This window comes from Saccoglossus kowalevskii, chromosome 2 (assembly GCF_978046115.1).
Source record: "Saccoglossus kowalevskii chromosome 2, keSacKowa6.1, whole genome shotgun sequence".
NCBI classification, from domain to species: domain Eukaryota; kingdom Metazoa; phylum Hemichordata; class Enteropneusta; family Harrimaniidae; genus Saccoglossus; species Saccoglossus kowalevskii.
This window is the reverse complement of record NC_140642.1, coordinates 22,135,610-22,254,841: the sequence shown is the minus strand read 5'-3', so window position 1 is coordinate 22,254,841 and position 119,232 is coordinate 22,135,610. Positions and strand designations below refer to the sequence as shown.

The window sequence follows — 119,232 nt, the reverse complement described above, 5'->3', positions numbered from 1 at the left end:
TCATCATTATTATCTTCAGGTTTCATGCCAACACCAGATCTCTTTTTCTTTTTAAACATATCTGTTATTTTTTCTGTCAGTTCTGTCAGGTGTCACACTCTTTGTTATCTTGTATCTGCACTTCTTGTATTCATTTAAGGTAGCGAGACTTTTATTTGTGTTGAAAATTACGATTTTCACATTTATTTATTAATTGATGAAATGCACTATAAACTTGTATCTGATAAAGTCAACGTAACCTAGAATGTCATGTAAGTTGGTTAAAATGTAGATTTTCTGAAGGGAAGCAAGGCAGTTTCATTAGTGTTTTCCAAAATCAACAACACAGGTTTAATCTGTGTGCATATAAGTTTCAAAGATCAACTCAAGACAAATCAATGTTAGGATGTGTTATCAGTAGCTATCTGACACACAATGAGTGTTTCCAAACGTTTGAGTGGTTTGTCTCCGCCCCTGTTTATTTCACAGATTAGTCATTTGCATATGAATGTGTCAGACACAAGGTCACACAGCCACTGAAAAAAATCATTGATTTTGGTGTTTTCATCTGCCGATTTTATCGAATTATAGCTTCCCCATTCCTTTATTTTTTGGTTTTCAATAGCCTTATACATTTGAATGCCCCTACACCATGTTAAAACAGACCTTGATGTGAAAACAAATCGCTTGTGCCGATAAACAAGCTTGAAAATCTTTGCTGTGACTTCATCAACGATTTCTAGGAGTTTATGTTTTTCAAAATACAAGGTCTTTAACAAAAAATAACGCATACTTATTGTCGTCGGATTAACACCGCATTTTCACAGTTCTAAGGTTACAATGAGAGGAACTTGAATGTGTCCAGACAAACTATTTCATGGATTTTTCACCAATGTGTTGTGGTTTGAGGTGGGGGCAATGCGACTAAAACAGAAATTAAAATTCAGGACACTAGTTTTCAAAACGAGTTGCTTGAATAAAACTGACCAGACACATTCAATTCACCAGACTATTGGACAACTAGGAAAAGTGAGAAAAAAACTTCTTATCACCAGCATAAATGCGTTGTTTTTTTTTTTTACAAAAAAAGTAATTTTTCACTTTTGATTAAACGCAGCGTAGAATGCAGATACAGGCATGACAAACACACATTTGAAAGGCTTGAAGTCTGGCGATTCCAATAATATATACTTTCCTGGGTCTATTTGTAGTCATTTAGTCACAATTAGAAGATGCAAACAAGCATGCAAATAATACTCCCGCTACCTTAAAACACCATGTTTATATGTTTATCATCATCAGACTTTATGAAAACAGTTATATCTTTGACACTTGACCCAATGACGTCATTCAGTTCACATATAGCATTCTGTATTAGTTTTAACATGGCTGAATTCTTTACAGTAATCTTCTCTGATAATTTTTGGATACTATGTAGAGAAAGGAAAAAACGAAAGATAATTAAATGAAGTTAGTACTGAACTAAAAGCCTTGCAATTATTTAAACTACTCGAATATAAGATCTAAACTCCTAGAATATAATACTAAATTTCTGTTTAGTCTCAACTGGTGCAGTCTCATTGTGAGAATATATTTTCTTTTTAATTAGCTACATCTTGAATTAGCGAAATTACAGACAAGCAAATTAAGCTAAAAAAATAGCTAGCTTAAAAGACATGTTTTACAGTTTTTTTAGCATACACAGTTCAAATTACAGGATAAACACATAAACAAGAACGACTGACAGCTAGCTTAGTTACATAATCAGTCAAATTAGAATATCTATGGGCAAGAAAACCTGGCCTTTAATATATTCCTACCATATTTTAAAACTTTCTCTGCTGCAACATTCTTTGCGTATTGTTCAACCATCACTGGGTTGGCCTCTTGAAAATCATTAACTGATTGAAAGTGAAAAAAATGATGAAATATCAAAATCTCCATGTTCTAAAAAAGAAAACAGATTTTGCATAAATATCTAATACCAGACAGTCGTTTCCACATGACTTACTGAATTGAGGAGAGATGGTTACAAGTCATCTAGGTAAAACTTATAGGAAGATTTTCAGGGAGCAAACTTTACCTGATTCTATCTTTAAGGTTGTATCATCACTCATTTTGTTTCATTAGCTTTAAAAATAATCAATATTGAAACAATCACCTCATGCACGCGCTCGATTGTATATAACAGGATTGGGTAAATTTACCTCTATATTAACAATATCAATGTTGCATTCGTACAAAGTACAGTTTTATTACAAAATAAAAAACACATAACGACATATGCTGATATTAGTTCAAATGAATGAGCGAAATAGTCACAGTCAAAGCGATATTGGTTAATCATTTATGGAGGCTTTCTTGAACTAAGTGTTATACCGTAACACACATATTTTTGAATAAAGCGATTTTCTTTGATTGCAATAGTGTATGGAATATGTAGGATTTGTTCAGCAATGTAAGTTAAAATTGTGTGAGCCACGTCTTGTCGACATATGTTGTGTTCAAATGCAATTGATAAATCATCAGTCGTTCAATATTTTACAATCACAAAGTTAGCTTTACTAATGTTCTGTATATGAAGTCATCAATACACATTTCCTATAAACCGCGCCCTCTAGCGACGGGGCGCTTCTATGATATACCCGAGTGACACGAAGGCCGTTTTAATCTGTAGTCGTTTATTAACGAATTGTAAGTTTTTACTGTCTTTTAGATGTTAAATGACTACACAACCAAACACGGTTGTCGATTTGAACGACTTTGCTTTCACCATATACATCATTTACTATGTAGCAGATATGAAGTTACAATATCATTACCATGTCATATAATGTAGATAGTCAAGGGGTATAATGGTAGAGCATGTGAACACAATATTCTGAACATTTATCACCGTCAAAAAATCGGTAAAAAACACCAATCATTATTCTTCTGACACAACTCACTTAAATATGTTTCAAAATTGCAATGTATGTTTGCACTACGTCTGTGCACGTTTTTGTTACAAACTACCAAGACTGTGGTAGCTCAGAGGCGGTGGCACGAAATGTTGCATGAGGGGGCGAGATCTGCTCACGGGGGATGTCCCCCTTAAAAATGAAATCTAGACCCTCTGAAACGCTATTTCCTGCCTTTTTGAGTGGCAAATTTAGCTGTCACAAAGGGTTTCAGCTTGATTTTGGAAGGGCGACGCCCCCAACATTTTTTCGATGGGACGACCGAACCCTCTTCTCCCCCTCCCATGTGCCACCGCCACAGTAGCTAATTTGTAATGTATTTCGCATGCATTTAATCAAATAAATTTCAAGGAGTTATGTTATAGTGTATCATATTGCCACTGAATAAGCCGTCTGTCCCATAGTCTTTGTAATTTACGTGGAACTGTATCTGCCGACCAACTGTGCTGTGCTAATTGATAAATGTATTATTCTGCGGTTAAAGGGGAAGTCAAGGCATATAGACAAAAGATGATGTCATACTTTACCTAAAATCCTTCGCTGAAGAATCAAGATGCTGGAGTACAAAAATTAATGAAAAGTTAAATATATAGAGAATGATATGAAAAAGCTGTAAGTTGCATGTTCTTGCATTTGCCGAGCTCTTTCATCTGAGAGTATTATGTTGTTAGACTTGACTGTTCCTTTGATATATATATTTATCTATTTTCAACTTACAGCGTCAAAAGGATACAATACTTTATGAAACAAGTGTTGTTAAACTCTTTATTACTTATTGAGTGTTTATGGTAGAATGGTGAATAATCAATGTTCGTAATTTACTGTTGTCAAGGAGACCTTTATCATTTAAACCTTCAAATATATAATATGTCACTCGCCGACTCGAGTTAATATGCAGGATTATGGTATTTGGATTTTATTATCTTTATCTTCACTGATAGGAATTCACAGTGTGCCACTCAAATCAGATGGTAGGATGGAAACACTAATTGTCCGTGTTCAACACACTGTGGATGATCCCAACTGCTGCAATTTTCTGTTTTGTCGTCTTTCCTGTTGAAACGCACACGGAATACTGCGTCGACATTTATGTTCAGTTGCCTTACCTGAAATGGGATCCAATATATTTGCAGACATACAAGCTTTTTTCAGCAAAAGAACGGGGCTTTATCTCTTGCTTATTGTAGTAACTGCAATATTATTCATTGCACGAATGCATCACCCTCAACTACTACTAGGAAATCACTTCAAATCGTATGCACAGGGTCGTATGCCGGTTTTAAACAAGAGTGTGACTATAATCTCGCCTACCACATGGGACACGATGATGCAGAGAAACAAGTCAAAATTATTCGAGTGAGTTGTCTAATATTCGTCCTTTGCTTTCAACTTGTGTTTTTGTCATTGCGCTTATGATGTTTCGGCTTTGACGTATAACAATGATATTTACGTTTGCACCGCCAATTTCAGAGAAAATTATCCAACAATATCAACATTAGGTTGATGGGTCAGCAATTTCACTGTACTGTATTAACAGGGCATATATCTAGCTTATTAGACTGTCGACAGTCCTTGGGCCTAATGTAACTGTGTTTCCTAGGCGTTCGAACGCCCTAGGCGTTTGATGGGAAATTCGAACCATTCCACGCGCGGGACTTTTGTTCCGGGAGACTGTCCCCGTCTGCAGATTTCTAGTTGATATGAATAATTTATAGTTGAAATAATTTATATTAACATAATGCATGCAAATATACCAACCAACTGAATGCGTTGGTTGAACACAATGAATACAGTCACTCCAACCAAAATAGCAAAGAAACAACGTTTGTTTGTCTAATAGAAAATATAGAAAACCGGAGGAGATCGAATTTGTTATTGTGCAGAGACGATCGATCTAAATCTTGCCATCTTGCCATTGGAAAGGTCGCAGGCATTTATTAATAATTATAACAGATTAATATTAGGTACGACCAACTGTCGACAGTTTACTAGCTTATGTAAAGTTGCTGAATATGTGGCATCTATATATAAACTGTGCATTATAAAAGTGCATTATAATGGAACAAACGTTAAATGTTTGCATTGTAGGGATCTATCGATGACACATACCTCTCACTATTTCTCAAAAGTACACCCGTGCCTTGGCAGCACGTATCACTCAAGTTCATCTGTTCTGTATTATTTTTTCAGTGCACTAGAACAACTAGGACGTAAGCAAACGATAGTTGTGGCCGGATTGCCTCTTCTTAAAACATGTCGAAGACATACCAACGTGGTGTTTCTGAAGACACACAAAACAGGGAGTGAGACCACGTCTCAGATATTCATGAGATTTGCTGATTTAAATAATCTGTCTCTTGTCCTGCCAACAAGTCAATGGCCTATTATGGGATGGGCTGGTGCATTTACGGAAAAACACTACATACATTCTACACACGATGACAAGTTTAACATCATGTGTCTACACTGCATATATAATAGACATGCTCTTGATAATATCATGGCAAACGGTACCAAATATGTCACAATTCTACGTGAGCCTTGGAGTCAGTTTAAATCGGCATTTAGTTTTTTTAAATGGGCAAAGGTGGTTGAGAAAAAAATTGGCAATACTACAACACACCACTTAGAAAAGTTTCTAGAGAATCCGGGACTTTTTTACAATGGAGAGAATATCAGCACCAATGCATACTTAAGGAACTTCATAGCTTTTGATTTAGGATTACCTCCCAAACAATACGATGATATGAATGCTATCAGACAGTTTGTGAACATGATAGCAAATGACTTCGACCTTGTGATGATTTTAGAATATTACGACGAATCTCTGATTCTCTTAAGACGTTTGCTTTGTTGGAAACTTGAAGATATACTTTATATACCGAATAATGTGAGAACAAAGGTTGTGTCAATACATTCATATGCCGAACAATTATATCATCACTTCAGCCAGGCTGATTATTTCATGTATAAACACTTCTTGACAATATTTGAACAGCGTCTTAAGGACTCGCAAGGGTTACGTGATGAAGTCAACTATTTCCAGAAGATAAATACTGAATACAAATTGTTTTGTAAACAAGTTTTGATAAACAGTTCATTGATATTTGAGATTCAAAGATCAAGCTGGAGTGACGGGTTTCGACTCAATGAGTCACACTGCACCAAATCAAGATTGTATATCCCTGACTACATGCGTATATTGAAAGAAACACGATATGGAATAAAAGCAAGGAAGAACAAACAGAAGTTATGGCCTATACCTTGAAACATTGTTATTACATTTTTTTTCTTATTAATGTTACAAATGATGCAGTCCATGTTTTGTGCAGTTGAATATTTTAACCTTCCTTTGTATTAATCCTTTATATCCAACGTTAGCTTTTGCAGTAGGGAACTAGTGTGAATACTTCCTTCAATTCCAAATCGTCGCTATTTTGATAAAAATTGGCAAAAAAGCATCATTTCAGTGATATATATTTCATCCTGTGTTTTTTACATCATTGAAAAAAAAAAGAATTGGAAGTTCGTGGCCAAACAGTTAACTACTAATCAGACAATGTGATCTTTTATCACCTCATCACTTTTTATTGCCGCAGTAGAGCTGCTTGGCAGTCTTGATCAGAGAAAATAAATATATTAAGGGTATCAATATCTGTAATGAAAAATTAAAATCAGCCCATTATGCGGACGACACCAATGTTTTTTAGCCGATATTGATTCCCCCAAATTATTTTTTGTAACCATAGAAGAATTCGGTTTAAAAATCAACAAGGGAAAACGAAAGCTATGTGGACTGGTTCATTGTGCATTTGCAAAATGGAACGACTTTCGAATTCGAATATTAGATATATTTGTTTCTTATGATATGAAATGCTAAAAGTAACTTTGAACATAGAATACAAAAAAAGCAGAAAATGTGTTTTAATATATGGAGACAGGGAAATTGACTTGGGTCGAATATGGGTCGAATTCATTTAGCTGAAACATTTATTATTTCAAAGTTCATTTTTGTGTTCTTACTAATTCCAACACCTGAATATTATATCAAAAACATTACTAAAAGAATAGCTAAACTAAATAGAAAAACGCTATTATGCGATTACAGTATGGGCGGTCTATGAACACCAATTTCATATGATTACGTCATCAAAAATTATATGGGTTAACAACTATTTCAGCCCAAGGCAGGAAAGTATTTTTTTGAAATATTATGACGAGGTTGAATTTCTATTATGCAGCAATTATAATTTAGAAACCTTGCCGGGGGAAACCATAATTTTCAAGTAACAGAAAAGGGTCCTATTTCATGCAATCTACTCTGGAACATTACATTGTTCCTCATGTCGGTTTTTTGAAATAATTTATTGCAAGCCGGAATATGGCTAGTTCGGGATTTATTATGGCTAGTTCAGGACTTTAATGGACATGTGGTTAGATTTGCTATTTGGCAATCAAGAGGTGTTTTATCTTCGAATTGGCTGACGTGGGCGAATTCGGTTAATAGTGTAATTGACTAATATAAATCAAACCACTTCCAGGTCGAGGTGTGGCCAGCACCATGGAAACTACATGTGAATAAAGGAACCACACTGTACAATCAATTATTATATACAACTGTTGATGTACATATTAACAAGAAAATTGCAAACAAATTAATGTAAGAGACTTTAAAATATTGCAAAAATGCCTATCTAATGCTGCACTCGATCATTCCAGACAAAGTAACAAAAATACTTCAATTTAATATCTTGCATATTTTTTGGGCTGTTAAAAATGTAAAAAGTTAGAGAAGATGACTAGTTTACTTTATGTGACGAGCATTCCGAAACAATTACATTTTGGAAAAGATTTTTAAAACAGGTGGCTGAAAACATTTGGTATTAAAATGAAAATTTAGCCACATATCACTTTGGGGAAGTCGATGAAAGTTCCATTTTCAATTATGCGTTAGTGATCGAAAACAAATCTTATTTAATTGCTGTAATCAGTCTATTTGTAGTTCATTCTCATGGATTTGGGATATTCAGGTGAAGAAACTTTTAAATGTACGGTAATTTTTGAGAATTGTCTCGAAATACAGTTCTAAATCATCTGCTTATCAGCACGGAAATATATGCCTTTTTGTAGAGTGACCATGACAGAATCGTATAATTGGTGGCATAGGTTAAGGTGGACATTATACGTTAAAATAAAAATAATAGAAACACTGGTATAAACAATATTTGCAAAATAATTTACTGTAAGTATAGAAGCAGCTGTAGATTGTATTTTATTAGTACTTGTGTCATTGTGTAATGTATATTTGAATGAAAATGGAAAACGTATTTACATATTTAAAAATTTGCATTGACTGAATATTCATCATCATTCATCACCTGGTGTGTGAAAGAAATTAAATGTGATTAAGTTTATGGTTATTCATTGAATATTGGGTCAGAATACAGAATTGTTGATTAAAGTGTAACATACATGCGCATAAGTAGCTCCATGGAGATATTAGACATCTGGGATAGAACGGTCCTACTGGCCGCACACGCATAGATACATGATTGAGTAATATATATAACAGCCATCAGCTCTCCATAAAGAACATTTACTTGTGATCATCACCATCAAGATATCAGCCTTCGCAATGTATTCATTGACTTCTTACACCCAGAGAAGCTCAAAGGTACTGATAGTAATTAATAAATCATATTACTTGTAGACCACAATGAAATTGAGAATGATTTTATGAGGGTGTATAATTTACTACACTAAAGAAAAAAATTGAGCCAATAAATAACAAGTCATTGAAAATGACACAGTCCCCGTTAAGTTCTCTTTGTGCTCATCATATTAAAGTGGAGGGGTTGTCGCGAGTGTGTCCTTGAAACTTGAGTTCTAAGTGGCGTATACAACAGATTGTTTATTTACATCAAAACACGTGTTTCTTGTCATAGTAATATGGCCAAAATAAAAACAGTCGTTATTCGGCCATCTTTGATCTGATTATGAAACACACTGATATGTATGATGTGCCAAATACGAATGAAAATGGTACATAAATTGTGGAAATATAGTAGTAAGGCCAAAAAGTCAGATGGCTGTCAATCGGCCATCCTTGACCAGATTTTGAAACAAATTGTCATGGACATGCATCCTAACATGTATAAAGTACATGTATGTGCCAAATTTGAATGAAAACTGACAGAGCACGTCCAAGATACCGCATAAAAAACAAAAACAAGATGCCTGCCAGTCGACCATCTTTGATCCAATTGTGAAATAAATCGTCATGGACATGTATCCTAACATGTATAATATATGTGCCAAGTTTGAATGACAACTGACAAAGCATGTCCAAAATACAACATTTTCAAAAAACAAGATGGCTGCCAGTCGGCCATTTTGAATCGAATTGCTAAACTACTGCATGTGCATATGTCCCACATAAGGTACTAGGCACATGCAAGGAATGAACGGAATCGGTCCACAGGATTCTAAAATATGACGGACAGACTGACGCACGGACAGACGGACGGTCGGACGGACGGACAGACAGACTCAGGAACTCACGGACGGTCGGGGACATGTATCCTAACATGTATGATCTATGTACTAAATTAGAATGAAAACTGACAAAGCATGTCCAAAATATTCCATTTTCAAAAAACAAGATGGCTGCCAGTCGGCCATCTTTGATCCAATTGTGAAATAAATCATCATGGACATGTATACTAACATGTATAATCTATGTACCAAGTTTGAATGAAAACTGACAAAGCATGTCCAAAATACAACATTTTCAAAAAACAAGATGGCTGCCAGTCGGCCATTTTGAATCAAATCGCTAAACCACTGCATGTGCATATGTCCCACATAAAGTACTAGGCACATGCAAAGAATGAACGGAATCGGTCCAAGGGATTCTGAGATACGACTCCGGACGGACGCACGGACGCACAGACGCACGGACGCACGGACACACGGACGCACGGACACACGGACGGACGGAGACCGAATTATAAGTACCCGTTTTCGGACTTCGTCCGAACGGGGACTAATTAGGTATTTTCTTAGGATGTCCTGCAAAAATGGTTAATTATTCAGTGGGTTTTAATTTTGCTTATTTCGCTGACTGGAAAATGCGCTAAATTAAAACCCTATTAATATGTGAAATTGAGAATAGAACACAATATCTAAATGATAAAACTGTGAATTTAAAAACTCACTGAATATACCCTGAAATGCTCAATCAGCGAAATTTTAACCAAGTGAAAATTAGTCGTTTTATAGTATTTGAAATAAATTTGAAATTAATTTCCCAAGCTTTATTCTGAGTATATGCATTAACATACTACACAAAGCGTCCGATTTACTACGTAGATAATCGTCAATGTTACTGCCGCACAGTGTTGTGGAAGTGGTTTGTTTAATCTCCAAGGAATTCTACACAGTACGTGTGTTACTAATGTGGTTCTGGCAATTTATAACAATAACAACTAAGCAGTGACATGATTGTAGTCACCGTGTCTGCATATCACCAGCCACTGTGCCGGGATGCGTCATTTGTATACAGTGCAGATGAAACAATACCCTCTTGCGTAATGTTCTTGTAAACAGCGTAATCACGGGAGAAAACATTGGGATGTCTTGTTGTACTGAAATTGCAGTACATCAGTTTGTTTTAAAGATTGAAATCAAATATAACATATATGATATTCATCATCAACATTGACAGTGCAAAAGTGATTACATTTCGTCAACATCTGTTACCATATATATATATATTAAACTATATAATTAGATGCACACATTAATCTGAAGATGACACAATTACCATCCCGTCATGATAAAGGTAATAATTCTCAATACATATATTACATCGGATTTTCTGTATGTTTACATGCTTTGATAAAACATGAATCGCATATGGTCAAATAATTTCTTCAAATACGTTATCATCCCAATCTTCAATGATGCATCTCCATACACTATCATAAAAGCACTCTATCTATTGTGTTCATCTTTATCACCGACTATTCTACCTTAACCACAATCACATTTTCACTGATTAAATTCAATTGAATTTATTTTATTATTAATATGTATAAATAAACTAGAAACTAAATGAGCAAAGCGTCTAAAAAAGTGGTGCAATTAACCAATATGATAGTCAATATTGCAATGCACACCAAAATATAACTATATGGGAATGCTATATTCACGTAATAGTGGTTAAATTTGCACATGGCAGCAATATTTGTATGTTGAAAAGCAAACGTTTGAACAAAAATACCAAGTCAATCTGGTTACGTCCAGTATAACATGGCATACAACAGGAAGAGTCCCTAGTGGAAATTTTAGGTCACTGATATTTGTATCATTAATGTTCCTGAAATTTTAAGGAAAATAACTGTTGATAGCAAGAAGCTCTGCAATGCGGAATAACAAATTATAATTACTATAGGACTTCCACAGACACAATCATTTCTTGTATTGGAAAAGGAATTTCTACTGAAATGAGTGATTAATGCAAATGTCAGAACAGTTGTGACACATACCCAAGATCACATGGTTATTAAGCGTACCATTAGTATTTTGTAAACATGGCACATGCTAATAAAATATGCCCAAGCTAGAACATATCGTGGGATAGGCAGACACAACACAGATCATCAACGCACTAACACTGTACTGCTTCTTCTAAATTTACGATTAGTGTTCCTAATCAATGACATGCAATCACCATTTATACTTGGTTGTGTCAATGTATTTTATGAAGTGATATATTTTGCAACTGAGATTAAAGGATTGATGAGAACTCAATTGACAGGCATATTAATCTGTTCTAAGTGAATTGTTTTCTTTGTGTAATTAAGAGTTATATTATAAGAATGCTTCGGTGGCATTTATGTGTTGAATAGATTAATATTCAGTTTTAGCTTATGTCTGTATAATTATTAGTTACTCTTGGTCCACCATGTTTTCACTGTCTGCTATGTATAAATTACTCGTTTTGTGCACACATGCAAGCACATTGTTGCTGCTGGTCGAACAGTAAAATAACCATTAACTGTATATTTGTGTTTTTGGACTAGTGAACATCACAAATTGAACTCTAAATGATTTGCAGTTTAAATGTATTTTAACATTTGCTTGCGTGAATGATTCAATTGCCAGTGAAATATGTAACTGAAATGAACACAGCAATACAGCAATAGTTTTCAATCTATAAAAGCATTATGCGTTCTGTGATACTTAAAATGTATGTTGGAATGAAGTCTGAACTTGTGCTAGTACAGATTAGACACGCCAATTTGTTTGAGTTAGATAACCAGGTGTATTTAGGCATTTGTTGAGAATTGTATCATCAGATCAAGTTATATAGTGAAGACCAACACCAGACTGCCATCACTCTCAACCATGGTTTGTTTGAATTTATTTCTTGGGCAATTAACCAACCACACAATTTGTACATATGCAGACTATGAACATCTTCACAATCTGAAAATGCTTGTGAGAATATCAGTTGAAATCGTACATATGAGTTTGTGTAGAATTTTTCTTGGCCGGAATTATAAAAATTGGCATGTGGGATTACTGAACAAATTCTGGTTATCACAGTAGTGGTTATAACAAATCCAGTCTGGTTCACCACTTACAGTCCAGCCATTTAATATGTTGTGAATTCTTATAATCATAAATCAAAGTTTTCATTTTCATGTACATTGTTCAAAATCAGACAGTGTCGCAAACTGAGTGAAAACACGCCACAAAAAGTCAGGTATGATTATATTATAATTAGGGCGTCAATTTCGTCTGTGTGAACAACTGAATGATATCACTTATAAAATATATGGCCAATCAGAGATATCATAACGTGTGGCAGTGGGTATAAAACAAAGTGTCAAAGGACTTTAATATACGCGCACTGAAAAGGATCTGCCAAGGTGTGAGTGTGATGGCCAATTAAATGACTCGTAGTAGTGAAGATGTATCCTGTAAGATAACTTGAATGAATCCTGTGATTCATGCTGTATTGTCTGTTTGCATATACAATTATTATTTGTGTATCTCAGAAATGAAATATATGTGATTGATTTTCTGACTGGATAATTAAAATTCCAACTTGTTATTCAACTTATGAATAACGACATATGAAGTATGAAAATATATACGTTAGATTTAACAAATTTATATTAAATAAATCAAAATATGGTTCAATTTGATAATTAAATTCCAGGATAATGTCTTGCCCAAAATCAATACTACTAAATAATAAAATACAACCCTGTCTTTGTAATGTAATTGTTTTGTCGACTTTTTAATCATTCACATATAACCACATCATCATTATTATCTTCAGGTTTCATGCCAACAGCTGACCTCTTTTTCTTTTTCTTTTTAAACATATCTGTGATTTTTCGAGTTCTGTCAGGTGTCGCATTCTTTGTTATCTTGTATCTGCCCATCTTGCATGCTTTTAAGACACCATTCCTACATCCCAAGCAGAGTACTTTTTTAACAGTGGATATGTTTACATGTTTATCATCATCAGACTTTATGAAAACAGTTATATCTTTGACACTTGACCCATTCACGTCATTCTGTTCACATATAGCATTTTGTATTAGTTTTAACATGGCAGAATTCTTTACTGTCATCTTCTCTGGTGATTTTTTAGATGCTATGTAGAGAAAAGGAAAACGATACAAGTTAATTGAAGTTAACTCCCAGAATGTAATACTAAATTTCAGTTTAATATATGTTATCTGGTGCAGTCTCATTGTGGGAATATATTTTCGTTTAAATTAGCTACATCTTGAATTAGTGAAATTACAGACTATCAAATTTATCTAGCTGGCAAGCTTAAAAGACGTGTTTTACAGTATTTTACCATACACAGTTCAAATTACAGAATAAACACATAAACAGAAATGACTGACAGTTGACATAGTTGGTTAATCAGTCAAATTAGAATACTAAGCCCTGCCATATCCATGGGCAAGAAAATCTGGCCTTTAATTTATTCCTACCATATTTTAAAGCCTTCTCTGCTGCAACACTCTCCATGTATTGTTCAGCCATCTCTGGGTAGGCTTCTTGAAAATCATTAACTGGTTCAAAGCTTCGAAGAACATTTGTAGAAATATCAAAATCTTCATGTCCTAACAAAAATTAAATAAAATCAAAGAAAGCTTAGAAAGAACTCCCGTGTGCTGAGATTATTGAAGACACATTAAAAATTAATTCAAAATTACCTGTACATGAGATATTGATAAAAAAGCTGAAAACTAATTATGTACATCAGGTACCTAATATGAACAGAACAGAACAGAACAAGAAAATTATGAATTATTATGCTAATTAGAGAATTAATATGAACAAATTTTAACCCAAAATTAATCAGGCCTGTCTATTGTCCTAGAGCATTTATGTACCAAATTTTATTCAAATGTGATGATCAGTAATTGAGTTATTAGTGTTAATTAATTATGTTAATTAGGTGATTAATAAGCATAAATATTTACCAAAAACTAATTGGGTTTCTGCATAGTTCTCTTTAAAAGTTTCAATAAAATCCAATTTGTGGTTCTTTATATATCAGTGGAACATTATGCAAATTAGGTAATTAATATCCAATTAAAACTAATTAGGTCTCTGCATAATCCTAGAAGATCTATGTAGCAAGTCTCATTGAAATATGATGATTACTACTTGATATATCAAAAGCTGAAAATTAATTAATTGAGCAAATTAGATAATTAATATGTACTCATATTACCCTAAAAACTATCAGGTTTGTGCAGTGTCCTATGACATCTATGTACCAAGTGTCATTGAAATGTGATGATTACTACTTGAAATATCAAAAGCTGAAAATTTATTAATTATGCAAATTAGCTAATTAATATATACTGATATTAGCCTAAAACTATCAGGTCTGTTTAGTGTCCTATGACATCTATGTACCAAATTTCATTGAAATGTGATGGTTACTACTTGAAATATCAGAAGCTGAAAATTAATTAATTATGCAAATTAGGTAATTAACATGTACTCATATTACCTTAAAAACTATCAGGTCTGTGCAGTGTCCTATGACATCTATGTACCAAATTTCATTGAAATGTGATGATTACTACTTAAAATATCAAAAGCTGAAAATTAATTAATTATGCAAATTAGGTAATTAATATATACTGATATTACCCAAAAAACTATCAGGTCTGTGCAGTGTCCTATGACATCTATGTACCAAATTTCATTGAAATGTGATGATTACTACTTGAAAGATCAAAAGCTGAAATATAATTAATTATGCTAATTAGGTAATTAATATGTACTCATATTACCCTAAAAACTATCAGGTCTGTGCAGTGTCCTATGACATCTATGTACCAAGTGTCATTGAAATGTGATGATTAGTACTTGAAATATCAAAGGCTGAAAATTAATTAATTATGCAAATTAGGTAATTAATATGTACTCATATTACCCTAAAAACTCTCAGGTCTGTGCAGTGTCCTATGACATCTATGTACCTAGTTTCATTGAAATGTGACAATTACTACTTGAAATATCAAAAGCTGAAAATTAATTAATTATGCTAATTAGGTAATTAATATCTACTGATATTACCCTAAAAACTTTCCGGTTTGTGCAGTGTCCTATGACATCTATGTACCAAGTTTTATTGAAATGTGATGATTAGTACTTGAGATATCAGTGGAAAAGCCGAAAATTGATTAATCATTATGCAAATTATGTAATTAATATTGCACAGATTTTTACCCAAAACTAATCAAATCTGCGCATTAGTTTGGAGCATCTGTGTGCCAAGTTTCATCAAAATCCAATGAGTGGTTCTTTAGATATCAGTGGAACAGTCATGAAACAGCTAAAAATCAGCTAATTATCATGCAAATTAGGTAATTAATATGCATGGATTTTTACCAAAACTTAATCAAATCTGCGCATTGGCCCAGAGCATCTATGCACCAAGTTTCATCAAAAACTGATGTATGGTTCTTGAGATATCAGTGGAACAGACGGACACACATACACACACACACACACACATACACACAGACAGACACACTAACTGCAAAGACTCCCTTTTTGTGCTTCGCACACGGGAGTCAAAAACAGATTTTGCAGCAATATCTAATACTAGACAGTTATTTTCTCATGGCTTACTGAATTTAGTAGAGATGCCTAAAAATTCACAAGGTAAAACTTAGATTTTCAGGAAGCAAACTTTTCCTGATTCTATCTTACAGTTTTTACCAACTGGGTTTCAGTTATGGTGTAAGTAAGAGGTCACCGAATTTGTTCATAGTAAAGTGGAAATTATGCTTCAAAACCAAAAAATCAGCTAATTGGAAAAACATTGGTGAAACTTCAAACTTCTTGGAGGCTAGTTACATGTACCTCTAATTTATGTTGGCGATTTGTTTTGGGGGAATTCACAAAATTCATTGTTTATCTCACTAACATATTCTTTTTGTACATTTTCATAGAATAGTATATATAGTATATATATTGTGATACAATATTCTCAACTCGTTTACCTGGCACTTTCCACTGTACATGCAAACTTGGTACAAAATGTCTTGTACATTTTCCAATGATGTGAATAGGAGTGACTCTACATTCATTCTGAGATTTCCTTTTCTGTATAATGTCTCTTATTTCCATGCTTGCAATCATGGAGAGAGCTTTACCTGCAATTTTGTCATAGGGCCACCTGAGAGTGGAATGTACAAATATCTGAAAGTAAAACAAAAAACGATCATCTTACACTGTTAAATTTTCACTGATAATTTTCCCTTGTGAAATTCACAAAAAAGTTGTTAAAATAAAGGCAGTTTACAGTAAAATTAGTAATTTGGGTTGCAATCTTCACTTAATGTACCTCCAAATTAATTTGGAATTTATACTCATTTTACAATTTTTGGAATTTAGAAATCAAAATAACTTTAACTACCGGTACTTGTTGATGGTAGAGCAACTGTAGGAGACACAGATGATATGTGTCATTTGTGTTAATTTTTTTCCAAATGTGCGTTCTGAAGACAAGTGAAAAATGAAATAAAACTCAATCACGGTGTTTTAAGGTAGAGATGCAGTTTATTCGGCTTGCTTTTTAATTGAGTAATTAGATAATGAAGATGGTATTATATATCCAACATGTTATATATTTTCTGAAAGCTTATTATACAAACTTTGTAAAACTTGTTTTTATTTTAAATATCCAGAATGCGTTTTTGATTTTGGGTCAAAAATATGCTTTTTTGGACAAAAGTGGTTTAAAAAAAATTAGCTTAAAAACTTCAAGTCCGTTTGTGGGTAAAATTACATCACTGGATACCTTGGTATACTACTAATTCAAATGCGTCCACTCATCTCTCTAACGGCTTTCAAAGTCGCACAGCATGACCTCAAAATTCACTCTTTTCTATTTTTGCATAATTTATATATCCATGTTAATTGCGGACTTGTTATTTTTGTTCCACTCGCCGTAATAAACTGTCCGGACGCATTTTGAAGGGGGAACACCTTGTCAATAATGTGTGAAATTTTCGAGGCAAATGGCCAAAGCGTCTATCAGCTATTTTAATTTAAAACCCAAGAATTCACCAAAAATAGAAGACGAGAAAAAGGCAAATTTGCATATTTGCGCGTTAAACCGGGAATTACTGCTTTGTCATACTTTATCATACTTTCTAGACTATTGAAATTGAAAGTTAACGTATAGACATAGACATTTTATGTAAAATCGTTGGACCAGAACAACTGCTCTTGAATATATAAATCAGAAACACGTCATTCATACCAGTGTTTTGATGGGGTCGGTAAAAACACGTGTCAATACCCAGTAAATATGACGTCATCTCATGAATTATTAAACAGGAGGCGGTCCTAGGAAAGTGACCTTTTATCACGATCAAAACATCATGGCTTCTCTTCAATGTATTTTCAATAAAAAATCTACGAGTATTTCAGAGCCTATGGTTTACCGTGAAGAGTACAAAGTGGGATATTAAATTATTTATCCTCGATAATTGTTATGTAGTATTGAGAACCAACTCCAGGAAGCGAACGCACAATAATGACAAATCGCGTAATCCTAGAATCGAAACGCGAGGCACAGAAGTTTTGTTCAACGTTTCCAATCCCATTTTTCCCACTGCAACATATTTGTTAAAAGAAATATTTGAATTCTGTTCGTTTTTTAAGGAGGCGTTTTTTTATTTTTTTACGATTTTGGTAACGCCTTATTCTGGGATTTTTTAAGACAGTCGCAGACAATCAGCGCACGGATGTACGTACAAAACATGCTGTTGTACTACCGGCGACGGTCGCCTGCAATGTAAAAGTTCAAAAATTTCGACCGGTTTTAAATAATTTGTGTTGGATTAAATAATTAGTGTTGGAAATCTGACATGTTTTAAGAGTGCAAAATTAAGGTGCATTTTCGAGCGGTCGAATTTTTCCGAATAGAAATCAGCAAATGAAAAAAATTGGAGTGCTAAAAAGTGTGTTAGTTTTAAAAAAATGGAATCTCCGTCAAATTGACGTAAACTTCCCCATTTTTCACGGAAAAAGCAAAGGTCGTGGCCGAGTTGCAGGCTAAAAAACTCAAAAATCAAAACAAAATCATCAATCAGTAAGTATTATGACAAGGAAAACAAAACATCAGACGCGGAGAAGCGGTCAGTGCGTCAAAAGAGTTGTTAATGTATCAAGTTACCTCTCTCTGTGATTTATTTTTCATTGAAATTATTTGCTTGTTTTCAATTAATTTTAGCGTACCTCTGCAATTTATTTTAGCATTGTCAGTTGTTTGCTTCATTGAATTAAACGGAGTTCGTCCGGTTGCAAACAAAGCTGTCTTGCACCACCGAGCAAAACTTGCGAATGATCAAAGTACAGGTACCCATTGGACAAAAGATACACGAAAGTTTGTATCTCCCCGACCCAGTGCAATATATCCGGTTAGAATCAAAGCTCACGTGTCCCTTATTTGAGGGACCAGATTCTGCCGTAAATTCGGGATGGGATTTAGAAAAAAATAAAATGGGACTTTTAGGGTGTATTTTGGCGTCATTTTCGGACATTTCAATCATTCCTGAATGATGCGTGAATTGAATGAACTATGACCCGTACAATCTCGATTTGCATATTGTCAATCAAAGGTCCTGTTATTTGGTTACTCATGCAAATTAGGCAATTGGACATAAACATTGCCACGTGTGAGTGTTTTTTTATTTTTAACCAGAAAATAAACAGCAATTTTAACGGTGTTCCAATAAGAATTCATTGGTCAAATTTTCACAGAATGTTCTTTAGATAAAAATCTATATAAAAAACGAAAAAAACTATTTTTGATTGAAATTCACAAATAAACTGCATCTCTACCTTAATACTATTTTTAAATAATAATTGTACTAGTATTTCAAAAATATAAGTTTGTATACACATTTTGTTCTCAGTTGACTGAACCAGTACCCAATAAACAGTTATAATTAAATTAATATAGACATTACATGTTACATAGTGTCATTCGAATATTACAAATATTACAACACTGAGTATATATCTACTTTAACTGTTTTATTGGCATTTGATAATATATAATTGTTTGTTATTATGTGTGTTGTATGTAAATAAATAAGACATTGTTATACATTACCATAATCTCAGCAAAGTCAGGAGTAGCATGCTGAAATGGCGTGCTTGGAACAACATCTTTTGGTATCAAGAATTCATCAATGACTTTTTGGTTTGGAAATCCATCAATTTTTAATGCTTTGCTGTAAAGGAAATTAAATTGAAATTAATTTCATCATAGCTGATGATTGTTATGAAAGAAAATAGTTGAGAGAAAACAATTTAGTGCGTACTGATGGAGCCTAGGTTTGGAAGAAAGAAATAAAAATTCCTGAACAATTCTTAATGTGGACTATGAACCTACAAACTATATAAAGAAGTAATTTGAACACTGATTAACAGTATATGAAATATTTTCCAACAAAATGAGAATTGTAGATATTGTCATAATATTCAAATGAATAAGCCTGAACAGGGATAATCAAGCATAACACACACTAAAATGATTTTATAAAATATTTTGATGAAAAATTACTAAAAATTATGTTTGATGAATACTGAGCAATAATAGGTATCAGTCAAAATGGTCACTTAATTGTTGCTTCTATTAATTATGCAAGTTCTTGGTGTACCATTTAATTTTCTCTTCAAGAGTCAGTTTCCTTTTCTTTTTTCTCCTTTTTCTCTTGATCGACCTGCCATCATCATCCTCATCTGATGTAACAATTTGATTAGGATCATCATCTTGACTTTTCTCCTGGGTCCATTCATGAAATCTTCAAACATAATAAAATACATAACATTAACTTAAGTTAGATTGGTTATAATTGTGTGGTTTTATGTGACGTCAAGTTTAAAATAAAAAGGGTGCTTGTTAAATAGTAAATTTGTAAAAATAAATGGCATTTGGTTTATAGTTTCAATTCCCCTTCACTGCATGAGTTGTTGACACATGTTGTTCAAATTGAGCAAGGTATAGAGCAAGGCTTCAGCTGTTAAAGTATTTTTTTACTGTTATGCGCATGTCCACAAAAGTGCAATGCTGCCAATTGACAGTACAATGTCAGCAATCATTTACATAATAGTTTCTATATACTCAAACATTTAACATAGATTGTTTAATGATGGATATTAAAAAATGGTAACACCGGGTAGTAAACAATCATTATTTTTGGAGGGTACCATATTTTTGACTGAAAAATGTCAACAATCATTTATAATTTACATATTAGTTTCTATATACTCAAACATTTAACATAGATTGCTTAATGATGCGTATTAAAAAACAAGCAGCCTCTCGGCTGAGATAGCTTCGCTGTTATCAATGCACATTTCAATTAAAGAACAGAAGATATCATTAGAAAATGAACAATATGTATAGTATCAAAACAATCAGACTTGCGGTTTTCAACAAGAAGTAGAAAATATCACTTTTTACCAAAAATTACAAAAATATTCATCAAAATTAGAGAATTGAAGATATCATCATGAAATGAACAAATCTGAGTTAGAACCACATGTAGTTACCTATATATATGTAATATCAAAGCAATTGGACTTGCGGTTTTTAACAAGAAGTTGAAAATATCACATTTTACCAAAAATTACAAAAATATTCACCAAAATTAGAGAATTGAAGATATCATTACAAAATGAACAAATCTGAGAGACGTTCACATGTAGTACCTATATATGTAATATCCAAGCAATTGGACTTGCGGTTTTTAACAAGAAGTTGAAAATATCACATTTTACCAAAAATCACAAAAATATTCACCAAAATTAGAGAATTGAAGATATCATTACAAAATGAACAAATCTGAGAGACGTTCACATGTAGTACCTATATATGTAATATCCAAGCAATTGGACTTGCGGTTTTTAACAAGAAGTTGAAAATATCACATTTTACCAAAAATTACAAAAATATTCACCAAAATTAGAGAATTGAAGATATCATTACAAAATGAACAAATCTGAGAGACGTTCACATGTAGTACCTATATATGTAATATCCAAGCAATTGGACTTGCGGTTTTTAACAAGAAGTTGAAAATATCACATTTTACCAAAAATTACAAAAATATTCACCAAAATTAGAGAATTGAAGATATCATTACAAAATGAACAAATCTGAGAGACGTTCACATGTAGTACCTATATATGTAATATCCAAGCAATTGGACTTGCGGTTTTTAACAAGAAGTTGAAAATATCACATTTTACCAAAAATTACAAAAATATTCACCAAAATTAGAGAATTGAAGATATCATTACAAAATGAACAAATCTGAGAGAGGTTCACATGTAGTACCTATATATGTAATATCAAAGCAATTGGACTTGCAGTTTTTAACAAGAAGTTGAAAATATCACATTTTACCAAAAATTACAAAAATATTCACCAAAATTAGAGAATTGAAGATATCATTACAAAATGAACAAATCTGAGAGACGTTCACATGTAGTACCTATATATGTAATATCCAAGCAATTGGACTTGCGGTTTTTAACAAGAAGTTGAAAATATCACATTTTACCAAAAATTACAAAAATATTCACCAAAATTAGAGAATTGAAGATATCATTACAAAATGAACAAATCTGAGAGAGGTCCACATGTAGTACCTATATATGTAATATCAAAGCAATTGCTCATATGATAAGCTTCGCTCGACAAAGTCGACAACGGAGCTAAAAATAGAAAAAAAATGTTGGCGGGAAAATAGTGTAATTTGACACTTTAACTCGTGTATTTTTCAAACCACTCGAAACTGGTTAGCTTAATTTCCCCTCTTTCCCACAAATGATTAGAAGTCATAATCAAAGAAAGCTTGGAAAGAACTGAGAGTATTGAAGACACATTAAAAATTAATTAAAAATTACTTGTACATGAGATATTGATGGAAAAGCTGAAAACTAATTATGTAAATCTGGTAACTAATATGAACAGACCAGAACAAAAAAAGTATGAATTATTATGCTAACTAGAGAATTAATATGAACAAATTTTAACCCAAAATTAATCAGGCCTGTCTATTGTCCTAGAGCATTTATGTACCAAATTTTATTCAAATGTGATGATCAGTATTTGAAATATCAGTGTTAATTAATTATGTTAATTAGGTGATTAATAAGCATAAATATTTACCAAAAACTAATTGGGTTTCTGCATAGTTTTCTTTAAAAGTTTCATTAAAATTCAATTTGTGGTTCTTTATATATCAGTGGAACATTATGCAAATTAGGTAATTACTATTCAATTAAAACTAATCAGGTATCTGCATAGTCCTAGAAGATCTATGTAGCAAGTCTTATTGAAATATGATGATTACTACTTGAAATATCAAAAGCTGAAAATTAATTAATTATGCAAATTACGTAATTAATATGTGTTGATACTACCCTAAAAACTATCAGGTCTGTGCAGTGTCCTATGACATCCATGTACCAAATTTCATTGAAATGTGATGATTACTACTTGAAATATCAAAAGCTGAAAATTAATTAATTTGCAAATTAGGTGATTAATATGTACTGATATTACCCTAAAAACTATCAGGTCTGTGCAGTGTCCTATGACATCTATGTACCAAATTTCATTGAAATGTGATGATTACTACTTGAAATATCAAAAGCTGAAAATTAATTAATTATGCAAACTAGGTAATTAATATGTACTCATATTACCCTAAAAACTATCAGGTCTGTGCAGTGTCCTGTGACATCTATGTACCAAGTTTCATTGAAATGTGATGATTACTACTTGAAATATCAAAAGCTGAAATTTAATTAATTATGCAAATTAGGTAATTAATATGTACTCATATTACCCTAAACACTATCAGGTTTGTGCAGTGTCCTATGACATCTATGTACCAAGTTTTATTGAAATGTGATGATTAGTACTTGAGATATCAGTGGAAAAGCCGAAAATTTATTATCATTATGCAAATTAGGTAATTAATATTGCACAGATTTTTACCCAAAACTAATCAAATCTGCTCTTTAGTTTGGAGCATCTATGTGCCAAGTTTCATCAAAATCCAATGAGTGGTTCTTTAGATATCAGTGGAACAGTCATGGAACAGCTAAAAATCAGCTAATTATCATGTAAATTAGGTAATTAATATGCATGGATTTTTACCAAACCCTAATCAAATCGGCGCATTGGCTCAGAGCATCTATGCACCAAGTTTCATCAAAAATCAATGTATGGTTCTTGAGATATCAGTGGAACAGACACACACACTTACTGCAAAGGCACCCTTTTGTGCTTCGCACAGAGGAGTCAAAAACCATGTCTCAATAATGTTCTCTCCGGGCAGCACCTAGCTAAATCTGAAACCAGTCTATTTATGCAATTTTGTCTGACAACTGATTATACATCTGGTTCGTTTGTTAAAACTAACAGAATGTCAATCGGAGAAAGTTAAAACAAAAACGCATTAGGCCGATGTCACACATGTACGTTGATTTTGAACAGCGGCGTCTTCTTTTATTAAAGTTTTGTTGTGTGTTAATTTTAGCATTGTGTTGTTGTGTGTTTAAACCAACAAGGAAAATAGAATGATGGTCAGGTGGCCGACATACTGTGTGTATCATAAACAAATAAAATAGTGTCAGTCGCCAACTTTTTGTCCTGGTCGGAAATTCTGAGTGCCGGCCACCAGCGTGGGCAGATCCCTGTATGCAACTGCTTGCATAGTGAGAAAAAACATGCAACATCCTTAGCAAATTAAATTACAGTAAATGTACAGTAAATACCTCTCTAAGACATCAATATCACCCAAACTGTGCATTAGTTGTGTAGCATTTGTTTTGCCAACACTTGGTACTCCATCAGACAAGTAGTCACATCCCATTAATAGTGCCATAGCTATTAGCTTATTACGATTCAATGTCAGTTTCTCCTCAATATCTAACATGTCATACACATCAACGTGAGAACCCTTCAATTAAGCATATATGATAAGGTCAGTGAGATACTCCATCAACCACACTTTTCATGTAATCATAAAATACTGAAACCAATTCAATTTCACAAAATTTGGAAATATTGTAGCAGTTAATATATAACTTGCATGTAGAGGAAAGTTGTTGTTGCAAATAAATTCTGCTGCAGGAGCGTGCTAAACACAGCTAGCCTAGGCAGTATATAATGTTTGATAAAATTTGCTCAGACGCATTAGTAACATGAGCAAATTATACAACATCTTCTGAATTTTAAAAGGAGCGACATATTAATGCTGATCCAGAAAGAAATTTATAGTGTTAAAACAACTTCACATCAAATACTGATTTGTAATTGTCAATCCCACATTCCTAAAATGCTGAAAACTCAATCAGAATTGAATCTACAAAACTGATAGGAATTGTTCAGCCATTTGTAAAATACTTATTACCGGTAGTTGACATTTTGCAAACACCGTAGATGTTGTGTTTATTATATGATGCATATTACTTGACATGTCAAAGAATCCAAACAGTACTTAGCCAACAATACAGCTACCAGCCAGAAGATTGGCGACATTGATCAGATAAAAATAGGTTTATAATGGTGCAAGATAAATTAAATGGCTAATTTTGAAATTATTAGATAGTTAGGATAGGATTTTCATAAAAATAAAATTTATATTTCAAGGCAAGGAAAACATCTACTCACGTTGCTGCCAGCAGTAAGATTCTTGTAGACTTTCTTTGCACCATACAGGAAAGCATCACCATCTTCAGTGAATACCCCATCCACAAGCTATATATATATACCGAGATGAAAGAATATTGTAAAACATCTTAGCAGAGAGAAAAAAACATTAGCCTTTATACTTTTTACTAACATAAACTGTAAACTGATTTAATTTTGCGAGACACAACTTGTTTACACAAGTCAAGACTTTGTGAAAATTTGTCTTTGTGAATTTTCTTAAATTATCTAACTATGGAAAATTAGAGAAGCAAAAATGTAAATTTGTGCAGTAATATCTATGAGCAAAATGTCACAAGAATAATACTAGCAAACATGTACTAATCTCAATACTAAAAGCAATGTATAAGCTAATTATTACAGCACCATTTTAGATACCTACCCCTTCTTTATTGAGGAGTGCACACATGGCTTCAGCTTCTCCAGTAGCTTGTATATATGGCACACCAAGGACATCAAGAAGTTTACAGCACTAAAATAATGTATTAACAAGATTTTAATAACAAAATAGTTGAACTACTTTTCCCCTGTGTTGGTATTCGGATTGTACTTTGCAATGGGTACATTTAGTTTTCTGTAATTTTAGTTTTGTTAGCATATTTTTTTTCATTTTCTAGTTGATTTCTACAAAGATCTCATTCATATATATTGTTTCAGTCATTTTTAGATTTGCTATTTCTCTGAGTTAAATTTGTAGGTGAGAAAAACATTGTAAAGATCAGTGTTTGGAAATTAATTTATATGTTAAATGTTAGTATCACAGAAAGGACGCAAGTTTTTCACATTTTATTCAATCTTTGAACTTTTCACCTCATTAAAATATATACTGATCGATAACTACCAGCACATTTGATATACTTTGGATTAACTTACTCAAGTTTACCACACTCGCAGAAACAATTATTAATGACGACAATGCCAACACACCAAATTTTTTAAATAGTTTCACTATTACGGGAAAGGCAAAAAAAGTTTTTCTTGGTTTGAAGTCACTTTGAAATCAAAAATTGAAATAGAGTGTCTCCCTTACCAGGCTTAAAATCAATCTCATTGAATGTTCCATAATATTCACATAACAGGACAAAATATGTAGAGAAATCCGATGCAAAATCAGACTTGAATGGTTGTTGACCCTGGATGACCTCATTTGCATACTTAAAACCTTGGAAGCACTTATTGTTTCCTTTTTTGTGTTGTTGTATCAAAATTAAGGTTTATGAGAAAAAAATATATACATTCTAAAAAACCATGCTGTCATAGGCATGTCATTTTGGGGGACTTGAATGTTACCTCATATTGTAGTGTTTTTAGACGTGTCCTCTGCATGCCAGGTTTCTTCTCACCATGTTTATTTTTGGAATCACCTTGAATATGAGCTCTTTTCACAAGTTCATTCGATTTCAACTCAGGTGGGTCACCATCTATCACAAACACAGGTTGAATGTTCAGCCGTGACAAATTTACTACTCGGTAGAAAAGATTTCTAATGTAGAGGAACAAATTGATCAATATTACACCATGACAAAACACTTTTGAATGAGCTGTTTTGATGAGTTAAACAACATGAAACATGACATATACCACAGTAATTAAAGTAATTGAGGTCACAGCATCCAATGCACCAGGGTCAACAAATGCCTGCTGTTACTAAATAAAAGGGCAGACATGTTTTTGGCATAGTACAAACGTCGTTTGGCCATAGTATATACCACAGAATATTATAGCTGATGCTTGTTTTCAAATGCCATACTTTTAATTTAACATGAACACTGCCAGCAAATTGTTTAGTGCAACAATTAATCTTTGGATTACTATCTGCAATTTATTTGTTGATCTGAACATAGAGGTCATCATAAACTTGTCAAGCTTTGCGATTTTCTTAAAATCAATATCGAAAATTTAGGCATAACAAAACTGGGTAGCAACGCCATTTCCGTATAGTAACGCGTGGAATTCCGGGTGGAATTTCACTATTGGCAGTAATCAACCAGGGAAACTTGCTATTCAAATTACATAACAATTGGCAGATCCCAATGATTGTCGAGTAGGTGTGAATCATCAAAGTGAAGAAGTGAATCCCCAGTGTCTTCAAGTTGATAAATGATCAGAGAGGCCCTACCTGTGGTGTGGCTTGAAAGCGTTGACTGCCGCAATGCTTTCACAAATCCAGGAACTGAGATCGACAGCGATCGTTTGACCTTTTAGATCTTCAAGAGGGGTAGGATCTTTCACTGGTTCGAGAACGACCCATAGCGTCTTCACGCCCATATTGGCAAGAACAAGAGTCGGGCCCCCTTCAGAATCTATGTAAACAAATACCCACGCGTAGTTTTCGCGTCCTTTTCTTATCAAACTTCGCCCTCTGCGGCAACATGTAATATTTCCACACACATTGTTGGAGGCGCTGTGTTCACGCAAGTAACACAGATTCAGTTAGTTTCTGCACATAGAACTTGGCCACATGCAGTTTTTGAATGTTGGAGTTTTGTCTCAACTCTTATGATACAGAAACGTCAACTATTATAATGGGTGGTACTAGTTATAACCAACTCTAACCAAATCAATCAAATTCTGATATCAATGATCAGTGTCTTCAAGAATGATCACATTCTCAGGGACGACATCCAAGCATTTTCACCGCATGGCAACCAACACGGTGAAAACAAAGGCCGAAAACTTTCAGAAAATGGTACTTTGGGATGGTTGTTGAGACTCCCCTGAACAGTGTAACAAGATTACCCCTGCATGTGTAACGCATATAAATTAGATTGTTCAGGATTACTTCAAAGTTGAGTTCCTGTTGTTTTCTCGAATTTTCACCGGCTCTTCGCTCACCGTTCCTCAGCAGCGAGTGCAGAGCCCATAGAAATACGTGGTACAGTAGTGCACGTCTTAGCAACAAGGAACGTCTCGTGACGTAGCTCAGCCCGAGGATATTTTAAATTTCATCCAAGCAACTCACAAACTTGCAGATATTAAAATATTTATTTCAGAAGAGTGCAACTCAAAGTTTCAATCACACTTTCAAAACTTGCTGAAATTACAATATTTCAGTTTTCCCATCTTCTGGTATACATCTAAGGTAACACCTGACACAGACAGATAGTTAAATATTTAACATCAGTCCAATACCGGGTTTCATGAAGGAGTGAATTTGTTTTATGTAAAATATTAACACTTGTTTATAAATTACAAAAGGAGATTGAAAATGACTTAGCAGATGAATACAGCACATACAGAACTCCGCTGGAGTTAGTTAACCTCTATTTTTATTGGCTTGCTTTAAAGTTACAAGCCGAAAGATATTTACGACTTGTAGTTGCATTCTCCCGAATTTGTTTCAGTGAGCAAATCATTGTAATTTCAAGCATTTTGAACATAATCGGTGAGATCTATCTGTAAATTGGGCAATGATTGGAAAAAAATCTGCAAAGAATCCTGGATGTCACAAAGTCTTTAACATGCATGTTTCACACAAATCCATGCCTTCATGAAATCTGGTGTAATGGTTAATTGTTAAATATTTACTTCATCTATATGTCAGATGTTCCACATAATCAAAATACTGTGTACTTGCATGTACACAATTGAACATTAACAAGTAGATACAAGTTAACCCATTTATTATCTGGCAGCAGCAACTCCTTATATGGTACTTAGATTACCAAACATGGTGGGGATTCCAAAATCTGTTGATGCTTTTTAACAAAGTCAAATTGAATTCTCAGAGGGTGAAATAAAGACCAAAGGATGTTGTAAGCAGATTCTGATATGTAGAATTATTATCAAACCATAGAGTTCAATTTTCATCACAGGCAGATAAAGACAAGGATCAAAATCTTTTAATAATGAGCGTATAGATGCAATCACAACAGTAAACTCTCCAGGCTTTTTTACTTAGACTCTGAAGTTTTACCATGTTAGGTCACTGAGTCACAGAAGAACTATGGTGGAACTTTCAGGATTATATGTTAATTATCATCTATTGTATGCAGATTAGATACTATTGATATACTGCGGAGAACTCAGACTAATTTCAGAATGTCATCATTATCCATGGTTTTGAGCACATCATTTGATATTCATGTTTTTGATACGACTATAGTACTACCGGTTGAATCAAATCAAACCCACAGATTGGAGATCTTCTTGTTCATAGACTACTGCTTTCGTTTGCTGAGTATTTTAAACGTGTCCTTGGCAAATACATAAGTCAGTCCTGATAAAACTGTTGTCCCAGCTGTAAGACACCTGAAATTGGAATAAAATACCATGAATGACACACAAAAATTTCAAATTGCATATTAGCCACAAATCTTTTTTTTATCCGACTCTTTAGTTTAATCATGCAGAGAATTTTCTAAATTCCAAGGGAGATTACAAATATTACAAACAATGTTCAATTTGAAGCATTACATAGAGACACTGGGAACCGGAAAGTATGAACAGTTTCTTTTTGCATAGAGCTGATTCAAAATTCAAGTACTGAAAAATTGAAGTATAAGATTGTTTCTATTTACCAGAGTGCATGCAGATATTGATGGTCACAGTAACCGAACACTGGTGCTGCAAGAGATGCTGCCACTGTAATAAGCTGGATGTTAGTATTCACCTGAATTTAAGAACAGACTTAGAAAATTAATGACATTTTATTAAGGTTAATTTATTCTCAGAAATTAATATAATACAAGGCTTCCAAAAACATGAAACTTTGTAATTTATAAGCAGTTTTAAAATAAATTTCAAATAAAATGCAACACTTCCCAATTGCCTGAAGCCATTTGCATTTTCATGTGAAGAACAAAAACATGATACAAGTAAATGCTAATAATGTGGTCAGTGTGTATTTTCAGGCAGTAAGCAGTTGGTGATGCTTGCCTCAACACTAACATTGTCATAATTGTGAACAGTATATGTACAGCTGGCGATCTACAATTAATATTACTAACAAGTAAACCTATGAGATAAGGTCACGACTTTGAATGTTTCACACATGCATGCATGGAGAGTCATAATGGGTACTCACTTTACTGATTAGTAGAGGTTTCAATTTAACAGTAGCATGTGTCACATCGAAATATCTTCTCAGTGTGAAAGGCGGCGGCAATGACGTATACCGTAGATAGAAGGAATAGGAAAGCAATAATGCATCTCTACCAACTATCACAAAAGTCAATGGAACTGAAACGAACAGAAGATGGTGTAAACAAGTACTATTATACATCAAGCATAGAATTAACCACTCTATATTTGGGGTAAACTGCGTCACCAAAATCTATGTGTTGAACAGTTTTTCTTTGTTTACATTTGGATACAAAAGCGATATAGCGCATGACGAAAACACAATGCTGTCACTGAATGTAGAACAGCACGAAATGTTTTGATTATCATTTCAGGATGTTATCTGTTATTACTACTGATATAATCAAGGAAAAGATAAGAGTATATCAAAAAGTAAGCATTTAGGTAAAATGAGAATGCATCAACCTCCACTTCACATTGGAATAGATTGTTTTACATAATTCATAATAGTACAGCTACTCAAATATTACTGACAATCGTTTTATTGATTTTTCCATTAAAAAAATTGACAATTATAAACAAGCTTGAAACAAATAGCACACCAAAGTTGCAGAAGTAGTATTTCCCTTCTATTAATAGTCACGTTGTAGAAGCCAAACTATTGTTCCTCCCACCAATTATGAGGAGATTATCTTTATACCGGTTTGGATCGATAGAGAGCAGAATTTGACCAGGTTTGAATAGAACTGAACAGAACATCTCCGTCAATCACTTGAGAATCAATATAGTTGTTAAGAATGTAGACAATAACCTCCTACATATAGATTTGATGACATTCACTGACCTAACCATTTTATGAATTTTCTGTCATGGAGTTTTTTTTCTCTGACACGATGCATACATAGAGCAACAGTAAATTTGAGACAGAACTTTCATTCCTTGAGAAACAGGTCTGCTCGGAAAACATAAGCACTGCAATTCGCTCATTTACATTTTCTGCACAAAATTACAAATGATATCGACTCCCGAGATACCATGATCTGAATAGAACATAATTTGAATAAGTCACAAGGTGTAATTTTCTATCCTGATCCCCAGTCTTATCTGAGCTCAACCCCGAGATATATAGAAACTGAACTCTGCTTGAGCTAAGTGCATGAACAAAGCAATTTTTGCTGGCACGAGCTATTGGGTTCAATAAAATGCTGCCTTGTAACCAAGTTCTCTGTACCTAGTATATTAGCATATACTCTACAACACATTTGTTAACAGACAAATTACTTGACAGAGAATAAATACAAACACTTACTTGGAATTAAATTCACTGCAGTGAGTGACACTGTCAAGACACCAACTAATATCTTATCAGCTAGGGGGTCCAGAATACTGCCAAATACTGATTGTTGATTTGCAAAATTACGTGCTATATAACCATCAAGCTACAAAGGAATTATGGTTCAACTCAGTCAGAATTGATAAATAATAGCGTTCTGTGTTAAGTATAGCAGGATGACCACAGAAACTTCAACTACCTGACCTTGTGCTGAAATGGTTGCACAGTACAAATGATAAGGCTTTCTTCGGAATATTAAATGTACTACTTACCAGGTCAGTGATGCCGGCAATGCCAAAAAGACAGGTTGCAAACCATAAATATTCGTGAAGGACTAGATAGCCCAGTAATGGTGAAATAGCTATACGACTTGTTGTCAGTAGATTTGGTATTGTATAGATATTTTCTTTCTGTTGAGTAAAAATATCAAATAATTAATGATGGATTCTTCATAATTACAGAATATTAGTCTAATTGTCCTACTCTCCTGTCATATACTGGGGTTCAGAACATCATTTTACAGGGTAATAAAATTGTTCAAACAAAAGTTTGAAGCAAATTTTACACTTTTTTTGAATTTTTTTTATGTTTGTTATGGACCAAATAATTTTCCTTTGGCTAGAGGTTAAAAGGTTGAATAAACATCATCCTTGTGTATCTCAATGTCAGCACAAAAGCTCATAGCATCATGCTCATTCTATATAGAACTTGATTGCAGTGGTACATGTCTATCTCACCATCAAAATATTATGGTAAAGATATTTACAGCGAAAGGATATTTATATAACATTCAAAATGGGGCACTTGCTGATAGGATAATGTTGAACTGAACTATAATGTTAATTAGAACTAACAATGCCACAACACCATTTCTGGATTAGCTAATTTGAATTCTAACATGCATTTCGATTTATAAAAATGTGTAATGCAGTACATGTAAATGTTTGTACATGTACCGATACTAATCATATAGTGAGATGGTGGATGCATCTGTGTTGTAATCAAAAGTCATTACCTCTTGTTCACAACATAATTTCCAAGTAACTTGAGTAATTTATTGGACTAGGAAAGAAGTTAGGCCAGAGAACGATCAGTGTACAGTCTACAATGCAGCGGGTACATGGCTAATTAGTAATTTTCCCAATTAGGATTTAAATGTAGGAATTTTTTTTTATTTCAGAATGTAGACTCCATTGACTATTACCGAGGAAAGCTTTGTACGAAGGTTATATTGCAGAAATGCTAATTTAAAAAAATCATTTTATATTCATGCACTCAGACAGCAAGGCACCTCAAAACGGGTCTCTCCAAGCCAAGAGAATTCATCAGATCAGGAAACAAATGTAGATCTCGATAATCTTAATTTCTGGGGGAAAGTGCTTTTCTGACAAAGGTCATTCGAATTTGATGCGAGTGGCAATTTAGGGCAGATGTTCCTTAGGCTCCCCTAACTCATAACTCCTAACAATGCCCCGCCAGTGCTTCTCTCCCATTTCAATTGTAAATAAGTCTCTTCAGAGCCGGGGGTACTTAGGGTTAGGTGTTAGGGGACATTCCAGTTTTTGTCCACCACCCCCCCCCCCCCTACGGATGGTTTAAATCCGAGGGGTCATATTTCTACAAAAAGTATGGATGGTTCAATTCCGAGAGGTGTAATTTTTTGACTTTTTTTTTCTCTATATCCACATCCCTACAGATGATTCAATTCCGAGGGGGGGTCATATTTTTGATTATTTTTTTACAAATTACAAGGATCACATAAATTTCCAATGGAAAATTAAATAAATTTGGCTTAGTCAAAAGCTTGGAAACTAGTCTATAATAGTTGGCAAAAGAACATTTGTTTTATTTGCCTGAGCCTTGGAATGAAAGACGTACATAATATAAAATATGATTTTGTGAATATACATCATGCATGGTCTCAGATAATGTTTAGCAAGTTTAATTTTCGCTTAGACCAAATATAATCACGCAAATTATAAATTCAAAGTGTTTTATTCAATACATTGGTGAGAGGTCACATTTTACGTGAACAAGAACATGCACTAAAAAAAAAAAAAAGTCAAAATTTGGGGCACAATTTAACTCTAAGTACTTCTTTGCGAAACTTGCTGCACGGCGATGCTGACATCAAGTGTGTGTTGACCGAAGTTTGACCCCCAAGACACGCTTTGAACTGGCACGTTACCTTAGCAACCCCTTTCATTCTTGCCTCGAGCGTTGATCTAGTAAAATTATTATATCCGATGGTACTGTAATTACGCAACTTGTACACAACTCTGTACTGGCTTTTCTAATTACGTACCGGCTCTGAATATTTCAACATTGTAATTGCTTTCATAATAATTACGCAAACTCAAGTTATTTTTACTATTGTTAGGGTACTGACCTGGGGTACTGAGTCTGTGAATATTTCAATATTACTGACTTGATAATAATGCATTCGTAATAATTACGCAAACGTTTCCCATTTTAGATCTGTGTCCCACTGAAATGGGCAGTTATTGATTTTTTTGCTGAAAATGATTACTCGTATCCAAGTAAATTTCGGATATTTCTCGTGTTGTAGCCACGCCCACCTATTCTGAAACGATCGACTGTTTCCGGATTTCCGACTCTCGCCGAAAGTGCACCACCAAATGCCAAAATTTGAGAGGAAGTCATACTCCTGAGCCGTAATAACACTGGTCATTCAGTATACTTTTAAACGATATATATTTTTCAGTCTGCATTTTTTTTCCTTATTTTTTGTCTATTTTTTTTCTTTTTGAGAGAGAGTTTTTAGATGTTGTGTTGTGGGCAGTTGCAGTGAAACGTAAAGTCATAGGGTAAGTATTCACACATTTCTAATCGATCCGAAGGTGCAACATCAGTGGACTAAAGCCACTTAACCTCAGATTCCTTTTTTTGAAAAATCGGTCCTAGGTTTAAAGAGAAACGCCGACAACATAAACCTGGCCCAACACTTTTGAAAGAAATAGATTCCGGACTATGATCACCGAGGCGGATTTCAGAAGAGAGAGAGACGTCCGGCAAGTGTTTCAAATGAGTTGACTTTTTTTGCGATCGTGATTATCATTTTATAGAGACCATTTAGTCCCTGTTAAGTAAAAGGTAGCAATAATTTTGACAGTGACACGAAAACGAAGCGTCGGACAAACAGGAAATTACACAGCCCTTACACACTGCTAATTGTTTTCATTTTCGAAGGCTAAAAGTTTCTGAATTGTTTGGTGATTAGTGTTGAATGTCAAATTCACACCTCTGTTCTTTTTTTACCTCCATGCTTGCAGCTTGATCTGCGTAATAATTTATAAAATAAGAATCCAGGCTTGGTCAATGTGTTTCCACCAAATAAAGTTTTAATATGTTATAATTATGACAATCACGCCATGGATCACGCCAACTCAAATCCACTCTGAATTTATCTGTATGTGTGTCGATCTCGCTTATTTTTGTTATCCAATTAAACGCCGCTTTTAACGCACTTGCCTTCGTCGTGACCCGACGCATTCACCTATTTCAACAAAATTTCAATTTATTCCTACGCGGCTGTAATTTATTTAGTAACTGTGATTTGTCATTTTTTTTAATTATTTTATAGTGATCACTATAGTCTAATGTTTAGAATGTCAAAATATGTTCTCTTTTATTTTAATTTTGAAAGTTTTACTCAGACGATCGATGAAATAAAACAGTGTAGTGATGTGCCTAGTAACCTGCTAAATAACGAGATAATTCCGACGTCAAATTCTATTTTGTCCAGCGATTGTGTACAAACGTGCGCCGCTGACGATCGTGGTGACCAGCTACACCAGAACGAACATATTTCGCATCTAATTGATACTATGTGTTCATTATGGTCTATTCCTCCTCAATGAACAAGTACATAAGTGAAAATTTAGTCAAAGACTAGAAAACTGCAGAAGAAATTTGCCTTATTTACACGTATCGGCAATGCAAGCTGCCATGCGACTTCCCCTTCTGACATCACAAGGGGAATTTCTGTATGCAAATAAAAAGCTAATTAGGAGCCTTGTTTTAAAATACACAAAAATAAAGTTGCCGTAGATTAAGTTTAAAACACATTTTTTCACTTTTAAAAAATAATTCATGCTTAGAAACATAAAAATTGATAATTTTAAGCATGAAAATAGCAGCCATTTCACAGGCACTTTAAATCATTGAAAAAGAAAGTAGTCAGGTGGCTACTGTCGAAAAAATATTTTAAATACTTGTGATTCATGGATGTTCCTATTGTGAATTATTTTATGAAGTGAAATGAAGTGAATATGCAATATAAACCATACAACAACATACCATATCATGCGCAATGTTTAAATTTTACTATATAATATAATAAACTCTGGGCAGCACACTTCGATTACATTATTCATGTACATTTCAACTGAACTTTAATAGCCACATATTTGAATTACGTGTGACGATGAGCAATGACCTCCAGAGTTCATGCACTGACATTTAAAGCGGGAAAGTTGTCACCTACGCATGCGTCCATAGTGTGGCCATTGTTTATAAACAACGTCTACCCACGTCTACCCTTTGTGTTCTCAGCGTGTGTTATTATTGCTTGGGACTCCATTCCCACGCTTGCGCAGGTGACGATCCTCTCGCTTTAAATTCGGGCCTCCCAGCTTGATGCAAATCGATATACAATGTAGTTACTTATCATTTGTTCAAAAAATCGTTTAACTCTCGCAAATACCATGAACACGATGAGTTAACTGAAGTTGACAATACATACATACATATATTATGTAATAATTGGTTACCTTGCGTCTTTTGTCACACCAAAATGGTTCAATATTTCAGGGCAAAAGTATTGAGGACTGTTCACAATTATAATTATAATTATCAAACTTTTGACATATGAACATTTAGGTTTTAAAGTTGTATTATGTTTTAATTTTTGTTGAAAATTGATCATTTCCTCTTTTCAGAAATATGTTTTACTATACAGCATACATTATAATGCCTGAAAACAGTTGGTTTGAGTTTTCAACAACTTAGGGAGTCCCAATTCAACATTGTAAATAAACTATGAACTTTTGTACTGCTAGCAGGTTCTACTGTTATCACAAGACTTTTTCGCTAAGTTTCGTTGTGTTAAAACATTTCTTTTCATTAGTTTACGCTTTTAATGAGCAACTAGACTCCACAGGCCAATGTTGGTAAGCTACTCACTGTTGCATCATAGGATTTAAGTTGTTTTCCCAACTTGAATAACTTGGCCATTTTTCAGGCAAACCCCATAGATGTTGTCCTGGATTTCGTTCTTGGATTTAGTTAAGGGGGTCAAATTAACCTATTTACAACGGGCTTTCAACTAAATATAAAACATGACATTAAATCCAAAGCAGTAAACCTGTGTATTAAAGTTTTACCAATAGTCAATAGACCTTGCTTGTATAAAGCAAATTGTGAGCAATAAAAAAATGTTATTATATAACACTCTACATGCATATGTGCACTCTAGATGTATTTTTTTGCATTTACACTGAGCGCCATATTGCTTCATACATATGATTTGTGAATCAGTCCGCAAATTACCTGACCATTCAGTTGAAAAAAATCAAATACCAATGACAAAAGTCATTCAACTAATATTCGGACCGATTTGCAAATCAGGTGCACAAAACAATGTGGACTCAGTGTAACACCATTTTGTCTACCAACACAGACACATCCCTCTAGGTGACGTCATATTATGACATCACTAGTTGTGCAGACCCCTTCCAAAAAAATCATTGACCCCTTCCAACTGCACTGCTCTTCGCAACATACCATCTCAATTCACAATTTTTTTTTTGTAATTAGAAGACCCAAGTAGGCCACTTGCAAGTCACACAGCCTTTTTTTCCGAGGGGTTCTGTTTTTGTGTGTATCCGAGGGGGGTATACATTTTCACATACCCATCCGAATACGTCAAATCAGTAGTTTCCAGGAGGTGTGTTAGTTAACAAAAATCCGACACCTGAATGGTGGATTTGAATCCATAGGGTGTCATAACCTTAATATCCATCCGTAGGGGGGTGGATAAAAATTGGAATGACCCTCGGGTCCGGGTAGGGTTCGTTTGATATACCTGGCCAGCAGTATGTAATTCCTTCACTTTGTCTTCTACTTCTTCAGCTTTTAGTCGAATTTTTTCCTCCACTTCTTCATACCTATCTTTCATTCGTTTACCAGCTTTTATTAATGTTTTTTTCGTGCTTGTTTTTCTATCCTGGTATCCACACTGCGAACGTCGCTGCTGTTCGTGTGTGCACATACATCGAATCTCGGCAGAAGAGAACAAACTACCTGACCCAGTTCTACTTGTAGGACACTTGTTTGTGACAGAACGTTCATGTCTTTCACTGTTTGACACTACGTAGTATGTGCGATACTGACAAGAACACGAAGGCAGCCTGAGATAGCGAGAGTGGTTGGAGGTTGGGCATCGTAAGCATGTCGGCCATGCTCTACTCCCCTTCTGTTCGATTTGACTTCTACAACTCACGATCGTATGGTAAAAAGACCGACACTTCCCTGGCAGGTTGAACTCCGTCGGTACGGCATGTTCAGTGGTAATGCATGATATAAGCAGCCCAGAATTGCGTGCAAAACGCACGTTCTTCACCACTGACCATACAGACATCGTTCATGTGGAAGCCGCCATTATTCCAGCCTTGTTCTATAGACATGTGATGTGTTCCATGAATCCTTTTCAATTTCTCTCTAAATTGTCACTTGTTTTAAATATACATCTGTAAATACATAAGTACTAATCCAGAATAACTAAAAATGTTCAAAGTGAGACAAGTATTGCTATTTAAACTCATATCTTATTTCATTTTCGCGGAGAAGGGTGTCCTCAGGGTTTACCCGGAAGTGGCGGACCATTCTACTATTATTGGAGGGATGGAATAGCTATTATACACTCGGGATGGGGTTTTTTTTCTCTCTCAAACCAGTATTAACCTAGAAATATAAATCTATCTTAAAACTTCCCATTTGTTTTGATCTAGATTGTTTTTTGTTTGCTTCCCTCTAACAAGTGTGTGGTGTGTCTTGCTAAATATACTTTATTTTTCTGTAGAATGTGATCGTCTTTAAAATGTTCTCTATGCAGATGATTGTTTATGCCAAATTCACCCGAGTTAACGATGGTCAACCAAAACGCGAAAGAAAGCAATGTACCCTGAGGTTTTGATTGTCAGCCCATACACATGATATTACTTCCACTCATTGCAAGCATATCATGTGAACTTCCCAATAATTACAAATAACAAACACTTGTAGCGATAGTTTTAAGTTAACTTGAATAGATAATATAATATGTCACTCTTGTTCGAAATGTATTATATATATATTTTTAGTATTTGGTATGTTATGTTATGTCAAATTTATTAAAACGAGCCAGCGGGGAGCATCAAAGTTAACTTTAAAATGCGACAATTTAATACCAATCAAATAAATAAATAAATAAATAAATAAATAAATAAATAAATAAATAAATAAATAAATAAATACAAAAAAAAATTGGCGATTTAGTTTAAAGAGACAGGAATCGCCTACAAATTCCAGTGTATGCTGCTTTGTTAATAAGCTCTTGTGTTTAATTTTCTGTTATTTTTGTATTTTAGTTCAATATCTATGAAGACCTGCTGACATTTTTATATACAGCATTGTGTCAATGAGCCTAATAATTTTGTCAGCTAAAATTGTAATTTTCACCCCCAAAATTGTCTTCCCTCCAACTAAATATTTTGTTCATCCAAGCAAATACTTCTTATTTTTAACATACACACTTTCCGCTCCCCTGTCATTTTCCCCTGTATATAACCCCTGTAGCTAACCTCAAGTTTTCATATGCCAAAAAATAGTTATCATAATAGTCGCCTTAAAATAGAAGCCTACTCATAAATTAAAAAAACTCAGAATTTATTCATTTTGCAATAATTGTACTCCAATGCAATATAAGGATATTGACCTAAAAAAGTTGTGGGGTCACCAGCCCTTTTTCGAGAAATTGTTGGTTGTATTTTTAGTGGAAGTCGCCATTTTGACACTATTATAACACTTTTACCACAGGTTCCTATGGCAGAGATATTATGCAATATCTCAAAATCTAGCCTGGTGACATAGGCTGAAAAAATCATATATTGTTAATGATGGAGTACTATGTTGTTATTTAAAAAAATCTGGGTTTTAAAAAAGTGTCAAAATATGCAATTTTTCTTTAACATTGTGTTCTATGGAATTGTTCTAAAAATAACAATTTTCAAAAAATATTAGGACACGTTTCTCAAAAAGCATAACTGTAACACACAAGATAATGTTATTTCATTATACCATGGTGGGACATTAGCTTCATGATTGTACATACTAAACTAATGAACATTGTCATGCGATTTGTGACTAATTTTGTCAAAAATTATGACTAGGCTTCTATCTTAGCTAGTAACATTTCAATTAGAATTACTCAGGACTGCACTTATCTAACAACTACCGTAAAATATTTACAAATATACTATTATTTATTGCTTTTCTATATACATGTATATATATATATATATATATATATATATATATATATATATATATATATATATATATATATATATATATATATTTATCGCTCTTCTATATGTAAATTACTAGTCTGGGACCCAGGGGCCCAAAAGCCTTCAAAATATGGTTGGACTTGACACTTCTTCCTATACTTTTTGCAATAGATTTTTATTTTAGTTCAACTATTCACAAACAAGAATCAAGAGGTCTGCTCTGCAACTGCTCTTGCAAAAACTGTGAAATTGATGATTACTTGTTGAAGCATTCAAATAGTATTGACTCAATATTGCGAAATTGTATATAAGTGCAAACAGGCAGTGTATTATTGTTAAATTAGCAGCCACTAATAGGATTGGAACGAAACTTGGTGGAAATATTCTAAAGGTCAACAAATGATTAATATTTATTCTGTGATGAGTAATCATGAATATTAATTAGCTAATTTGCATAATACACATTCAAACTTTGTTTATAGAGTTCACGTTTATGTTAAGATTCAACAAAGCCATTAACACTCGATTTTGATTATTCCTCATCAGGTTTGATAAGTTAATATTTATATTTGGTATAGGGGTAATCTCATTGCAAGCGTGAATGCAACGTCAAACACTTTAGAGGTATGTTGATACTTTATTATGTAATATATGTTACTTGTGATATGTTCTAATTGATCAGCCTTGATATATTTCTATAAATCTGAATGGAAGTACGCAATTGTATTAAATTGATGTTTATTGTTTTTGTTATATAACTAGATTGAATCATGGAGGCTGCATTTTCTTTTGGCGCCAAGAGACGGGAGCCCGAAACTGATTTTACTGTGTGCTTAATTTGTCAGTGTGGAAAAGAGACAGCACCATTGCAGCAGCTGACAGATCAAGGCTTTGAATCATTCGCATATGCTGTAGAGAACAGAGAAGACGATGTGTCTTTCCGTCTGATTTCCTATATTAAAAACAAAGATCTTCTTTTGTCAAAAATGCCACTATATCATGCCAAATGCAGAAACAGTTACACAAATAAAAAAACTGTCCGACAAATGATGCGAAAAATTCAAAAGACAACACATGAGAAACAGCAGCCTGGTACCAGTACTGATTCGCAAGATACTGCTAGAACTAAGACAAGATCCTCCACACAGTCGCCAATAGATTACAAAAATACATGCTTTATTTGTGAAAAACAACGGGACAAGTCTGGAGACTGGAAATTAGTGCTTGTGTCTACAACAGAGCGTCAAAACTCTGTTATGGAAAAGGCAAAACAGTTGGAAGATGATGTTATGCTGCACAAAATCCAAGGCTTACCGGGTCAATGCATTGACATGATAGCAAATGATTTCAGATACCACCGTAAATGCATGAACACATACTTAAATAAACAGACATCTGTATGTAGTGATTCCAAGACAAATCAGAAAATATATGATGTTGCGTTTGGTGAGATTATTTCTATGATTGATCAGCCATTATTTGAATGCGGCAATGTATATTACATAACAACGTTACGTGATCATTACAGAGATCTTCTGACCAAGTACGGTGCTGAAAACGCCAATGCATACAGATCATCAAGCCTAGTGCATCGCTTACAGGACCATTATGACTCACCTAATGGTTGCAGAGTAATGATTGTCCCACAGAGGGGAACTTCTAGTCTACTGTGCTCAGCAGAACTAAATATATCAAAGCTATTGTTCGAGGTTTCCAAACTTAAAGAGAAACTAGATGAGTCTGAGTATACAGAGGAAAGTGACGATGACAATGAACGTGAAACCACACACATGGACATAAAATCACTGTCATTTCATTCAGCTAAACATCTTAGATTTGAATTGAAACAACTTGGAAAGGCTGAAAAACAGCAATTAAGAAGTATTAAGGAACTATCTGCAATACAGCATGCTACTGATGGAGATCATGCAACTGGGGACCAAGCAAGAGAACCTGGTGATACAGAAACAACAGGAGGGGTTCCAGATAATCCACGTGAAGTGCAAGTTCCAACAATGGATATATCATATGAAGCTGCTGCATCACGAGTTACTGATAGTTTATACAACCATGTATCATGGATACTGACTGATGCAGATGCCACCATAGGAGATAGTGGAAGGGTTTCTTTAAAACCACATCTACATGAACAAGTACTAAACATGGCCCAAGATATCACTGCTTCAGTAGCAGGTATAGCAACACCGAAACAAGTAGGGTCTGCTATTCATGTATTGAAAGAAACTAGGAGTAAGGACACTTTAACCCTTTTCAACAGATTAGGTAATTGCATAAGCTACCAGGACACCCAACGTTATATCACAACAATGGCAGAAGCAGCTGACAAACAAATATCAGATGATGGGTTCTTTCTACCAGCCAATATAAAACCAGAGAGATTTACTCAATTTGCTATTGATAATTTAGATTTCCATGAGCACACAAAAGATGGAACAACACTTCATGCAACAACGCACATTATTTATCAGTATCTCTCTGATGGCGAAACTGTTGATGATGTAGGTGCTGTGCCACTTGTGAAGTCACGTAACGTTTCAATTAAAGATCCACAGCCTTTTTTAGCAGAACAAAGCAATCTCACTCTCAGAGAGCGTCAAAAGAGTAGATCACTAGCTGGAATATATACATCATTGAATCCATCAGAAGATGTTGAATCACCTCTACAGAACAGCAACATGGTATGGTTACTGATGCAGATTGGCCCGACTAACATGATGAGTGATATTGAAATTAGTGATTTTGTTCCCCCAACATGGAGTGTATTTAATGATAGATTAAGCTCAGATGCAAGAGGAGCGACAGTGATCGGCTATGGTCCAATATTCCCCCAATCACCTACACAACCAGATGTAGTAGAGAAATCTATAGAATACTGCATGAGAGTTTCAGAGAAGACAAATCAAGAATTTACAGTTATAACTTGTGATCAGGCTATTTATGAGATAGCCCTTGCTCTACAAAAGAAACAACCCTTTAAATTCTCTAAGCTTATTCTTCGAATGGGAGGATTCCACATAGCTACTAACTTTATGGGAGCCATTGGATTCTTCATGAAGAATGCAGGAATTGAAGATATTCTTGTTGAAGCTGGAATCTGCCACCGTGGAACGGCAAACAAAATAATATCAGGAAGAGACTATTATTCCATGCTGAGGGCACACAGTTTGGTTCAAGCTGCTATGTTCCACATTTACTGGGAGGAATTTGAAAATTGGCTCATAGATGAGAACAAGGGAGGTGATGAATTAGCAGCACTGTCACACAATCTACAACTAGTATTTGAGGATATAGTAGACTACGACAGGATGACGCCACTTGCTGCTAGTGTGGATGCAACATCAGATCCACTTACTCCTGTTAAACAGCTACTGCATGAGTTTAATACTACAAGACAGAAAATGCCCACTAGTAAATTCTGGTTAATGTACATAGATATGGTGATGATTCTAAAACGATATATCCAAGCAGAACGTGCTGGACTTTGGGAATCCCACCTCTCAGAAGTTGAGAAGATGCTCCCATATCTGATCGCTGCTGGACATTACAAGTATGTGGCAAGCGTCCCTCACTATCTGGCAGCAATGAAAAGCCTTCCAGCATCTGCACCACAAGTTGACCAGGCATTTAAGGAGGGGAACTTCACTGTGAGGAAAACACCTGGACGGTTTAATGGTGTTTGGTCTGACATGGGATTGGAACAAACTTACAACTGTGAAGCGAAAACCACCCTGTTCCATGGTATAACTCAAAATCCTGCTGCCATGAATAAATATTTACAGGCCTTACCAATGATGACTGCTGTCTCTGAAAAAACCAAAATGATGGCACATATGGATCAAACCAATGACAAACACCATGAAGACACTGTGAAATTAGCTGAGAACGAATCCAAAGCGATAAAGCACATACATCAAATCATTGAACAGAAAATGATAAATCCATTCACATGTGATGCTGATGGCTTATTGAACATATCAACAGGTGAGAAAGCAGCAACATGTGACTTGGTTAATGCTCGTGAACGAGGCATCCAGGCCTTAAGTTCAGCTAAAGAGAAAGGTACGGACAAGATTGAAGTAGTTAAACTACATACATTTGCCACAAAGACCAAAAAGATTCAGACAAGTGCGGAAAAAGCCAAAAAGATTTATGAAGAAGAGAGTTCAGTGTTCAGAAATCTGTACTTTGTACAAGAATTAGATGAGCAAAAGAAGAAAGAAGTCCTAAGTTATGAATGGACAAGTTATCCAGCTTCTATCTTTGAACCAAATGCAAGTTTGTCACAAGGCTATGCCATGCGCAAAGGAAACAAAGCAGATTACCTCAATGGCATCAAAGACTACCTGGGTGATGAATGGACCCAAGAGGACTATATTCCTCCATCTGATGAACCAACAGTGCTGGTGGTTGATGCTATGGCTTTCATCCAACGGTATCAGCAACTAGGCTGCAAAACATTTGGAGAACTCCAAGAACATTACATGAAGAAACTTCTCAGTTTGTCTCCAGATTATTGCACGTGCATCAATTTTGTTGGCGATAGGTATGATGTATTACCATCAGAAAGTTTGAAGGGTGAAGAAAGAGAAAAACGAGAGCTTGCATCAAAGAACACAAGCAAAGAATACGAGCCTTGTGACAATTTTGTCATTCCTCCTTGGAAGGAATTTGTCCAGAATCCTAGAAACAAGGCCAACTTATTGAATTATCTAGGGGAGTCATGGGCAGAGTACCATAAGGCACTACCAGATGGCATAATGGTAATTCTAGGTGGTATAATGAGTGACCCTGGTAATACTCTTCAAGTTACAAATGAAAGTGTGACTCAACTGCCAGAAGTGTCATGTACAAAACACGAAGAAGCCGATACGCGGATGTTTGCTCATGTTGCATACTGTGTACAAACACTTCACTGCAAAAGGGTTATCATCTAAGCTACTGATACAGATGTTGTTATACTAAGCATGTATTACTGTGGTCGTATTCCTGGGCTGTCAAACATATGGGTTCACAAGATGAACACTTTTCTTCCAATCAATAGCATTACAGAGGCACTTGCCAGGAAGTCTGAGATGGCACTTGCTGATATTACATCTATTCTACTCTGTGCATACGTTCTCAGTGGATGTGATACTGTTAGTTATCCCTACAAGAAAGGGAAAAAAAGAGCTGCTAAAGTTGCCCTTGAAGTAGCTTCAAAGTTACTTCCACTCGCTCAATATGCTGAACCAGGTGAAGGGTTCGATGTTGATGAAAATGTGATTGAAGCTGCCAGACTATACATCATGGCACTCTATGGTAGAGCTGACTTCTGTGGAAATTTGGACGAGTTAAGAGCACACTTGTTTGGCACAACAAAGGGGGATCTGAGATGTCTCCCCCCAACTGAAGATGCCTTTCTTCAACATATTCTTCGAGGCCTACATCAGATAGTTGTCAATAAAAGTGCTCATGATCCAGTGCCAGAATATCCAATTGCAACAATGTTTGGTAGAAAAGTTGTAGATGGAAAGCTCGTACCAATAAGGATGTTGAAAGGAGCTAAACCAACTGAAGCCACGCACAAGAACTATTGTCGTTGTAAAAAGTCAAAATGCTTAACTCGTCATTGCATCTGTGTCAAGGCAGGAGTCAAATGTGTTGTTGCTTGCATGTGTGCTGCAGACCCAGTCAATTGTGGTAGGATACAACCAATAATAAGTGAAAGTGATAGTGAGTGAGTGAGTGAGTGAGTGTGTGAGTGTGTGAGTGTGTGAGTGAGTGAGTGACTGAGTGAGTGAGTGAGTTAGTTACTGAATGTGCGTTAGTTACTGAATGTGCGTTTTCAAGCATACCATATATTATATATATCACAAGGGGTGAATTTTTGTTAGAATAGTACAGTCTGAGCAAGTTTCTATTTCGTGTATTTCTTCTTGATTGTGTAGTTTTACATACAGTCTAACTTCATTTCCATAATATAAACATTATAGTATATGAATTTAATAACGTTCATTTTTCAATATTCAGACAAACTAGTTTAGACTTTTTTGCCTTCACTGTTTTCAGCACATATCAAATAGTTAAGTGCATTGAGTGATTGTGGTGTATAAATTATGTATATTTCAATATTTTAGTTTCAACTTTAATAATCGAACCAAACTTCATTCATGCATGAATGTCATAACGTCATTTACGGGCATACCCGCATTTCTGATAAAGTTAATAGAGTAAATGTGAAAATCATGGCAATACAATATATATGTATATTTATTAACTTTGTTACATATTACTCGAGTTACTTTTCGTAAATACTATATTTTCAGTTTGTATTTGAAACTACCAAATTAAGTTTTGTGACATGTTTAACATGCATTTGGTGAAAGATTGTTAAATAAATACTATTTGTTCAAAATGAGTGTAATGTGTTGTTTGATTTCCATTGAGTGTCAGTGTCATGAACACATGTAAACTATAAATGGAACAAGTGTCGGTCTTACTGCGCATTCAATAAAACAAATACGGTATCTACTATATCTACTATTTATCTACTAACACCTTCCAAAATATGTTTATATCATAATTTTAATAGGAGAATCACTAACACAAATCAGGAGAAAAGTTTCAATTGAAATGTATTAGCTGAACCCTCGTCTTTTCACATGTTTTTACTGAAAATACTAATATTTCCTTCAAAATTAAAAGTTGCACTTGCAAAATTGTAGTTACCATCAGTTCATATATATTCCAAAACAACTACTATGTTGGCAGTAACATATATTTTATTGATCCCATGTAGGCCCAAACCCAGTATCTCCTCAAATATCTTCATACATTTGCTCAAAAAAGTGCCGCCAACATGCACTGGGAAAAGTGCCCGGATGTAATATTTTGCAAGAGTTAAGGAAGAGCAGGCCTCGTGATTATTATAACATAAGGTATAATCCAAATAAAAATGGTGGTCTGCAAAGTATAGGAGATGGTGTCAGGTACCCTCTCAGATTGAACCCTTGGGTCCCAGACTATACATAAAAATGAACCGTTCCACGTATAGAGTTTTCTACTTTGAAACATTTCGCTGACTTTACTATCTATGACCATGTGATTTGATTCATGTCAATCATTAATGACAAACAATTTACTAAACCTTTAATATGTTAATGGTGCACATATATTCACAAACACATATGCATCATCAAACAGTATGAACTATACTCTCCAATATAGTAAGATAAATTATCAAATAACATATAAAATAGTTGTTTTCTGGCCGTGGTACATTTATCACTTCTACCGGTCACGCCACGATTGGCACATGATTTAGAGACAATTAGTTTTCTTTGCGTCATGAAGAAAAAAAAACAATGTTGACAAAACGCGTAATTTGGGGGTTAAATATTTGATTTTGTACAATGATTATTCAAGTTACTATTGTAAGTGATAATGGATGTCATTTTATTCCAGAAAAAACGTACATGGGCGTAGAATTGTGACACGCTTTTAAAGTCGGACACATACGCATTATCCAAATACAATTATAATCCAACATTATAGTCATATTTGCTGGCACTGAGAAAAATCTAACAGTGAATGTTGCCACGGGGAAAAAAACAATACAATAGTTTAATAATATTATCAATTTCATCGTATGCTTACATAATGCAATGACAGCTCCAACCCCAGAAATAATGTTTCCGTTTGAAATGGAAATCACAATTCGGTCAATTGAGACCAAAACGAAAATGTCGGTCATAGTAATTAGCCCGAGTATGACAGTTCAGCTGCTAGATATTAATTAGAGACGCGGTGGAACCAAAATTTGAAAAGTAAATCACTCCATCGGTTAGAAATCGGTGATGATGATAGCCAAGAGGCGAATAAATACATTTCAAAAACATATTTGTTATACAGGGATGGTTAACGAGGTAAATACCTTTTTGAGCGTATATAAATATTTGCATCTTGACAATACATTTTTCATAAATTAAAACCATATAGCAGCAAACATAGCAGTATTCGTTTGATGGTTTTAACTATACATAGAGGTACTTAAAAACTCGATACAAACATATTCTTTCTGTAATATTTCTTTTAAATAATATGATGACACGCCAAATTGTTATACATATTTGTTGTAGCGCCATCAGCGGCTGTGGTACTCTGGGTTTCCCGGAAGTGACCTCTCCATCAAACGCGAGTATACGAAGTTCAATACAATGGAGGTAAGTTTTAGTTCCCATGTTCTTCTTAGACTTGTCAGAAAATACGAGTTGTAAATAGTACAATGAACACTGTGAAGAAAGTCCATACTTCCTTTGCACAGGGAGGTAAAATATTTTTCGCATGTTGGGCTCAGACAATATGTTTGTGCAATGATTGTACGTATGGTATGTTGTCGTAATTTAAATACGATGACAGTGGCGTGTGTATTGTAGCCTTACTACGTGGCACAAACTTTAACTGTGTTTGTGAATGTAAGTCGGATCACGAACGTTCGTTCTGATTTCGTCACTTTTCAGCGTCTAGTTCCTCGTATGACTACTCATGTTTTGTTTTTTTTAATTGGTAAAATTATTCTAATTCCAAGGAGTTTCCCCAGAACTTATACATCTTTATTTAATTAATTGTTAGCGCAATTCTTGAAACCAAGTTTTTAAAAATATTTTAAACAATGTCTTTCCAATGACTGCCTTTGCAAAATCACATTATGAAATGTTGTCACCCGTACCAGCATTTAAGTTAAGAATGATATTATCTACTAGGATCCAATGATAAACAGTGTTCTAAAATGTTTCACCCTTACTAGTTTTATAAATACACACTTTATTATATGGCTTAACTTGATAACTTGAAATGTTGATATTTTTTTTTTCACTTTTGAACAGCTTTTACAATATTATGCCAATTGTTGGTGCTTTTTTACTGTGAAACTTTCATTTTATTAAAGTGAAAATGTAAAATGCTGTTATTTCCTGTAACCTGTATCAGCTATCCCCTTTTGCCCCTCTGAATATCAGTATAATCCTGTTTTCAATCTTGTAAACAATCTTGACTCACATTACAATGAAACCACACAGAGAAACTGACATGAAAAAAGTTGTTCAGTGCTATATTTGCTTAACAGAAACACTTTGCTGTAGATTAGGTTTAAAGCAGGGGAGTTAGCACCTGTGCATGTAGAAGATGGCTTTAGTATGGCGTGTTGTTTCAAATTAAGCATCTACCCATGAGCCTTTGCATTTTAGTGGGTGTTGAGTGGACTAAATTCCTGCACATGCACAGGTGACAGAACATCTCTGCTTTAAAGTAAAGAGGTGAGTATTAATTAAGTGACACCTTTGACTCTGGTTGTGTAGAAAGTCAAAGGTGTCACATTTACAGCAATCACCTGAATAAACTGATCATGAAAATCTACCTTTGGAACATTGCAATATCATTTTCAAAGTTGTCAGTGGTGTTTGTTATGATTTCAGCACTTACAATTCAAACTAGTTGATGCTCCTGGATACAATTTTCACAAGAGGTGTTTGTCGTAAAAAATTAGATATGAAAATCATAATATGTGTCCATTGAAATCTGCCAGATATTAATTCAACAAAATCTGTATTGATCATGTAAGTGTTTCAGATTCAGGTTGAGAACTTGTATCTCTTATTAAGGAATGTCAAAAAGCTGTATGCAAATCAGGTTGCCAATTTCATATAAGGACTGCTGACTGATCAATCTGACTAACAGCATTGCTACTCTATTTATTCGACACATAAATGAGCTTTGCCAGGACATCGCACAAATGCAATTTGGCTAGGGATATTGCAATGTTGCAGGGGAAATTGATAGAGAAATAGTGGTTTTCATGATCAGTATATTTTGTCACCAGCTGTTATATTCCTGTACAACCAATAATCAATTTATAATATAGCCGAGACACATGTGTGCTAAAACCAGGAAATGTGTGCGTATAACGTTAACTTTTAATAGCCGGTAATGCTTAAAAAAAATGTTATTTTGCTGTAAATTTAATTCTCACCAGTATAACCTTGCTTATATAAATGTACAGTATGTTTATATTGTATTCTGTCTCTTCTTTTCTTCTTTGCCTCTTTGTCTGATAATCTTTGTCTCTCTGAATGATAAACTTTATTTAAGACATCTAACAAGTCTAAGTGGGTGCGTGTTGGCAGTCAGTGGCTTCCAAGTTCAGCAGTCAACGAGGGAGTGTTTATGGTATTTCTTGCTTTATAATCCAAATACTTCATTCATCTGTTTATCTATATAATACTTCCATGTTAACTCTATATTTAATATTCAATATTATTCACACACAGTTAACTCCATACATTATGGGCTGCATTGGTATGCATTGTATTAGAGCAAAACTAGGAAGGGATTTCCACTCAAACAGCTAATGTTTTCTTTATCTGTTTGGCATAACTGATCTTTTTATATTTTTGCTGTTTATAAGTTAATTAATGAATTATTATCTTACTTAGTTATGAATATAATAAATATAACTTTTTGAACAAATAATTGCTAAGCATATTATATGTTTAAAAAAAAATGGAAAATGTATACTTTGCAGTACTATGCAGTGTATACTTTACAGTACTATGCAGTGTATACTTTACAGTACTATGCAGTGTATACTTTACAGTACTATGCAGTGTATACTTTACAGTACTATGCAGTGTATACTTTACAGTACTATGCAGTGTATACTTTACAGTACTATGCAGTGTATGTACCATTGCTATACACAATCACAGTTGTTAATTCTTGAACTTGGACAAATTATTTCCATCACTTGGACACAAGTGTCTTTACCATGGCAATGATAATATGTGATAAAATATTAATATTTATCAAAGAAAATAGTCATTTAATGTAAACTTGTCAGATATAGAGAAATAAATATTACATTCCCTTCTGAGATTTGATCAAATATGGTATTCATGGGTATTCTCAGTAACCAGAGATATGAATTAAAGATAATATTTATGGGTATTTTTTTCACCGGAAGAACAGTTTTCTTGTAAAATCACTGGATTAATAAGAAAACGTTAGAAAATGATTTACATACTCTCGGTACTAACAAATATTTATCAATATATTTACCATTTGTAATTAATATTTAATATAAATTGTTCAAGGATGGTTGTTACCAAATGCATGCACTACAACAATATAACCATTATTTAAAATAAAATGTCCTGTCCTGAAAGGGTAGTGCAAGTTGTTATTAGATTATTACATTCTCTAATCTCTTCGCACACATAAACAGCTGGTGTGCATTATTTTTATTTGTAAAAGTACTTACTTATCAATATGGTATTATAGTAGCATCTCACTCTATATGGTAATGTTAACACATATTTATATCAAATTCATTTATGATTTTTGTAGTCTTCGTATTGTGGTTATGGTACAGTATGGGAGTATTACATTCGTGTTCATCTTGTGAACAGCAAAGTCAAGCTCAGTTACCTTTCGCCAAATAAACCGTTAATAATTTTTTCCATATTTGAAATTTTTGTTATTAAGACAATGCAGCCAATGGAAAATTATGTCCATTTGGCACATGAATAATAAAGAATTATAGAAATATACCTAAAAATGTTGCTCCAACATTTTGGCGGGAAAATCATAGTGTTCAACTAGTAAACTATAGCATTCAATCTTCACCAGGTTTGTCATTGCATTGCAGGTCATAATGTCAACCATGTTCACTGGTGATGGAGATCAACACTTTTTTAGTTACCATAGCAATATGCTTATACCGATGGGAGTATTATTCCTCCTATGTTTCATCATCCATTGATAACAATAATAAATCTCTATCTTCCACACTACATTAATTTAGCCAGTCATCATTTTCACTGACACTTCTCATCAACAAATATAAGCATTTTTCAAAATCTAGTTTTGTAATTATAAATGTAGCTAGAATTTTATGTTGACTGTAAATTGAATATTTTTAAATAATTCTTTTTGATATAGTATAATACAATCTTGTTTCAGCTGCAGATATAGCAGATTTTCAGTAATGAAATAATGTAAATCATAAACGCTCACGCACCCAAAGCACAGGGTCTCGTAAACTTGCTATGTCTATGTTACTGGGACATAACACCACCAGCGAAGCTCATACATCGAGTACACTGTGCCCCAAAATTACCTACTCGATATCATGTAATTTGAAGCGTACATGGTATCAGGTTTTCATTATTGCATTAAAGAAAAATGGCTATGTTTGCTGCTAAAGCAAGCTTTTTATTTAACAATAAATCATACTCATTATGCTATAAGATGGGTTTTCATCCATATTGACTCTTTGTTTTGAACAAAAACTCATATAATATTAGAGATGCTGGTACATGTACAATTTTATTTTACTGAAAATCTATCCATCATGATGATCCGATAAATATAATGATATTGCGTTGCATTGTGGGTACAACTTCTATTTATCCAAGTATTTTGTCATGGATGTTGATTCATAGTTGAACAATAAAATTATGAATAATTTTGAGATTGTAAATAATTCCAGTATTTTTTTGTCTAACAGAATGGCCCTCTGGATGAAACGCCACTTTTCAGACCTGCTATTTTAAAGGAAATTGATTTTACTAAAGCATCTGTTAAATTTAATCCTCCTGTATCACCGACCAATCCTGGTGAAGATTTGTTGATGAGACCACTATGCCAAGCTGACTATGATAAAGGTAACAAGGAATGGTCACTTATCAGTACTCTTACAGTAATTACGTAACAATCCCTTTATTTATATAAACCTTTGAATGCTATTTTCCTCTTCAACATTTTGCATATTTTGGGGAATTTTTCTATGACTTTTGGACAAATGAACGTAATGTTATATTGCATACACAATTCAAGACATATATCCCGTGATGCAGGCGAGTTGATATTGCTGATGAGGTGGGGTTTTATTAGTAAGATATTACTCCTATAGTTTTTACAGGTATAATATATACTGGAATGATTTGTTCTGTACGTGCCCAGGGGTAAACTAGCCTTACATTGTATATCATTTAGGATACACTGAGTAGAAGCAATTCTAACATGCTGTAGTCGAAATTATTTTATTAGTTTTTTTTTGTGGAAACTTTGATGACATTATAATAAACAGATTTTTTTTTAAATATCATTTGCTGTACATACTGTACCACGACATTGTGCAGGCACAGGAAATATGTTGACAACTGTGAAAAGTGAGTTACCGTAGTGCAATATCCAGCATTGTAGTTTTCCCAGTATAAATTTTGGCCAAAACTGATTAAAATGTTGATTTAGTATCAGTATTAGTATTTTCTATTGTATATTCTAGGAGCTAACTGTGAAACCATAAACCATAGATAATACATTATGTTCTATTTAACCAGGGATTTGCATAAGTTAAAACAGGGGTTCGTCCATTCACAGTATTTAATACTGGTAAAAGTATTCATGGTACTGTTAATCTGATATAATACAGTATAATCCTTGGTAATTATTTCTTTTTTGCAGGTTTTATGGAACTTCTAAAACAACTCACTGTAGTAGGTGACATTCCTAAAGAACAGTTTTTAGGTGAGTTTTCGATATCTGTTTCAAATGTTCTTAAAGATAAAAAATAAAATAACATGAAAAGCAATTTGTAATATGTGGGGTTAATTACGATATAAATGAAAATAAAAATGAGCTCCTAAAACCAACAGCAGCTTCATTTAAATACTTCATTCATGTAATTCTATTTTGCAGCAAGATACAATCAAATGAAGAAATGTCCAAACACATATTATGTCACTGTCATAGAAGACACCTCAGTTGGCAAAATAGTTGCAACAGGGACTGTTGTTGTGGAACAAAAATTTATTCGTGGATGTGCTGAGGTAAGTAGATGATGTCTCGGACATCTATATGGAAAAACTTTTATACCATGTCTGTTTTCATTTATTATTTATAGATTAATGCTTTACCATCTTTTGCATTGCTGGGCTTATAGCTTTAGAATAAGTTTGTCCAAATTCTCAAAATCATTTTTTTTATAGTCTTAATATTTTAGCTCTGCTGTCGACAAAGTCGAGCGGAGCTTATAGTATTACTGATTGTCCATCGGCGGCGTCGTCGCCGCTGTCATCAACTTTACATTTTCGACTTCTTCTTAAAAACCACAAACTGTATAGCTGTGAAACTTTCTAGGAAGGTACCTTGGGTGGTTCTCTCTCAGATTTGTTCATTTCGTGTGGATACTTATTTATAGCGAATATTTTTGGTCAAAAATGCTATCTTCTCCTTGAAAACTGCTTGTCCAATTTCTTTGATATTGTATATGTAGGTATATCAGGTGGACCTCTGTCAGATTTGTTGATTTTGTGACAATTTCTTCAATTCTCCAATGTTGATGAATATTTTTGTAATTTTTGGTCAAAAACGTTATTTTAACTTATTTTTGAAAACTGCTAATTTGATTGCTTTGTAACTTTATTTGTAGGTACCTTGGGTGAATCTATGTCAGATTTGGTAATTTCATGACGATATCTTCAAAACTCTAATTTTAGTGAAATATTCTTTGCAACAAAATCAAGAAAGTTGGTGTCTTGCGATATTAAAGCAGCTAAAATTAAATTGCATCTTAGTCATTGCTTTCAGAGCATGCATCACAAACAGCGGAGCTATATCAGCCGACAGGCTGCTAGTTTTATAACATTTTTCATTACTAGGGTTAATGAGGCTATGAATAGATAAAAATGGATAAAATAAATGTTTTTTTTTGTCATTTCACATATATGGTAGTTATTCTGATAATCCTATTTACTTTTCAAAGCCATTTTATCATTTATGTACCAAAATGAATTTATTTTATAGAGATCAAGATTAGAAGACCTTGTTGTTGATGATACATATCGTGGCAAGCAATTAGGAAAATTGTAAGTTTAGTTTTAATATTAATCTTACAGTGAACAACACAAGGACATATTTATACAAATGTATTTATGAATATAAACAAAACTTTATTTCATTAATCTCATTCAAATCAAAAACAAGATGATTAGATTGGATAAACCAACTCGTGCATCAATCTGTGGTTTAATTGTTGTTTTCAAACATGTGTACTGTTTGCATGTCTAACCGAGCTGATTGCACATGTGAGTCAATAATTCTTGCATTTATAACTAGTTGCCTACAAAGAAACACCACTCTTATAATGCCATGATGTACGTATATATATAATTGGCGTATAAATCTAAGTATCAACTCGTCAAATCTGTGATGTCACTGCACTGGCTTTGTAACCTGCAATGTATACCATTGTAATGAGGTTGTTTTATTTTATGATTACAACAACATGCGGATTAATATAAAAATTCTTTTCTTTTTTTTGGCAGATTATTTCAGACGCTGTTTATTCTTAGTGAACATCTCGGTTGTTACAAATGTTCTTTGGAGTGCCTACCTTCGAATGTTGCTTTTTATGAAAAATTTGGTATTGAAAAAGACCCACAATTGTTTATGCAATACAGATTTAAAAAAACTCAATAACTGTGCAATCATAATATTATTAACATGTTTTTTTATACACTGGTTAGGGGTTAGGGAACATTCAGACTTTGTCCGACCCGGTATAAATTGTATGTGTACAATGATCTGTCATCATTTCCTGAACATGCATGGACCAATGTCTTTCAAATTCCGTATGAAAAAAATACATGATATCCCCAATATGCATGCCAATTTTGGCCAACTAGCAGCCATTTTGAATGTAAAACAATCTAAAATCCTGATACCCCGGTACTTGAACATGTCTGCAGTCAGTTCTCTGAGATGCACGGGCTGATTTCATTCAAACTTGTTTGAGTATGGTGGTGAAAATTTTGTTGTTCTGTTAATTCCATACATGTTTTTCTGGGTAATGTAAAATCTGATTATGTGTATTGTTTGGTTTATACACATTTTGTTCTAACATGTTCTCAAATATTTGTGGAAAATTTAATATTTTTTTTTTTTATCTTTTCACTATTCTGATTGCGTACTTAAAGGCTGGGAAAACATCCAATTTCAAGCTAATGTGTCCCAAGCAACCATGTGATTATTACCTTTCATCAAATCTATTGTGCTGTAGTTTCTTTTTTTTAGTACGACTTCCAAGACAACAGTTATTTTGACTGTCCGGTCACTTATTTATTAAATACAGTTATGATTAATGATTTTAATCAAAGTTGTTTTGTCAAAATTAAAATTGGCATGTATAGTATGAGTTTTGTTTCGATTCTCCAATATTGGTAACTGTATAGTCATGTTAGGATGTTCTGAATGGTCCTTATCTTTTGGAATTGAAACAGAAATATAAAACATTGAAATAAATTTTTGCCATTTAAAAAAAAAAAAAGTTTTAAAATTTCCCAAGTCTCTATTATGTTCATTTCCCAAGTTCAGTAAATGTTCATGCAGTCCACAGCGGATAGTACTGGTAAAATTTTTTGTCACTCCCATTATTCACACTGTGTATGAAATTACAAGATTCAGTTTTTGTATTAGTACCTAGCTTTTATCTTTCCAAGTGAGGCTAGAGGTTTTTTTCTTGCGTAACATTTTTAAAATTCACCCAAAAAAAAAGGGCCCTATATGCCACTACTACTTCTGAAATTGAGGGCTGCTGGTTCTTGAAAAACAAATTCAAGAAAATGCTGTACTATTATAACTTTTTTTTTGAAGGTCACATCACTGGGCTTCCATACTTACATTGTGCTCATACATTGTATGTCAGAATCATTTGCATAAATTACTAAGACTGGCATGGTGATATGACATGTTAACAACACAAACATCTACTGTGATGTAATTGTGTCAAGGAGTGATTTTAAATATATCTTTCTAGTTATGGAATTTAGTCAAATAAAATTCACATTTTATAAACAAAATCGGTGCAAATATGAAGGTAATCAGAGGCCACAACATTGTTTGTGCCTCCAGTCACTTACAATTTTTTTTGAAGACTGACTTTCCTCAGCAGTCAATGAGCTTACTCAACAGCATTTTTGGGAATTCCATTTTTGTTAGAGGGCACATTGTTAGTGACCATTTATTTACATATTGTTGTGTAATATCAGGGCATACATGAATTTTATGAATTTAATAAATATATTTTAAATTAATAAAATGACTTGGTGCATATGAGTGAGCTTATGATAAAGTTGCATGGATTAAAGGATTACTGTATGTAGGATTGTGGAAAGTATAATTTTAATATGTACACACTTTTTGCATGGTTGTAAAATATGCAAGGTTCATAAAGACCGGGATCACCTTGTTCCAATGCTTTCACAAAACATTTGAATTCATAATACTGCAGATCATTAATGAAAAATAACTGATCAAAAACAGTTGAACCATTTACCCGGTAATTTGGGGCTTCCTTTGTACAGGAGAAATTTCATCCATCCCATGCAAATCCCAAGCCAGCGGGGCTTGGGTCACCTTTATTAATTGCATGAGAAAACCACTGAATAGAAATGTTAACTGGTGTACTTGACTTTTCCCATTTTGATTTGTCAACACATTTGAAGCCATATTGAATTGAAATTAAATCAAAAATGTCTCTTTGCCCACCTTTTGAGGGTCTTGGTGATTTGAATACATGTGCAATAAATATAAGCGATAAAGAATTTTTTTTTCCCATGTTTTAACTCCACTGTCGACTTTGTAGAGCTGAACTCATTGACAAGTGATTTTTTCTTCGTCGTCCACTCCACATCAACTTTTTCAACTTCTTGTTGAAGTCCGACTGCTTTAATATTATACATACATATACATTTGTTTCTAATTTAGGTGAATATTTTTGTTGCTTTTGATAAAAAATGATATTTTTGATTTCTGGCAAAAATGGCCAGTTAAAGGGCATTTGTTTCTCAGCATTTCTTTAACTGAGCAACTTAATATTTTGTATATAACATGCATGACCAAAGTTTCTCGTGTGAAAAAATAAATTAATGAGAATCAATCGCATGATTTGACTACCATCTTGGATTTTCAAATTGGGCACTTGTTAAGTTCTTGAGAATATTTTGATCAATCAACTAAATATCTTGTGTGTAGAATGCTTCATGCTGCTTGATGAAAAACTGCATTTTCCCAGACCACTTCGTCCAGATGAATCACTATTGGGTAAATGAAATCTAGTCACTATCTTACCCTTTAAAAACCCAGAGACACTGGGATAGGTAGTTTGAATTGCTAACAAAATTGCATATTTATTAGAAATGGATACATCAAAAACAATCCCAATTATCAGAGTAATAGATTACTTTAGAAAAGTGACGTTCTCCACAAATAAAAATGTACCATACACTAGTTTGCTGCAATGACAATCTTTACACATATATGTATACTGTAAATTACAACTAGTAAAAATACACTGCAATTGTCTCTATTATGCAACTTTCAAATATCTACATCTTCAAATGCTAAATTATTGATAACATCGTAATTTCAAATTTACCAACTTAATATTTGCACTCAAAAGTAAGTTTCACATCATCTACGTTTTGGTTGAGGATTTCTCTCGTACATTTCATATGCAAATTCTTCTGTGTGCGTATAATCATAAGACACACCAATATAGTCAATTTCCAAAGCAAAATCTCCGTCCACAGCATCAGCCATGGTCAATCCAATGGCATTAACCCTTTCTAAATCTACCGATGCTTGTCTGTCTTGTATACGCCCTCGATGAGTCAGGAAAAACTTTGAAAATGGTATCTGTGAATGTAGAGTGAACATGCTGAATTAAAATACCTTTGTTGTAATGAAACACAAGATGTAACACACTATATGACAATGATAAATATTAATTATTACTAGTGCACAAAAAAATACATGTGACACTGAGATTATTTTGCTTGACGGAACAGAATGATCATGTGAAAGCTGGATAGATTTGTCTGTTATGCACACCAGCATTTTTAGAGCAGTCCTTCCTCTAAAATTGGTTAATATGTAAACATTTCTATATATGTCACCACACATTATAAACACCAGGTATTGTGCTGTATTGTAGTACATTTGTATCTTTAACAATTTCATAGTTTTGGCAATTAATTTTTTTTCCCTACGCTGATTCATCAGTAATGTATTTTTTTCTTTTTACAAATTAATTTCAATGTAATTTTTCAAGCATATAATAATGTAAATTTCCGATTACCGGGTACCTAACAAACAACAACATCATTTAATTAATCATGAAGGCTTTCTTTTTTCAAGTTTGAGAACAATAAAATACTGCTTTACAAAACTACAAGATAAGCTGCTAAAACATGATGAGTTATTGCTTCTTTCAATTTACTGGAGGACCCAGTATGTGTAACTTACTGTGAGTTCTTGCCAATATGGTCCACCTCGCGTGAACAGAAAATAATTCCACATATCATCTTTATTGTTACTGAAAAAGCTCTCTGTCAACAAATTTACCATGTATGACCTTCCATCACCTCGAACTCTCATATTTACCACATTATATGGTGTTAGGTCCATCTGGAGTTTTCTGTTGAATGATTTCTGCAAAAAAATGGGAAAAGGCAACTTGAAAACATGTACAATTTTAGAATAGTAGAATTATCTTCTACAACTTACAAGTAGGAATTTTAGTTTCTTTCATTAAAACAATTTTGCACCATGGAACTAAAAACTTACTTGTACACAAAAAAAATGGTTGTACACAATAAAAGAAGATGGTGTGGTTTGCAATTAGAAAACTAGTATCTAAACACTATCTGTTATTGCCATATAAAGTCCAACTCAACTTACATAAAGTTGTTTTGATTTCAAAGTACAATATCCACTATATTCAGTTACCCCATCTCTTGGTATCTCAGTTGTCAAGTGTCCACAGAAGAGAGCTTTGTTATTTTTGCTCATTATAAACTCAGCTTCACTTTTTCCACCCATTTCTTTATCAGTAGCAACCACAAATTTATCCAAATTTCCTTTGTCATTGAAATCCCACAACTTCTTTGAAGAATTCACCATAATATCCAAATTGGGGCACTTTGCTTTATCCACCATTTCCCTTGCCAGCATTCCAAGATGGTGTCCAATGTTGGAAAGTCCACCACTGAAACTTGCTGCATGGACACATGGAATTACAGTAGATTTCATGGCCACATTCAACAAGACTCTTCTGATGCACGAGTTTGATGAGATTCGCAAAGCCAACATGATTCAATTTGGAATGTACTGATTATAAATATCAAATTTGACGAGGAATCAAATCATTGATTACCGGTACATTCCATTCTCAATCTTGAGCGTACAGTACTGTGGTGGTTTCAGTGTAGTCACCACCCAATGTATGCCTATTAAACAAAATAAACTGAATTATTCTTCATTATAAACAAAATCAAAGAAAGCTTAGAAAGAGCTCTCTCTTGCTGAGAGTATTGAAGGCATATTTAAAATTAATTCAAAATTTATGATTAGCCTTTCAAAAAAGAAGCTTGGTGACTTATATTGGTCTGCTATTTCAGATGACCAGCATGAAAACAATGTGATCCACAGTGCTAAAACTTATAATACTTAAAATACGATAATTTTGTTTGTACATCTGTGGTTTGCAGTCTGATCTATTCCTGTCCACCTATAACAAGAATTCTATTCACATCTAATTTTTTGAGGTAATTAATATGCACAAAGTTTTTTAAGCATTTAAACATTTAAGCCTCCAAGGCATTTTATAACCTTGTACAATTCCTGCTGAAAGAAATAACAATTGTTCCAAGCTGATGCTCTAAGTAAATCTAAATATTTATTCCTAACATCTGAAATGTTTTTTTCTAAAGATACAATAAAATGTTACTGTTAGCTGTTTGCTAATAATTTCAGATATGGATATCTTGCAAACATCGTAATTGTTTTATTTCATATACAGGATATACTACACCTGTACTTCATAAATCAAATTCTACTAAATACAATATATATCCAATAATACAACATTAATCAAACCATGGCCAGTTTGATCATTACCTCACACACACACACACACACATACACATACATATCTTACTACCGTTGTGACAATATGCATTGGATTAACTTTTAATATAGTTGAATTAACTTTTACTATAGTTGTGTTATGTTAGGATTAAAATGCGACTCTTTAATTTATGTTTAAATAAACTCAATTACATTGCAATTCAATATAGAATTGTGTTTTAATTCAAGTTTAATTAAATGAAAATGTAACAAAGTGGAAATAACATCATACCCGGTACATCCTGTGACTTGACATAGAAATATAAACTGTAGCAAACTTGACTTAAATTTGACTAAATATTAAGATAAATTATAAAAAATAGTGATGGTCATCATATGTTAGGTTTGTCGTCATTTGGTAGGTGTAAAGTTAAATTGAAGTTGTCACAATGTTGATAAGATATGCACACACACACACACATACATATAGTAAAAATTAATCAAAGTTAAACTGTAAATAGCTCCTGTGTGATCAGAGCATGTATTATAAAGGTATAACTTTGCCTAATAAGTGAATGTAATTGCTTGTAGGTCAATCCATCAATAAAATTAATCAAGATGTCTGAGAATCTATGACATACTGTATATGGAAATGTATGATTTTGATATGGGCATTTTGAAAAACATGCAAGGACACTATACTTGTAAACAAAGGGCACTAATGAGGCACTCTATGAATGAGGTATTTCTAGAGGTCGGGGTTTGTCTCCTCTGCAGTTGGAAAATTTTTGCTTTGATTTTCTTATGGGTTTTTTTCCCAATGCGACTTAATTTCACTTGTTTTTTTTAATTCTTGGTAATTAGTGTCATTAGCGATGGAGTAGTAAAAACAGCAATTAACCTCAGTGCAGCAAATCGGGATAGATCTTCCTGACGCAATGGGCAAATTTCGTAATTTTCGCTGACAAGTAAAATCTGCTAAATTAAACCTACGTGAACATGTAAAGTAACAACAGATTGTTTCCTTGACAGATTCTTGAAATTAAATCATCAAAATAGTACAACTAAAAAGTCTGTACAACATACCTAGAACAAATAAATAAAAACATCGTAGTTTAATGTTCGTCCGGACTTTGAGCCCTTGAAAGTAAGTGAACCAGTCCATTTGTGAGACATGCTTTTGATACCAACCGAAGATCGAGATCGACCCGACACAAAACTATCGCCATTTTGTCTTCCTTATACCTCGTTTGACAAAAACAAAAAACTCGCATATTTACTATTTGTTTAATGAGTGCATAAATAAACACTAAGTAAAATAGGAATCAACTGCTTTGTTTTATTTGAGTAAGATGGAAACCATGTGAAAACAAATGTGAAACATTACTGTCTGCTTGAGGAGAAGACACTGGGAGTCGTGTGCAAAGAGATTGTTTACAAATTAGATCACATTGGAAGTGCTTTCAGTCACATTGTGTAGCTCCAATGCGTAAAATAGAAAATTTATATCTTGAATAAAACTGACAAACTTCCTTGCTGTTGCTGTCGGGTGTCTGCCTTATCCATGGATTAAGCGTAGATGTGAGGATTCAGCTTTCTTTTTCTCTGCTCGTGGCGTCGCAATAGCGGTGAAGGTCAGTACTGGGTTGAACCGACAGCCATGGCCACTATATTTTGAATGATCATAAATAATTTTTGAACCCAATAGTAGTGATCACTGTGATTATTATACAAATTTCTTGCAAAGTCTGGAACGATACTGAAAAAAAATCGTTGATTTCCTTTTATATTCATGCTTGAAAGTAGGCCGAAGTATCTGCAGGTGAATACGCGGCTATTGTCTAAGCGACACAGGCCCGAAGAGGAACACTGTACATGTAACCAGCACATTTACGAATCAAGATTGGCAGAAAGTTGTACGGCATCTGTCTTCGATTTTGTCTATTGATGAATATGACGCACAAAGTGAAATTGAACTTGCGTTCATGAAAATCGGAAAGGGTACTGCTTTTTCGTCAAACTGAAAAAATGGCCACGTCACTCTTGTAACTGCGCATGCGTACTCCCCAAACTCGCATACATTTGATGTTTTTAGTCGTATCTGCTCAAATAACATCCATCATGATATAATAAATCATTATATACTAAAATTCCCAAATTTGCAGACCTTCAAATGAAATATTACCTTTTTTTTTTTGCGACAGAATACGTTATTGCAATATGCAAATTAGGCTACTCAACTTAGTCAAATATTTGTTAAGAAACTTTAAAGACTCTAAGTTATAAATTAATTAATGCAATAATTGACTAATTAATATGCATGGAATTGCACCAAAATCTAATCAGCGCATCTACTCATCATATATTAGCTGTGTGCTAAATTTCATTTGAATTGAAATTGTAGATCTTGAGTTATCAGTGGAACAAATTTTAGTCACAGAGTCACAGACACCAGTACCACATAAGCTCCGTTTCACGGGAGCTAAAAAAACACCTTGTCAGCACTTCTCTTTTCTGAACAGACACACATACACAATGTAATGCACTACACATTGTGAATCACTACACTTAACACCAAATCTAATTTGTTTAATATATGAATATATATAATTGTTATACATGTTTGTACTGCTGCAGTGTTTATATACACTCCAAACAATTTTACACCCTCACAAAATTTGCAATTTTGTTATTTCAATTTTTGTTGCTTGTGTATATGTTGCATACTTTTTCTATTTTTGCTACTTATTGATTTCTAATATCAATAATGATATATTGATCTATCTCAGAAAGTATGAATAGAAAAAATTATATATTATGTCAAAAATACAAACTGCAAAATCTTCAAAATTGGGAAATGTGGATACCGTAGTCAAATTCCTCTCTTCTCACACACACAGCTATAGTACAGCACCTGTGCTGACAGCTTTGCGTGTGTCTGAATGGTTGTGTGCATGGTGCATCGTTTTCATTGGTTATAGAAGACAAGTGAGGGTATTTGAAGCAAATACAAGACCTCCCTGGGAAAAACAACGGGGGATAATGTAATAATTGAGTGTAGTCAGAATTAACCTGCTTTGTAGTATACATTGTACATCATATGCAAACTGACAGTATTAAATACTGACTATATACATTATTTTTGCACGAAAGAAAACCACAAATATTATGATTTTAGGTGTGATTTATTGCATTTACGCTGATGCCTGGCAAGTGGCAATGACGAATGCGTCACCTGTTCAATCTGTATGTGCTAATGCAGCAAAGAATGTGCATGTTCCTCTTGCTGAGTTTCTCGCGAAATGTGCTATAATATTACCGTAACATTTTTGGCAAAATAATTATTATATTTTTATATATACCAGGTTAAACCAGCAACCAGTATAAACAGTGCTGACAGTCGTATAATCTTGATTCATATATATTGAATGCAGTTTATTCCCGGATAAGCAATGGCTTTGAACAGTCAATCATATGGATTCAGACTAGACTTAGAAATAAAAGTAACACATACAACTACTGAACTAGCTGAAAAAGCGAGACATAATCGATCGAACATACAACTTCACTACGTAGAGTCATAATATTTAACTGGTACCAAGATAAATCAAGATGTTTTCCAACAAAAAATACCAAAAAATCATACATACCAATAATATCCGACGTGACCCCACGATAGCCCTACAGTAATCCCACAGTTCAAAGCGACAATACTCCCTAACACTATACTGATTATGATGTTTAAGAAGTTGTAATTAATATGGAATTTATATATCAAATTATGACTACTTAATAAAAGCTGATCATCATATTGTTCTTTATGTAGATCTAAATAAACACAATATTTTAGCGTTTGCGAATCCAAATCTGAACACTCATATACACAAAAGACTGTGTACAAACTATGTTTTGCAGCTTAGGGAGTCTAAAGGTCAGGGTTCGCTGTACCGGAAAAAGAAAAAGACCGGATTCACTATTTATAGTTGCGTTTTTATTTTTGTCTCTATTGTACAGGACTTACGGTGGTTTGTATTCCCATTTGATTTACAGGGGAGTACAACTACGCGTGAAATGGGTTCCAGATCATCTTTACTTTTGAGGGATGAAGAAATTGAAGAGATACGAAGAACAACAGGATGTAAGTTTGTGAAATTTTAAAATGAACGTGTCTGTTTTGTCAAGGAATAGCTGTGGGTCCATATCTATCCTTGTGTCGGTCTTTAGTCTTTGTGATGGTATTATAGTCATTTCTGATAAATTTTGCGTCATTAAATTTTATTTTTATCGACACAGAAGAACTATGGTTATGCTTGGGTAACACATATATATATAATTTCCTCTTTTTTTACAGTCAGAGAAATGGTTAATGTGCCACGACGAATATCAATAGTACATTCGTTGTCTTTTAGTTAAGATTTTTTTGCAGACTTACAAAAAGCACGCCATTTTATGTTAATTACCAACGACAAAAGATCACTTGCGGGTCACAGGACGCGGTCACTGACCTCTACCGGATGCCATCAATACGTAACACATAACGTAAGAAATGGACATATAAATAAACTCAATGCATATGCATACCCCTAAATTAAAACCATTTCGATACGGCGTTCTAAATTAAAACCATTTCGATACGGCGTTCTAAACTAAAACCATTTCGATACGGCATTCTAAAATAAAATCATTTCGATACGGCATTCTAAATTAAAACCATTTCGATACGGCATTCTAAACTAAAACCATTTCGATACGCCATTCTAAACTAAAACCATTTCGATACGGCATTCTAAACTAAAACCATTTCGATACGGCGTTCTAAAATTAAAACCATTTCGATACGGCGTTCTAAATTAAAACCATTTCGATACGGCATTCTAAACTAAAACCATTTCGATACGGCATTCTAAAATAAAATCATTTCGATACGGCATTCTAAATTAAAACCATTTCGATACGGCATTCTAAACTAAAACCATTTCGATACGGCATTCTAAACTAAAACCATTTCGATACGGCATTCTAAACTAAAACCATTTCGATACGGCGTTCTAAAATTAAAACCATTCCGATACGGCATTCTAAACTAAAACCATTTCGATACGGCATTCTAAACAACCTCGTCCCGTCAGTGCCGTCACTGGTTAACCCTGTCACGTAAAACGGGGGTCCAGTTGACTGGGGTCCAGTTGTCTCGGGGTCCAGTTGTGTGGGGTCCAGTTGTCTGGGGTCCAGTTGTCTTGGGGTCCAGTTGTCCAGTTACCTTTTCATATAGTACGCAGCAGAAACCCACCAATCGATATGTTTATTAAACATTCATCAGCGCGAAAAACAGTGACAAAAATTATCTGTTTGAAGTTGTTTTCCCACGGGATTTAGCTCACTAAACCGTACGTAACTCTAGTGACAACCATTTTCTTGAGGTCGAACAAGGACAAAATTATTTTGCTAAATTACTTTGCTTTCCCTCGGAAAGTAAAACAGCAAAATCACCAGGTAATGGTCGTTGGCTACTATTAGTATTTTGCTATGGACGTCATGGTATTGTGGTAAGTGTCTGTTTACATGTTGAATTCTTACGCCACCATGCAACCCATATTTGCAAAATGGTAAAAGTGAAGAGAGTGTACATTTCACACCGCTGGCCTGTATAACTGACCTGACTGGAAATCAAAATAAATATTCTAATTTTAGTAAAACAAAAATAACTTTAGAAGATAATTACATGCTATTGGTCACTCAAGAACACGTTGATATGTTATGTCATTATTATTTTACATGTAATCGAAAAAATATTCTGATACTGGCACCTCAAGTAAAAATATTGGGAAGACAGCAAAATGGGCGACATACCGGTACTACAGTTATTCCACACATATGAAACATGTTATCTATTTTATATTTAGTACTAACATTTTCTGCTCAAAGTAGTATAGTCAAGATAAGTAATGCCTCTCAAGAGATTCAATAATTTCACTGTTTTTAGATGGATTTAAACATATACCGTAGTCAATGACATGGGTTGACTTGTAGATAAACACTCCAGTACTATCTTTATATCTAACTTATATCTAACAAACTAGCATAACTCGTCAGACATAATACAACACATGTCAAACTGCCATAATCCAAAAAGAAAAATAATGTTTTCATCAATGCCAAAAATTACCTTTTGACTAAAATTGTACCTACGGGTAACTTTAAACTGGATCATTGACTTTGACTTCAGGCTCCAACTTCGCCCAAGTAAGAGTTTAAAGTCATCGTGAGAATAATTCACTGGACAATGTTGCAATTTACATCGCTGTTTTGCTAAGAACATTGATACATGTATGGAAACCACAATGCATTCAATATTACCGGTATTGAATTCATGGACATGCACATCAAATTGTTGCATTATATTACCTGTATTGATAAAGTAAGATTTGTTGAAATAAAACCATAACAAATTGCAAATCGCAAAAATATATTCATTCTCGGATAATTCGTCATAAAAAGAATCAATAAAAATATAGCATATTTTCAGATAAAATCAAAAGGTACCTCAAGTAACATATGAGGGAAAAACTAAAATATGTACCGGAATTCAAAAAGACAAGCCCAGAATGCATTATTCCCATAAACAAGCACTGCAACAGTTTGATGATGGTAATTTTGTGAATACAGCTAGGATTTCTAATTTTTTTTAAATTTATATGCAATCTGCTATTTTATGTGAATTCTATCCAACAACCGAGCCAAGTGTTCAGTCGCACATAACTTTGCACATGCCAAGGATGGTCAGGGTCCAAGAAAAGGGCCCAAAGAGGTCTTTTTTCAGCTTGTACCAGAGCATTCAGACAAAGTTTTCTTGACTTGTGCTGCCGACTCGCATGTGCCAAGAGCATTCGTCTGAATGCAGTATCAGAGCCTGTACAAGGACTATGCGTTGTCACTTTATAAATGGTTACTAGTGAACAATAATTCGGCTTCAGTAAAATGCTATCATGTAATCTTAGCATATAATGCTACATGTATATGTAGTCATAATGATAATCCAATTTTTTTTCTTCCAGTTTCACATAACCAAATAATAAGGCTTTACCACCGCTTCAATAGTCTTGATAAGAGTAATAATGGTTTTCTAAGGTAAGGCTAGTACCGGTACATTTTATTTACCTCCGATATATACCAATAGTATGAGAATGTATTTGTGACACATTTTGCAGGTCTTCACTTGTTATTTATATTCCACTACAGTGAAAGCTGTATTTAAGTTATACTGTCTGCAAAATTTAGTTGAAATGTTGGGTAACTTGGCCAAAATATGTCTGAAAGTTATGATGTTCACGTCTTCACATTAATCAATCCCTTCATGCATTGCAATTCAAATTCTGCTTCGGTTTTTAAACACAGCTAACCTAAAAGTACACACATTATGGTTGCAGTTGGCTTAGTTGTAGTGGTAACACAAGTAAAATAGGCATCCTATAAATTCACATGGAATATTGATTTTGTAAGTTAATGTAACGGAGAATCCCATGTGTGAAATGTTGGTTATTAGCAAGGCAGATAGATATCTTGCGCTTGCCACAACTGCTACATTTATTACTGTACACATTATATTACTCAACATGTCAAAGGCTTCAAACAAAATTTAAGACCTCCTAGGCCAAAAAAAACTATTTGTTTCTTGTGTGTGCTCAGTTGAAAAGTTTCCTTTCACAACTTTTTGTTTTTGTTTCTATCAAAATTCAGTGAAAGTGAAATAAAAAATGGCAATAGAAAAAAATAGTCTCTAGGACCAGGAAATCTTTATTTTAGCCTAAACCTGATTTATTTTGTAATTTTCTTGTATGTAATATTTTAACATTACGAAACAAGGTTAGAATATCAATTTACTTTTTGCCTGGTAGTTCTAAATATTTGCTTTAGAAAATTATAGAAATGTGTTCAGTATACTCACATGTACATTTTGCTTCTATTCATGGTATTGCTCAGCTCTTCCTAATAACAATTTATTTTCCTCTCTCAGTCGTGAAGATTTTTTGAGAATTCCTGAACTTGCAATCAACCCACTTGGGGACAGAATTATCCATGCCTTTTTCGGGGAAACCCATGATTCAACGTTAAATTTTAAGCAGTATGTAAAAGTGTTAGCTACTTTTAGACCAGTCAAAGATGGCAGTGACAATAGATTGAATAGCCGTGAAGAAAAACTGAAATGTAAGTAGCCTGTTGTTGATTGTGTTTTGTCATAACATTTGTGGTATCATACATGTAATGTTGAATACTTTGAGATAACTATGTTGTGCCATTTTAGATAATGCTGATCAATGAAGGAATTTTAGCGCAATTTCAATTACAAATCACCTTGTGATAATAGAATTTCTATTGAATTAGTAAAATACATGTAGTCGATAAATGAGCTAAAATTGCATGCTAGACGTGTTTTATAGTAGTTGTTGACTGGTAAATTTCAATATCCAATTATGATTTTAAATAACAGTATGTCTAAAACAAGAAAATGTCTTGAAAGATTGATAGTGATTTTGAAAAATAGAAAAACAAGTAACAATTGCCTTTTTTAATAAGATTACCCCTGATTAGAAACATTATTATCAATAGTGTAACCTCATAGAAGTTATAGGGTTGTCCTTTGGCTATAGTTACAAAGAAAAGATAAATAAATATCTGCAAATGTTGTAAATAAAACAGAAATCCTCTTGCTCACACCCACCAGCAGATTAAAATGTTTTTGTGTGGTTCATATTTGCTGGTTGGCGTTATTGCTTGATGTACCGACTCATGGGACATTAGACAATGAAATGTTTGACATAATTGAGCTCTTTGAAAAGTCACCTTTCACACAAAAGAAACAAACTACGACCCTCATTTTTTCCCCTTATTTTTTTTTGACTATTTTGATCATTACTTATTGACTGAGAGGGACTGTGGGCTAACCAAATAAACACCATTATTTTTTTTCTAAAATATTTACATTTTGTATGTTTTTATTTGGACATTTCTGTTATTACCTACCGTACAGCTCTTGTCAATATGCTCCTGTACAAATTCCTATAAATTATGATATTGCTATGATAGAATATACCTGGTAGGTAGGAGTACATTGTACATGTAAACCATGAGTACAACACACAAATATTAGTTTCTTATTGCGTGAGTGTTTATTTTCAGTTGCTTTCAAAATGTATGATGTAGACCACAATGATAAAATATCTCGAGAGGAATTGTTATTGGTATTACAAATGATGGTTGGTGCTAATATATCTGAAGAACAGTTAGGATGCATAGCAGATAGAACTATACAGGAAGCTGATAATGATAATGACGGTCTCATTTCATTTGAAGAATTTCAAAAGGTACATAGTGTTTATCTTAGTATATCAGCAACAGTTTTAGTTTCATCGCACCATGGATTATAATCAAAGGAAACATTGTTTATATTATCTAGCTGTCAAATTTTGTTCTCATAATTTTTCTTCTTAATTATCATTGTCAACTTTTGTTACTTCTCAGAAAACACACAATTTTGTTCAAAGCTGATACAAGGACAAGTCGTAATGACATACATATGCCCATCAATTTCATCTATCGTCTGAGTGAAAAAACACATTCAAAATTAAAACAAAAAGAGAACATATTTTGACATTCTAAACATTAAATTATAGTGATCAATAAAATAGAGAAATAATTAAAAAAAAACGACATAACACAGTTACTAAATAAATGACTGCTGCGTGGAAATAAATTTGTTGTAATGGGTGAACGCATCGGGTCATGACTGGGACAAGTGCGTGAATGGCTGAGTTTAATTGGATAACAAAAATAATTGAGAGCAACTCACATACAGACAAATTCAGAGTGGATTTAGCGTGAATTTCATAATTATGACATATTAAAAAAATACATTGACAGCCCAAACCCGGATTCTTATTCCATAAATTATTACGCAGATCAAGCTGCAAGTAAAGGCAACAAAGGTGTGAATTCAACATTCAGCACCAATTATCGAACAATTCAGACACTTTTAGCCTGCGAAAATGAAAACAACCTGAGGGCTGCGTAATTTCCTGTTTGTCCAACGCTTCATTTTCATATCATTATCAAAATTACTGCTACCTTTTACATAACAGGGGTGGTTTCTATAAAGCGATAATCGCAAAAAAAATCAAATCATTTGAAACACTTACCCGACGTCTCTCTTCCTTCTGAAATCCGCCTCAGTGATCATGGGCTGGTCTGGAATCTATTTTTTTGAAAACGTTTTGTATTGCGCCAGGTTTAAGTTGTCAGCATTTCTCGTTAAAACCTAGTTGTTTTGTCATGGACAAGGACAGTTTTTCGAAAAAAAGAATCTGAGGTGAAGTGGACACTACATATGACACTGTAAGGAGGAAGTCCACCCCAACTTTTTCTCGTTATTTTCACAGCTTTCGTCCACCAATTTCGCACCTTCGGATCGATTGGAAAAGTGTAAATACTTGCACTATGACTATACGCATTACTGCAACCGCCCACAACACCACGTTTAACAATCATAAATGTTTGTTGTGAAAACAATTTGCTCTCTCAAAAATAAAATAAAATAAATAAAAAAAAAAAGAAACTCCGGTCAAAAAATGTATATCGTTTAAAAGTATATTGAATGACACAGTGATATAAAAGTATGGCCCAGGGGTATGGCTTCCTCTCATATTTTAGCATTTGGTGGCGCACTTTCGGTGAGAGTCGGAAATCCAGAAACAGTCGACCGTTTCAGGATAGGTGGGCGTGGCTACAGCATGGGAAATATCTCAAATTTACTTGGATATGAGTAATCATTTTCAGCAAAAAAATCAATAATTGCCCGTTTCAGTGGGGCACAGATCTAAAATGGGAAGCGTGTGGGTGGGCATTGCACAGGCAATTTAAATTAGGCACAAATACATGATGGTTTCATGTACCTGCAACATTTTTCACTGAAATTTTTTTTACATTAGTCCTCTCCTTTGTGTCCTCCAACCAAATGCATTCAAATACAAACAAGTATGACAGTATGCCATTTCAATGAGTGTATACACTTATCATATAGAGCATAATATTTTACAATGTGTCTTTTAATCAATTTTTTTCAGGCAATGGAAAGGACAGATGTTGAACAGAAAATGAGTATAAGATTCCTTCACTGAATCCTGCAAGTTAAATGAACATGTAAACAATGTTGGTAAAAAAAAATAACCAAATCTTTATATCTATCGCAAACATGAATAAGAGTTGACAAATTTGACCACATTAATTGCATAATCATGAGAATGGTGAATAGTGAGTTAACTGACTCATTTCAATTAGCTTTTACAAGTACCTTGTGTGTAAGCAGGTTTTTTTTACAAATTGAACAAACAGTATTTGTAGGTACCATAATGTAAATAGAAAGATTATTAAATGGAGTGCTGTATATACTGTACTTGAAATGTGAACAGGAGGAGGAGTTTGTTAATTATTGCAATGAGTGTCATGCCAATATATCAATGCTGCACACTCATTGCATTAAATTGATTTTTTTACTACAATGTACCACTCATTGTATGTTTTGATAATTTTAGTGATGATCTACAGATCATATTCTAGACAGTGATGTTGTAAATTAAATGTACTTGATATTTTTAGCATTTTCATATCTATTTCTGGAACCTTTACTTATTTACATTATCAGTAATAACTTTCATAAACTGGAAAAAAAATACTTTCATTAGTATGGCATTCTCTGTTTGGCTAAAAGTTGGGTTTCTTATTGTGTAGATCGGGTTACAAAATTAAATTTATTTCTCTGTTTGCAGCAGATTGTTCCTTTCTTCTTGTTTTTCACCAGCACAAGCATAGATGTGGCTAACACACGATTGACAAGGAAATTTACTGTGAATGAAAGTCCAAAGAATAAAATCTCAGTTGTATGTATTTTGACCAGTTTTTAAATAATTTCTGCCAGAGTAAGGATTAACACTAGGAAGGAACCAACAAGTTTGAGTATTTTTATTTGATTCTTGTTATTTATTTGATGGAACATTTGATTCAGATTTTAAATTGTATTTTTATTTGCCTATTGTTGTTTTTTGCGTAGTTACAATGCATAAACTTTCTTTTCAAATTTCTATATCCTTTGATAAATAAAATTTGAAATGTATGTGTACACATTATAAGAATAATTTATGCAGAATCTATTTACATGTGCAGATCTATTTATTCTGAATGTTGCAATACATTGCTAATCCTACTCTAAAGCTATCAATAGCTATTTCTTCAAAAATCTATTAATATAAATTATTATACCTTGTGTTCAAGATCATCATGTTGATTGGTCAGAATGCAGCCACGAGGTGGTGAATAAAACTCTTAGACTCGGATTCAAAACTGGATATCCAGTGACCTTAATTTCTTTATTGTGCATGAATAGTTGTAGTATTTACTAAAAACAAAATGTTGTCTGCTTCAAACTTCAACGTTTGATTTATATTGTGTTTATTGATTTAAGTATAATAAAACATAAAGTTACTTTTGTGTTGGTGAATATTCAGTTTTAATAGCCATCAGAGAAAATATTGATGACCGAGACACAGCTGAGGTCAGTAATTTCCTCTTCGAGTCATTAAAACTTAATATTGACCTTCACTATTTGTTTATTATATCATGCAGAAAAGAAATTCCAAAGAGCTAGGTTATGACTATATGCATTTGATATGTCTGTAGGACAAATGCATCTGTTTAGAAGGAATTTGAATGTAACCTTTTCATTAAATATTCTGACACTGGGAAACTCGTTATTGTTTGAAGCATCGCCTTATGTTTGATTTGGGTCCATGCATATACAAAAGTTGTGTAAAATACAAGAAATTTGAATGCGAGACCATGGCGCTTTACGTAAACACTTGAATTCAATTCACGTGTTTTACGAGTGTTATGATAGTGCCATGAGTGTGTGTACAGATTACCTAATAAATTATCATTTACAACAAGAATTATTGCCAATATTTTCATTTTAAGGGGAGACTGTAGAAAAGTGTGCACTTGATGAAGAAACCCCCCCCCCCTCCATTAAAATTTACAGCAACGTATAAAAAAAATCTAGCTTGTAACTGAAAGACATATTTCCGTTTTTCATTTACACGATTTTGAGCTAAATTTTTCTCAAGTAAACCAGTTTTGTATACTAGTATTAAAACAAAGTTTGTTTATAATATTATACCAGTATGTCAACATCATGAAAAAGAATCTAAACAATAATAATATAGATTACCGGTACCGGTATATATAATATATACATTGTAACAGCTAAGTGAATTAAATCCTAATGATTAGTCTGCAAAATTTCTCTTGATAACAGGATTTAGCAAATTTGAAGACCAAAATTGGCCATCAGTCAGCTATATTTGATTAATTTGTAAATCTACATGCATCTGTAATTCAGTGCACATAGTCATTATGTTAAGTTTAAATGAGAACAGTAAAAGTATGTCTGAGAAATGGCTCTGGGCAGACACACCTAATCCAAATTATTAGTAATAACTCATTTCAACTTCCCAGGGAGATCCTTTATATTATTTTTATATAGATATGCAAAGAACTGTTGATGGAAATCATGATCCAGGTCCCTAAAAACCCACCCCTTGAAACAGATTTTCAAGAGAAACACACCCCTTATTGATATACACCAGTTCAAAATCATGGTAAAATGGATTTATTATTGCCACATATCAACACACCAAAAATATGATCACTTTGATTCCTGTAAATATCAAAATGGAACCTGTTAACCATTTAAAATGTCAATGACCCATTCAGGCTTGCCTATTTCAAAACATAATTTATAGATCTCTTAGTTGCCTCCCATACTTAATAAAAACAATTAATCAAATCATTTAATAGAATCAGTTACTCACCAAAAAACATTATTGAAGGTTGCCCACCTTGTTAATAAAAACAAGAGGAAATGGTTTCAAACAATTGAGAAAGCAGTATTTATTATAACCAAATTATATTTTAAAGTGAGATTTCTTCAACATATCATAAGTGAAGTTCACAAGAAATTGAATAATTTTTTTTAAAAACAGCGGGATAATGATATTCATAATGACAATGGAAAGCAAATTGAGGATAAAAACACTTTGTTATGAATTGCCCAGAATACAGGACACATTGATTGACTGCATTTACCGAAAACAGAAAAGCAAGTCAGCTGAGGGCTTATGACGTCACACGGTCTTCCCTACTTATTTTGTGTATACAACAAGTGATGACGTCACTGCAGTACGCGGTTTGCCATAATGGCGGCTAGTTGCTGGTGTTTGAAACGCCTGGGCGAAAAAATCGGCGACTTGTCGTATATTCCGTTACCATCAGGCATTGAAGTAAGTTTTAGAGACCGATCGAAATACCAGGATAACCCATATAACCCCAATAAGCTTAGACAAATAGTTCCAATCAAAATTGCGAACTTTCTACACACTCCGATCACACTTTGAATTTAGTTTCAGGTTTGATCGCCGTTTTTACATTGTTATTTTTTTATTCTGATATTCCTGCATATCATTGGTCATGATCTTACGGACAGAGGTCTAGGCTTTCGTAGTTGGGGATAAATGTCTGTTCGTATGATCCTAATCACACGCAGAGCTTTGCTTTACTGCATGCATTGTTTTGCAACATGTTTTGACCACGGACTGGTTGACCCATGTGTAAACCCGGGGAGGAAACCTAGCCCTGAACCCACGGCGTTTGAAGAGTGGGCGATATTTACATTCGGTCGTTGGTTGCCCACTAAAACACTGCAGTGTATCATGGAGCTAAAAAAAAGAGTGGATCTTGCTATAATAAAATGTGATGGATGTACTTTGTTTTGACCTAATGGAAAATATTAATGACGAGAAACTCGATTAATCTTTAAAAACCTCAATTGAAATAATAATAATAATCCTAGGATTTTAAATAAAATGCAATACAGATGGGAAGACAAACAAACAAAATGAGAAAAAAACACAAGAAAAACAACAATTATATAATATGGCGCGATTTGATCAAATTCATTTGACCAAATTCACAGACATTCATTTGGTCTTCCAAAGTTAGACCATGGAGGTAGAAAAGAGAAAGAGTGAGGACGCTATTTAAGCCTGTGTTAATCCTATAAACATCCTTTGTCTTTGCTCTGGTTAAACCACTTATCGTTTTTATTTAGAAGTTGTTTTATCTACATGATGATAGCCGCTTATTTACACAAGAATCAAGAGTAGATCAGAAAAATCACAAAGATTATTTCACACTTGTAGTAGGTACCGGGAATTCTGCTTACAGACCCTTCCAAGAGGATGAGTCGTCCAACTTTAGACATTAATAAAATAAATTCCACAAAATTCTGCAGTGAAATTTAAAGATACATGATAAGTTTATAACAAGATGTTTTGACGGGCAGTTTTCATCAGTGGGCAGAACTGTGCAGATGTTGAAAATCACACCCTTTGTTGCAATAGTTTTGGGGCATTAAGTATACTTGCTGTATTCTGTATTACTGTTGTCTGTTTGGGCAGGCGCAGTGCGTCAAGAATATTCCCAAAGCTTTAGAATATAGCCGAAACACCTAAGCCGATCAACAGTGACATTGTACAGCGTGTTTGCCAACTAATTAAAATGTGTACTGAGTAAACAACTCCAAAGCATCATGAAACCAGCGAAAACAATAGCGTCCTCACTCCTTCTATTTTCTACCTCCATGGTTAGACTCAAAGTAGACCAATTTCTAATGTGGGATCTCATTGATGCTCTCAGGTTACTTTAGGTAGAGGTCTGGATGTGACTGTGCAATTACTGCCTGATGAAGAACCATTAATGATTTCCAGAAAACATGCAATATTTCAAGATAACGACAATACCTGGACAGTTGTAGATAATAAAGTAAGTTAATTTCTGACATTCATGTTCCCATGTTCTATGGTTATTGTATTTGTTGTAATTTATGTGCATTCACAGCATATATGTACATGTACATGTATATGTAAAAGTTTATGTGACTCCAATCATCTTATACATGTACAAAAATTTGGGGTATAATGTTTCGTCAAATGAGTCAAATTTATCATTATTCAAGTATCCAACTACATGTACCACCCAAATTGATGAAATTATTGCTTACAATTCTCTCTGGTGCAGATTAAATGAAATCAGAGATCTAATATAAGTCAAACACATTTTTTTACCAGGTTGTTGATTACATCTGACTAGGAGGTATTGTCAAAAGTTTGTTTGGGTTATGTTCTGAAATATAGATCTCTGTCACCATGCTCTGTCCCCATGCTCTGTCCCCATGCATGAATATTACTTAATTTGACTACAGTAATACAGCAAGTACAGTAATAAAGTAAATACTTTCGACTGAACTATCATTGGAAAAAATAGGCTTTCAACAAAATGTTGGCCACTGAAACAGATAATATCAAGGTGTATAAAAGGAAAGACGGTGTCCAGATTTCAGTATTGTATTCCATGGTGATCTATCTCACTGGAGTTCTGACCAATGGCTCTCAAACACAGCAGGTGCAATTTATTTTTTAAGAATGTCCTACTTTATAATTTGTAATTGTATTAGAAGTATAAGCTCTAATTTAAATGATACAATGTAACATGTGGGGATGTGGCTTCTACACATGTGAGAAATAGTGAATTTTCAGTTCTCAATTGTTCAAAACAATGCTGCTTATGTTTTTGATTCAGCTTCTACAGTAATACACATTTTATTTCAGTACAGTGATGTGTCTCCCCATCTTGTGTGAAATATTTTAATTTTTGAAAGTAAATATGTACATGAACTAATTAAAATGGCTGAACTAATTATATCAACAGAGTATAAATGGAATCTTTATCAATGGAAAGAAGATAAAGCCATTAAAACCCCATCAAGTCAAAGAAAATGACATTGTCCAAATCGGAAAAAAGCCAAATGAAAAAACTCCACCAGAATTTGTTTTTAAATTTATTGAAGAGAGACATACACCCCAGGAAATACAATCAGTTTTTAATAAAAAGAAGCAATTGCAACCAAATAAACCAGCAAATAAAAAGAATGGCGTTAAGAGGAAAAGTTGTGATACCAATACTGAAAGTCACACCACAAGAAAAAAAGATTGTAAGTTATCTGGGGCAGGTGAGCCTAGTACTAAACGATATAAAATTCAAAACAGTCAAGAACCGGGACCTTCAAACATTTCTGAAAACTCAAGGCCTGTGCCTACTGTTGGATCGTCTAGTCCAACTAAAGGAAAGAAAGTCAATCTTTCAGAAAAACAGCTTCAGGACATGAAAAATAAATTGAAAGAACAGGAAAATCTAGCTGAGGTTAAAGTCCAAGAAGCTGAGCACCAGTTACTAAGAATGCAGTCTGTTCTCACTGCAAATGAAAATGCCAAGGTACAGTTAGAGGAGAAATTAAAACTCAGAGAACAGGAGATGTTGAAAGAAGTGGAAGAGCAGAAAGAGAGATTGCAAGCAGAGAAAGAACTGCTGCAGAAACAAATGAAGGAATTCATGGAAATTCAGTTGAAAGAGAAGGAAGAAAAAATGTTGCTGGAGTTAAAACAGCAGAGGGACACACTTCAACTGGAGAAGAAGAAAGTAGAGGAGAGTTTACAAAAGGAATTACAAGTGAAGTTGGTTGAAAAAGATAAGGATTTACAAGTTACGTTGGAGAAACAGAAAGAAAAACTGGAAGAAATAATATCTAGGAAAGAATTGGAATACACTGTCCTGGAAAGTCAGGTATGGTTTCAGATATTTATAATAAAATTTGGAAGTTAGACCACAAATTTGTGTGTATATATATATATTCTTTTACAATGCACTACAAGACGCACAATGAAATGTATATGCTAAATCAAGGTTTTTTTGCCATACCAAATAAATGCCTTCCAGTCTATTTGTCAGGTTACAGGGAATTAACTAAATATCATGTTTGAGATATGTTCATATTGATATAATGTTGTGGACTTCCCAATGTATGAACAGTTATACCCGGTATTTGCTCTTTCTCATTATGTATCGCATAGTACTCCCCAGGCCTGGTGGTTTTACCATGCTTGACAGTGACCACAGCAATGCTGTGCTTGCACTCTCAAGAAACAATGAGAATTCTGGTTATGTCAATTACTATTAATGTTGAAAGACATTTGTAAACTAGATGTTATACAAATTGATCGTCTGGGAATTCAATTCACAACGTCGTAGCATTTCACTGTTTCTTATTGAATTCTGCCAACTGTTCTGTGCATGCAGTTAAAAGAAAGTAAGATGGATAAAGAGCAACAAGAGCTGAGCATCCAGAAAGCCAAAGAAGAGGCGATCCAGAATGTAGCAGACGTCATGGAAGATGAGTTACAGTGCAGTCTCTGCTATGAGTTATTTGTTGAGGTAGGAGCGGTTTGTACATATAGTGATTGAAATATATGATATAAATATTATTATATGAATGTACTTGTAGTGATACATGTAATTGTAGTGCTGTATGCCAATTTCAGGTTTATCTCCCAAGCCCTAAACTTAATTTTGAATTGAAGACACTGACAGCTATTAATTTTCTTATGATTATTTGGCAGCATTTATGAAATAAAAATGTAATGACTATCTCTGTGACTCATTATCTTAAAGATCTTGATGTGCACTGCTACAAAAATCACTGTGACCTGCTGACTTAAAAATTCCAATGAAAATGACAACCAGATCAAAAACCAGCACTATTCTATCGTTAAATGATACACGTATATTGTTAGCATGCATGTAGCATGATCAGCTAATAGGCCATCATTCTATGTCTATGTCACAAATTAACACATAACAGAACTTGAAAGATAATTGACATGTTAGCCTGTTTTACATTTAGCATGCCTAAGGCCTTCACACTAGAATGAGACAATAATTGGTAAACACTAATAGTTTTGAGAACATGGGAAAATTAAATATCACAATACTTACACTTTCAGCTACTACGATTGTCGTTGTCAACTATCAGATACAAAAGTTACTGTGTTTATTTTTAGCTCTGCTGTCAACTTTGTTGAGTCTGATTTTTCAGATATTTGGTGTATATGTACCTTGGGTAAACCTATCTTAGATTTGTTCATTTCCTGATGACATCTTTAATTCTCTAATTTTAATGAATATTTTTGTCATTTTTGGTGAAAAGTGATATTTTCAACTTCTTGTTGAAAACAGCAAGTTCGATTGCTTTTATATTATATATATATATAGGTCCCTCAGGTGGACCTCTCTCAGATTTGTTCATTTTGTGACAATATCTTCAATTCCTCATGTTGTTTCAAGATGAAAATAAATCGAATGTAAATACAGGTAGAATTTTCATTTTTGGGAAATGAAGGGTCGGGCATCTACTCTTTTGTTATGGGAAGAACACTTCAAGCATTTCAGCTGAATCTACGTTTGTAGGTGGGTGTTTACAGTAATCAGGTGACCATATCACTTAATGGCCCAACTAAAACCTTTTGTGGAGAAACACTGATGCTGAGCTACATGCAAAGTATATAGAAAATAACAATATTCCTGCCAGGGGAAAATAATTCATTAATCTGTGTAAATTACAGGAGAATTTATTCATAAATGTTTGTTCTGTACTAGGCTACTACATTGAGTTGCTCGCATTCATTTTGTAATTGGTGCATAACGGAATGGCTGGTAACCAAGAAGCATTGTGACTGTCCTGTATGTAGAGCCAAAGTAACAAGTCGCAATAAATCCATCGTGCTAGATAGTTATATTGATAAAATGGTGGAAAACCTAAGTGATGAGCTTAAAACCAGAAGATTGGAACTGATTGCTGAAAGGAAAAGTAAGGATTTTTAAAAACATTATCAAGTTCCATAAGTTCCTTGGAAACAGGCTTAATATACAACCCACTACTTTTAAGTTAGCAACCTGGTTAATAAAACTTCCATGTAAGCCTGTACAAAATTTATATTTATATCAATAAAAAAAAAACTATACTTGACTGTACCCTGTTGCCGTTAATGATTTGGGGGAATTTTCTTACAGAAAACACACAGGACAGAGGGGCTCATAAGCGATCTCCAAAGAAACAATCTGACAGTCATAGAACAGGTGATGAGACAACTACCATTAGTGCCAGGACAAGTGGACCAGCAACAAGATCACGTACACACATGGTCGTGATTGACAGTGACTCCGATGATGATGATGATGATGATGATGATGATAATAATAACAGTCCGATTGATATATCTAGTGATAATAACTCTGATGAGTTTGGTGAAAACTCTGACTCTTCTGATGTGGAAGGAGATTCTGATGCTATTTATGGTGGTTATGGAAGATGTTATGTTTGTGGTAAGTTTTACAATCAATATTCTATGGTCAAGGAAGACTTTTTCCAGGTTAATGTAATGATGTTATGGGATCACAAAACTAGATCAATTTAACACAGTGACAATAGCATGTTTTGTCTGTTTTAGGGCATTTCATCATTGTTTCCTATGACAAGGGTACATCTCAGTATCTCAAAATTTTGCTTGGTGACACATAGTTAAAAACAGATATATAGTGTCTCACAAAGCACTTATAGATTTGGTGTTAATTCTATATAAAGATACTGCATTTGCTTATTTAGTATTGCATGTATTAATCAAAGAAAGCTTAGAAAGAACTCCCATGTGCTGAAAGTATTGGAGACACATTAAATATAATTCGAAATTACTTAGCTGAAAACTAATTATGCAAATCAGAAAATTAATATGACCAGATTTGAGTGTAAAACTAATGAGGTCTGCGCAATGTAACAGAAAATCTATGTCTCCAAGTTTAATTGAAATGTGATTAGAACCAAAAAATTATGAATTATTATGCTTATTAGGGAATTAATATGAACAGATTTTTACCCCAAACTAATTAAGTTTGTACATTGTCCTAGAGCATCTTTGTACTAAGTTTCATTGAAATGGAATAATTAGTACCGTGAAAACTCCAAAATTTCGACCCCTCTAAAAATTCAACCGCCTGTTTATTTGCCGGGTTTCAGTGTTTTATTTACCTCCAAACTTTCGACTCCACTAAAAATTGCCGACTCATTCTTATTCGAAAATTGCGACCAGTTTTAGTTTTCCCCCAAACGAAAAAAAAAACGATGTGAGCGTTCAAACGGGACCTTCCTCGAAGGCATGAATCCGGGTTTCTGATTGACTGAGAGATTTTTATTTTATTGGTAACGAAAATATATTCTAAATAAACGAAGTTTCAAATAAAAACAAACACAAAAATCTCGGCATGCTGCGTTTCTGAATTGTTGATTATTACTGTACTCAGTAGTGATTATAATAATGTACACAAAATAAATTTGTTGAATGGTTATGAAATACAAATAATCCAAATAAAAGTCAACTTAGTTTCATCGTAAGCGAATGATTCCGGTCTCGTATAAACGTTTGATGCTGTAGGATATCCGCCATGTTCTCTTAGGTCAAATAGGTCAAATCGCTAATTAACCAATCAAAAAGCTGGATGATGCCAACGTGTTCAAATTACCATAGCTTATTTAAATATGTTAATGTTATTGAATGCAATGTGGAAGAGATTGATGTTGTAGTACGATATTTTGGCTTGGATTTTGATGCGAAAACGGCATGATTTTTTTTAAATAAAAAAATTAGTTGTTTTTAAAAAATAAACTGGTCATCTGAAGAATAATTTAACATTGTTCACAGTGATAACAGCTCATTCTCGAAAGGAAGCTTACCCGCTCACGCTAGTCACGATAAAAATCATACACGTGTACTCTTGAATAGACAGACGTCAATGACTACGGTAAAACTTACTCTGTTTTAGCCGGCAGGATTGATTGAAATGTCCGAAAAATGACGCCAAAATACACCTTAAAAGTCCCATTTTATTTTCTTAAATCCCATTTTATTTTTTAATCCAAGGGCGAATTTACGGCAGAATTTGGTCCCTCAAATAAGGGACACGTGAGCTTTGATTCTAACCGGATACATTGCACTGGGTCGGGGAGATAGTTTGCTAAACTTCCGTGTATCTTTTGTCCAATGGGTACCTGTACTTCGAACATTCGCAAGTTTTCCTAGGTAGTGTGAGACAGCTTTGTCTTTTGACCTATTAGTTTTGTGCTGACCTCTTCTCCGCGTCTTGATGTTTTGTTTTGCTTGTCATAATACTCACTGATTGATGACTTTGTTTAGATTTTGGGTTACAACTCGGCCACGACCTTTGCTTTTACCGTGAAACATGAGGAAGTTTACGTCAATTGACGGACATTGCATTTTTTAAAAACTAATGAAGCACACTGTCTATCATCCCCATTTTTTCATTTGCTGATTTCTATTCTGAAAAATTCGACCGTCCGAAAATGCACCTTCATTTTGACTCTAAAAACACGTCACATTTCTAACACCAATTATTCAAAACCGGTCGAAATTTTGGAGTTTTTACGGTACTTTAGATATCAGTGTGAAAGCTTAAAATTGGTTAATTATGCAAATTAGGTAATTAATATGTACAGATTTTAACCCACAATTATTCAGGTCTGTCTATTGTCCTACAGCATCCATGTACATTCATTGATATGTGATGTATAGTACCTGAGATATCAGTGTGAAAGTTGGTTAATTATGCAAATTAGGTGATTAATATGCACAAATATTTACCGGAAACTAATTGGGTCTGCATAATTCTAGATTCATTGAAATGTGATGATTAGTACTTTAGATATCAGTAGAAAAGCTGAAAATTAATTATGCAAAATAGGTAATTAATATGCACAATTATTTACCCTAAAACTAATCAGGTCTCTGCATAGTCCTAAAGGATCTATGTACCAAGTTTCATTGAAATGCGATGATTAGTACTTGAGATACCCGTGGAAAAGCTGAAAATTAACTAATTATGCAAATTAGGTGATTAATATGCACAAATATTTATTGAAAACAATCAATCTCTGCATAGTCCTTGAGTATGTAAGTACCAAGTTTCATTGAAATGTAATGCTAACTACTTATATCAAATGCTGAAAATTAATTAATTATGCAAATTAGGTAATTAATATGTACTGATATTACCATAAAAACTATCAGGTCTGTGCAGTGTCGTATGACATCTATGTACCAAGTTTCATTGAAATGTGATGATTAGTACTCGAGATATCAGTGGAAAAACCGAAAATTGACTAATCATTATGCAAATTAGGTAATTAGTATCCACGGATTATTACCAAAAACTAATCAAAACCTAGCATTAGTTCAGAGCATCTATGTACCAAGTTTCATCAAAATCCAATGAGTGGTTGTTTAGATATCAGTGGAACAGTCATGGAACCACTAAAAAATAGCTAATTATCATGCAAATTAGGTAATTAATATGCACGGATTTTTACCAAAAATTAATCAAATCTGCGCATATGTTCAGAGCATCTATGTACCAAGTTTCATCAAAATCCAATGAGTGGTTCTTTAGATATCAGTGGAACAGTCATAGAACAGCTAAAAATTAGCTAATTATCATGCAAATTAGGTAATTAACGAGCATGGATTTTTACCAAAACCTAATCAAATCTGCGCATTGGCCCAGAGCATCTATGCACCAAGTTTCATCAAAAACCGATGTATGGTTCTTGAGATAGCAGTGGAACAGTCGGACACACATACACACACACATACACACATACACACATACAGACACACTAACTGCAAAGACTCCCATTTTGTGCTTCGCACATGGGAGTCAAAAACTATGGTCAAAACAAAGTCGTATTTGAAGGATTCAGTGTACAATTAATGCATCTTTTGGTTTATATGCACTTCTGTTAGAAATAAGCATATAATAGAGTAAATATGGTATCCTAAAATATTTCATTTTGTCTACATGTACATGTAGATATTTATTAGTTAATATACCTGACAAGTAAAATTATATACTGCCACCTACAGGTTGATGCAATACTGGTACTGTGTGAGGGCGCTGTGTAAAAGCTATATTGGTATACTGTAAAATATATAATTCAAAATTGTAGCCACATATATAAAAGACAAAATCCATCTATTCATGTCTAAGAAATAATTGAGCAAAAAATTGGGGTTGGGTTGAGGAGTACTACATAAATTCCTGCAAAGTTTGAATGAATCCAGTCTACATATCTGAGAAAGTACAATGTTACTTTCACAATGAATATCAAAAGTTCCTAGGGGTTTCCCAACCTCAGATTTGATCAAATATTCCAATTACACTGGTGACAGAACTTATTATATATAAAAGTGCATGCATGCCAAAATACAAATCAAAGAAAACTTAGAACTCAAGAACCACTTTTTTGATTTTGATTGATATCTGTCAGGTGTAGTACTTTGGAAATGTGAAAATAATAAAATTTGCTAAGTAATATGCAAATTAGGTCATTTTCAACAACAAAACTAAGCAAGTCTGCCCATTGCCTCAGAGCATGTATGCACCAAGTTTTATTGAAATCTGTTAATTCATTTTGGAGATATAAGTGGAACAAACACACACATAAACCACAATGACTCACATTGTGTGTTTCGGAAACGGGAGTAAAAAATAGGAAATTAGCTTGGAATTCTTGACATTACTATATAATAGACTTTAAATTGAAAGATGTATTCATTTATTAAATATAAAAAAAAAAAAAAAAAAGTTTTTAAAGGCCAGAAACCTGACACTTATAAAAAAAAGATAATTTAAAAATAAAATTCCTTAATATAAATTATTTAATAAGTGCCTTTTTTTTTTTCAAGTCTGCCCATTGCCTCAGAGCATGTATGCACCAAGTAAAAAGAAGTGCCTTTGTTCAATATAAAGTGTCATTCTATCTATAAGTCTTCTGTTTTATTCACAGGTTCAACAGGTCACTGGGCTCCTGGGTGCCCCTTCAGGTAGTCTGGCTGTATGGTGCTGAATAAATCTTTTATGTGTCTTTTTACCAAGTCTGTCAGGGTCTTTTTAATTTCCTACATACCTTGTTTAGGATATGCTGTATTTTTCTATGAAACAAACATATCAGCGATGTATTTTGTTCATAAATTCAAATGGGTGTTAGTTACAATTTTTCTTGACTTCTAAATTCTGTGAACTAAGTTTCTGTTTTCAATTTTTAACCATTTGATAATGACACAAAAGGGCACTGCAGAGAAATAACAAAATGCGCTGCCATTGAAGTGTCATTTTTGTTTGCATTTTTTTTTTCAATTTATAGAAATTTGCTGTACTGTTCAATCTAACCATTTTCCCAATTTTAGTCAGTGTTCTACCTTAAAAACCTTACAATTTAATTAACAAAAGAACACTGCCAAGCCATTAAATTTATTGTAGAGGTAATGATTTTCACTTTTACTGATTTTTACTGTCACTAGGTGTAGATACATACTTTTGGGTTTACTTCAAAGTGGCAAGCCACAAAAACAGATTTTCATCCAAGGGAGAAGTAAACCATTATGTATTTTTTTTACAGAAACATGTTCAATAACTATTTATTTTAGAATGTATTTTGTTAATGCATGTATCGGTATTATCATATTGGTCTCACTGGACTTTTGCACACTTCCTCATTCTACTATACATTACACTTGCAACTAGAAAGCAAGGATGGCCTCTTTATATATTATAACAATGTCATATATGAAGTGTTCCTTTGTACCATGGTAATCTAAAACAGTCTATAGAGTCAAACCTGTGTATAGCGACCACCCATGGTTTAGATATAGGGGTTATATTACTGCCAACTCACACATTTGTCATAATATTTATCTAGAAAATAATGAGATGGTAATGTTGCAAAAAAGGCACATTTATTTGAGTTGATCAAACTGAAACAAATTTGTCACTTACAGAAAGGTGGTCTTTAATATAAAGGTAGTCACTATTAAATACAGGGTTGTCTGTATAGGTAAGCAATAACAGTGTTTCCTCTGCCAGAATATCTCTGCATAATGCAAGGATCTTTACAATAAACACTGACTGCAGTACAAGGTTTTTAATTATATCTTCAATTTAATAGAAACTTAACAATTGGTGGAGGTTTTACTTAAATTTTGCATGATTCTGTGCAATTAAAGGCTAATGACAATGAATTAAATAAAAACTGTTTTTTCTCTATTTAAAGGTTCACTCTAAAATCATTCATATATTAGGATCTTCATGTGTAATATTTTCATGTTCTGAAATGTGTGATTTGATAGCGTATTCAAATTTCATTTGATAATACTGTTAGTGTTCAACAGAGTATGAATTTATAAAGATTTGCTTCAGACTGCAGTAATTATTCCCCCCAATTCATACCAATATATGTTTCACATAATAAAGAGATGATCTCGGAGTGAGACTTTAATACAGAATTTATTAAATGTATCTGCATAGGTAGACACCATTTAGTCATAGAACAGTGTTCTACAGACAGCAGAGGTATCGGCTAATGGGACTAAGTAGGAAACGTTAATCACCTAAATCAATTACAGATCGTAACTAAGCTTCTATTGTTTATCCAAAATTATCGAGTTGGGGAGGGGAGCTACTTTACAATGCTCTTGGGAGAACTTTGCAGAAGAAAATCCAGACAATGTCAACATGTTTGATGTCATCAGAGGAACATTTTGTGATGTATGCTTTCCAGAGTCTGAATTTTCAATTTAATGGACACTATTGCCTTTAGTACTGAGATGAAAACCTCATTTGCATCTTTAAAACACTGATAAACATGGTTGACACACAATTTACATTATTTAACAATATCTTACTACAACACAATATCAACTCAAGTTTTTACTGCAACAGATGCATAACAATACATAATTTAATACATATTGTATTTTCACTGATGTAGAACCAAGAATTAAAATGTTTATGAATAAACTTTAATTTCTGTGTATGGAATGAATGGAAATTTCATAGCTTTGTGGTACATAGGTGTTCCATGTGTTTGTGTTGCAAGGCATAGACTAAAGATACTTGTATATTACAAGGACAGACATTCAAATCCTGTGTCCTGGACTTGGTAAAATTATTAAGAAGCCAGAGCTTGTATTGATTTGTTTTTTTACCAAGCTTTTTAGTAAGCATATTTACTTCTAATAGAACAAATCATGATATAAAATAGCACACGCAGCTTATATAAAAAAGTTAGAAAATGTGAGATTGATATGAATAATGAGTAGATAAGTTTTGGGCTCGCTGATTGCTTAGCTACCAGTGATAAGGGGGGGGGGGTATTGATTTTGATTTACCACCACTCTGCAGAAATGTGCTGGCTATCAGTTTCACTTTTGTTCCATTTTAACTTTATTGTCAGCATCCATAATACCTTTGAAGTTTACACGTAACAAAGTTGAACAAAATATAATTTACAACATACACAACAACCAGGTGTTGCATCCCGTGAACCACAAACCAGTCTATTGTATCAAACTATTGAGAGACAGATTCTAGTTACTTGCCAAGTTCATGGAATGTACCATCTCTAACCTGTAAAATTCTCTGGCAGTCAATTAACAGGTCGGCGTTTGGCTTGTTGGTTAAAATCAGTTTGGTCGCAGTACAAAACTTCTTGTTGATCATCTGAAGCAGTAACTGTCTCTCTCGAGCAGAGTCTTCACCAAGCAGTGGCAGGTCCTCTATTATGACAATTGGACTTTTCTTAAGAATTCCCCTAATGAAACTCACTAAGCTAAGTTCTCCTGCCTGCAACTTTAGATCTCTGTACACATCACAATTCAGTTGGTTTGGTGTTGACTCTATTCTTGATTTCAAGCCAACCTGATTAAGCACCTTCCAGATTTCAGTGTTTGAATAATTGTGTGAAGGATCTAAATTGTTTCGCAATGTGGTCGAGAAGAGCGCCGTCTTTGTTGGGATGTGGGTGATTGCTCTGCGGACGCTCTGACTGTGCAATTTGGACATATCCACTCCATCGATAGAGACAGTACCTTTTGTTGGATTTGTGATTTTCATTAAAATATCGACGAAGGCATCTTTACTCTTGTCTGACAAACCAAGTATACCTATTTTCTCACCTTCACTAATGCAGAAATTAACATTCGATAACAGTTTGCTTCCACCTCTCTCGAAATTGATGTCTGTGAACAATAACTGACTACCAAGTTTCTTCTCTGTATGAACTGCTATGATATTTTCTCTGACATTCGTGCCAGCGAACTCAAGACACTTATCTACACTAGAGTGTTCCCTTTCAAGTGTTGCCACAGTGTACAGAAATTCTGTGTAAGAACCCACAGTAGACCAAAATGTGACCAAAATGATGACAATTTCAACAGCAGTGAACTGACTATGATTACTGTATGCAAATGCTGTAAAAATCCCTAAGTAAATCAAGCTAAGTGTGTGTATATGCATGGAAAGCCAGCTTTTGGCTGTCATGCTGACTAACAGTGTCGATGCCAGGCTATTCTGATAGTTGAGGAAAGTGGCGTGAAAGGAATTGGAGAGATCTAATGTTCTGATAGTTTCTAGTCCAGAGAGAGTTTTGGATAAGTGTGAACCCAACCATGATTTGGTCTCTTCTTCAAGTTGTGAGATGCTTCGGCATGTTTTCAAAAATTTACTCCCGGAGTAAAATGAGAGTATAGTGAAGGCCACAATGGGAATATTGAAAACTGGGCAAAAAATAATAGTTACTGTGCAGCAGCCAAATATTGGTAATAAATATCCTGGAACCTTAGCTAGGAAAAACATTAGCTGCTGGTCAACGGCCGTAATGTGGCCCATGAAATTATGAAGAGTATCGGTAGACAGAAATTGCGATGGTGCTCCGCTGATAATCCTGCTAAGTACAAGATGGTGAACCTTTGTATAAGTTCGCTTCAATAAAAGAATAAAGAGTGAACTTGTAAGTAGAACCAGGGTGACAAAGACAAAGACACATGTGCAGTAGTTGTCAAGTGTGTGCCTGTGTTCTGTACGCTCCACGCGAAATTGGAGATGGGCAAAGCGCGGTGGACTGATAACTACTGCATCGTGGTATTCAGCCCAACTCAACAGTAAGACATCTGACATGTGATACAACACCTGTGATGTGATGGACATGATGAAGAACAATACTGTTAATGGCCATTCATTTCCTACAAATAGTAGCCGTACACAAGTCAACAGATTGACCCCATAGACTTGACTATAAGCCTGCCAAGACAGTGAGGAATTGTCACTGAAAGGATCAGCTGATTCGACTCCATTTTGTCTGCGTCCTTTATTTTCCTTCATCATTATCTGTAAACCTTGTTTTTTGACCATTTCATCATAGAGGCCAATAGCAGAAACTTGCCTATTTTCAAGAAAAATGACTTTTTCAGCAGCTTTTAGATGATCACTGTTGTTAGTTTCCAGGATGCAAATTTTTCCTTTCAGAAACTTTATAATGCAGTTATCAAATAGCTGCTGGGCCTCATCGAGTTTAAACTGATCAAAGATATTATGTAGAAGATAAATCTTTGCATCAGCATACAATGCCCGTGCTAGTGCAATCTTTGTTAAATCATCATGTGTCAAATTGCTGGTACCTTTGCCTAAAATTGTCTCGTCTCCATTTACTAGTTTTGCAAATACATCTTGAAGATGGCAGGCTTCAACCACTTTATTGTACAGTTCTTCATTGAACTCTCGATCACAGATAACATTATTCCTAGCATTTTGCTTGAATATGCACGCCTGTTTGGGAATATAGACTGGAAGATGGCTCAGTTTCACTGTACCACTAGCAATTGGCAATTCACCTGCTGCAGCAAGCAGTAGAGTTGTTTTTCCCGATCCTGATGAACCACAGATGCATACCAGACCTTCAGAAACGCTGAAGTCAACATCATTTAGTTTTGCGCTGGGACTATCCTCCTCATCCATTCTCTGCACTGATGGTTCTAATACTGTCACATTATCAAATACGACACCAAGTCCACCCTGGCCAAAGCCCCCGTATATCCAGGCTTTGGATTTCGTACTTCTCGGTGTTATCTCAGACAAAAGAAAATTTTCAATTCGAAGACTTGCATAGAACATTGTAGCAGCTTTTTCAAGAGCTGGGGGAAAGTTCTGAACAAGAAAAGTTTGAAGAATATGAAAATAAATACAGCACAATGCAATTTTCTCCACAGATGTTGGGTAATCTGAGGTAACACTGGCAACAAACATGCCAAACATAATGAAAACGTGTAATAATGAAAATGACGCATTTGACAGTAAATTAACAGCTATTAGGGGAACTTGTAGATTGTTGAATTGGTTATCGTTCATTTTCTGCATGAGAGACATGTATGGTTTCTCCCACAAATTCGTCTTGATAGTACGAATGCCTGTAATAATGGCTCTCAAGAGTTTATTACGCTCATTTGATTTCATTTCAAATGCTCTTGAAACTTTGGCACATAATTTAATTAATTTTGATTGAAGCACAGTTGCTATGGCAATAAAAATAAGTCCTGGAATGAATGGGACGATGAATGACGAAGCACCATCAAATTCATTGTAGAGACCTCGAGAGACGGTAATAAGAGACAACGGTGCTAGCCATATGTAGTGTAAATTTTCAAAACCAAGTGCAAGTGCATGGGTATCTACAGACATCAACTTCTCTATATGTTTTTCATTAAATACATTGGCAGTCTTCCTCATCTGTAAGACTTTCCTGTATATCAGTGCAGTAGTGGAAAGTCGAACTTTCAGACCCACTCTTGTCATATTTTTGCTGACATGACAGTTTAAGGCACAGTTTAAGAAATAACATATGCAGAGACACACAGCACATATCCTTGCTGCTTCACTTTTGATTGGCTCCACTCTAAAGCTGTCAAAATACCCAATAAATATCTGCACAAATGTAGGGAAAAAAAATATAGTGAAAATGTGTGACATAAATGCCACTATGCCAGTCAGGAAAAATGTCCAATAATGAATTCTACGAATCATATCCACCAGACTAGGGGATCGAACTTCTCGCTTTGCAAGTACCAGTTCCTTTCTCCATTCTTGATAAAACTGCAGGTCCAGTTTCTCGGCATTGTCATCAGGACTAGGCTGATACAGGTCTGCATGTGTCAATGGTCGTCTCTGTGCCAGCTGAATAATTGGTGACATCCAAGTCAATAGTAGGCTGGATAAGTAACTGGCATGGCCTTCTGGATTGTGTCTCGGCCTCCTTTCCTCTTCCATCTTACTTTTATGTATAACCTAATAAATGATATACAGAGGAATAAAAAGACATCATCAAATGACACTATGTTATTATTAATTTTTAAAATAACATACATCACCTACATGTACTAAATGTCTTTTATTATTGTGTTCTCACTAGAGAAGGTTATGTCCGCGTGAGCTGTGCCTGGTAAATAAAAAAGATAATGATCTCATAATCTCATTTATTACAAGAGACGTAAATATGGCTGCCACTGAAAATGTACACATTGGTGCTAACTCATAGATAGGCAATGTTTTAGTTGCCAATGAATTTCTGTTTTTTGAGCACTAACACAGTTGATTATTTGGGTCGAGTTAAATTTCATAATATAAAAACATTATAAATTCAAACTTTATGGAAACAAGCAGAATATTTTGAGTGTTTAGAAATATCCTTGATAAAGGTCAATATAAACAAAAAGTATGCACAAAGACAGTACAGCGGGAGTATCGACTTTTCATCTTTTCCTGCAAAGGATACATCATAGGAATGCCGAAATACAAATAATAAAAGTTTCGAACAGATTGTGCAAACTTCTTTGTATGGGGTCCAGTCAAACCCTGGGGGCTGCCATGTTTATTTTTATTATTAGTGGACACTTATGTGTGTAATCATTCCATATTAGGAATTCGCAATTCCAAATATGGGCACACTGTAACTTATGGTAATATAGAATATTGTTATTACTATTAAATTATAATTATATTGTATATGCACTGATATATTTATACCCATGTACAATTGAATTACTAGTTGCGTACATAAGCACAGTGTAAGGATTATGTATCAAGCTGTGTATGTGGGGGGTGTAATTCTTAATTTCAACAGCTCAAACAATTAGGAGATTAATATGAATATGGAGGCTCACACAGCAATGACTGTTTACATATACTTGTTTCATGACACAAACTCTCTTTTTTTAGTAAATTCATTGTGTTTATGCTGATTGTTAACTTGCCACACTTGTATTCATACGCAGGGTGTAAACCGGCATTGTATTAGCTACATACAATGTACTTCTATTAATAAAATATTGGTCATAAAAAAATATTTGTAATCAATAAATGTGTTTATAATAAATAAATGGATATAAATTGCTGGTCTATATATAAGTATGTTCCATTTTATGAACAGCTTTTATTGAAATTTATAAAATATTAACATTTACATTTGAAGACTCTCACGTTTCATTCAAATCAAAAAATGCTTTCATTAGCAATATTAACCATTTGGTAATGCCTACTACCCATTAGTCTTTTGCAGGTTTCCTCAAAATCTTTATAAACATGCATTCAAAAGGGTAACAGTAGAAGTAGTAGTGGCCACCAGAACTGACAATTAAATGAAATTTGAACAGCAATTGAACAGAAAGCATTGATAAATCATTTCTCAGAGTTTGCTGCAGGGATTTTGATCAAACTTGGTAAGGTGTATATTGGGTTATAGGTGCATGTTTGTTTTTTAAAGTTTTTTTTATTGTTTCCATACAAGTCTTTATTTTTTGCATTCACTAGCTGATTTGATCCTCAAATACTAAATATTGAGAAATACATATATGCTCTGTAACTTGTTTTACAATTTGATTTTAAAAGCTTAACAACTGTTTCTTCCTATATGGACTTGCATGATTTCATTCAAACTCAGTGTAATGATTCTATATAATGGATTTAGGCTGCACAGATTATTTTTTATCACTTCAACCTAATAGTCTCTGCACATTATACAGTCAAACCTTATTATTTTATGGGTTACAATATTTACTGTGGTGAAAAAAAAAAATTTGAGTTGATCAAAATCAAAAAAGTTTGAATTAAGGAAATTAAAAACTGTTTAATAAATGGAATGCTGGTTATCCTGCAAACATATTCTTAGGGTGGTCACATAAAACAGGTGGTCTATAAAGACAGTTACGCCAGGACTGCCTAAAAGTGGTTACTATAGACAGATGCTCTTTATATAGAGCTGCATAGTCACTATTAAACATAGGTTTGACTGCAGTATATACAATGGCAGCAATGACTTATCACATTACTATATAGCCAAAGGTGGTGGACTTTGACATTATATCAGTGTTATATAAAAACGGGGACTACATTGCCAATATAGTTACTAATTTGTACATGTTTTCCCCTGTATTCAAAAATACTACCGGTATATATTTTTGTGCGTTTTTCATTCGTTCGAATTTGACTATGTACATGTCTAGTAGCATAGACGATAAATAGTATCATTTAATTAAATTAAAGTCAAGTTACTTTATAGGTGATATATTACTGAAAGTTGTCAACGTGATCGGACATTTGTATCAAAAACCGATGGTCACTAACCTTGTAGCTGTCTTGAGATTGAAAGCACTTTTCAATCAACTCGCCAATTCAACGGTACTGAAACTCGTTGTTCAGAACAAATGCGTTGTCAAAGGTATACTGGGCAAACCCTAACGTGAAACGGAAGCAGACAAAATCGAACTTCTGTATGATCATCGTGCATGATGAACGGTTTGGTGCATATCTTGATAAGAGCGCCTCCACAGGTTGCATTCTGTTTACAGATTGTTGCCGTTGGCGGCGGTAATACGAAAGTGCTGTACTACTGTCAGTGCAGTGGGTCTTGAAAGTTCAATCCTTCCCTATCTGCAGAAGACGGAACAGCCGCCGGACAGGGTTTGTGGTAACGAAAATATCGTATTTTCGCTCGGTAAGTTTGCTATTCGAAAAAGGGACAGTTTGGTGTGTGTAATTGTAAAATACTGCATTGACTTACGAGTTGAATTGCGAGTGAGGATTCAGTTTACTTGCTCAAGGTAGATGAGGGCCATGTCACTTGTTTGTCAACACAATCTTGATACTGAGAGACTGTCATTATTTCGTTATACATTACCACGAACCCACAAACAAACCCACCCTCAGGTTCACATTTCACACACAAATTTCGGCGCAGTTTACATAAAAGATTAAGAGACAATGGTTACCGGTTTTAAGGAACTACCCATTTGAAAACTTGGGGGTGAAAAAAAATGTTGTGGATAAAAGAGAGAAAAAATCCGTAATGGGTACTTTGTTCGTACACCTGAATAAAATATTTACAAAGAAAAACAAATTCCTCAGATTTCAAATGACTGATGGGAGGCACTTCCACATTAATTTATAGTACATTAAAAAATACAGTATACAGGTATGGCATCTACCATCAGAGATCAGCTGAAAGATGTTGTTGGTGAAACAATCAAGACTCTTCACAAACTATCAACAGAGGCAAGCCAGAAAGCTCAAGGTAACACCCAGCCTGCTGAATGTGCAGTTAAAGTTATAGTATTTATCATATTTAAACTTGTAGTGATATTGGAATCAAATATTTGCATATGGTGTGTATAAAGTACAATAAAGTTTTTTTAATTTGCATGAGATAAAATGGGAAAAAACTGAAGAATTTTGTAGCAGATTTAACTGAAATCTTCAAACATGTTCAGTAAGCAGCAGCTGCTGCTGACAGTATCAACACACATTGTCATTCAAAAAGCAGCATTTACAAAAATGGAATATCCAATTGAAATGAAAGTGATTCTGAATATAAACGCAGTTTGAATAGCCTTGAAAAGTTGCTGGAAATTTTGTAATAATTTCCCCAGTAGTAGTAGCTTTAATGTGCATAGTGTTGATCTATATAATTGACATGTTTTTTTTTCATAGCAGAATGTGTTAAATGTGATCAGATGTATCATCAAAGAATTCGAGGAGCATCAGGTTACTGTTTGAATTTGAACATCAAGTCAATCATCACTGATTGTGTACTTTAAGTCACAATGACTTTTATGAAATTTAATCCTCACGAATTCCCACAAAAATTTATAGCAACACAAATAAAACGGTTTACTGTTATAACATGCAGTTGAAAAAAAAAACTTAAAGGTAAAAAATAATAAAATCTTAAATTCTTACCATTTATGTAATGATTGAAATTACAATTTGATATGTTCTGAGAAATGTGCTATATTGATTGCTTTTGTGTTTATAACTTTCAACAGATATATACAAAATTTTCCCACAAGAGTTACAAGATTTTTCGACTTGATTAGATTTTGTATACAAGTATACAAATTAGTCCCTAATTAATTCCCTTGTCTAGAAAACTGGATTGATTGTCCCATTTAAATAAATAATTGCATTCAGGAAAACATTTACAAAATGTGAAAGTTGCATTGCCATTTATTTAAGAAAACATCACAGGTCAAAGCACTTTAAATTTTCTACTACTGCTGTCGTGATTGGCACATCGTAACCATCTTGTCTTGGATTCTGCAACATGCAGACTCAACTTTCTAGCAGGCTTCATTTTGTTTTCAACATGTGATATTGTTTGTTGTATAAATATTTTAATTTATTTTATTTTATTGTCATGGTAACCAAAAACATCACAATCAATGCTTATAGGAAATACTCATGTGTAATGGGTGTTGTCAAATTATTTTTATCGCCATTAAAAAGCATCTAATATTTGGATTTGAAATAGGCACAAGAATAATGTTTTATAAATATTTAAAAAAATTATTTTAAAGCATTCATGTTATTCATGGTAACTATAAAACTAACTTTTTATATTGCATCACCAGATTCAATAGAAGATTTTATTGCATCACCTGGAAAGTATTTAGCACCAGCAATGACACTCCATACATCCATGTTAACCAGGTATTGCTTTCTATCTACCGGTATTAGTACTTTCCTCTACTAACGTCATAAGAAAATAATTGCTGCTAAAACTCTTTCCTTTAACCCGTTGAAAACTACATAATTTTTTCTACAAAAATTTTGATACAACATCCTGCCTATTTTTATGTATTTCCCATAGTTTGGTTAATTTTGAACCAAATGGAAATTATTTCTTATTGGCTACAGGTTTTTATCGAAATTTTTGGGAAAATTTTGAGAAATTTATGTAAATATTTTGTAAAAGGTGACAAAAGTCTATGTTTGGCACTCAAAGTGTTAATCACATACTAGAATATAATCTGTATCATGTGTTGGGGAATGTACATCTTGTCAGCAATGTGTTAAGATGCTCACTAGACAGCAGGAGAATTTTTACATTATTGTAAATGTGAAATAATTCAATGATTTGAATACAGTCAAAGCAATATTTTAAATCATCATGCAAATGGTGAAATTTTTTACGAAGAGCATTAAGCTTCTAAATTAATTTTAAGTATGCAGTATTAAATCAGATGTCTGGGAAAGCTTTGCTGTCTGTATAAAGTCTGATTTTGTATTTCTGTATCTTGCAACAAATCTGCAGATCGCAGGATCAGAATGTATTTTTTGGGTCTAACCCTTTAATTTCACAATCATTCATTCATTCATTTTAGGTTGAATATAACTTGCATGGCACAATTAGATGATTTATTCAAAACATCATTTCAATATTCTGATATCCAGGAGTTGAAGGAAGACTTAATGCAAGCTGAGGTGAGAAATGAATATTTATTTTCAAACATAGAGACAATATGTCTTATATAATGAATTCAGCTGCATACGAATTGATATCATACTAAAACAAAGTAGTATTGTGTAAAATTCTTACTTACCAACAGAATTGTTTACCATTCAGTATGACACTTATACGTTATTGAAAACTTTATGTAGCATATTTTCCCATAACCTGTGCATGATTCTACTATATTTGACTTCAGTAAATACATAGATCTGATTGGGGGTTCATACATGTGTATCTAAAACATATGCCTTATCACAGTTGTCCTAGCATATGGCAATGAATATAAAACAAATGACGGGATGTTGAATTGATAGCAAATCAAAAATGTCCTCAATCTACTAATTCTAAGTACAAGACAATGCAGTGCCCCTCTATAATTTATTCGTTCCCCTTTTTCTATTTTAGCGCCCCTCTATTTATCGTGAGCACCCTCCTTTGTTTTTGGTGAACAGCTGAAGATGTCCCGACGATGATTTTGAGAGACCTCTTATAAATTGACAGGCGATATTTAATAGCACCACGGTTCACGGTTACTAGTAACCGTGATAGCACAGATGACTAGAATTGGATGTCTGGGGAAAATAACAATTGGCTGAATAAATAAATAAAAAAAACAAAAACAATGGCTAGATGCATGAAGTACGTGACTGACACCATGCAGCCCTTAGTTGATAATGCCAAGGGAGAATAAAACATTGCATCTTCATTACAAATATTACAAATTCCTTGCATATAAGTGTTATACCAAGTAGCTATTCTGCTTTGATATGCGTAATGAAACTTTCAGGTAATTGTTCTTAATAATGTCACGAAATGAATTGCTGATTCTGTCACTATTTGCATTGATAATTGTGCTTCACACAGTTCCTTTCCTGCACATACTGTAGACATATTATGTTTATGTTATACATTACTTCTAATTTGCTAGTTTCTTCATTATTGACCATGGAGCCAACTTTGCCCACTTTGACAGTGTTAACGAAATTTTGCACACCATACAACAGTACAAAACACTTGGCATGCAACTCAGCTCCAATTATTCATTTTGTTTGTTTGGCGGATCAACATGTACATTAAAAGGAACCATTTATGCTGGCAATCCATTTCGCTCCTATCTTCAATCATGCTTGGCCAAATTGGGTAGAATCAGGAGCATGTTTGTCGTATTGTGTGGTCATTTTTATGACAATATATGATACTCTTGCTTTAATAGGAAGAATGGGATACTATGCTGAGTGATATTGATAAGAAGCTACAAGGTGATGATACTGGATTGGTTATCACTGAAGGATCTCAAGCACCGATCGACGTAACTCTAGTAGAAGCCAGTAGTTCCAGGTTTGTCAACGTTAACATCATACAAAGTCTTGAAACTGGGATTTATACATGTATTTCACCTCTGTGCGGTCATCCATCTGTACCTGTATCTTGGACATGCCTAAACCAATCACATACCATAAATCTTAGGCCATATCTTGACCCAATTCAAGATGGCAGCTATTTTAATTCATCAGAGCAGGATCGCAGTCAAGATGGGCAAATTTCTTTCAAATTAGGAATGTCAACTGAATATACCGGTATTGGGTTCTTGATGAATGATTTTTTAGCGCCGCTGTCGACTTTGTCGAGCGGAGCTTATCATATGAGTGATTGTCTGTCGTCGTCGTCCGTGTCAATGTTTTACTTTTTCAACTTCTTCTTGAAAACTACAAGCCTGAACGCTTTGATACTTGGTGTATATCTACCTTGGGTAGACCTCTTTTAGGTTTGTTCATTTCATGTTGATATCTTCAATTCTCTAATTTTGGTGAATATTTTTGTCATTTTTGGTAAAAAGTGATATTTTCGACTTCTTGTTAAAAACCGCAAGTGCAATTGCTTTGATATTACATATATAGGTACTACATGTGGACCTCTCTCAGATTTGTTCATTTTGTAATGATATCTTTAATTCTCTAATTTTGGTGAATATTTTTCTCATTTTTGGTAAAAAGTGATATTTTCGACTTCTTGTTAAAAACCGCAAGTCCAATTGCTTTGATACTACATATATAGGTACTACATGTGAACCTCTCTCAGATTTGTTCATTTCGTGATGATATCTTCAATTCTCTAATTTTGGTGAATATTTTTTGTAATTTTTGGTAAAAAGTGATATTTTCGACTTCTTGTTAAAAACCACAAGTCCGATTGCTTTGATATTACATATATAGGTACTACCGGTACATGTGGACCTCTCTCAGATTTGTTCATTTTGTGATGATGTCTTCAATTCTCTAATTTTGGTGAATATCTTTGTAATTTTTGGTAAAAAGTGATATTTTCGACTTCTTGTTAAAAACCAATAGTTCAATTGCTTTGATATTACATATTTAGATACTACATGTAGACCTTTCTCAGATTTGTTCATTTCGTGATGATATCTTCGATTCTATAATTTTGGTGAATATTTTTGTAATTTTTGGTAAAAAGTGATATTTTCGACTTCTTGTAAAAAACCAAAAGTTCAATTGCTTTGATATTACATATATAGATACTACATGTAGACCTCTCTCAGATTTGTTCATTTTGTGATGGTATCTTCAATTCTCTAATTTTGGTGAATATTTTGGTCATTTTTGGTAAAAAGTGATATTTCCGACTTCTTGTTAAAAACTGTAAGTCCGATTGCTTTGATACTATACATATTGTTCATTTTCTAATGATGTCTTCAGTTCTTTAATTGAAATGTGCATTGCTAACAGCGTAGCTATCTCAGCCGATAGGCTGCTTGTTTTTTTAATTTGAAACTGATCGCATTCAAGCATAAACTTGCCTCGCACATCGTATCATACATAAGCAAATGTTTTTGACTCCCGTGTGCGAAGCACAAAAGGGAGTCCTTGCAGTTACCCTGTCTGTATGTATGTATGCATGTATGTATGTCACTTTTTTTGTTCCACCGTTATCTCAAGAACCACTAATCAAATTTTGTTGAAACGTGGTACATAGATGCTCTGGGATAATGCGCAGAGTTGATTAGATTTTGGTAAAAATCTATGAATATTAATTACCTGATTTGCATGATAATTAGCTGATTTTTAGCTGTTCCAAGAATGTTCCACTGATATCTGAAGAACCACTCATTGGATTTTGATGAAACTTGGCACATGGATGCTCTGAACTAGTGCGCAGATTTGATTAGTTTTGGGTAAAAATCTCTGAATATTAATTATCTAATTTGAATGATAATTAACTGATTTCAAGCTGTTCCATGACTGTTCCACTGATATTTGAAGAACCACTCATAGGATTTCAATGAAACTTGGCACATGGATGCTCTGAACTAATGCGCAGATTTGATTAGTTTTGGGTAAAAATCTGTTAATATTATTAATTACCTAATTTACATAATGATTAATCAATTTTCGGCTTTTCCACTGATATTTCAAGTACTAATCATAACATTTCAATAAAACTTGGTACATAGATGTCATATGACACTGCACAGACCTGGTAGTGTTTAGGGTAATATCAGTACATATTAATTACCTAATTTGCATAATTAATTAATTTTCAGCTTTTGATATTTCGAGTAGTAATGATCACATTTCAATGAAACTTGTGACATAGTTACTTGAGGACTGTGCAGAGACCTAATTAGTTTTTGGGTAAATATTTGTGCATATTAATCACCTTATTAGCATAATTAGTTAATTTTCAGCTTTTCACCTGATATCTCAAGTACTAATCATCACATTTCAATGAGACTTGCGACATTTTCTAGGACAATGCAGAGACCTGATTAATTTTGGGATAAATAATTGTGCCTATTAATTACCTAATTTGCATAATTAGTTAATTTTTTGCTGTTCTATGGCTGTTGTACTGATGTCTACAAACCACTCATTGGATTTCAATGAAACTTTTAAAGAGTACCCATCACATTTCAATGAACCTAGAACTATACACCATATTAGTTTTTGGTAAATATGTATGCTTCTTAATCACTTAATTAATTAATACTGATATCTCAAGTATTGATCATCACATTTGAATAAAACTTGGTACATAAATGCTCTAGGACAATAGACAGCCTGATTAATTTTGGGTTAAAATCTGTTCATATTAACTCTCTAATTAGCATAATAATTAATATTTTTTGGGTTCTAATCACATTTCAATGAAACTTGGTACATTGTGCAAACCTTATTAGTTTTACACTTAAATTTGTTCATATCAGTTACCTGATTTACATAATTAGTTTTCAGCTATTCCATCAATATCTTAAGTACAAGTAATTTTGAATTAAGTTTTAATGTGTCTTCAATACTCTCGGCACACGGGAGTTCTTTCTAAGCTTTCTTTGATTGTTTCATGATCCTATACAGTAGTGCAACTTTTGATTTTACATTACTCATCTTTTTTTCTTTACATTAGAGAAGTAACGTTAGCTGATTACATTGGCAAGGACAGTGTTCTACTTATACTGCTACGCCATTCCCTTTGACTACCGTGACGTAAACACGTTACACAGATCATACAAAGACGAGAAGAGATAGAGTCTGCTGGAGGTCGTGTGTACGTGGTCTCATTCTACTCTCAGGAAGCAGGTTTGAATTGGATACAGCAAATAGAATGTCCTTTTGACATGCTATTGGATCCCTCCAAGAAAGTATGTAAACGGTTTCTAAGCCCACTGTTTTGTAAGCGTGGCCAATTTCGTTCTTGTAGACTTATAGCTGCCCACTGAAGCACTGCCATATGATAAAATTAACTGGACGCACAGCAAATTGGGATGACTGTTCAGACTAAACAAACAAATAAACAGACATATTATTTCTCTAACTCTCACCAATGTTACACTGGTGCATAGCAATCACATAACTGCATGTTATTTTGTTCAATTTTGGTTTACAATATTTTTTCCAAAGAGCCATGGGTAGTGAGTAAGCAGTCTATGACAAATTGTAAATATTGCTGGCAACTCTTACAACACTGTGGGTTCAGAGCTATTTCTAGAATAATTATGAATAAACTTTCCAACAGTACACAAATGTTACTATTTATGTAATGACAGTATTCAGTACCATGTACGACATTGTTTGTGATACAAGTCTCAATGTATACATGTATTATGCTTGAAAAAACATAGTTGAATACTGAATAATAACTATGGTGCTTTAGATTTTACATATATTCAGTGACTTGTGTTGCCTTCATTAATAAACCCTGATAAAATACTACTTTTCAGTCCTATTAAATTAGGTCAAATGCCCTATGTCATCCTTAATAAGTATCAAATTCCATTTAGCAACACTTTGCAAATGATTTAAATAATCAAGGATAATAACATTGTATATTTGATTGTCAGTTATATCAGATATTTGGTCTCAGCCACTCCTTCTACAAAGTGTGGAAAACAGAAATCATGCAGTACTATGCTGAACATATTGCAAGTGGCAAGGAGCTACCAAAGCATGTCACTAAAGAAAAAGAAGATTTACAACAGGTAAAATAATATGTCAGTTTGAAACAATAATCTATACCATATTTGCTCACTAACGTATTGTACACAGGATTATTATAATATATGACACAATAAATACACCTGTCATGTACATATTAAAGTGCGGTGGTCGTCGCGCAGCGCGTGTTTGAATTTCATGTAAATAAACAATGTATTTTACACGCGTTGTATACGTTGCTATGAGTCCCATATCGAACAGGGCGCAGCATGACGACTGTCGCCCTTTAAATACATGAGCTACTAATAGAGACACTGTGTGGTGATTGTGCTATATAATGAATTTGTTTAATAAACGTGAAATGAAAGGTAACTTAATACATGTATATAACATGTTGACTGTTGGTTTAGTTCCCATTTGGATTGACCTCAGTCTGTATATCTAACATGCCTTAAATTGATCAATCACATTCTACCATTGCATATACATCTTGCAATACATGTGCCAATCCGTTCATGATTACTGAAATGCGAATTTTTGTGCTAAACATTCATTAAAATCAAGCTTTTCTGTGAACATATTTCATTCAAACTTTATATTTATTTACATCAGACATAATGGGATCTTAAATATATTTGTTTTTCAGAATGAATTCCAAATGGCCGACTGGTAGTCATTTTATTCCAGAGCCACATCTCATGCATTGACTGATCATGTTCAAAACTCCATACATGCATATGTTGCGCATATTCACATTCAATTGTTTTTTGATTCTATAACAGTATTTCTTGTACTTATTTTAAGAAATGTATCTTTAATTTTGCAGCTCCTATAAAAGCGAGCCCCTGCTTTAAAAGAGTAGCAATAAATAAATAAATTCAATTAAATATTACTGAATGAAGTCAGTTTTGAAGCTAAAAAAATCAATGAAATGATGCATTCCCTCTGTTTTGGATACAGATCTCAATCATGCATTTTGTCAAATTTTGTCCAATTTTAACTTGGCACATAATGTTTCTTTGGTGCATGTTGTTTTTGTTTTTTTCAGATCAGATTAAAAATTGGATGACTAGTGGCCATTTTGTTTTAATAAATATATGTGCATGTTAAAATTTCAATGCAAGATCATTCAGTGTATGATATACTGCTGGATAAAAAAATAACTGATGAAACCTACCAACCTGCAAAACTTTATTTTATTGAATTGTTTTTATTTGAATTCAGATGGGTGGAGACTTCATCATTGATAAGAATGGTAAAATGGTATTGATGTATCAGAGCCAGAGTTCAACTGATAGACCAACTGTGGATACAATTATTGAAGTTTTCAAAGTATGAATTTATTTTTATATTGTAGAATACAATGCAACATTTCTATATAGCTTAATCGTTGTATTCTCCCTGTCATAACAATGCAACAGAGATGCAGACAAAAACTCCTTTCAAGGTTAGGAGCAGCATTAACTTCAAATCTTAACAAGCTTTCATGCCACAACATTATCCAGATGTATGTTTATTATATTTTTGTTTTTTCATTGAAATTTTAATACACAAGGTAATATTAACACTAAATTTAGCCTGGTCTAAACATAGGACTAACTAATAATTTAATCTGATGTATGATGTACTTTTAAGTCGTGGTGCGTTATATTGAAATTTAAATATACCATAATGCATATTCATGTTTTCTGTCATTTGTGTAGGAGTTGCAGAGAAAAATCTAGAAAGATGAAATAGTGAGCTACTGTTGACGCAAAGGATAATAGGATTCAACAGAGTGCAATATATCATCGAAATCAATGCAAACGCTTTCATCACACCAACAGCAAGACCTATTATTTTAGCTCCTGTATTCACTATTATGCATGAACATACACTGGCTTTAATCAGGGTTATTAATTTTTCTATCATAAAAACAACCCCTTTTTAGCTCCTGTGTAAGGGTAGCACACACTAGAGGTAATGTGAAGATATTGTCGTTCTGTCTATGCCATTTTATGACACCCATATCTCAAGTGCATTCGCACCACTAGAATTGAAAATATCTTTCAATTTGAGATTAAAATCAAAATCAAGTGTTCCTGCCATTCTGTTGTATATTTCATTCACACTTACATGTGCATACATTGGCATATGTGACCTGGTGCACACCAGATTCAAAATGGCTGACTGACTGCCATTTAAACAATTGCCGTTTCAGAGCCTATATCTCTGACATGCCTTGCCCAATAAGCTCAGACTTTATGTCACACACATGTACATGTATTCGTTTGAGGATCAGATTTATAAGGGCTGAATGGCGGCCATTTTAATGGCAAAAATAAAGCATTTCTGCCATCCCGGAACCAGATCTGACGACACGTGTATTGACTTTGTTCGAGTCAGGAAACCCACTGACATGATTTTGACGGTGCTAGTGAAACAGTGCTAGTGCAGTCAGAATATTTTTGCATGTACACAACCATTTTGCAGTCAATTACCCATACATCACAAATTTTGAGAAACTGTAATCCACACTCATTTATAGTAAAATGGAAACTGCCCGGTAATCGTCCTGATTGAAGCCAGTGTATGTCAGCAATGTGTAGTGTTGCTGTGGTGTCGACAAGCTGACCAATTACAAATCAAATATGTAGTCATAATAGGAAATGTGAATGTCAATACAGGCTGCAAATTTTTTTGACTTGATTGTGAAGTATATGAGTGTACAATGCATGCATGAAAGCCATGACAAAAACTGATCTTAATATCAGATGTCGTAGCTGGATGAATCCAAATGTGTTGTCACTTGATAACCACCACAATCATGTCTCCAAAAATTGAGGCATTGGCAAACCATGCTATTAGCTTTTAAAATCCTGTATATATTATCAAGATGTTTCTTTAAGGCTGTTATTAGCAACCACAAGGGTGGTGGTAATGACTTATGCAAACAGTGGTAATTAAATTATCACAAATTATATCCAAAAAATACTAGTATTCAGCATATGTCTGTATTGTATTGTGTTGTGTTGACACAGGTCGACAAAATCATTTGAGTACCAGACTACAAATTAAGTGGATATGTATTTTAATGAATTTACCAATATTAACATGTATAATAAATGTATAGACTATTAAAATCACAATTGATGTCTATTGAATTATCTAGAATGTATGGAAGAAAGAAAAAAACAGACATTCACAAATGTGTATATATCTATGTAATTTAATTATTTTACATACCACATGGACGGATGATTCATACATAGTTTGTTGGGGTGCTTAACAAATACACTGTTGCAATGTGCTTTTATGCTTATATAATCTCCATGCATTTCCCCCTCAGTTGAGAGGTTCATAAACTTGGGTAGTTCTTGGCATCTCCACTACATTCAGGGCATTAGACAGACCAGCACAAGAAGCAAAACTAAAACATGACAGCACTTTTAATAAAGTATGTTCATTCATTTTTGATGCTCACCCCTTCACAAGCGCTTTCAAAGTGACTCATTAGAACCAACACGTTTGGAGCAACCTACTTCACCGCAGATTCATCATTAAATGTGTTGAGATATTCAATAGTATGAGCTGAAATTAGATTCAGCAAAGAATGCTTCTATATATATATATATATATATATACATCACTTAAGTACAATGATCAACGAAACATTTTAAATTTACAATATAGAAAAGTGTTTTCTGAGCTGTTTAAATAGTTCTTGAGAATCACAGTGTTCAGCGTAATTTGTTACTGACTTTTTTGCATTGTTGAAACTGCTCTGCAGATCTCCAACCTAGTAGTGATAAATAAAACAGTAAAGTAAGGAATGGGAGGGTATGATTTTGAAAAGAAAATGAGTAATTTTAATAGTAGAAATGCACAACCTGAGCAAGTACAGGACATGTACCATTTTTTCAATCAAGCTGCAATTTGAAACGGCTCCCCCTAGTTTTTAAAAATAACTTTCCCCTTGTTCAAAAAAAATGACTAAATGTAGCTTTACTTTACCTGATCAGACAATGCAGCAAAGTTATAAAATGGTTCATATGTATGTGGTGCTAACATCTGAGCAGACTGAAAGAATGCACGGGCCTGTGGAGAACAAAGACAAGGATACGAGTTCCATAGATTGTATATTCATATGGGGTTAGGTACCGTGGTACTTCACTGAATGAAGAATTCAATCCAAGATGTTACAAGTATTCTAACTATGACAACATTCTTAGATCTGATACCAAAAGCATTAGAATTTAGCATTCCGTAAAAACCTGGATTGCATTGCATTGCTTCGAAGCATATTTGCACTTGTTCCAACATTCAAAAATTCACTGAACATGTTCTACTTGTTTATGTCAGACGTGGCAGCAATATGGTACACGCTGTACATGGAATCCTGTCAGAGTGCAAATTGTGACACAAATCTTATAAAACGTTTTCTACTGGCATTGGGAAAAAACTACCTAACTTGGGATACTCGGTATATGAGTAAATCTTTTACCTGTTCCATATGTCCTTTCCGCAACTCCAATACTCCAAGATTATTATAGGCTTCAGCATGATCATTGTTGAAAGTAATGGCCAGTCGAAAACTTTGGTATGCTAAATTCATATCGCCAATTCCCTAAAAATAAAGGAGAGTCAGTACTTAACTCATCTTCACCAGCAATAGTTCACCTTTATACTTTGGCAAATTCCTACTATATATTCACTCTTGATGAAATGAAACAGTGCATACTTTGTTCCATTCACCATTAAAATGTACCACAAAGTATTGTGGAGCGTTTGCATGGGAAATCAAATGCAAAGTCACATGTTTTTATCAGTTAAGCTATCGAGTGATTTAAGGAAGAGACCAAGGTTTGTGGGCGCTTATATTCAAACCTGTATTTCACAATGAAGGTGGCATTTGTACACCTATATGTTATATATTTTTAGTTAGCTCTGTGTGTGAATTGTGTGAATATATTTTTTTTTATCTAAAACTAGTGAAGTGTATGTGTGTTTCTCTCGAAAATAGGCTTTTTTGAGTTTTTTTCACTCAAAACAGACGTACGGAAAATATACTGAGTTGCAGAAATCCTGTCTATTGTTATCAACTGATCAGCAAACTGGGAATAGGGCCGTGTCCGGACAGTACGATGTGAGCCTTAGTTTTCTCAAAATGGGAGTAAAAAATTAAAACTTTTCAATTTATGAATAAATTACCATTTGTTTTTATTCTACTCAAGATTTCTGTCGTTTTAATAAGTTCATCGAATAATGTGATACGTACAGTTATTGGTGTACTAGATGAGAATCTTCTGTGAAAAAATTGAACTGTTCCATTAATCCTGTGTCTGTCAGACGTCTATTAAAGTATTACGCATAATAGTGCCAAAATGAAAGGCTCGAAAATGGCAAATTTGCATAAAAGTAATTTCTTGTCTTTCTACTCGACTGGAAACCTATTTGAAATGATAATTTTTTTTCATGGTAATTTGCTTTGATAATACTCGTATGTTTGACGTCCCAATCGACGAAAATAATCATACAGCGACGAATATTTTTGGGGAAAATGCAGCGAAGTTTCGGAAACCACTCGGTAAAATGGCATCACTTGTTTACTGAGTAAACATGAGAGGACAACGATTTAATCTTATCACATAAATAAACGCAAAGTGTAATGAATACGTGGGATTAGGTCATAAGCCATGTTAGTCTTGTTAGCGTGATAAAAGAAACAAAGCTCGATCCGGAAGTTCTATCTAGTCTTCAGTCCTGTCGCGTCCGGTTGGTCGTGTCCGTTGAAAGTAAAAACAGTTGTTGCCGTAGCACCACCCACGTGAGCTGTCTAAACTATGAATATATTACACAAAATGATTTGCACTCAAAAAAGACGTTGAATCGTGTAATATTAATTTTCTTGGACGGCATTGCTGCTTCGTCAAAACACAGTCCCTCAACAAAGAGGGACTGTGGTCGAGGGTCATCGTGTCACTGATCAGCCCGAATCAGAGTCAGAACTCAAGAAAGCACTTGGTCGTAGTATGAACCAGCATCAGATAATTTTAGCTCGAACTGTGCCTCTGCATTTATGCGTTTTTCTTTTTTTTGGCGGACCAGGTTTTTTCTTTTTACGAGGACTTTTTAAGATATAAACGTGTTAGCATCGGTGGCAGCCATGTTGTTGATGTTATGACTGAGTGTCGCATGAGCAGAACTTTCAACGAGAACGAGTCAGTGATTTGCATAATCCCCTGCCGATCTATTTTAATTAGCCCGTCGTTAAGCCCATAGAAAAACAATGACACGTGTAGCTGTTTATCATCGCATTTTTATTAATATTTAGCACTCTTCAAAGTACAAAATTAACTTTGAAAATATGCAAAAAAAAAAAAAATGTCCAAAAATATGCCACGAACCTGGGTCTCACTCATCCTTAAGACAAAAAAATATACAGTAAAACCTGTCAAAACCGACCATGACTGGGACTGGGATCTATGGTCGGTTTTCAGAGGAAGTCAGTTTATTCAGGGTGGGCGTGACTTTGATTGAAACAACAATTACATGTGCTGTAAACACGGGACAAATGAAAGACATCGGAGTTTGCCTCCGGTGATTCTACATGTATTTACAATGTGCATTTATTGTATTGTTTCAATAAAATAATTTACCAAACAAGACAAAAATATTATGGTATGTACATGACATCAATTGACATTAAAATAACTATTCGAACAGACCGGGTAAGTATTGCGTATCGTAACTGAAGGCGTCTATTTTGGATGACATGACTACTTTAAAGAACATCTTTTTTTCAACGATTTTGTTTTCCGTTCGAATTATGAAATTTTGGATATCTGTCAAGTAACTGGAGTCTTTGTTCTGTAATCTTGTCAACATGTCTAGCACATCGCCATGCGTCAAGTCACTGTCGTTGTGGGGGTCAATAATTTGACTGTCGTTGCAATTTATGTCATTGTTGTCTATAGATTCATGGTTTTCTTTGTCTGCAATAAAATTCTCAACAATCTGTTGCTCCCACTCGCCATCATACATTGCTTCAGTCAGTATACGTTCATCAAAGTGGAGGTATTCTACAATGCTACACTGTGTTTGCGGGTCTGCAACTTGCTAAATAAGGTTTCCGAATTCTTTGTTGTCTGCTTCTTCGTCATCATAAATTTCAATCTTGAAGCCCCCTTTACGGAAACATTCGAAAGCACAAAATTGTCGATCAGAATCGTTATGGAAAGAAGAAAACTCAATGTCTTTTGAGCGTTGAAGAAGTGATAATGCAGTGTGCTTCACCGCAATTGAAGGTGATGACCCCGATCATTTGTTTATATCCGGGGTCATTATACTGTCCAGACACCACGCGATGCATGGGCGTGTGGTGTGAAAAATGTAATCAGTTGCCATTGTTTTACACGGGACGTTACTTGTAGTGTGAGATTTGGTATTGTTTCTGTGACGTTTGCGGAATTTGGACACAAAGCACACTTTTTAGGTCGGGCAGACCGAATTACTAGACAGCGGATGTGGTGCAACTGGTCGGATGGTCGATGTATTCAGTGTGAATATTGGACTTGGGACCGATCAATGCGGTTGGTGTTCGGAGTAAACAGTGATCGGATTTCACAGGTTGTTTTAACATAGGCGTCTATGGAGAAATTTCGGGGCTACATAAATCGGTCGGTTCTGACAGTAGGTCGGTTTATCCAGGGGTCGGTTTTGACAGGTTTTACTGTATTGGTTTAAATTCGAAATAGATACTATCCAGTAGTTGTCTTTTTCAAGAACGCTTACTGATAGATCTAACTCCTTGGCACACCTAATCAAATCATTCAACTTTTCCAAACACGATCATGCACGGTTTCATACAAGGATTTTTGTGTTATAACCTCTAATTACTTACCAAGGCCACATGCCCTATATTGTACCAGCAGTCACTAGAAGCGGAATCATCAGTCGATAGATTTAATGAACGTTCAAAACAATTCAGTGTCATATCATATTGTTGAGCATAGAAACAACATAAACCAAGATTGTTGAATAGCTCTGTGTTGTACACTCCCATCTGTAGTAGTCTCCTGAATACAAATAATGACACTTTATCAGTCTATGGTCACCATGCAATAATAAAAGCATGCAATTGTGGCAGATTTTACTAAATATTACACAAAGAAGGAAAGTTTGAAAGTGTACCATACTCATTTCATAACACCAAGACTATTAGTAGCACATGTGCTTATGGTCAAAATAAATAATACTTCAATGATCCAGCATACAAGACAGTTTTTGATGATCTATGTGTGCTTCAAATTGAGCAAATATAGTAATTGTTTCATTACCTTGACTGTTAACAAAACATGTTTTTTCGAGTGGTAAAATTATTTGTTTTGTCCAAAAAAGACTCTGAAACTTGGAAACAATTAAAAACAAAGAAAGTGTGGGTCATTTTTTTTCTCATCAATAAGAAGAAACATAGAGGGGGATTGATACATTTAAATGTAACATTTCTTGCCTGCTGGTTGAATAGCTAATGAAAAATTAAAAAATGTCACGTAGCAAAAATCAGACAGACCAACTGACAGAAGGTACTGCATATTGTAACAAGTCATTGAAAATGACACAGTCTCCGTTAAGTTCTCTTTGTGCTCGTCATATTAAAGCGGAGGGGTTGTCTCGAGCGTGTCCTTGAAACTTGAGTTCCAAGTGGAGTATACAACAGATTGTTTATTTACATCAAAACACGTGTTTTGTGTCATAGTAATATGGCCAAAATAAAACAGTCGTTATTCAGCCATCTTTGATCTGATTATGAAACACACTGATATGTATGATGTATGTGCCAAATACGAATGAAAATGGTACATAAATTGTGGAAATATAGTAGTAAGGCCAAAAAGTCAGATGGCTGTCAATCGGCCATCCTTGACCAGATTTGGAAACAAATTGTCATGGACATGCATCCTAACATGTATAAAGTACATGCCAAATTCGAATGAAAACTGACAGAGCACGTCCAAGATACCGCATAAAAAAACAAAAACAAGATGCCTGCCAGTCGACCATCTTTGATCCAATTGCGAAATAAATCGTCATGGACATGTATCCTAACATGTATAATCTATGTACCAAGTTTGAATGACAACTGACAAAGCATGTCCAAAATACCACATTTTCAAAAAAACAAGATGGCTGCCAGTCGGCCATTTTGAATCGAATCGCTAAACCACTGCATGTGCATATGTCCCACATAAGGTACTAGGCACATGCAAAGAATGAACGGAATCGGTCCACAGGATTCTGAAATATGACGTTGGATAGACTAACGCACGGACAGACGGACACAGACGGTCGGACGGACAGACTTAAGAACTCACGGACGGTCGGGGACATGTATCCTAACATGTATGATCTATGTACTAGATTTGAATGAAAACTGACAAAGCATGTCCAAAATAGGACATTTTCAAAAAACAAGATGGCTGCCAGTCGGCCATCTTTGATCCAATTGTGAAATAAATCATCATGGACATGTATCCTAACATGTATAATCTATGTACCAAGTTTGAATGAAAACTGACAAAGCATGTCCAAAATACAACATTTTCAAAAAACAAGATGGCTGCCAGTCGGCCATTTTGAATCAAATCGCTAAACCACTGCATGTGCATATGTCCTACATAAAGTACAAGGCACATGCAAAGAATGAACGGAATCGATCCAAGGAATTCTGAGATATGACTCCGGACGGACGGACGGACACACGGACGCACGAACAGACGGAGACCGAATTATAAGTCCCCGTTTTTGGACTTCGTCCGAACGGGGACTAATAATCATTCTGTTGATGTGAAAGGTCATACCTATAAAATTTAAGTGCTATTTCTGGCTGGTCTGAATAAAAATAATTAGTTGCAATACAAGCTATAGCTTCAACATGGGTATTATCATAGTGTAAAACCTCCTTGTAGAACTTGGTAGCATTCGGCAAGTCATTAAGTCCCTGAAAAGAATGCAGATTGTAAGTTTATAGTCACTGGAAACTGTAGAAATCAACCGATGCAGTAATTGTTATATTTTATTTCTCGTAAGTCCATTAAATGACTGTTTTAATCTATTCTTAATCAGCAAATAGTTAATCTGTGATGAGCATAGATAAAATTGTATTTCCCTTTTTAAACATCCAACGTGCATAAATTACTGGAATTACAAACATATGTGATGTGAATTGAATATTATATTAAATTACAGTTGCACACAACTTTAATAAAAGATTGAAATAATGATCAAATGATTTTATGAGATCTATAAGTACCCCCGGTAGTTTCCTTCTATGTAACTACCCACCCCCCCCTCACTATTCACATGTGGAACCCCACCAAAAATTACTATTGAAATAATAGTGTTGTTAGTGTCTTGTGAATGCAATAACCCCAAATCACAAGAGATGTAACTTGGATTACATTATGCTCTCTTGAGCTTACCTCATATATTCTTGCAATACCAGTTAGCACTGCTGTTTCACCTGGGAACTTCTCTAGTGCTTGTTTATAAATCTCCACTGCAGTAAGTGGTTGATCTATCCTGGTGTAAACTTTACATAAGTACAAATATATGTCAACCATATCCTGATGTTTTAATGCCGATTTGAATTGCTGCTCTGCTTCTCTATATAAACCCAATCTGAGAGTTAAAGATGACAAGTATTAATATCAGTACTGTTCATGTTGAATTATGATACATTAACAGGGATTTTCAAACCAACAAACAAGGGATATATTGTCCCATTGTGACATTGTATAGGCACCAAACTTTTATTATTTTCATTATTTCCTTAGTATAATACTCCCAATGGTTTTCAGGCATTTCCATCATGGACTCCAGCACCTCACGTTTTTTATTCTCTGGAGCAAACATCCTGGCATTTTCAGTGCCTGGCAGTGGTGGTCGAAAACTTTGGGCTAGTTTTCGAGACTCTCTTGAACAGTGTAACAAGATTACCCCTACACATGCAACATATACAAATTTGGTTGATCAGGATTGTCTTATAGTTGTCTTATTGAGCTTTTTCTTGACTTTATCTTTTTCATCATCTCCTTCCTGACAGGGTGTTCCATAGTAGCTCGCACGGAGCCAATAAAAATAAATGTACAGTGGTGCACGTCATAGAAATGTACAGCATTCTGTGGTGTAGCTCTGCCCCAAGAATAAGGTTTATTTAGTTATATACTCCAAGATCCAAATAAAGAAAAGAACTTTGCCTTCACAATTTAAAAATGGGACACTTGTTTGAGCAATCAATTTGAATAAACCATTTCAAGATTGACGAGCTGTGTGAATGCATAGTCATTCTACAGAATCAGTTAAGCAGATGATTTATGATGGAAAGCATTATGTAGGTTTATCAGGTGCAATACCACTGTACAGGTCATTGGTCTCATCATTCACTTGTTGTCCTTCTACACAAAACAAGTTAATTAACACTTGTACACACAACCCACAATGGTGTTGTACAAAAAGACACATCTAAAACTAAAATTATAACTTCATTATTGTACCCCTACTCATGCGTTATAGTGGAAATTAACAGCCACTTTTAGAGCCTCGGCCAGGCAAGACATTTGACAGACTTCGGCGCCAAAAGTAGCCCTTTATTCCTGTTAACATACTCACAGGGGTATGAGAACTATCAGTAATATTTTAATGAAACAGTATACAATAAAGGAGATTGTTGGTTTATATTTACTTCTAATACAGTGTGGTGTAAATATGGTAAATGCAGACAAAGAGTGATGACTATTTTAGTTATTCATTCATATATTTCTATTGGACTATAATTTAAGCAATGTACTGTGTATGATCCACATAGAATCTCCTATCCTATCCACAATCAATCAAGGTAATAATATTGGAAAAAATAAAGCACCACCATCCAAGTACCAGGTAATTTGATGTACACTACCTACCTGTAATAACATTTTCCTAGCTGGACTTTCCACCACCAGTCTTTAAACTGACAGGCTTCAGTAGCCAATGAAGCCAATTCCAGGGCGTTTCTCACATCATTTTCATGATGAAATATGTACTCAAACAGAGCCTTTCAAAGGAAACAAAAAAGATTAGTTCCTAACATGTGTACTCCTGTTGATCTGAATCTACACGGGTTACAATATTTGCTAGTAAAAAAATAAACTGAAACAAAGCTTTCCTATATGTGATGTAATTTAGAAAATATGACATATATAGCAAATAGAACATAAATGGGTATTAGCAACAGACTTTTTGGTTAGTGGCTTAAACAGCACATTAATTGTCACAGTTATATTATATGGTGTACAAGTCATTATGGGAAGTTTAAAATTACATCAAAGAACTACACACCCACCTTGGCTAGAGTTTGCCTCTGAGCATATTTTGTAAAATTCAGCCTTGGTAAATTGATAAAAGGCCCATCTGGATTGGATAACATTGATGCCTGCATAGAATTAAAACACTTCTATAAACACCAGATGATTAGCTGATATTGTAAATCAAACACATATCACACACTGTCCCACTATATCATAAATATTTTCTATTTTCTAAAGGGTGGATGCAAAGCGCACTTTTAGAAAAGGACCGAGAACAGACGAGAATACAATAGAGTGCGGATCCATAAACCATGGAGTTTGGACGCACTGATACAATAGCGTGTGGATGGTGAAAACAATAGTTAGCCCAAGATGTTAAACTCAGTAGCTGACTGATTTGCAAAATTACCGTTCAATAACACAGACTACAAGTCAATGATAAATTGAAATAATTAAAGTAGGCTATGACTGATGAGAAGTAAATGACAGAATTGAAAATAAATAAAATCAAGCACTGTCATGCCCAGCTACTGTTTTGTCGCTCACTGCAGTGACAGACAACTAATTTTAAACTTACTTGTTGGGGCCATATTATTTTGTAAGTCACACTCTCGGGCCGGCAATGTACGCCAAATGAAAATGACAATCGCCAACTAAGAGAGCTATGAACCACAGCTTATGGCTAGCCCTGAAATGGCCAGACAAAAACGCAAAATGTGAGAAAAATCGACCGTTTTATTTAATTTTGCAAGTCAGTGAGTCAGTTCCTGCTTTTAATTTTGGCGCCAGTCTGAGCTTTTAAAGGGCTGTTTTTCAAGTCAGTAAAAGCCTAGTTTTAATTATTTTAATTTTGTCATCGACTCATAGTGTTTTTGAGCACTTTTTATTTGCAAGTCAGTCTTCTGAATTTTTCTTACCATCCGCACAGTATTGTATTAGCGTGTCCGACCTACATGGTATGTGGATCTGTGCTCTATTATTTTCTCGTTTGCCCTTGTCCCCTTTCTAAAAGTGTGCTCCGCACTTGGCATCCGCCCTTCGTGTTTTTCACATCTCTTACATACCTCCTTTAAATAAACACTATCTTAGAACACATTCAACTTTCTACAATTACATATAACATCCTTCATTCATATAATTTTATAGCCACAGTGATCTCCAGCTTTTTTATGAGCATAAAGTTTAAAACTATGCTTCAATTAATAAACACAATAAAATAATTGCACATATGATAGTGGTGCAATCGGCAACTCACCGTTCCAAGTCTAACAAATCGACCTGATGCACTGGTCACTGGTCTAGCAGTATGTGCAGTTCGAGGTGTTCTCAGTGCTTGTTCCATGGTACCAGGTCGGCCTTGAGTGCCTGGTCTAGCGAAACCACTAAGAGGTCGTCCACCCTGTGTTGTTGGCCTAACACCTGCACTTGGTGCTCCCTGTCCTGTGCCTGGTAACTTGAGCGATGTGCCTGGTCCTATCATGATAAAGAAGATGAAATCAAGATATACAAAGTCATATTGTTATATATCATCTTTTGTATTCGAAGTACAGCTATACCATAATTACATTATATTCAAATAAAATATAAATTTTTTCTTCTCACGTGCAATTTGTGCTATGGTGTTGTCATCCATTAACATTTCTGCAATTCCTTCTTCATCAACCTCTACTTCATCTACATATACCTGCTCTGTTAGAGCCCTTGTTTTCAATGACCATGCAGCCTGCAATTAAATTATATACAGTCTGTTATGATTACAAAATTATACTGCAAGTAGAACTGACATAAACATCGTACAGCACATGGAACTGTTCAAGTGTGCATGCATGGACAACGTACACAAACGATAACAGCAGTTATTTCTATCCCAACTGTGCTTACTTCCCTTTGGGTTTTGGGTGATTTGATGTGAATCACAGGGGAGCATCTTGCCTGAACAAAGTCTTTACTAAATTATTTCAACAACTGTTAAAAATACATCTGTTGCTCTTCTAGTTTTTGTTTACTTATTTATTGAATAATTTAATTATATTACATAATGCTCAGTGACATAATTTAACGCAGATCAATAGGTGATTTTCCGCTCAACTGCGAGATCTAGCAAGTTGCATGAAAGACACGCCTCAAACGTCTGCAGCAAAAATCAAACAATTTGATTTTGAACTCGAATTTCTTTATTTCGTAGCTCACATCGACCGGCCGATCTTTGACAGGTAATTATTGCTTTTGAATACCCTCACTTAATCGAAATTGCCTATCATCAAATGTGGACAGCACATTATTAAAGCATGGAAATGTCCCCCAAAATACTTTCTCGTTTGTCGAATCCCGCGCGATGTTAGATGCCACTACAACACTATGACATTTGTTTGTCCTGTTTTTACGTTCAATTTCACTCAAAACGCGTGATTCTCGCAGTGAACGGAAAATGGTCTATTGGAAAACGCAAATAGGTCAGCTTGCAATTTCAAATCTGTGACTCAATAGAGTGCTAGGGTGTACCAGATTCTATGCATCTAATACAGTCATGACATGCATGTTTATTAGATATGAACACATCAAATATAATTTATACCAAGGCCGTAACGACCAACTTGTTTTTGGGCCAGACCATCCAAACCAGGGTCGAAACGTCTTTTATTTACCAGGGCGATTCTGAAAAAGGATTAACTGTTCACTGGGTTTTACAAATGTAATTTTGTTTATTTCGCTGACTGGAAAATGAGCCAAATTACAACCGAGTGAATATGTAAAATTTAGCATAGAACACAAATTATCAAAATGATAAAAACGTGAATTTAAAACCCACTGAATATGTCTGAAATGCTAAATCAGCAGATTTTAAACCCAGTGAGAATTAGTCATTTTACAGTAAGCGATATTGGTATCTGCGATAGACGAACGAATCAGACTACTGATGTAACAGAAACGCCAAAAAACAGACACCTGTGAAATCCACAACTACAGCTAAGTACACTTCAACTTTATAACGAATTAACATTCATACATACCTGATCATACGGATTTTTCTCAAGAATCTGACTACAAAGCGCCGCACTCTCTTCAAATTTCCTTCTTCTGAAGAAGCTGACAGCCAGATACATTGGATCCATTCCCATTATTACTGTATCTCTGATTGGAAACGATGTGATTATGATATTTGGGTTGTTTTTCTTATTTAGAAAATTCAGTCTGCAGAATCGTTAACAAATGTTTACTGGGAATTACTGTGGTCTAAACACAGTAAACCATGAGCTTCGAGTTCGATAACTACAGTGTTATGTAAATAAACAGCGCAGCTCACAAGAATCTGGAATTCAAAATGGCTGCCCAATATGGTACAGCGCCACTAACGACATTTATTATACGTTCTTTTGTCTTTTCTTGAGTAAAATTGTCAACAAACTATCGTTCTCGTGTATGTTTTGTTGCATTTTGTAATTTTCGAGAAACACATACTATACGTGCACTGTAGACAGGAAATAAAGAATAATATCGCGTGTAAGAATTAATATATCCTCTCTATAATTCATCGAAATTCCCTTCCTTCATACTTTTGATACTAAGTTGATATCATATGAACAAAATAAAAACA

At 34.1% G+C, this 119,232-nt stretch overlaps 10 protein-coding genes and 1 long non-coding RNA gene across 11 annotated transcripts; 6 read left to right on the top strand and 5 right to left on the bottom strand.

Moving 5' to 3' along the window:
- The first annotated feature begins 5,439 nt into the window (after positions 1-5,439).
- LOC144342578 (galactose-3-O-sulfotransferase 2-like) lies at positions 5,440-6,207 on the top strand. Its single transcript, XM_078005646.2, has one exon. It carries the CDS (start codon positions 5,440-5,442, stop codon positions 6,205-6,207), a length of 768 nt encoding a protein of 255 aa, XP_077861772.2.
- A 6,899-nt stretch (positions 6,208-13,106) lies between these two features.
- On the bottom strand, positions 13,107-27,582 carry LOC100372795 (flap endonuclease GEN homolog 1-like). Its single transcript, XM_085492931.1, has 10 exons — positions 27,368-27,582; positions 26,539-26,731; positions 25,631-25,720; positions 25,210-25,296; positions 24,312-24,496; positions 20,177-20,320; positions 19,627-19,747; positions 16,502-16,700; positions 13,964-14,095; positions 13,107-13,614 (listed from the first exon to the last, which is right to left on the bottom strand). Exons 1-10 carry the CDS (start codon positions 27,514-27,516, stop codon positions 13,256-13,258), a joined length of 1,659 nt encoding a protein of 552 aa, XP_085349057.1. The 5' UTR covers positions 27,517-27,582; the 3' UTR covers positions 13,107-13,255.
- Positions 27,583-29,211: 1,629 nt separating this feature from the next.
- LOC100372048 (cardiolipin synthase (CMP-forming)-like) lies at positions 29,212-38,298 on the bottom strand. The gene is made up of 6 exons (XM_002741264.4): positions 37,710-38,298; positions 31,876-32,013; positions 31,580-31,709; positions 30,275-30,429; positions 29,769-29,860; positions 29,212-29,499 (listed from the first exon to the last, which is right to left on the bottom strand). The coding sequence occupies exons 1-6, from the start codon at positions 38,262-38,264 to the stop codon at positions 29,409-29,411; spliced, it is 1,161 nt and encodes a 386-aa protein (XP_002741310.1). The 5' UTR covers positions 38,265-38,298; the 3' UTR covers positions 29,212-29,408.
- A 10,021-nt stretch (positions 38,299-48,319) lies between these two features.
- Positions 48,320-55,861, top strand: LOC100372194 (glucosamine 6-phosphate N-acetyltransferase-like). Its single transcript, XM_002741265.4, has 6 exons — positions 48,320-48,395; positions 52,736-52,892; positions 53,695-53,757; positions 53,929-54,059; positions 55,036-55,097; positions 55,557-55,861. Exons 1-6 carry the CDS (start codon positions 48,390-48,392, stop codon positions 55,708-55,710), a joined length of 573 nt encoding a protein of 190 aa, XP_002741311.1. The 5' UTR covers positions 48,320-48,389; the 3' UTR covers positions 55,711-55,861.
- Positions 55,862-58,389: 2,528 nt separating this feature from the next.
- LOC100372347 (complex I intermediate-associated protein 30, mitochondrial-like) lies at positions 58,390-64,859 on the bottom strand. Its single transcript, XM_002741266.3, has 4 exons — positions 64,788-64,859; positions 59,971-60,518; positions 59,536-59,721; positions 58,390-58,926 (listed from the first exon to the last, which is right to left on the bottom strand). The coding sequence occupies exons 2-4, from the start codon at positions 60,379-60,381 to the stop codon at positions 58,702-58,704; spliced, it is 822 nt and encodes a 273-aa protein (XP_002741312.1). The 5' UTR covers positions 60,382-60,518; positions 64,788-64,859; the 3' UTR covers positions 58,390-58,701.
- Positions 64,860-65,056: 197 nt separating this feature from the next.
- On the top strand, positions 65,057-72,362 carry LOC100372497 (calcineurin B homologous protein 1-like). Its single transcript, XM_002741267.3, has 5 exons — positions 65,057-65,275; positions 68,193-68,265; positions 69,152-69,342; positions 70,315-70,499; positions 72,255-72,362. Exons 1-5 carry the CDS (start codon positions 65,209-65,211, stop codon positions 72,306-72,308), a joined length of 570 nt encoding a protein of 189 aa, XP_002741313.1. The 5' UTR covers positions 65,057-65,208; the 3' UTR covers positions 72,309-72,362.
- A 3,051-nt stretch (positions 72,363-75,413) lies between these two features.
- LOC100372947 (E3 ubiquitin-protein ligase RNF8-like) lies at positions 75,414-87,297 on the top strand. The gene is made up of 7 exons (XM_002741270.4): positions 75,414-75,521; positions 76,936-77,061; positions 78,007-78,918; positions 79,432-79,566; positions 80,788-80,998; positions 81,202-81,513; positions 86,042-87,297. Exons 1-7 carry the CDS (start codon positions 75,438-75,440, stop codon positions 86,080-86,082), a joined length of 1,821 nt encoding a protein of 606 aa, XP_002741316.1. The 5' UTR covers positions 75,414-75,437; the 3' UTR covers positions 86,083-87,297.
- On the bottom strand, positions 86,972-94,897 carry LOC146748488 (ATP-binding cassette sub-family C member 4-like). Its single transcript, XM_085505337.1, has 2 exons — positions 94,702-94,897; positions 86,972-92,367 (listed from the first exon to the last, which is right to left on the bottom strand). Exon 2 carries the CDS (start codon positions 92,347-92,349, stop codon positions 88,624-88,626), a length of 3,726 nt encoding a protein of 1,241 aa, XP_085361463.1. The 5' UTR covers positions 92,350-92,367; positions 94,702-94,897; the 3' UTR covers positions 86,972-88,623.
- A 60-nt stretch (positions 94,898-94,957) lies between these two features.
- LOC102806350 (uncharacterized) lies at positions 94,958-102,486 on the top strand. Its single transcript, XM_006824726.3, has 6 exons — positions 94,958-95,071; positions 95,542-95,647; positions 96,984-97,062; positions 97,737-97,836; positions 99,078-99,202; positions 102,284-102,486. Exons 2-6 carry the CDS (start codon positions 95,551-95,553, stop codon positions 102,351-102,353), a joined length of 471 nt encoding a protein of 156 aa, XP_006824789.2. The 5' UTR covers positions 94,958-95,071; positions 95,542-95,550; the 3' UTR covers positions 102,354-102,486.
- LOC144342576 (uncharacterized) lies at positions 102,356-106,439 on the top strand. The gene is made up of 4 exons (XR_013418797.2): positions 102,356-102,518; positions 103,218-103,355; positions 104,536-104,643; positions 105,015-106,439. It is a non-coding gene; the product is annotated as an uncharacterized LOC144342576 (long non-coding RNA).
- A 64-nt stretch (positions 106,440-106,503) lies between these two features.
- Positions 106,504-118,967, bottom strand: LOC100373089 (tetratricopeptide repeat protein 8-like). Its single transcript, XM_085492888.1, has 11 exons — positions 118,649-118,967; positions 117,240-117,360; positions 116,893-117,110; positions 115,673-115,762; positions 115,254-115,384; positions 113,772-113,970; positions 113,151-113,290; positions 111,194-111,368; positions 107,795-107,917; positions 107,305-107,388; positions 106,504-107,089 (listed from the first exon to the last, which is right to left on the bottom strand). The coding sequence occupies exons 1-11, from the start codon at positions 118,754-118,756 to the stop codon at positions 106,973-106,975; spliced, it is 1,506 nt and encodes a 501-aa protein (XP_085349014.1). The 5' UTR covers positions 118,757-118,967; the 3' UTR covers positions 106,504-106,972.
- Between the last annotated feature and the right edge of the window lie 265 nt (positions 118,968-119,232).

Coding starts and splice junctions, on each gene's coding strand:
- LOC146748488 (XM_085505337.1), bottom strand. CDS start 92,349: ATGGAAGAGGAAAGGAGGCCGAGACACAATCCAGAAGGCCATGCCAGT.
- LOC100372347 (XM_002741266.3), bottom strand. CDS start 60,381: ATGTTGGCTTTGCGAATCTCATCAAACTCGTGCATCAGAAGAGTCTTG. Junction 59,722..59,970: donor TGAAATCAAAACAACTTTAT/GTAAGTTGAGTT, acceptor ATTTTTTTGCAG/AAATCATTCAACAGAAAACT. Junction 58,927..59,535: donor CATATTGGCAAGAACTCACA/GTAAGTTACACA, acceptor CTACATTCACAG/ATACCATTTTCAAAGTTTTT.
- LOC100373089 (XM_085492888.1), bottom strand. CDS start 118,756: ATGGGAATGGATCCAATGTATCTGGCTGTCAGCTTCTTCAGAAGAAGG. Junction 115,763..116,892: donor GATTTGTTAGACTTGGAACG/GTGAGTTGCCGA, acceptor AATTCTATGCAG/GCATCAATGTTATCCAATCC. Junction 113,291..113,771: donor GTATTGCAAGAATATATGAG/GTAAGCTCAAGA, acceptor CATTCTTTTCAG/GGACTTAATGACTTGCCGAA.
- LOC100372194 (XM_002741265.4), top strand. Junction 52,893..53,694: donor CCAAGCTGACTATGATAAAG/GTAACAAGGAAT, acceptor TCTTTTTTGCAG/GTTTTATGGAACTTCTAAAA. Junction 55,098..55,556: donor GGCAAGCAATTAGGAAAATT/GTAAGTTTAGTT, acceptor TTTTTTTGGCAG/ATTATTTCAGACGCTGTTTA.
- LOC100372947 (XM_002741270.4), top strand. CDS start 75,438: ATGGCGGCTAGTTGCTGGTGTTTGAAACGCCTGGGCGAAAAAATCGGC. Junction 78,919..79,431: donor ACACTGTCCTGGAAAGTCAG/GTATGGTTTCAG, acceptor CTGTGCATGCAG/TTAAAAGAAAGTAAGATGGA. Junction 79,567..80,787: donor GCTATGAGTTATTTGTTGAG/GTAGGAGCGGTT, acceptor GTTCTGTACTAG/GCTACTACATTGAGTTGCTC.
- LOC102806350 (XM_006824726.3), top strand. CDS start 95,551: ATGGCATCTACCATCAGAGATCAGCTGAAAGATGTTGTTGGTGAAACA. Junction 97,063..97,736: donor CATACATCCATGTTAACCAG/GTATTGCTTTCT, acceptor CATTCATTTTAG/GTTGAATATAACTTGCATGG. Junction 97,837..99,077: donor AAGACTTAATGCAAGCTGAG/GTGAGAAATGAA, acceptor TTGCTTTAATAG/GAAGAATGGGATACTATGCT.
- LOC100372048 (XM_002741264.4), bottom strand. CDS start 38,264: ATGTCTGTATGGTCAGTGGTGAAGAACGTGCGTTTTGCACGCAATTCT. Junction 32,014..37,709: donor AATTACATACTGCTGGCCAG/GTATATCAAACG, acceptor TTTACTCAACAG/AAAGAAAATATCTATACAAT. Junction 29,861..30,274: donor AACCTCTACTAATCAGTAAA/GTGAGTACCCAT, acceptor TCTTAAATTCAG/GTGAATACTAACATCCAGCT.
- LOC144342578 (XM_078005646.2), top strand. CDS start 5,440: ATGGCAAACGGTACCAAATATGTCACAATTCTACGTGAGCCTTGGAGT.
- LOC100372795 (XM_085492931.1), bottom strand. CDS start 27,516: ATGGGCGTGAAGACGCTATGGGTCGTTCTCGAACCAGTGAAAGATCCT. Junction 25,297..25,630: donor CACTCCTCAATAAAGAAGGG/GTAGGTATCTAA, acceptor ATATATATATAG/CTTGTGGATGGGGTATTCAC. Junction 24,497..25,209: donor ATCTTACTGCTGGCAGCAAC/GTGAGTAGATGT, acceptor GCTTAATTGAAG/GGTTCTCACGTTGATGTGTA.
- LOC100372497 (XM_002741267.3), top strand. CDS start 65,209: ATGGGTTCCAGATCATCTTTACTTTTGAGGGATGAAGAAATTGAAGAG. Junction 65,276..68,192: donor GATACGAAGAACAACAGGAT/GTAAGTTTGTGA, acceptor TTTTTCTTCCAG/TTTCACATAACCAAATAATA. Junction 70,500..72,254: donor CATTTGAAGAATTTCAAAAG/GTACATAGTGTT, acceptor AATTTTTTTCAG/GCAATGGAAAGGACAGATGT.